Raw genomic sequence first — 144,179 nt, 5'->3', positions numbered from 1 at the left:
TGTGGTGATACCACGTCTGTTCCAGACATTTGTAGACAGTCTGACATAGGATGCACTGGCCTTGGCGATACGCAGGTCGATTTCACTATCGATTTTTCCATTTCTGGAGAGTGTGCTGCCAAGATATGTGAATTTGTCCACGGCGTTTATATCCTGTCCATTTATAGTAATGCTTGGATCCGATTAGGCTTTCCCAGGAGCAGGTAGATATAAGACTTCAGTCTTGTTCGTATTGATGGTAAGGCCAAAGTCTGAGCATGCTCTTGAGAAGTCACTGACGATGCTTTGCAGATCGTTTTCAGAGCAGGCATTTAGGGCACAGTCGTCAGCAAATAGCAGGTCTCTGATTACTGCTGCATTTGTTTTAGCTTTTGCTTTAAGCTGCCTCGGGTTGAATAGGCCACTATCAAATCTGTATAATATATTTATCCCGTTGTTTTCTCTATTTGTGAATGCATCTGTCAGCATAGCGGAGAACATGATACTGAACAGTGTAGGTGCTAGGACACAGCCTTGTTTTACCCCGTTTGATACTTCGAAGGGCTCTGATGGTTCTCCACTTTCTTGGACACGAGCCTTCATGCCATCATGAAATAGTCTCACCATGGTTATGAATTTTTGTGGACAGCCATACTTTGACATGATCTTCCAGAGTCCTTCTCTGCTAACAGTGTCGAATGCCTTTGTTAAGTCGACATATATTGAGAACAGGTCAGCATTTTGTTCTTGACATTTTTCCTGGAGCTGCCTTGCTGCAAAGATCATGTCAATGGTTCCACGCTCTTTTCTGAAGCCGCACTGGCTTTCTGGTAGTAGACCATATTCTATGTGTTGCATGAGCCGATTTAGTAGGATGCGTGCAAGGATTTTCCCAGCAATAGAGAGAAGAGATATTCCTCTGTGGTTGTCGCAGATCTGGCGGTTTCCTTTTCGCTTGTATAATGAACAATTTCGGCATCTTTAAAGTCTTGTGGTATTGACTCTTTTTCCCACATAATTAAGAAGAGCTTATGAAGTCTTTCAATCAGGGCTAATCCACCTTTTTTGTAGACCTCTGCGGGAATGGAGTCAGCTCCTGGGGCTTTTCCGCTTGCGAGCTGTTGAATGGCAAGTTCGGTTTCCTTTAGCGTAGGGGGGTCATCCATTTTTTCATTTATTGGTACTTGCTGTAGCCTGTCTATGACCGCTTCATTTATGATGGAAGGTGTATTGAGAATCTTTTCGAAGTGCTCTGCCCAGCGTTTTAGGATTTCGTCCTTATCTGTCAATAGGATTGTCCCATCAGCATTTAATAGAGGGGATGAGCCTGACTTTGTGGGTCCATAGATTTCGTTTATGGCATGGTAGAAGTTCTTCATATCGTGCTTGTCAGCAAATTCCTGTATTGTTTCCACTTTCTTGCTAAGCCAGGTATCTTGCATTTGGCGTAGCTGTTTTTGCACATTTTTGCGGATGTTAGTGAATGCATCTTTAGTGGACTGGGAGTTTGGGTTGTTCAGACACAATTTGTGGAGCCTGTGCTTTTCGTCTAATAGTTTTCTGATCTCAGTACTGTTTTCATCAAACCAGTCCTGATGCTTTCTCTCCATAGGACCGAGTATGTTTAATGCTGTGCTATAGATAGCTTCTTTGAAGCATTCCCAGCTTTTATCTACATTTGATTCAGTTAGAACGTTGGACTTGAGGCAGTTCTCTATTGCATCTGCAAGCGACTTTTCAGTTGTGTCATCTGCTAAGCTGGCCGTGTTTAGCCTTTTTAGGGGTTTTGATTTTTGCGGATGTCTCTTTGGTTGGATACGAATGTTTAGTTTTGTGATGATGAGGCGGTGGTAAGAGGAACTATCCTCGTCTTTTCTTTGAATTTCGACCGCTTGAGTAGGGTTCCCGCCAACTGCGGTAGGCTGGCGGGTAGTTTTGAGCAGGCAATTTTTGGGGGCACCTTTTCTAGCCCTATCCTCATGCTATGGAGATGAGCAGTGCACTCCTAAATAGGGCTGCTCAGCCACTCAGGGGGCTGCCGGACTCCACTGCTGTTCTGTGTCAGTGGTGAACGACCATATGGCCTGAGCCGCCTGTGTGCAGTGTTGCAGCTACGGCTTCCAGTGTGCCCACACTTACCGCTTCACTGCTTGCCTGTCGCCACAGGACTTTGGTTTGGTTGTGTTGGGGGGGGGGGGATGACAAGTGACTTGCGCTGGAATTAGGATTAAAGTGAGGAGGATTCGCGCAACACGTCGACCACACTCTCTCGCCCTAAAGCCCGTCCTTTTCCGGAAGCAAGATTTGGTCAAGACGTCCGGGGACAAGTTTGGGTGCGGTGGATGACCAGAGACTTTCTGTGTGTCTTGTCCTGCTCTTAGTACTTCACAGCACTGTGCTGGTACTTGCCATTCTGTCCGATTAGTCTAGTTTTGTGACGTTACGCACAGGCCGCCAAGTCCAGACTTCACATGCTAGGTTTGACAGAACCTCAGTGTACTGAGTGCCATGGACACGTCAGATACCCTCTACCTGGTTTAGCCGGCCAGTCAAAGCCGTTTCCGGGGTGTGGCCGCTGCGCATGCTACAGCTTCTGGGAGCCACAGGTGAGAGTTGGGTACCGAGTGGGGACCAAGAGTGAGCCAAGCTACCCTAAAAAAGAGGGTACGACTGCCTGTCCACTAGAGGTGCTACCCCTCCTAGATACCCCATACAACATAGATAAAAACAATTTACCAAAATGCGAATATCTCAATACTTCTGAAAAACCAAGTTGGAGAAAGTTTTAGGACATCCATTGGAGTGCGGCAAATACATTCTATCTCAAGAGCTTTGAAACATATTTCTGGAGCATATCAGGGTGGAAGCTCTAGATAGATTTACTCCGAGCTTGACCATAAACGTTAAATTACAGGTTTGCAGATGCTATAGACATAGACCATAACGGAAAAAATGCAGACAAGATCTTACTGCAAAACTGGAACGTGCAATCAATGCTGAAAAACAGTAAAGTAGGTCTACTAGTTTGTGGTGGGGGTAATGTAATACCAGATGTTGCATACAGTTGAATGGCCTAACATTAGAAGAAGTTGACTGATTTAAATACCTAATGTCAAACATAGCGAGAGACGGAGTATCAATAAAAGAGATAAAAACCCGTCATGAACACACTGTTGAAAATCTGAAAGAGTAAAAACAGTTTCAAAGTAAAATCAAAACTGTATTCTTCCTAATTGGTCTCTGTAGACCTACTCCTATATGGTTGTGAAAATTGGAAACTGAACGCTGAGTCTTAAACAAGAATCCAAGCCATTATTACAGAAAATTGCTGGGTATCAAATACCAGGAAAAGAAGATAAACGAGTTTGTACTTTTACAAGTAAACACTCTTGCTGGCAACTAGCGGCAAAAAGTAGGAACTCCTTAATATTGTGAAGAGACGAAAACTGATCTGGTTCGTTCATAATGTAATACACGACTTACGTGAAAGAATGGACCGGCATCTCTCTCGATGTTAAACACAGCTGCTAACCGGAAACATTTTTAAAAAATACTTTACAGAGGAGACAACTTCCCCTTTATAGGCCTACATTTTACAGAGCGATTATTTTGCTCTTAATAACTAAGAATGTTAGTTGTTGTTGTTTTAAAGAAATATCTTAACTTGTTTTAAGACAAAGCCTACGTGCGCTATCCCATGCATCATCATATTGGCCGATGCTGCTTCCTTCTTTCTTAGACTTAATTTGAGCGACTTTTTTTTATACTTTTTTTTGTTGGTAAGTCTTTCGGTGCTCGCACTTTCCCTGCGAGGCGGCCCCGTCAGCACAGTTCTTGTTAAATGCCTGGGTGCAGGCAAGAATCACGTTGACATGCTCAGATCTGTGCTCATCGTTGTCACAACAAATGTCAGGCTTCTTGTCATGAGGGCCAATATTGCAAGGCTCGCTATCGCAGCCATAGACAGCGCTACCATCAACAGCGTCTCCGTTGAGTAACGGATTGTTAATACCTCTTGACATGGTAGCCATCTGTTCCTCTGTCTTGTTCAATATGGCAACAAACGTTTCATCAGAGTTGTTTAGCCAGGTACTGATGCCTATCTGTTTAACTATGGTACAGACCTGCTCGTTGACCTCTTCCGGCTTCGTACCCAGCTGTACCAGGAACGAGTCCATCCGTTCATTCACGGCGTTCATGAGCTCTCTGATATCTGGTTGTAGTTCGAACAGATACGAGTTGGGGTCTTCATCTTCGTCCAGCAAGTCTTGTCGAAGGCGTTCTCTTAGGGTTTCCTTGTTTCTTTCAAAGCATTTCAGTCCACGACACCGAAGCTCTTGTTTCAATTCTTTTAGATCAAGTTCAGCAAGCAGTTTCACAGAAGCCATGAGAGATCCCACTTCTGACACCAGTGTTACGATCTTCTCAATCAAGCCTTCTGCAAACACTACTTAACAACAACACAACAGCACATCTAACTCAACTTGACAACAAGAGCTTCTAGTAACAAATTGGCGGTTTAATGACAACTACATCAACAGCCAATTCAACACAATTGGCTACATCAATTCCAAATGCTTTAACACAATAGAACTGCCTAACTTAACAAGTCTCTCTAGCTCGTACAGCTACATTTTCGAAGGTACCACACAGTCCTTATGTCTGCTGTCCTGGACTCAACTGTCCTTATAAATACACTGTGTCTCTCGACCGTGAAGGCTCTTGAGCACATGACCACAACACAGGTCATACTTGCAGTGAACTAGCCGTACTGCCCCTTGTCTATCGACAGCTGTTGACCTGTGTGATTGGCCTTAGTCGTGTGTATCAGTAGGCCGCACACACATTAACCCTTTCGGTCCGCCACTGGAGTTACTACACTATAAATAACAACAAACTCTTCTTTGGGGTGCTTCACCAGCATGTCTACCTGAGCTTAAGTTGACTAGTTATAGATCTAGATACAGTCATATAGACTCTGACCTAAGATCTTTTTAGAAAGGATTATGGAAGATGATGTGAAAGTCTATGATATAAAGAAACTGTGATAAATGTCTGCAGATTGCTGACAATCAAACTGGTTTGCAGGCAGGACAAAGAGCTAGCAAGCTGCTAACTTCGTAATTGGCAGAGATAATACTTGAATACATCGAAATAATCTTGCATAAAAATCAAAGCCCCACCAAAAAATTTGCAACAATGCATTGGGCTACACTACCAACAACCAAATCTGAGAAAAGAAAGCAATTTTTTTTCCCCCATAACTTGCAGCACTTTTTAAAATGAAGGCTCCAGACCTAATTTGTTTTCTAGAATAATCCTGACAAAAACAACTCCTATAGAGCTCAGACAACATAGAATGACAAAAGTATATTCCTTAACTCAGAGATCAGAATGGTCTTCACAATGTCTTCGACTATTTTACATTAGAATGTTATGCATCATCTGTAGTCATAAAAAAACAATTACTTGTGACAAGACTAAAAAGTCAACTGGGCGGACCTCATACGAATCTTCTTTACATTGACAAATAACACAAACTAAACTGGTGCAACAATATCACAATAAGCACAGAGCCCATGAATAACAATCCGCAAGAAAAGAGAGGCAGAAGCAAAAAGAAGATATCAGGGAATTGGCAGGACTACACAGGATGAAATGTTAAGTTTACCAGAAAACAGAAGTAGGACTAGTGAGCAGTTCACTTGTGTTGCCTTAACAGACTGGATAAGTGAAGGCAAAGAGCTTATTGCTAAGCAAACTAGCATATGCTCAGAGTTTTCCGGTTCAAATTCTGCAATAGTGGTTTGAATTGAAATTGTGGGAAAATGCTTTTTGGCATACAAGCACCAATAAAAAGGTTTTTTTTTCCCCCATTTAATATTCAAGATAAACTTTTTCAAAACTCAGGAGCTGAAAAAGAAAATCTCTGTAACATTTTACAAAGCACTTGGTTTCATGTGCTAATATTATATACCTGTATACATCTCCTAGCATGCGTTAACACAAATTATTGGTCTATTCCATTAAACTTAAAAAATAATATATAATAATATTTCTTTAGCATAAATGTTTTTTTTATTGATCAATGTAGCTGGAAATGTAGTAATTTGATAAGTTAAATTTTTTTTCAACATTAACATTTAAAACTGTCAACAAAAATATTTCAAAGCAGACAATCTTATCTAGTAACAAACATATTGTAAGAAAAGACAAAAAAAAATCTGTTCATACATATAAACCAGTGTTCTTTAAAAACATCACAGCAGGTATCAAGATTCAAAGCATTTCTTGTAGAATAATAATAAAAATTTTGATTCATAATAGAATGGAATATTTTTAAATTTCTCAATTCTGGCCTTGACCTTAAGAAACAAACTATTTCACCCACATTAAGTATATCTGTGGTACAAAGGATTACCCTTGAAGGCTTTAACTATTGTAGAGTTTTCTTCCATAAAATAGTTAATTCTAACAATTATTTTTAGAACCACAAATTTTAAAAGTTAATTTAAAGCAGAAGTAATGAAATACATTTAAAATACTTCTAATACTTTGAAATGATTCTCAATACAGGCAGGTTCTGACTCAAAGTGCTCTTTTTCTCGAACTTTAGCTTTTAGAGCCATTAATTTTTTGTAAAATTTAGATTCTTGCTGTCCAATCCATTTCCTCATAGGATCTCTAACTTGATATGGTGAAACATGAATGAAAATGTCACAGCCTAGCAAAGCCAGTTGTTTTAATGCACTGTCATCCGTCACCCACGTGTGACTGTTGGCTCCCCCACTATGCCCACCATCTAGCCAGTAAAATGCTGTTACCTTTTCAAGAAAGCTTTTTATAACTGGATCATGATCAGACAAGTGCAGTTCATATACTATTTGATTTAGGACTGTGCACCCTTTGCTAAATCCCAGGAGACGTATAGAAACATTTAAATTTGCAATATCTGATCCTTCATCATCTTCTGAATACACAACTTTGACTGCTGAATTGTAAAGACAATTCAAGTGCCTGATGGCTCCACTGTTATCTGAGTGGGTGGGATTGCCAAAGTCATTGGCTTCAAAAAAATGTGAATAAACAGCAAATGTTAACAAGTGCATTCTTGTTGGCTTGACAACAAAAACAAGTGAAGATGGAAATTTGTGATGTATCAGTTTTGCTGTGGATTCTGTGTTCCAATGAATATAGCGTTTATTGTCACGATGTCGTTCCATATTTTCAGGATAATCCTGAAAAAGATTATTCAATTACATTGAAATAAAAAATAACTGTATGGAAAACAAATTTTGTAATATTATTATTGAAGTTTATTAATTTTTAAAAATTAGTTATGTGCATAAACACGTATAGATGCAAGTTATATTAATTGTTTAAAATATTGAAATGCTTTTATAGAAATATTAACAGTTAATACAGCAGATACATGTATTAAAAAAAAAACAACACCTGTACATCTCCACCAAAAAATATAATGTGCTCCTTACAATTCTGCTTCTGCCCACAAACATAAATATCATTAGTTTTGTCTGCATCTCCTGCTATTTGATGCAACCTTTGCTGATAGAAGTCTTCACTAGCTGAGCAGGTTGTGTCCATACTTAACAGTTTGCAGCCAAAAATGCTATTCCTATGGAGAAATAAATAATAATTTTTTTTTATGTTTACAAAAAAAACAACAGAATCAATTTTTTTAACAGTAAAATTATAGAAAGTTTAACTGAATGGCATACAGAGAAAATAGAAAGCTCTTTTGAATCTTTGATTGCTTGGTGTGGTATTTCTGAAAAAAAATATTAAAATTTAACAAATTAAAATACTAAAACATTGTCAGAAATCAATCATGATATTTTCATTTTATGTATATTATATTGCAAATAAATGTACAAATTGCTGCAACTGTACATAAACTTACAAGTTTAAATATTCCAAGTATAGGGGCCAATAATGGATAGAAAGAGAAACATCTACTATGACCATTCATAACAGAGAAGATATCTATGCTATTGCTTTATTTCTCATCAAAATGAAGCTAGTAGTGAATTGATCTTTAAAATATAGACATTTTAAAAATATATTTAAAAATAGTCATTAAAAGAAAGAGTTTATATATATATAATAATTTAATTTATAAAGTGCTGTTAACAAACAAAATGTAGACTCAAGGCACTGTGCTAACATTATAAACATAAACATGAGAGCTAAAATGACAACTAATCTAAAATAGTTTTAAACAGATTTATATAAGACATAGGTCTTAATATTATAAAGTTCTTCATGAATGTAGTGTAGCATGTTGTCTGTCTGAGATCAATGCCGATGGGGAGTGAGTTCCAAACATTTCATCTGTAGGTGCATTTCTTTAAATTATACATTGTATACACTGATGACAAAGTCTAGTTGATTCTTGCTTTCACAGGAAGCAAATGGAGTGTACATGGAGAGTATAGATCTAGTTGCAGAATCTTGTCTTGTTTTTTTTGGGACTATAATTATTTATATTTCTGTGTATAATCGAACAATGAATGTTTTCAATGGCTGCAATTACCCAAATAATGAGATACCTATAGATCTTGACCTCTTACTATATAGTGTATTATAAATTATACTGTATATTTTTATAATATAATAAAGTAAGGTCAAGATCTATAGGATTCTGATTATTTGGGTAATTGCAGCCATTAAAAACATTATCAACAGATAATGAAGCATCTCTGTTTAAAATTGTAATCAATTATCTCTTAAGGTTTAAAAGTTAGAGTCTTCTAAATGTGAAAAAGTACTTCTTGTCGATCGTTTCTTTTTTTACAAGTAACCTCACTTTAAAAACGAATAAGAACATTATGTCACAGTCTACCACTTGTTTGAAATTAAAATAAATATCAGGACATAATCATGTATTTCTGGTGAAAATTACATGCAAATAACTCAAATAGTAAATAAGTTACAGCATTTGTAATGTGAAATTTTCCTTTTTCGGTCACAATTTAAAAAAAATAATATAGATAGATATCTAAGATAGGCAAAATTTTCGCCACTAAAATTGCTATAAAACTTCTGTTCTAATCAACTTAGAAACATAAATGAGGTATCAATAAACTCGGTTCCATAAGCTCTAACTAACTATATTGACTATATTAGTTTCATTACAATATATTGAGTCTGAAATTTTTATCAAAGTACTAGAGAGAGAGAGAAACAGAGAGTCAATATAATATCTTTTTTAGAATATTATGAATTTGAATATAGATATAGATCTATAGACCTATATCATTAATAATAAAAAAATATTATATCTATATTTTATAGATTATATATATAGATCTATCTAGATCTAGATCTAGAGTATAGTTTTTAAGTTTATATTTATAGACACACTGACTGTTCGCCACCGTTCACACAGTATCCTCTAGTCTCTAGACTCCAAATATACTTAATATAGATCTAGTTCGAGTATATCTAGATCAAGATCATTGAAGAAGATCTTTAAAAATTGAATGACTGTCTCATTATAGCACGTAAAAATGCGAATGTAAAGTTAAATTAATACAAAATGTTTACTTCCGGAACATTTATTTATTTTCTGACTATTCTTTCAACAAGCAGTCATTTGTCACTCACACGATCTAGACTACTAGATTAGATCTAGATAATCTAGATAGATCTTCATGCTCTAGTGTCTAGATCTATATAATCTAATCTAGGTAATATTTAAGAATCAAGATATATAATATAATTGGCCCATACCATTTTAGTGGCAATAGATCTAGTAATAAAATAATATTAATCATTTATTCATTACACTAATTACAGTTGAGTTGAGTTTGAGTTACACTGTTACAGTATTTACAGTGAATTGAGTAAACACTGAATCACTGTGAATGTGTGAACAGTCCAGTTATTCAGTTACTCATTGAGTTAATTAGTAGTACGCATTTAATTTTAAATAGAGTAACTTACATCTATCAAACAAGTTAAGCTCAGTTGCCGACATTTTTATTTTTTATGTTTGAATTTGTGTATCTCCGTAAGAATTAGACCTGTCACCTAGAAAAAAACTGATTGTATCTAGATCTATCTAAATCTATGAACTCATCCATTTTTCTTAAAAAGTAGACATGTTTTATTCTACTATTACTACTCAACTACTCATAATTAAAATTATATTTGATGTTAAAGTGGGTCAGGTCGATGCTTTCAAAAGCTTAAAGTATCGAACATCATTTTACCGCTACCGTACCTTTAAGAATGATATCTTATCGAACATATTAAGAAACTATCGAACACACGAGACGTATGGTGTTTTAAAAGTGTTATAATCTTAAAATTTTTTATTTATATCATTTTCTTTTTACGCCATGTCAAGACAGACAGATTTTAGTCATTTTCACATTGTCCACATCGAAGTAATCTTATCAGCTCTGTTTAGAAAATGATGATACACTTAAGTGTAGGGTGCTAAGCCAAGTAACGCATTACCAGCATCTGAAAAAAAAAAAACCAACTGGATATATTTTGTTTAATGTTCCTACTGCCATAGCAATAATGTTAATAGCATCAAACTATATGTGTCATAAAATCAAGCTTTTAAAATGGGTACAATTAGTGCATATCGATGTAAATCTATTTACTTTAAACCACAAATACAAATTTTAATACATGAGTAATTTATATATCTGTAGTTTGCATTACATTATTTAAAAAAATAACAATTAAAAAAAATATTATTTAGGGTTATATCCCTTTGATGTTTATTTTTAACATTAAAATGTTGTTCGATATTTTACGAAGCTGAGATTGCTTATAAAAAAAACAACTATCGAACACCCCCTATTTAAACCTCAATTTTCATGTTTGGGTAGCAAGGGACACGTTGAACAAATAGTTGGAAATATTTCTCAGCCTAATTAGAAGAATAATATATAGGTTTTGTTGAGCTGAAGCATCATTGGCATTAAAAAATACCCTTAACCCAAGACTCACTTCACTCTTCCCAATATTACCAATGCACTCTAGTTACTCGAGTGACTCTAGAGTCTAGTACTAGTATTAGTTATTAGTAGTAAGTAATCTAGTAGCAGTAGTAGTAGTAATAGACTTAATATTAATAGTACTAATGCTACTAGTAGTAATAGTAGTAATAGTCAATAGTCTAAATAAAATAAAAGTACTTGTATTATTATAATTATTATTTATTATTATAATATAATTAAGTATTTAATAGATTTTAATAGATATAGTCATTATACTTTTAGAGATCTAAATCTACCTACTTTTTACTAGATTCTAGATCTAGTAATACTAATAGTATAGTAATACTATAATACTACTAGTCTAGACTTACTGGATAATTAGATATCTGGATTCTAGATCTACATGAAGTAAACTGTAAAGAAGTACTTCCTAACTTCTCTACTCTATGTTTCTAATAGTAGAGATAGATCTGGTACTGATTTAAATTTAAGTTATTTCATTCAAGAGTCATGACTAATAAAGTAATTGCCAATACTAATAGTACAAAAAAAGCACTGTATATATGTATTTATGTATATTATTAGTGTGTGTGTGTGTGTGTGCATAATTAATCTTTATTGGAACCAGTGAAATCTGCCCATGTGGAGTGTCACCAGAGAATGCAGACCATGTCCTCCAAAACTGTTCTCTTTACCATGAGGCCCGTACAAGACACTGGCCCCAAAATACCCCAATAGAAAGAAAACTATATATGGAGAGCTCCCTGATTTGGAAACCACTGCGCAGTTCATCTCATGTATTGATCTAGTCATCTGAACGCTCCAACATAAAAATGAGAACAAAGAAGAAAAATCTTTATTACATTCTCACATTTGACTAGAGTAACACCTTTAGTAAAATCACTAAATTTAGAAAGCCTTCAGGACAGAAGACTCAAAAGTAAAGTAGCAATTATACATAAAACACTGAACCATAATCTTCAAATACAAAAACAAAATTTAATAAAATACTCTGAAAGACACAAAGATAAAGGCACATTCCTCGTCCCATATGCTAGGACAAATTTGTACAAATACTCCTTCTTCCCTAGTGCTATTAGAGCATGGAATGGGTTGCCTGAGCTAACCATTGGTTAATATGCATGACTAAATGCATGACGTGTAGGACGTAATCATCTTCTTTTTTGAAGTAACGTCTGTATTATATAAGATAAGATGGTGGTTTTATTGTTTAAAAAATTTCAGAGGGGGTTTTAAAATCAAAATCTTCCTTGGCTATGCTCTTGGAATTTGGGGATTTTCATTTTCATTTTTTTTTTTAAATAAGTGGGGGTATAATTGCAAAACCCCCTGGAAACTTTTAAACTTAACACACCCCCCCTGGCTGCGCTGGGTCAAGTGATGGTTTAATATTAAAATCTCACCTAAAATAAACAAAATCAATGCAAAAAAATCAGTAACAAAATTACCCCCCCCCCCCCCCCCTTGCTGGAGGGTTTGAACCCCAAAAACCACCCCCCTGGCTACGCCCATGAATAGTAGTAATTACTAGACTTAAGTCTTGTAGATCTACCAATAACAATCAACATATTTTAAAATAATTATTTTATTAGGATTGGAAAACAAAAAGAATTTTATAATATAATTAAATATTAGTATTAGATCTAGACTCTTCAACTTTATATTGATACTGATAAATAAATAATAAGTTTTGAGTTTTCAAATTGTAGATATCTATAAAAATGGAGGTGCTGTGGCTGAGTGGGAAAGTGCTTGGCTTCTGAACTGGGGGTTCCCGGGTTGAAAACTGGTGAAGACTTGGATTTTTCTGGATCTTTTCAGGGCACATTTGAGTCAGCCTATTTCTAATGACAGTAATGAAGTCTAATGGGTACCTGACAATGACATTATTGAGTCTTGATCTAACTAGTAACTAGACCTAAATTGTAAATTAGCTAGATTCTATAAATAGTAAGTAGACAAAGTAAGTTTAATTAAAATGTCTGAAATAAATGTGATCTAGATTCTGAATCTAGTCAAACTATTAGATTCTAGATCTCTATTACTGTTCAAATAATTATTAATTCAAAAGAATTTTCAGATATACTAGTAACTAGTCTCTACTAAACTCTACTATATTTCTACTCTGTTAGACAAAATGATTATAATATGATAAAAATTCAAAATACTATACACATACACTAACTAATATACATACAAAGTATTTCTTAAAAAAGAAATTTTAAAATTCCAACCGCATTAAATTTATCCTTGTCCAACAAGTAGATCTATAAATGGAGATATTTCATTGATCCATGTCATGTAGTTATTGGGTATGGGGTATGTTTTTTGTTTTAAATTCCTTCTTAAGAAAATCTTCTCTTCTCAGATATTCTTGCAAATATCTTTATCATGCTATTATACGTTTTGAATACTGTCTGCAATTGTGAGATAATAATCTCATAGAATCTGGTATTAAATTTAAAAAATCATTTGAAGTATAATATACTTATAAATGTTACAATACCTATATAGCAATGATTTGATGGAGTTTTAAAAAAAACAAAAATTAACTATTAGCTACATATTTTAAAAAACTTTAATGTGTTTCTTTAAAACATATTTGTTTTTTCACCTTTTGTTTAGCCAGGCTAAACTTTATATCAACTTAGAAGATGTCATTTCAACCCAATGTGCCACCTTCACTGGTGGCCAAGAAACTAAAAGAAGAAAAGGGGAAAGAAGGAGATGGAGATGAGCCTAGAAAACAGTCCAGAGAAGAATGGAAGAAACAGAGAGAATTGGAAGAAATGAGAAAAGCTGGTACTGCTCCAGCCATGAAAGATGAAGAAGGAAAGTAAGTTTATTTTAAATCATCCTTGAAATTTTTAACTGCTGCTATTGCAAAGAAGAACCACTTCAAATTAATTAGCCATTGTTTTTTCAAACATTATTTTCTTTATTACCCCAGAGACATCAATCCGCATATCCCACAGTACATTATGCAAGCACCATGGTACTTTGGAGCTGAAACAGCAACACTCAGACATCAGCGTCAGCAAGAGGAAAAAATACCCCAATATGCTCCGCTGGGTGTGTCATTTAAAAAGGGTATCAAAGAGGTATGTGCTACAGTAAACGTGGACAGTTTGTCCATACAAAATTGTATAATAGAATTTTTTTTTTAATGAAATGCGTCAAGGGCTAAGTTTTTTTGTTTGTGAATTCTTCTTCAGGGTCCTGTGGCTGTTAAGTTTCGTAAAGGTGCATGTGAAAACTGTGGTGCTATGACTCATAAGAAAAAAGATTGTCTAGAGGTTTGTTAGTTTTTAGAAAAAAACACTTTATAATGGATAGCAACATCTTATGTCATAATAGGATCATTTTTTTTTTTTTAAATCTCTTTATAAGATCATCTTATTTTATCTTTCATTTTCAGTTTAACTTTTTCATTGAATGAAAGAATATCATGTTATAGTATCTGTTACATTTTTAAAAAATTTCTTGAAGAAATGAAGACAAAAAAATTGAGTCCGCTTCCTTGTGAATTTTTCGCCTTTCCATTATGAAGAAAGCCAAAAGCAATATTCATCAATCACCTGGTAAAATTGTTAGATTAAAAAAAAAGCTAAAATGTTCTTTTACACTGGATGAATTGATGTTTGGATCTTTTTATAAAGAAAACATTTAAAATGTTTACATTACAAACAAACAATATAAACTAGTTGTGTGTTGTTGTTTTATCTTTTTAAATTTAAATAATCTTATCTTTAAACCTTAAAAAAAAAAAAAAATTGTTTTAGCGTCCAAGGAAAACTGGTGCAAAGTTTACAGGTGAAAAAATTGCTCCAGATGAATATATTTTGCCAGATTTAAAGCTTGATTATGACGGTAAGCGTGACACTTGGAATGGATTTGATCCTGATGAGCACCAGAGAAAGCTGCAAGAAGAGTATCAAGACATTGAAGAGGTAGGTTCTTCACATGAATAAGTAGTAGAGGAAAATTGGTTCTTTCCAAATTCCGATCAAAGATAAAAGAAAGTAAATGTTCTCTAGACAAATAATCATCCTCACATCCCCATTTTTGTGTTTAATCATGTTTTTCAAATCTATGATTGATGCAAAACTAGTCATGTTTTCCTTGTCTTTTTGTTTTTCCATTACTTATAGGTTTATTAAGAAATATTAATATGTTTGTAAAATAATTTTTTTTTAGGCAAAGAGAACTCTAAAGGAGAAATCATTAGATGAGTCACTTATGACTGGAGGAGATGGAGGAGAGAAAGAGTCAAAGGTATCACTCAGCAGATGTATGAAAGTTGATAGACTGATTGTTTTTTACCATTCAGTTCTTACATTTATATTCAGTGTAATAATATTGTGCTGTCTGTGAAGGAGGGATCTATGTCCTCATGTAGAGAAATGTTTTGTGGATCTATGTCCTCATGTAGACAAATGTTCTGTGAATCTATGTCCTCATGTAGACAAATGTTCTGTGGATCTGTGTCCTCATGTAGAGAAATGTTCTGTGGATCTATGTCCTTATGTAGAAAGATGTTCAATGGATCTATGTCCTCATGTAGAGGAATGTTCTGTGGATCTATGTCCAAATGTAGAGAAATGTTTTGTGGATCTATGTCCTCATGTAGAGGAATGTTCTGTGGATCTATGTCCAAATGTAGAGAAATGTTTTGTGGATCTATGTCCTCATGTAGAGAAATGTTCTGTGGATCTATGTCCTCATGTAGACAAATGTTCTGTGGATCTGTGTCCTCATGTAGACAAATGTTCTGTGGATCTATGTCCTTATGTAGAGAGATGTTCAATGGATCTATGTCCAAATGTAGAGAAATGTTTTGTGGATCTATGTCCTCATGTAGAGGCATGTTCTGTGGATCTATGTCCTCATGTAGAGGAATGTTCTGTGGATCTATGTCATCATGTAGAGAAATGTTCTGTGGATCTATGTCCTCATGTAGAGAAATGTTCTGTGGATCTGTGTCCTCATGTAGAAAAATGTCCTGTGGATCTATGTCCTTATGTAGAGAAATGTTCAATGGATCTATGTCCTCATGTAAAGAAATGTTCTGTGGATCTATGTCCTCATGTAGAGAAATGTTCTGTGGATCTATGTCCTCATGTAGAGAAATGTTTTGTGGATCTATGTCCTCATGTAGACAAATGTTCTGTGGATCTATGTCCTCATGTAGACAAATGTTCTGTGGATCTGTGTCCTCATGTAGACAAATGTTCTGTGGATCTATGTCCTCATGTAGAGAAATGTTCTGTGGATCTATGTCCTCATGTAGAGAAATGTTCTGTGGATCTATGTCCTCATGTAGAGGAATGTTCTGTGGATCTATGTCCAAATGTAGAGAAATGTTCTGTGGATCTATGTCCTCATGTAGAGGCATGTTCTGTGGATCTATGTCCTCATGTAGAGGAATGTTCTGTGGATCTATGTCCTCATGTAGACAAATGTTCTGTGGATCTGTGTCCTCATGTAGAGAAATGTTCTCTGGATCTATGTCCTTATGTTGAGAAATGTTCAATGGATCTATGTCCTCATGTAAAGAAATGTTCTGTGGATCTATGTCTTCATGTAGAGAAATGTTCTGTGGATCTATGTCCTCATGTAGAGGAATGTTCTGTGGATCTATTTCCTCATGTAGACAAATGTTCTGTGGATCTATGTCCTCATGTAGACAAATGTTCTGTGGATCTGTGTCCTCATGTAGAGAAATGTTCTGTGGATCTATGTCCTTATGTAGAGAAATGTTCAATGGATCTATGTCCTCATGTAAAGAAATTTTCTGTGGATCTATGTCTTCACTTAGAGAAATGTTCTGTGGATCTATGTCCTCATGTAGAGAAATGTTTTGTGGATCTATGTCCTCATGTAGACAAATGTTCTGTGGATCTATGTCCTCATGTAGACAAATGTCCTGTGGATCTATGTCCTTATGTAGAGAAATGTTCAATGGATCTATGTCCTCATGTAAAGAAATGTTCTGTGGATCTATGTCCTCATGTAGAGAAATGTTCTGTGGATCTATGTCCTCATGTAGAGAAATGTTTTTATGGATCTATGTCCTCATGTAGACAAATGTTCTGTGGATCTATGTCCTCATGTAGACAAATGTTCTGTGGATCTGTGTCCTCATGTAGACAAATGTTCTGTGGATCTATGTCCTCATGTAGAGAAATGTTCTGTGGATCTATGTCCTCATGTAGAGGCATGTTCTGTGGATCTATGTCCTCATGTAGAGGAATGTTCTGTGGATCTATGTCCTCATGTAGACAAATGTTCTGTGGATCTGTGTCCTCATGTAGAGAAATGTTCTGTGGATCTATGTCCTTATGTTGAGAAATGTTCAATGGATCTATGTCCTCATGTAAAGAAATGTTCTGTGGATCTATGTCTTCATGTAGAGAAATGTTCTGTGGATCTATGTCCTCATGTAGAGGAATGTTCTGTGGATCTATTTCCTCATGTAGACAAATGTTCTGTGGATCTATGTCCTCATGTAGACAAATGTTCTGTGGATCTGTGTCCTCATGTAGAGAAATGTTCTGTGGATCTATGTCCTTATGTAGAGAAATGTTCAATGGATCTATGTCCTCATGTAAAGAAATTTTCTGTGGATCTATGTCTTCATTTAGAGAAATGTTCTGTGGATCTATGTCCTCATGTAGAGAAATGTTTTGTGGATCTATGTCCTCATGTAGACAAATGTTCTGTGGATCTATGTCCTCATGTAGACAAATGTTCTGTGGATCTATGTCCTTATGTAGAGAAATGTTCTGTGGATCTATGTCCTCATGTAGAGGAATGTTCTGTGGATCTATGTCCAAATGTAGAGAAATGTTCTGTGGATCTATGTCCTCATGTAGAGGAATGTTCTGTGGATCTATGTCCAAATGTAGAGAAATGTTCTGTGGATCTATGTCCTCATGTAGAGAAATGTTCTGTGGATCTATGTCCTCATGTAGAGGAATGTTCAATGGATCTATGTCCTCATGTAGACAAATGTTCTGTGGATCTATGTCCTCATGTAGAGAAATGTTCTGTGGATCTATGTCCTCATGTAGAGGAATGTTCTGTGGATCTATGTCCAAATGTAGAGAAATGTTTTGTGGATCTATGTCCTCATGTAGAGGAATGTTCTGTGGATCTATGTCCAAATGTAGAGAAATGTTTTGTGGATCTATGTCTTCATGTAGAGAAATGTTCTGTGGATCTATGTCCTCATGTAGAGAAATGTTCTGTGGATCTATGTCCTCATGTAGAGGAATGTTCTGTGGATCTATGTCCAAATGTAGAGAAATGTTCTGTGGATCTATGTCATCATGTAGAGGAATGTTCTGTGGATCTATGTCCAAATGTAGAGAAATGTTTTGTGGATCTATGTCCTCATGTAGAGAAATGTTCTGTGGATCTATGTCCTCATGTAGAGAAATGTTCTGTGGATCTATGTCCTCATGTAGAGGAAGTCCAAATGTAGAGAAATGTTTTGTGGATCTATGTCCTCATGTAGAGGAATGTTCTGTGGATCTATGTCCAAATGTAGAGAAATTATCTGTGGATCTATGTCCACATGTAAAGAAATGTTCTGTGGATCTATGTCCTCATTTAGAGAAATGTTCTGTGGATCTATGTCCTTATTTAGAGAAATGTTCTGTGGATCTATGTAGTGTATAGTGAGAGAAAAGTTCAGTTCTTCCAACTATAATTGGCAACTGTTATAATGGTGGAATGAATGTTGTTTGTCATTGTGCATTATATTACTTTCAAAATGTGTTGTTAATGGGTTTGATTAATGTGTATTGTTATATTTTTATTCAATGTGCACCCTTGTATGTAATATATTTCCTTTAGTCAGATAATGAAACACATTGTTTTAGTTGAATGCTATAGATTAAGAAGAGGGTTTACAAGTTCAGTTGTTTTTTTTGTTCCAGACAAAAAATTATATTATGATATTTATAAGCCGGCTTTGTTTTTTTTTATCAAAGCATTATATTAGATATGGTTTTAAGATCAAAGGATTATTAATCATCATTTCCTTTTGTTATTACTAATTATGACACTGTGCTCAAGTGATAGAAAAAAATGTAATTATGAAATTTTTGTTAGGGAGGGGAGAGTGATGGTGATGAAAAGTACTATGCTGAAGAGATGGACATGCCTGGTCAGAAATTTGAAACCAAACAGAGAATCACTGTCAGAAATCTGCGTATTCGTGAAGACACTGCTAAAGTAAGTAAAATGTGTAGCGATGGATTAAATGGTTGTTTTTTTTTCTCTTTAACAAAGTAAACCAAAAAGGAATGCCTTTAAATAAGAATACTGTATGCTGTAATTTGCTTTTTGATGGTTTAGTAATTTATCTTGTATATATCAATCATGTCAAAAACAACAATAGCTTTTTAAAATATTTGTTTCTGATTCTAAATTGAAAGGGATTTCTTTGAAAGGTGAACTTTTTCTGTCAGTACATAATATTGATTGATTTTTGTAAGACACCTAAAATCACATATCCTTTGTTTAGTAGGTAAACCTTTATATAAATAGAATGTAATGAAAAGAAAAACAACAAAAAAATGTATGAATAAATAAAGTGATGTGCACTATAAATTTACTTGTTATTTAGTTCAAATTAGTTTTAATAATGTTTATTTAGTTCAAATTAGTTTTAATAATGTTTACATTCAAATGATATTTCTCTTTCTCTCTTGAAGTACTTGTACAATTTAGATCCTAATTCAGCCTACTATGATCCTAAAACACGTTCGATGAGAGAGAATCCATTGAAGAATACAAGTAAAGAAGATATAACAGAGTATGTATTGGATTAACTTTAAAAAATAAAATCAGTGTTTCTGAATTCAGTTTGTATGTATATTTATGGTACTTGGCTGACCTGAGTATGCAACAACATTTTTAATTATAACAAACTTTATCAGTGTTTATTTTGGATCAAAGAAGAAAGAAATTACAATTATGTTTTTGTGTTATGTAGAATAAATATGTTTGAGAAATGCTAATCTAAAAAATAGATTGACAATAATTAATTGTTGGCCTTCATTTAAACATATTATTTTTATTTCCTTTGTATTCTGATAGTAGATTGTTGTAAGTTATATTTCCTTTTTTTTTCTTTGTCCTCTAACTAATTTAGACTAAAGTTTGGTGGTGACAATTTTGTAAGAAGTTCAGGTGATGCACAGGAAATGGCTAAAAGACAATGTAAGTCATAATTTATTTAAGTTGAAAATTGCAAAATACTTGCAGGTTTTTGTGTTTTTTTTTTAAATTTATTTTATTGTTTATTGAGTTATTTCTGCATGTTAAATGATAAAAAAAAAAATTCACTAGTAGTTTGATCATGAAATTTGGTTAGACAGATGAAGTAATGTTTGTGATCTTATACACATTTGTAACATTAGATACTTTTAACTGGCAATTATTTTTTAGTGTTTGAGAGACAATTTGAATCTGAAAATATAACTGTAATCAAATGCCGTTTCAGTGTTTGCCTGGGAGGCCTTTGAACGTGGCAATGACATCCATTTGCAAGCTGATCCCACTAAACTGGAACTTATGCATAAAGAGTTTGAGAAGAGAAAAGATGAGTTCAAGAAGACGGCCAAAGATTCCATATTAGATCAATATGGTGGACAAGAACATCTCGAGTCTCTTCCTAAACAATTACTTTTGGCTCAAACAGTAAGTCCTGAGGCCGAGCACTTATTTCTGCTAGTTTTTTTTTTATTTACCTCTGTCACAAATTTCTTTTTTTTTTTAAACACTTTACTTGTCTCTGGTGTTTCCTATGAATACAAGAATGAGTATATGACAGCAATACTATGTCATCATAGCATTTACAGTGATTAAACACACAAGTACCCTAAAGATTTGATCACACCAAATACTCAAAAAAAAATGGAACGCTCTATCTCTTTGGCACAGACTGCAAAAAGCTGGCTAGAAGAAGAATTATGAGTAGTCCACAATTTTTCTTTTAAAAATTTTATGTACAAACTCTTCTAATTGAATCATTATTGCCCTTGGCCAAGTTTCTTTTTCTACAATAACATTATGCCCCTAATTGTGAATACTTGTTTTAGATTAAATGTCTTATTTTCCTCACATTGCTTATTTGTTGAAAACTTAAACTGATTTATATTTAATTTGATTTTTTTAGGAGGATTACATTGAGTATTCTAGAACAGGGTCTGTCATTAAAGGTCAGGAAAAAGCTGCAGTTAAGTCAAGATATGAAGAAGATGTTTACAACAATAATCATAAAGTAAGTTATGATTAGTCTTACTGTTTAATCAAATAGCTGACAGTTATAACTTTATTTTATTGCCCATATAATGTAAATGGTCAGCATCATATCTAGTAAACTAGTAATTTAATTTTTTTTTTTATTTTCAAAGAAAAAAACAATAATTATCTATTAGGGGGAAACACATTTCATAAAGTGATTATCTGATATCAGTTTGTGTTACCATGACACTGGTTGTGTTTACTAAATTGTAGAGCAGCTAGCTGTTTTGTTAGACCTTAAGTTCTAGCTTTTTCACTGAATTATTAACTAAGGCTTTAAATACACTCCTAAATATTCTGGCTGTGTTGGCTAATATAAAGGAAATGCGAAAGCTTCTAGATCTATAATCTTTTAAAATCCATTCTAATCAAAAACAAGTGAAAACTATTATTTCCTTTAATACCTTCGGGGTAATAAGGGTAATTTTTTTTTTTAATATTCAGTAAAAATGTTAATGCTATTATCCTTATGCTTCAATTTCAGTCTGTTTGGGGGTCTTTCTGGAGAGAAGGCAGATGGGGCTATGCATGCTGTCACTCGTACATAAAAGAGTCTTATTGTACGGGTGAAGCTGGTAAAAAAGCAGAGGAGGTAAATACATTTTATATTTTACTTTAACTCTTTGACATCTTTTGTTGTCAGCTCTGTATTGATTCATTTGAACTTTTTATTTGTTTGCTACAATGTCAATTAAATTCAGAAACTTTTTTCTTCCCCAGGAGTGCAGTTTACTTGTACCTAGTCAGCACCAAGCTACTTTTCAGGAAACAAAAGAAGCAACACAGGTACATGCGCATTGTAGTCAGCAATGCCATATATACTTTTTTAAAAATATTATAGCAAATGTAACGAGACAGCTGGAGGTCACTCTCAAAGGCCGCAGGATACACATTTGAGACCAAAAGAAAATCTGCTGCTGACGCAGATGTCGAAAAGAAAATTGACAGTTGTTTAGCTGGATGTGGCAAAATATGTAGGTCACAGCTGGGGCTGCGTAGGCACAGTAAATACTGCAATCCTTTAGAAGATCTACGATTTACTGATTTCATAATGACAGTGAAAATGTTCTTAAAACTTTTTTTTTTTTCCTTATGAAATTTGAATAACAATGTTTTATAAGTCGGTAAAATATATATGTTTGAACATATTCATTCATTTTGTTTCCAAATCAAATAAAACGTTTTATTATAGTAGAAGAATTCCATATTCTTGCTAGAATTGAACATTGTAAGGAATAAAATTTCATTAAAATGAGTGTCATGAACTACCAGCTGTTTACAATTTTGTTTTCTTGTGGTCCTAAATTGGTTGCAGCTAATTTTAAATGACTATGAAGGTAGACAGTGAATAAAATGTCTAAAAGCTATAGTAGCTCAGCAAACAAAAAAGTAAATAATGTAATTGTTTGATTTCAATGTAGGTCAAGAACAATGCAAAGAAGAAAAACAAGAAAAAGAAACAGAAGAAGAAGAAAATGACTAAGAAGAAGAATGATGACAGTTCATCAACAGAATCATCATCGTCATCATCATCATCCTCTGAGTCTGATTCCTCTGACTCATCATCAGAAGAGGATGAAGAAAGTCAGAAAAAACGACTTCTAAAAGAGGTTAGCTTCTCATAACCGATGGTTTATTTTTTGTGCTTACAGTATTTGTGTTAACATCATTTTTTTTGTTTTTATTGGGAAGATTGGAAATAAATACGTTCTGTACCTATGATAGAGGTTTCCAGTTTAACCAGTCCTCCATTGATTTGTTGTGTATGTCATCGTACTAAATGTTTATCTTTCCCTTTCATACAAAACTGGTTTGTTTGACTTATTATTCCTATAGCAACAGTAAATGATTTTACATTAATCCCCCAAAAACACTTTATAATTTTAAAATGAAAACTTCTGCTATTTATTTACATCATGAATAAAAAAAAGTGCAGTGATAAATACATTAGCATCAAATCAAGGTGGGGACTTAGTGATAAAATGTTTGGGTTCTGTACAAAGGGGTCTTGTGTTTGAATCCTGGTGAATACTGGGATTTTGAATTTCAGGAAATTTAGGACGTCCCTGAGTCTGCCCAACTCTAATGGGTACCTGACATTAGTTGGGGAAAGTAAAGGCATATGGTTGTTGTGCTGACTACATGACACCCTGGTTAACCCTTGGTGATAGAAATGGATAATCTTTACATCATCTGCCCCATAGTTCTGACCTGGGTACTTTTACTTTTAAGCCAAGTTTTATTGCAGCACTCCTTTTTTTCTTCACTTCCCATTCCATTGAAAAAGTAAATTATCATGAAACCTAATTTAAAATATTATAGTTTTTAACCTAACTTGAGTAAAGCCCAACTCATAGTGTGAGACTGAAAATTCCTTATAAAATAACATGAGGTTTTTTAACAATGGAACTTATTTCCCCAGGCTCTGAAAGCACAAAAGGAGCATGATAAAAAGATGACTCAGCTGCTTCAAATTGATGAAAGAAAACGTTCCTACAACAGTATTTGTGATATCAAAGCTCCAACAGATGAAGAGATGGAGGCTTTCCGTCTAAAGATGAGACGTGTGGATGATCCCATGGCTAACTTTCTAACTGACTGATCTAGACCTTCCATGGGCTGAATTTGATTGATTAAAATAGTAATGTGACTTACTTTCTAGCTGACTGATTGAGATCCATAAAACTGAAGAAGACTGATAAAACTTTTACAAAATATCATTAATACAGTTTAAATATCTAGATTTCAAACAAGTATTTGAGTCTCTTTGTTTTAGATCAGAGGAAATAGTGTGTTGAAGAGTAAATTCTAAAAAGTTTACAGTACAAACAGATTCTTAGACAAGATTCTATTTATAGTTACCTTATATATGACATTCTCATATGTTCATTATGTTACAAAATGTGTACATTGATTGTAAATAGAATTTTAAATAAACTGAATTTTCATTTGATAAAAAATCAATTTTTACCTTATTTTCAAGGTAGTATTATATAAAATGTTAATATAGTTAAACATATAAAAGTTCTGTTGTGACACTTTAGTTTTATTACTATGATGTAAGATTGTGTTTTTATTATATATTTAAAAAAATAGACTTCAACTGCAAGTGTATAAAGGGGACATGGATTGGTTTTGTTCACTTTGTTAACATCTTGTGGTTTAGTTGCACCTTTCCCTTTGCTGTTTAGGATTCAAACATTATTAGAAGCATCTTCAATGAAAGGCATTATAATACTAAGATAATTATTTTCAAAGAAAGTCACAAGTAAATCTATTTAGTTTTTTGTTTTACTAGGACATAATTTTAAATTCTTTTTAGCATGGGCTATTTGATGATGTTAATGGAATGATGCAGAAGTTGGTAAATAGAGAGTTTTAGGTTCTTTATTAAACTGTCACAATAAAAATATTCTTAAAATAGATTATTGAAATGAAAACATTGCATGGATTGTAGTCTTGACCTTTGTTCTGGGGTAAAAAATTGGGTAATAAATAGCAGTAAAAAAAATATAGCTTTACTGACTATGTTCCATGGATCATCATGCTATACGCAAGTGTTTCTTTATCTCTGCTTCTATTTTATAGCCATTTCTCCAATTATTTTTTTATTTACCTTGAGAAACTGCCAAAGGGATCTAGAAATTATTTTATAATTAAACCCCCATTTAGAGCATAGTCTTTATTCATTGCCTCAGCTCAGAGATGGCCCAGGGGCATTAGACTGTTTAGAAACTACATCAGAGAAAGCTAAGAAGAGATTAAGAATGTTTTGAAAGGGGAATGAATGACATATATACTTTTTGGCCAAAGGGAGATCAATATACCAACTAAATCTTCAGAACGTTTTTTAAAATGACAAAGAAACGGAGGAGAAAAGATGACAAAAGGGGGGGGGGGAACTAGTAATACAGTTCTTATAAACTACCGCAATAGAGTGTATTCCTTGTCTCTGATCTGAGGGGGAGGGAACTAGTAATACAGTTCTTATAAACTACTGCAATAGAGTGTATTCCTTGTCTCTGATCTGAGGGGGAGGGAACTAGTAATACAGTTCTTATAAACTACCGCAATAGAGTGTATTCCTTGTCTCTGATCAGAGGGGAAGGGAACTAGTAATACAGTTCTTATAAACTACTGCAATAGAGTGTATTCCTTGTCTCTGATCTGAGGGGGAGGGAACTAGTAATACAGTTCTTATAAACTACCGCAATAGAGTGTATTCCTTGTCTCTGATCAGAGGGGGAGGGAACTAGTAATACAGTTCTTATAAACTACCGCAATAGAGTGTATTCCTTGTCTCTGATCTGAGGGGGAGGGAACTAGTAATACAGTTCTTATAAACTACTGCAATAGAGTGTATTCCTTGTCTCTGATCTGAGGGGGAGGGAACTAGTAATACATTTCTTATAAACTACCGCAATAGAGTGTATTCCTTGTCTCTGATCAGAGGGGGAGGGAACTAGTAATACAGTTCTTATAAACTACTGCAATAGAGTGTATTCCTTGTCTCTGATCAGAGGGGGAGGGAACTAGTAATACAGTTCTTATAAACTACCGCAATAGAGTGTATTCCTTGTCTCTGATCTGAGGGGGAGGGAACTAGTAATACGGTTCTTATAAACTACCGCAATAGAGTGTATTCCTTGTCTCTGATCAGAGGGGGAGGGAACTAGATAATATAGTTCTTGTAAACTACTGCAATAGAGTGTATTCCTTGTCTCTGATCAGAGGGGGAGGGAACTAGTAATACAGTTCTTATAAACTACCGCAATAGAGTGTATTCCTTGTCTCTGATCAGTGGGGGGGGGGAGGGAACTAGTAATACAGTTCTTGTAATCTACCGCAATAGAGTGTATTCCTTGTCTCTGATCAGAGGGGGAGGGAACTAGTAATACGGTTCTTATAAACTACCGCAATAGAGTGTATTCCTTGTCTCTGATCAGAGGGGGAGGGAACTAGATAATATAGTTCTTGTAAACTACTGCAATAGAGTGTATTCCTTGTCTCTGATCAGAGGGGGAGGGAACTAGTAATACAGTTCTTATAAACTACCGCAATAGAGTGTATTCCTTGTCTCTGATCAGTGGGGGGGGGGGGAGGGAACTAGTAATACAGTTCTTGTAATCTACCGCAATAGAGTGTATTCCTTGTCTCTGATCAGAGGGGGAGGGAACTAGTAATACAGTTCTTATAAACTACCGCAATAGAGTGTATTCCTTGTCTCTGATAAGAGGGAGCCAACGTGTGCCTTGATAAAAGGAAATATACAATATAAATATCACAGACAAACTGGAAATAGATTATTCTAAACATTAACGTCAGTGGCGTAGCTAGCCATGGACGAGTGGTGAGGGGCATCAAAATAAGAATAAATGTTCTCAATAAAATCAACGCATTGTACATACATAAACAAAGACAAACTACTGAATTTGAAATGTTTACTAGAAATTAATTGAATTAATTAATCTCCTATGCTCTTTGTAAATTAAACTTAAGCTGTTAACCAGGTTGAATCAAATTTAGTAGATTTGTTTACATCTATGAAGGCAACGCACTTTTACACGCTCACGCACATTTTGTTACTCCATTGTTCATTACTCTGGTTTAATCTAGATCTAGAGTTTATAAATAAATGCCTTAGACTCTAAAAAAGCAGAATCTGGCACTTAATGGGCATCGCGAACAAGTGGAAGAAACTGGATCAATTTTTCCAAATGTTGAGGTTATGTTGTCGTGGATAATGACGGGGTACAATTCTGTAGTCTTTCATTGACATCATCTTAATTCATTATCTGCTCGAACCATACTCTCAGTTTGGCTGGATTTCGAGCTAAAGCTGAAATCTATTCAGTAACATTTTTCGTTACACTGGACAGTTAACACACCTTTTTATCGACTTCAGCACACACCGCTAGGACGTCCTCCACAAAATAACTGAAACTAGCCTTGAGCGCTTGGTTAAAACGAGCTGGCGCGCCAGAGGAGAAATCGTTAAGATAGTTATGGATTCATTTTCAAAAATTATAGAAACTTTAGAGACATTGACTAGAGTAGATGAAAGTTCTTCTACTAGATCTGAAGCAGGTGGATTGTTAGTTGCTATGAAGTGTTATAAGTTTAGAATGGGATTAGTTTTATCGGGGATTTCCTTTGAGCGACGCGACTTTAAATAGCACTTTATTTGGACGGAAGTAGTCTGGGATTGAAACGACAGTTGAAGACTCCTATCTTAAGCAAGACGTGAAGTTTCTTACTAACTGTTGACACCTGGAATGTGCCCTTTCTTTATGTATTAAACAACTAGTTAAGATGAACAATCTTTTATCAAGTTATTTCTAGATTCATTATATGTTGTGCGTGTGATCGAACCGCAAGGCCAGGCCAAATGGACACGAAAATACGCGAGTACTGTTTATCTTCTAAAAATACGCATTTCCCTCTCTGAAGCAAAACAACAACAAAACAAGGTTACAAAGACAGTTTGTGTGGAAACACAGACTCAAAATCGGCCCCCGAAGTGGTCCACCCAGGCAGGTAAAAAGGCCGGTATCAATATTTTCAGAAAGAATATCATAATTAAATTCTATCAAAGACAAATGACAGAGAAGAATGGAGAAAGAAGGTTGGCAGATCTCGTGTGGTGCCACAACGGTCCAGCAAACCAAATTATAGGTGAAAGTGAATGTGAAATTAAATGCGAATCTGGCCTAACTGATGTCTTATAATGAATATCTAATTGATCTAATTGTTTTGTAAAAGGTCAATCTCTTAATCCTCAAAAAAAAAAAAAAAAAAAAACTTTTTCGTTTAAAAAAAAAAATTCCTTTAGTTAGGTGTCCTTTCGCTGCGATGGAATACTGCAGTTCACGAGATAATATGAAAACCTACTTATTAATTGTTGTTTTAAATTATGTCCAACTTATATGCATACTTCTTAAAACTTACATAACGTAGCAATACAAATGTAAAATAAAAATTACTAAAAAAATTATAATAATTTGCATACATATGTTGAAAATATAACAGTTGTATGTATTACTAGAGAGCCTTGCGTATTTGCTAGGCCCACTATTTATAGTGAATAGTTGTAAAAGTGGTGTATTTTTATGAAAAAAACTGCTGCATAAGTGATTTTAAAAATTAGATTTTTCGCTTTTAGAAAAGAAAAAAGTAGCCGTTGCATCAGAACTTTGAATGGACTAAAATATTATGATGCCAGATTTTCACTATCTTTTCTAGTTTACGAGATCTAAACGAGACGGACAGACATTTCACACAAAACTAATAGCGTCTTTTCCCCTTTCGGGGGCCGCTAAAAAAATTAATATATATATATATATATATATATATATATATATATATATATATATATATATATATATATATATATATATATATATATCAGTTCTTCAATGCTTGGGAATGGACTATTCTTATTAAATCTATAACGAGATAGTATCCCTTTTTTGTTTTTTGCGCGCGCGCTGACGCGCGAAGCTTAAAAATGTTTCCTAGATCTTACTGACGTAAATAAAGCAGAGTTCCTCTGAGTCTGAATAAATTCGTACATAATAAGTCTTCAAACAGATTTTGATTCAATTGATTCATTAGTTTTAATTCATCTAAACTGGATGATCTGGATCTAGAACTAGAAATATTTTACGATGTCAAGCACCTATAATAATAACACCTATAATAATAACTTGTGACAAATATTCCCATTGTTTTGAATGAATTTTCTCTTGCCGCTATTATGTTCATTATGTATCATTTATTTAGACCTGTTTGGCATGTTTACCTGTGCCAAGATGAATCAAATTTGCATACATTTTCATGATCTTGGGGAGGGGCCCACTTCGTATTAAGGCATCACGTAGTCTGGCCGTGATGAACTGGCTATCGATCTCACTACATCTTGTCTTGGCCCACTGTAATGTTCCCTTGTAGCCCCAAGGCTTGTGTGATAGGTCTTGGAAGAGTCTGCTGCAATCTCTTTCCTAAGTCAGCTGTTGCCAAGTTTTCTCCTAGCCAATAGAAGTATAATGACGTCATGTATTTGAAGAGCTCAGGGTGTGCTTTTATCCTTGGAAATGGACCAAAATATTTCTTTGTGCATAATGTTATCTCCATACAAAACGAATGCTACTACCCCACAATGACCCACATGGCATTTTCGCGATAAGCTTTGCTGTGCATTGTTTATAGTTGCATGAATCAAAACATCTTTGTTGTGTTGTCCACATGGCATCTTTGGTGGAGTAGCTCTAGACGTTTTCATATTTCACTCATCTTCTTCAAAGAGAATGTCCCAACTAAAACATTAACATTAGGCTTGTAAGTCCGAGGATTAAGGTAGAGCGTAATAGATAACGTGGCTACTCAGATTCGACTGTTAATCTAGGCCTTCATATTATAGGTTATTGCATTTGAGTGTGACTACATCATATTGACACACAATTGATGCAGGCAAAGCCGTCTTCTGTCTAGATCTCTATAAGTCTATTACAGCAAAGGGAGTGACAAAGTTTTGTAGCATCAATCAAATAACGCTAGGGTCTGTCATGGAAACATCCTCTGTCGTTGGGACACAATCTACTGTGCCAGTTTGGTCCGAAGATTAAACGCTATGAATATAGAGTAGTGGCAGTAGATTTGAGGAAACACGTCCAGTTTTTTGTTGTTGCTCAAACAGAAGTATCTTTAAAACATGTCGTCTGCCAAATTGTACCCTCCTTTCCGATGATCTGTTCACGTTTGATTCAGTCAACTTGGATCACAATTTCTACCATATTAAAGATGCGTCAGTGGGAGACTTTTATATGCACTAAAGGCAGGCGGCGATTTCATGAAATAAATTAATAACATAAAGTTGCGAAACTATCAAGCATGCTATGACATCTCGGGGGTAAATGTAGGTTGCAGCTCAGAGGATTGATAACAAATCAATGAAATAAAGATGGGTCGGTGGGGTAGTGTGTAAACAGTATGTATGTAGTTTATAGACAGAAGTGTCAATGTCCGGAGTGTCTCCTGTCAATGAAGTTCAATGCTGCAATAATGGTTTGGGGAGGGGGGCGCTCGTGACGACAGAGAAAAGCCATGAATACAAGCTGAGAGGAAGAGGGAAAAAGAGAAGTGGATAATTTGTCATGAGAGAGAACTCCTGTTTTCTTTCTGTCTCAAGCGGCCTCCTGACCACTAGACAGTGGATCGATACGACTCCTTAATCCCCGTAGGAGTTCAGCTGATCAAACTGTACACCAAAATCTCTCTCTGTGTTACTTTTTATTTTATTATTATTTTTTTTTTTGGTAATGTCTGCGACCATGAAGAAAGTCGAATGCATATCTTTGGCAAGCTATTAAAAATGAAAATAAAAGGCTGTCATTTGATGACGTGTTGAAGATGTGGTAGGACATTGTTTTGTTCTTGCAAGGAAACTATTACGCTAACGACCAACACACTATGTCCAATAGCTAACTATTGATATGTTGTTATACTTTGACCAAGACACGAGGAGACAACAAAAGAGAAAATAATCTTTGCAGACGAGACATTAAAGGAGAAGACGAAACAAAAAGGCGGGGGGGGGGGGACAGAAATAAACAATGCTGATGGGTAGTAAAGCCAAACATATTGATAGAGGCCTACATTGTTTTAGTCATAACAAAGCAAGAACCAATTTAAAAAAAAACAACCAATTACCCTTTTAATTACTGGTAATCAATTATTTTGTTTGATACCAAAAAGGAAAATTAATATTCTCCAGTATTAAGAGATGTGACTAAATATGTGGGTTTTGTCCCCTTAGATAATTATACCTTATTTCTCACACACCATTCTCGGATCAAGCTGAAACTTGACACAATTATTTGGTGTACCTAACAAGACATGAATCAATTTAAAATGAACCCATTCGAGAATTATGGTCACAGTAACGGGCGTTGTTGATGACAAGTGAAGTGCATGACTTGCGGGTTCGAATCTCTGTAAAGACTGGGATTTTGAATCACAAGCTCATCGGCCACCGAGTTCCGCCCAATGAGCAATAAATACCGAAGACATGATCTTCTTTGGTTTGTCTAAAGTAATTAAATGTAAAACAATCATTTTTAACTTGAAAACAAATTATTATCGATAATGATACTGACCTTTTATGTAATGACTTTTGAACCTTTAAAATGAATATCCTGGCTTCTACTAGATTGTACCAATGCCTAGTCGTACAATGTTACATTTTGCGGTTGTAAATCAAATAAAAAAAAACACCTTTTGTATAGCTCAATTTTCATGCTTGTGGACAAATGTGTGTGTGTGTGTGTGGGGGGGTATCTGGGAGAACGTTTTTGTGCTGCCTTTACAAAAGCAATTTAAAAAAAAAACTGAACAGGATTCGAACTCGCGCACCCTTGAGTATTCAAACGTTTCTGAAGTTCAAAAGTGATTTATTTTTATGAAAAAAAAAATGGTTTGCTTATTTAATTTTAAAAATTGCTTAGGGAAAAACAAAACATAGCCATAGCGCCAGAACTTTGCAAATTCTAAAAATATCATCAACATGCTTTCTGATTTTCAATATCTTTTCTAGTTGCGATATAAACGGGAAGTACGGACAGACAGGCCACACAAACACAACTAATAGCGGCTCTTCCCCTTTCGAAGCCGCTTAAAAATAAAGCTATTAAAATAGCATTCCAGCATTTCAATTGAGTCAATTTGCGGAGCCTGCGTTGAACTGCTCGGGACTTGAGTACTTTTAAATATAACAAGGGAGTTAACTCTAATTCAGTGTTTCTCATATTATTTGCAGTGGCGCCTGCATAAACCAAAAATATACGTTCCCTATAACCAACCATGGAGAAATGCTGTAACTAAGCTTTACATGGATGGCTGCCTGGTCGTGCGGTTTGTGCGCTGGACTGTCGTCCAGATTTATCGATGTCCCAGGGTTCAAACCCTGCCCGCTCCCATCCCCCGTCGTCCTGCGGGAGGTTTGGACTAGGAAGTAATTATCTTCAACTCTGAAGGAACATCCGAAACATGTATAACAAAACAAACAGTTTTTCTGTATCTCTGAACTTCAGAAATGCATTCTCGTTGCGTCTACACTGTACTATTTCTCTTAGTAAGAAGAGCCCGGGCCAAATAAAGGAGAATTAAGCTAGATGTTCTAGCTTTAGAGACAGACAAATCAACAATTTCGTTTCTCTAAAGTCTAGTCTTTCAGTTTGCAAAATTTCTAGGCAACAATATTAGCATCATGTGTTTACTTTGATACTGTATTCATTGGTTTGATATTGCATTGATATTGATAGGCCTAGCTCCATTTTGTGGTTTTTGAAAGCTTTTTATCTTATTTATTGATTCTCTATTCCTTTCATCTTTTCTTTTTTTTTTTGTCTATCTGCCATTCTATGAATCAATACACCCAGTTAAATGACTTGTAGGCAGTAGCGGCGCTAGGGGGTGCGAAGGTTGTGAACCGCACTGGCTGACACTCATTAGAGCAGCGGTTCTCAACCTTTTAACCTCGGCGACCCCTTTTTACAATCCCCACTCTGCGGGCGACCCCCATCCACACAGCAATAGAAGAATAGACAAAAACAATCCATATTTTCGATGGTCTTAGGCGACCCCTGGCAAATCGTCAATCGACCCCTAAAGGGGTCGCGACCCACAGGTTGAGAACCCCTGCATTAGAGGGTGATACCAAAGTAGACAAAAAATAGTTTTTAGAATTAGACATGAGCTGAATACCAGAGGAAGCTTTTTGTAAGTTTAATAAATAAGCATTTGTTGTGAAAGTTTTTTTTATTTAGAGGGCTGGGGGGCGAGCATTCGCTGAACGTACCGAGTACTACTAAGGATAGTGACGCCTCTGCTTGTAAATCGATTGGCTATTTACACGTTGTACATATAATGAAGAATGTAATAATATAATAATGAAAAGTTTGAGCGAACATTGAGATTAGGGTAGCATTTATCAAACGAGGGCGGGGGCAGACAATTTGATAGAGGGCGGGGGATTAAAAGCGCCAAATTTATTTTTCATGGAAAAAAAAAACCTATTCAATTATTATCAATCTGTGTCTCAATATTAATCAATTAAAATGACGTTTTTGACAATGACGTTATTACCAATATTGAAAAATGTATAAAGTTTAAATAAAAGACGTCATTTCTAATAAGGGCCTTTAAAAATAAATACCGTTAGAGCGAGGCGATGTATGCAACAATATCAACGCAAAACTTTTAGAAGGATGCATCTCAAAACGCTAACGTGATTCCTTTCGTCTTTCTTGTGTCAGAATGGTTGAAATTTTCCCGACTATTGTACAACGTTATTTGGACTTTTGTGCAATTAAAAATAAAAAGTTCCCCGGTAAGACGTCTTACTTAACACGAAGATGATCTTACGATGCTAATGTCCAGACGTTAGTGCGTTATATGTACCTCGAATGTCCCTCACATAAATGTATTTGCCATTGCTGCCTCCTTCTTTATAAGACGTTATTTGACCTGCGACTTTGGAGGAATAGTGAGCTCTGATTGCTAGAAAACACTTAAGTATCAACCTTTTTTTTGTCTTGCACTCTTCTTAATACGAGAAAAAGGTGTTGTAGTCGCCTGAGCACACATTTCTGAGACTAAGAACGCAGGGAGACGCTTGGCACCGGGTCAACTCCCCGAATCCCGCTTGGGGACCTTAAAGCTCTCTGCTAGGTCACTTTGCTAGACGGACTACCTTTAATTCTCTTTGTAAATTTGGATTCCAAACATATATATTCACACATTCTAAATTAAAACCGAAAAATTATGTTATGATGATATGGTTTAAGTTTCATTTCTTGTTCATTTAATTCTTAAAAACCCTCCTTGACCCCACTGTGGGAGCCTCCAGCACTCCTCCAGCACTCCTCCAGGTCCCAAACTGGCTGAAGGGAGCGAATGAAATTATTTTACTTTGAAGGACTGTCTCTCGGCCACATGTAGAAGTGTGAGAAACACTGGTTATGGGAAGACAGCTTGAAAAACAAATGAGTCAATCTGTTTTGAAATTTTTGAGTTATTGACTAAAGTAATGGCATGTATCTTGCCTAACATTTGACGCACAAAATAGTTATGTGTATGTGTGTAAGACTGTCAACGTAATAACTATTCATTAGAAGGTGTAAGTTGTGAGAGAATGTGGTCAGTCACGAAATACTTCGACTTCCTTTCCTCTGATTAATTCAGGTCACGCTGTAGACTCTGTGGTCCTTATCTCAAGGGCTGATTCAGTTATTAGGTCATAAATCTTTTCCTATTTCCTAAAGTGGTTAGCTAAAAAGTTTGATTTTTTAGGTGATTAGTTTGAGTGAACAGGCTGGAAATTGTGACCGAAAGACAAAAAAAAAAAAAAACAAGGCTTACAAAGAACTAATTTTACTGATTGATATAGTAAATGGAATGATTTCTAGGTTTTATAGCGTTCTATTTTGTTTACTGATAAAATCTTTGATAAAATAAAGATTTGGCATCGTGCATGTAACAGAGAACCTGGAGGGTATTCCAAAACATATACTTCCTCTAAAAAGTATAATTTCAGAAAAAGTGCAATCATTAAGAAGTTTAGTAACTACTGCATTCATGAGTTTAATCCCCTTACAACTTTACTACACAGACGGATATGCCGTTTGTTAAGGGCCATAGAATTCTCAAAGTTTTTGCATTGTGTTATTGAAGTTTCCGCTTGCTCGCTTCACTTCTCGCTTGTGGCATGGTATTAGACTCAAACATTTAGCCATTATAAAATGTACACTGTAATTTACTATCGCCCCCTACCCCCGAAAGGGGAAAAGACGCTATTAGTTTTGTGTGGCCTGTCTGTCCGTCTGTCCCGTTTAGATCTCAGAAACTTGAAGAGAAAATGAAATTCGGACATCATGATATTTTAGCTCATTCAAAGTTCTGATGCAACGGCTATTTTTTTTTTTCCGAAAGTGAACCATCTAATTTTTAAAATTATATATGCAAGCAGATTTTTCAAAAAAATTACACCACTTTTCAATGAAAAACTTCAGGGGAGGTAACTTTTTTTAAAAAAGGTCATGGACTTCTTCATTTATAACTTAAGCTTCATTCATAGATTCGCGCATTGGTTAAAAAAAATTGCATCTAAAGTCACAATGGTAAAAGTGTCAATGGATCATTATAAAATATATTTTCCATTTATCAACTAACTCATTGAATAGAATACTGATTCAAATGTTGTTTTTAAAAAAGAATTTTGATACGAATTTCGTTTTAGTTACCGGGTATCTTTAAAAAATAACGAAAAACTTTTATAGCGCGCAGTTTTGACTTATTTTGAAGTAACGTATGTATTATATAAGATAAGATAAGATAATCGGATACGAACAGCATGGTACACCATTACCCGGTAACAGAAGGCCTACTATTCATGATTATAACATTGGCCTAGGGTCCTAGGTCTAGTAATTTTTAGATTAAACGTGTAAATTAATACGAGTCCTGTGACCTAGTCCAGGGGTCGGCAACCTTCAGAGTTGGAAGAGCCAAAAAATATAATTTACAAAATTTCAACGTTTTTAAAGAGCCATAAGATTTTTTTTTCTTCCAAACAATAAATAGTAGGCCTACTTTCATTTTGAAAGTCTTTTACTAAATAGTGGAATGAATCTATTTATTCATAAGAATAACTATCAATGTAAATAGTGTTTTACAAAACAAATTAGATAATATATGTATGTATGTATTTTATATATATATATATATATATATATATATATATATATATATATATATATATATATATATATATATATATATATATATATTAAAATAATAGTTATGAAGATATGATTTTCCAATAAAATAGATGGTCTTGCGTTATAAATGAGTCTCATTCAAAGTGTCAAGAAAGAAATGTTTCCTTTTGGTTAAAAGTGTATGTGATCACCTCCATTATAATTATTCTCCTCTTTTTTTTTACTATTACTAATGAATAGTTTCAAAAATGTTGTACTTTTATGGAAACAACAACAACAACAACAAAGAAACGATTTCACTTTCAAAAAAGAAAAAAGTAGCCGTTGTACTAGAACTTTCAAAAATCTAACAAATCGTGATACCCGGTATCGAATTGTCAGTATCTTTACTGTTTTTTTTTTGCGATCTAAAAGAAACAGATCGACAGACCACACAGCCTTATAACGGCTATTACCCTTTCAGAGCCGCTAATAGAACCCTACAGTAGATTGTGTTGTCAAATCTGATAGCAAACAATATTACAATATTATTTCCTTCACACTCTTTTTTTAGATTAAAAAAAAATCTTTAAGTCACGAGACAAACATCATTACCGCGTGAAATTAATTTCTTTACACTTAGAAAGGGATTGAGATTTTAGAATAGCCTTAGGCGGCCAGCATACACATTGTGAAGCACACACACACACACATACTCAGAAAGACATTTTTAATACTTCTTTTCTCTCTATCCATTATTAGTTCTTATACAGTTTCATACCTTTATGGACTCAAAATAAATCCATGTTTAGATAAAGTTTCATAACATAGCTTGATAGAGCACAAAATACCACATTTGTTATCAGTAGATCGTTCTTATGTATCCCCCCCCCCCTTTTTTTTTTCTTGGTTATAAGGTCTAAAACTTTGTTCAGTATCCTTTTTTTAATTCGTATTATTTCTTTAAAATTTAATGAAGAAACTATTAGACCTAATAGAAAAAAAAATACTTAGAGTTTGGGGCAGGGGTCTAACACACCGCTTATTTAAAACTGTATCCCAGGTGGGTGCAAGCGTGTCTAGGGGTACATACATATATTAAACATAAATGAATAACAGCACCAGGGACCAAGTTTTTAAGAGAGAAAGTAGTGAATTAAAATGCTACGAAAATAAGGGCATGCGCCGACCGAGGCTCGAACCTGTGACTCTGGATTCGACACCACCGCCTAGAGATAACGCACCAAGCGAAATTAACCTCCAGACCATCGGAATGTCCAAAAAAACATTGTTCTGATCCAGAGTCATTTCGCCCGTATGCAAATTACCACCCCAGTGGTCAAAGGTCACAAGCCCCAGCATTATTGCTCGTACCCACTGAAGCTTCTATATGTAATGTGTTTATGTTGTCCATTTGTTTCAGCGCCTAGCTTCAACTCTGTGTCTAGGGGTAGGACTACTTGAACACTTCTATAAATGTTAATCCAATGAATGAAAGACTTGTAATGACTAAATAGAAACTCGTTGTATTTATGTGTCGGGCCCTAAAATGTTTGTTTTACTTGTTTCTGACATTTTTGTTTTATTTGTTTCTGACGTTTTTGTTTTACTTGCTTCTGACGTTTTTGTTTTACTTGTTTCTGACGTTTTTGTTTTACTTGTTTCTGACGTTTTTGTTTTACTTGTTTCTGACGTTTTAGTTTTACTTGTTTCTGACGTTTTTGTTTTACTTGTTTCTGACATTTTTGTTTTACTTGTTTCTGACATTTTTGTTTTACTTATTTCTGACATTTTAGTTTTACTTGTTTCTGACGTTTTTGTTTTACTTGTTTCTGACATTTTTGTTTTACTTGTTTCTGACATTTTTGTTTTACTTGTTTCTGACGTTTTAGTTTTACTTGTTTCTGACGTTTTTGTTTTACTTGTTTCTGACGTTTTAGTTTTACTTGTTTCTGACATTTTAGTTTTACTTATTTCTGACGTTTTAGTTTTACTTGTTTCTGACGTTTTTGTTTTACTTGTTTCTGACATTTTTGTTTTACTTGTTTCTGACATTTTTGTTTTACTTGTTTCTGACGTTTTAGTTTTACTTGTTTCTGACATTTTAGTTTTACTTGTTTCTGACATTTTAGTTTTACTTGTTTCTGACATTTTTGTTTTACTTGTTTCTGACGTTTTAGTTTTACTTGCTTCTGACGTTTTAGTTTTACTTGTTTCTGACGTTTTAGTTTTACTTGTTTCTGACGTTTTTGTTTTACTTGTTTCTGACGTTTTAGTTTTACTTGTTTCTGACGTTTTTGTTTTACTTGTTTCTGACGTTTTTGTTTTACTTGTTTCTGACATTTTTGTTTTACTTGTTTCTGACGTTTTTGTTTTATTTGTTTCTGACGTTTTTGTTTTACTTGTTTCTGACGTTTTTGTTTTACTTGTTTCTGACGTTTTTGTTTTACTTGTTTCTGACATTTTTGTTTTACTTGTTTCTGACGTTTTTGTTTTATTTGTTTCTGACGTTTTTGTTTTACTTGTTTCTGACGTTTTTGTTTTACTTGTTTCTGACGTTTTAGTTTTACTTGTTTCTGACATTTTTGTTTTACTTGTTTCTGACATTTTTGTTTTACTTGTTTCTGACGTTTTTGTTTTACTTGTTTCTGACGTTTTTGTTTTACTTGTTTCTGACATTCCTTCCTAATCTAGTTCATAGTCCAAATCCCCCGCCGTCCAGACGACCGTTAGACAGCCCAGCTTGCATACCGCACGACCAGGCAGCCATCGTTACTTACAAATATGTATACAAAGTACCGTTAGGGCTGAAAAATTAACTCCCTCCATAAGAAAACAAACAACATATATATTAAAAATACTTTCTAACAAGATTACAAAAACAGTTTGTGTGGAAACACAAACTCAAAATCGGCCCCCGAAGTGGTCCACCCAGGCAAGAAAAAAGGCAGGTTTCAATATTTTCAGAAGAATATCGGCATTAAATTCTATCAGAAGTGGTCCACCCAGGCAGGTAAAAGGGCAGGTTTCAATATTTTCAGAAAGAATATCATTATGAAATTCTATCAAAGGCAAATGACAGAGAAGAATGGAGAAAGAAGGTTGACAGATCCTGTGTGGTGCCCCAAAGGTCCAGCAGACCAAGGGATAGGTGAAAGTGAATGTGAAGTTAGATGTGAACCTGGCCTAACTGATGTCTTATCTAATTGATCTAATTGGTTTGTAAAGGGTCAATCTCTTATTTATAGCCTCAAGAAAACAAGATTACAAAAACAGTCTGTATATAAAACAAATTTAATTAATTACGACTAATTTATAAAATAATTGGTCTTTTTTTTATTTATTCATGTGTTGTTGGTTACAATAAATAATTGTGCAAAGTTTCTAATTGATCCTAGAATGGGAAGTCGGAGAAATAACGTGTTCAAAATTTGTACCAGACAGAGTGAGTTGATATAAGTTTTGTAAAAAAAGAGGCGGGTCTATTTCATACTATCGTCGATGGAATAAAATCTGTAAAACTCTGTAAATCAGGAAGATATACACAAAGTCGGTACCCATGTTAAAAAAAAATAAAAGACCAATCCATTCAAACCCCAGTCCATATATCAGCTCTAGAAAGATGAAGTCATTGAGTCACCAATCAAGAGATTAATGAAACGTATGAGGAAGAAAACAATCTATATTGAACAGATTAATAAATAGAATTAATTAGAGATTATGATAAACAGATGCATGTTCAGACATTTTTTAAGAGATAGATCGAGACACAGATGGCCACCAATAGCCAGAAATCCTTCACAGGGGCGTATACAAAAGGCTGGAGAGATGTGGAAGCCAAGAGGCTGCTTTTAATATAATTATAAGCTATTAGTAAAGAGCCTCACCTCACCCTTACATCTTTAAGTTTAAGGTATGCGATTTCGTCAGTCAACTTTCTTGATAGGGCCAGATTACTAGCCTATAATTTAGGCCTTTTACAATTTCCATCAAATCATTCATTGACCGAAACACAATCAAAACAACAATCAAATATACAATCAAAACAACAACGCTGTTTTTTTTTTTCCTTTCTCTCTTCTTGTAAACAAAAAAAATGTTATTGCTCCATTATAGATCTACTTGTACCTCTCGTTATCACACGGCTTCGAATCAATCAGCGAGGCTTACATTTGTTTTATACCGATCTAGCTCAGTAATGAATATTCCTTGTCCATGAGAGGATCTGGTTGGAGCCGCCTCTGAGTTTGTGTTATCACACAAACTCTCTTTGTAATTTGTTTTTTAATTAACCAATCCGCAAATTCATTAATGAAGCCACAGTTATTAAAAGTAAAAGCAAACTCGGGTGGACCATGGCCGAATGTGAAATAAACAGAAGAGACGATAGGTGGATGATATCAAGGCATTGACATGTCCTTTCTTCGCAAACTCGCCAAGACTCGTATTCCTATAAAGTACCGCCACAAACAGTGAGAGAGCGTATGGAGCCCGTTGAGGAACGTCGTTAATGATGTTACGATTTATTGGAGCATTTCTTTTATCTTCCACACGAGCAGTGCTTGTTCCCTAGAATTTTCCACGGTGTGTCACGATGAGACCTTCAATGTACCATCGTGGTGCCCAGCTTTTGGGATCACGTTTTAGCCCCAAGCACCTGAGGATTTATGCTCTCCGAAAAAAAAGGTGTGATGCATTTGCATCTGCTTGGAACCAGCAAACAGAAAGATTGTTTTATCGGATCTAGTACTTGGCCAAGACTGCCCAAGGGGCCTAGAGTCTCAAAGACTGCCATAGGGGGGCCTTAGAGTCTCAAGAGACACGAAATCTACTCTGACAACAATCACTAACTTGTACGTATATGCTAAATAATATTTATAATGAACGCATTCTTGATTACTTAATAAAATTTTAAATTTTAAAATGATTTTTCATTCCAAAAGCAATGCGGTATTTATTGATCTTAGGAAGTCCATTGTTGAAATGAGCGTTAATAATTGACTGGTTAATATCCCAATACCTGCATACTTCGTTAAAGGTTGAAAATGTTTGTATTGCTGTGGTAACAGCTGAGACACTCGCACGTAGAACTGTCAAGACTGAGATTGCGTACAACGACATTTATTCCTTTTGATTAGATCAGCTGTTCCCAAACTGTGTTCCGCGGAACCTTATTGTTCCACGAGGCCTGAATAGGTGTTCCACCAACTACTGGAATAATTAACTAGTAGGTCAACACGTGAATTAATCTTTCTAAAAAAAATAAGCAGTGTTCCGTTAAATACTCAGAATGTGCGAAGTGTTCCGTTAAGAAAAAAGTTTGGAAAACACTGGATTAGGTATTTACCATTTGGTCGAGTCATTATTACATTAGGGAACAAACAAAATATAAAAAAATCCTTTTTTAAAAAGCAAAGGTTATCTTTGAAGAACTCCGCCTTTACAACAATATATCTCTTTAATGTAGATGTTTTTTCCCTCATTCAATATCAAACAAAATCATTACCCATCAATAATTGATTGAATAATTGGTTATTTTTTAAAAATGGATTCATGTTTGTCCGAGAATGGGTGTGGGAGAAATAACGTAGACACTTATCTAATTGGAGAAAACCTTACATATTTAACGATATATGTCAATACTAAAGATTAATTTATTTGTTGGTATTAAACATAGTAATTCATTACCAGTACCGTAATAAATTGACTAATTGGTTAAATTTTTGTATGGATTCATGTATAGTCTACGCCAATGAATATTTGTGCATAGTTTCAACCTGATCAGAGAATGGGTGCCGCGAAATAACGTCTATAGACAGAGAGAGAGTGAACAAGCAAAAGAAAAAAAAGATAACTAAAAAAAAAGGGCTTATCTAAGGGAAAGAACCGCTAATTACTGCAATTAATCTGAAAATGGCAATGTTTGGCTCTGTTTCTGCGATATAAAACAAAAATAAACTAATTAGTACTAATTGATTAACTAATTGGCTATTTTTTTAGGTTTGATTCGTGTATCGCCATCGACTATGAATGATTTTGAGGAATTTGATCCGAGAATGGAAAATGAAAGAAAAAACGTGTCAAAACGTAATAAAGGGATTAAATCCATATATACATCCACTTCTCTCATTAAGTAGCAGTTATTCCCCTTATTTCGATATCAAACACAATAATTAATCACCAATAATTAATTAACCAATTAATTATTTTTTATTGATTCGTGTTTTGTATGGCACAAAGAATAATTGTGCAAAGTTTCAACTTGATCCGTGAATGGGAAACGGGAGACAAAATATTGAAAACTTTTTACCAGACAGACAGACAGATAAACAGACAAACGGACAGACGAATTGAGTTAATATAAGCTTTGTAAAAATAAGATATACTTTAGGCATGAATCGGATATATAATGGTTCAGTCGTAAGGCATGAATTATACATTAGAGGTACAGATGAATTTGATATAGGCTATATTTTTCAAGGCGGATCATATATTCTGTTATGTATTTTTCATCATATGGTAATGTTCCTGATACTTGAAAAACATAATTAAACTAATTCCCGCCTTCAAATTCTGAGATCATGAGCTCGGCAATTGAACCTGTACCATAATATAATGACAATACATATATATATATATATATATATATATATATATATATATAAGGCGCGAGAAGCTAATTTCACCAGATTACACAAATAGAGTTAATGCATAATGCGGTTTCTATTTATTGCGCATAGGATTGACGTTTTCCATATTGAATGATACCTCAAAATGACCATTTTTGTCTATATATTTCCGTATATTTTAAGGACTATTTCGTATATTTTGCAATTTCAGGAGAATTCCAGGAGCTCCTGGTAAATCGACAGGAGGGCGCGGGAAATCTGTTATAAGTTTGTTTAATTTCATAATTTATACACCCAGAATTAGCGACTACTATATATATATAATTCTCTTCATGGCTCAAGAGTTTGGACAAGAAGTAAAGGAAAGATCACACTTTTATTTCTGCAAGTCGGACTAGAGCTACCCTACGAAAATAAAAGAGGGGGGGGGCGGAGAACAAGTAGTATTCACCCGTCACAAAATAGCAGGGCCGGACTTAACCATTGTGACCAAAAAGTCATGGAAAGATCACTCTTTTTATTTCTACCCCAACGTATTTTTAGCGGCGAAAAAAAGAGGGGGGGGGGATGAAAACAAGTAATCTACTCTGTATTCACCCTGTTACTAAAAAAAAACACAACGGCCGGACTCAACCGTTGTGGGGGGTCCTATGCGAAACGGATTTCTCGGGGCAATGTTTGGGTAGGGATACGGATAATAAGTGAAATTTAAGAGTTTGTATTAGACAATAAATTCGTATTTGCATTTTATTCATTCTTTACTACGTACATAACTACTTTACGAGCCTTGCGTGTAGCAAAGTCATACAGTATATCATAAAATTTTTATTTCCTACATAGATCCCGCTCATTAGCTAGAATTACCAAATGTTTAAATCTATCTACGAGAATTGTTGACCTCAAGTAATTCTTCATTAGTTTGAGGCGCGAGAAGCTTCTTTCACCAGATTACACAATTACGGATAATGCATAATGCCGTTTTTATTTATCGATCGTAGGATTGGCGTTTTCCATATTGAATGTCTATATGCAAAGTACCCATTTCAGACCTTGTGGTCTATAGGGCATATGATGTAAAGGTCATCTGATTCTGAGGCCTACTGTTAACGAGGGTGTGATGTGGCCAGCACAACGACCAAACTGCCTTTACTTTTCCCTAACTAATGTCAGGTACCAATTAGAGCTGGGTGGACCGAAGATCTAGAAATTAAAAATCCCAGTCTTCAACAGGATTCGAACCCCTACCCCGGTTCGGAAGTCAAGTGCTTTACCGCTCAACCACCGCGTCTCTTTTTTTGTCTATACATTTCATGAGATTTGTATGAGTTTTCAAAAGATTTTTACTAATTTCCGGAGATTTCCATGACTTTTTCGAATATTATTGTATTATGCAATTTCAGATTTCCAGGAGCTCCTGGTAAATCAGGTGGCCGCGGGAAATCTGTTATCTATATATGTAATTCTCTTCATGGCTCAAGAGTTTGAACACCAAGAAATGGAAAGATCACTCTTTTATTTCTGCAAGTCGGACGAACTAGAGTTATCCCACGTAATTTTAGAGGCGAAAAAAAAAGAGGGGGGGGGGAACAAATAGTATTCCCCCGTCACTAAATAGCAGGGCAGGACTTAACCAAGAAGTCATTTAAAGAGAACAAGTAATCTACTTTGTATTCACCCGTCACTAAATAGCAGGGCCGAACATAACCATTGTGGGCCCAATGCGAAACGAATTTCGCGGGGCCCAGTTTGGATAGGGATACGGATAATAAATGAATATTAAGAGTTTGTAATAGAAAATATATTCGTCTTTGCATTTTATTTATTCTTTACAACGCACAGAATTACTAAACGAGCCTTGCGTATAGCGAAGTCATACAGCATATCATAAGAATTCTGTTTCCTACATAGACCACGCTCAATAGCAAGAATTACCAAATGTTTAAATCTATCTACGAGAATTGTTGCCCTGAAGTAATGCTTCATTAGTTTGAGGCGCGAGAAGCTTCTTTCACTAGATTCCACAATTATGGGTATTGCATAATGCCGTTTTTTTTTAATCGCGCGTAGGATTAGCGTTTTCCATATTTAATGATACCCCAAAATGACAATTTTTGTCTATATATTTCAGGAGATTTGTATGAGTTTTCTAAAGATTTAAATAATTTCCGGATATTTCCAGGACTTTTTCATATATTTTGCAATTTCAGTAGATTTCCAGGAATTAAGTTGGTTACATTTTATAATTTATACACCTAGAATTAGCGCGGGTTCTATGAAAGTGCGGGGCTCACTGCGGTCGCAAAGAATGCAATGGCCTATGGCCGGCCCTGCAAAATAGCGGCGTACGCTACGTCGCTGGTCGACTAGTTTAAGAAATTTAATCAAAACTCTTAATCTACATTTGTCCATATTTCGTTTTTTTTTAAATTAATCTTTGGCCTGAGTATGTATGTGTGTGTGTATGTGTGTGTGTATGTGTGTGTGAACATCGTGTGTAATGTGCTGTCTTTAAAGGTAAATCTGAAACGCACACATACACAAACACAGACTTTGGTTTAATTAACAATGCGGATCACGAGTGTACCGGACCAGGTTATCATTGAGATTGGAGATTAATCTGACATATGATGTAATGTCCTGCACTCATTGTGAACACAATACTGTGTAGCTCGCTCTCCTGAATGGATAACATTAAGTAGATCTTAGGAACGCACACTTCTAGTAAGTGATTGTTTTGACACATTGATCTAGTGTTGTTGTTTTTAATCCTGTATTACTTCCTCTGTTAGACAGCTTTCTTTTAATTTGATGGTGTTTTACATCCCTCTCAATACTGCGGCATTTCATTTTAAATTCATATTAAATTATTGCATTTAAAAAAGGTATTTGCCTGTTATGTGGTATTCGTAATTGGTTTTGTGCTGTCTGTCTGTCGACATTTTGTCTGTCTGTCGAGTTTATCACATATTCATTATATACATTGTGAAAATTAAAACGTAGAATATTAAGTTCTGTACCATAAACATTTTGTGGTACAATTTTAAGTCTGTGTGTATTTTGACCAAGTTTATATCAAGTCCCTTCGTCGTCTGCCCCACTTGCCATTCTTGGGTGGAGTTAAAACTTGCACAACACTTAAATCAATAAAGTAGTTAATCAAGTATACTTAATTATATTTATTTTATATATAAAATGTACTAAGTTAAGGGGATGTAAGCTTCGTTTAGAGAATTAGACGTTTAATAACAATTTTAAACAAACTATAACTCTATTTTTATTAGCACTTGAATAGCTCAGTAGCAAACACGTCGACCTTACATTATGGAGGCTTGAGTTCGATTTCAGATTCGAGCAACTTTTTTTTTTTTAAATCGCTTTTGAAAAGGGAGCACCGAAACCTTCTCCCATTTATAACACTTAAACCCCCCCCCCCCCGCCCCAACTGGTCCACAAAAGGAATTGCACAATAGCGCACTGATCATGCTATTAGCATGAAAGTTGCGCTAAACAAAAACAATTAATAAAATATTTCCACTAGCGCAAATTTATTATTGTTAGTCTAGATTATTAAGATTAATTACATGATTGATTCAAAATAATTGATGCAGTTTTCCCCACGATAAATTTATATAATCGATTTAAAAAAAATATTTTGTATATTTTACTTGTCTTATAATTGCAGACGGCGTACGATTCCTCCAATTTTTTTTTAGAAGCTCACTTTTAAAACATTTATATTCACACCAAAATATTAACAAACATTAAACAAGGTTACAAAGACAGTTTGTGTGGAAACACAAGCTCGCAATCGGCCCCGAAGTGGTCTACCACGGCAGGCTTCAAAATTTTTTTTCAGAAAGAACATTATAATGAAATTATATCAAACACAAATGAGAGATAAGAATGGAGAAAGAAGGTTGACAGATCCTGCGTAGTGGCCCAACGGTCCAGCAGATCAATGATAGGTGAAAGTGAATGTAAAGTTAGATGTGAACCCGGCATTACTGATGTTTGATAATTGATCTAATTGTTTTCAAAAGGCTCAATCTCTTATTCGAATCCTTAATAAAATAATATAATTTGTTATACATATTTAAAAAAAGGATAACAAAATGTGTAAAGTGTAATGCAGTCTTGTGAATACCAACAGAAACATAGTCGCCACCGCCACGTCTATATAGATATACTTTAGTCTAGTATGGTCTAGATAAGATCAACTAGAGATCTAGATCTTGCGTACAAAAGAGTTAAAGTAAACTTCACTTCGCGGATTTTCACATATCGCGTATCTGTGAAGTATTTCCCACGAAAAATCAGGGAAGACGATAATAGTTATCACCAGACTCCAACAGGTAAACATCTAAGTAGAATTGAACATTCAATGCTATATTATAAATATATGCAATGTAGCCCCCGGGCCTATATAAGCAATATTCTTTTAGGTTTGACACACATTACCACCTCTAGGGACCTAGATATAGATCTATAGATTTATATCATGTTAAAAATTTTAAAAGCCAATAACATTGATTTTACTAGATCGATTGCCATTATTTAAGGAGTAATGATGACCCGAACTTTGCGTACAGTTACACACACGCGCGCGCACGAGCCAGAGTAGTCAGCGCGAGGCAGCAGATGACAGACCTCTCCCTTTTCTCTAGCTTCAGTTGTGTTCAACATATCTGCGTCGCGCGACAGCCTATGTAAAATAATAAGTAGATTTTTCTAAGCAAGCGTTAATAATTTGTCGCCGATTTGATTTATCTTTTAAGCATAGCCTACGTATAACATTACTATACAGAGTAGGAACTTAATTTATTTTCTGTGTTCCGGTGTACATTTTACTTTGTCTGCTGTTTATTTTTTTTTAATTTATTGTTTTGATTTGTTTCACAGTGATGTCAGTGGGAGCCGTGTGACACCGGATTCTTACTGGCTGGAACTTACTGCAACAGTGCAACCTGCAGCAGACGGAACTGTCCGCTTTGAACCACTCTACGGTCTGAGTCTACGGGCACAACACTTTTTTTTTTGGCTTGGATTATTTTTAAATCACAGCAATAGCATTTCTAAATGGTAATCCCATCTTTTTAGACTAGCACGTTCCCCTCACGCCCCGCCCACTTTGTAGCAGTCGTATAACCTCCTTTCTCACCCCCCTTTTCCTTTCCTGCTCAGTGCACATAGCTAGAAAGTGCTATTTGTTTGTATACACAGAACGAATATGGAAGTTGCTAGACCTAACCAGGGTAAATGTACACAGCCAACAGATCTATTACGTAAATGAGTGTCATGATGTGGTGGCTTTGATAGACGGACGTGGAAGAATCTTTGCCACTGACAGGAACTGGACAGAATCATTTTATTTTGGTATCGATTATTTCGTCTCTGACCGCTATGCTCCCAAGGCGACCTTTTAGGCTCGGGGTGGCACTCCTGTGGGCAGGAGCGATGGTCATTGGCCTGAGAGGGGCAGGTTACATAGGGACATTACTGGACATTCCATCGGTTGTTCAGAGAACAGGTGTGGATTCGGAGCAACCCCAGCACATAGTGGACTCATTTCCATTAGCTGGACATGGATACGGCACTGAGCATTTTAGTAAGTAGTTTCTACTATCCAATTATCTAGTAAGCATGGAGATCTAGTCTATATGTATATGTTTTATGTACATCATAATTCCATATATATATATATATATATATATAACTTATTATTTTCTTTTATAGTTTTTTAGGAAAAGAAAATTACGAACAAAATACATGACGAAGAAGTTATATTTAGAAAGATGTAGGCCGAATTACATATTATTATTGTCCACTGTGTACTAGATGTAGGCCTACATCTATTGTTTGGCGTGTCTTGATACAACCTTCTGGTTGTAACAAAATATTACAAGATACAAATAAAAAGATTATAACAAATATATTTAAGGAATATACAAGAAGAAGATCGTGAAATTGAAAAAGAAATAAAGTATAGAATTCCCTTTCGCTCCATTTGAGGCAGAAGATAGAATTATAAACAAATATTAGATAAAAGATAAAACTGTTTAATCTACATATATACATTTTTAATGAGGACAAAAAAAAAGGTACAACTATATATAAACCTTTTTTTAAATTAAAGAATATACATGTAGATCTAATCTCTAATGACCTAGGACTGCGAGTCAGTGTTGATCCACGAGTGGTTGTGTTATTAAAAGTTGAATGGCTTTTGAAATAAGTAGGTCAGTAGTGTGTGTAAGACACGTCTCCAGTTTATAACCTCGACTCCGTCTCGGTGAATACTTTTTTGTGTGTTCACCGTGTATGGAAATACAGAGACATTGTGTCCAAATACTCGTACTTTTATTTCAATGTGTAATAGGAGGGATGGGGAGAAAGAGAGGAGAGAATGTTGTTTAATGGCAACACGACAAGCCATTGTTCAGGTTTAACTATGTCATATTGTCACGTGTGCAGCAAGCCGAAGAGACGAAGCGAAATGAAGTCACTTCTTGTTGGACATGAACAGTTTGATACGAGAATGTGAATGTTGAAGAATAACACGCAGGAGGCTCAGTATCACAATAGATATGAGTAAGCAGTTCATTAACTTGTGGTCACGAATATCTAATTAGCAAATCGCTCTCTTGGATGCGTCGCATGCAGTTTTTGCAGATACATTTGAAACAAATGTACAATTAAAAAACAACTTTGTTTACCAAGCCCAATGCCAATTTATACTTTGACTTTATCATTACTAAAGGTCCACTATTTAAGACGACATTTTTTAATGTAATAGTGGTACCGGGACGAGGGAGACGTTCATTGTATAGTTCAATGGTTGAAGTAACAAAAAAAAAACGACTTGTCCATGCTGTTGATACATTTACAAACTGGATTTCAAGCCTCTTTCGAAGCCAACAATTTAAATTCACACCAGAGTCTGCCTTTAGACGGTCGGGGGGGGGGGGGGGCGATCAGGGGTGACCGCCCAGGTACTTCAGGGAGCGCGATATGGAGTCATCAACAGCCCATCATGTAAATATGCGGGTCTAATGAGATCGTACGCTATAGATTAAAATGTTTATAAAGCAGTGGTTCTCACCACACTTTCGTATGGCTCTGAGACCTGGGTGCTCTACCGAAGGCATTTAAGGCTCCTCAAAGTCCTCCATTAAAGGTATTTTCGCTCTAGAATGGGACAAGACTACATTAGAAATAGCTATGTTCTACTAGAAGCCTGTGTGGACAAGTAAAGAATACTACATAAGCAATCATTAACACTCGACAGCTCGCTGGGTCAGACACTTATCTCGCATGGGAGACGACCGCATGCCAAAGGTGATCTTCTTTGGTGAGCTTAAAGATGACCTCTGAAAAAGACAGTTGGGAGAGCTTTCATAAAGGCTGCTGGACATACATTTAAGGCCCAAATGAAAGCCCTAATTAAAGACAGGCGCAGAAGAAGGAAAGAAAACTTAATAGGCTGCCGGCGGACTACGGCTTTGTCTGCTCGAGATGCGGAAAAATATACAGGTCGCAACTGGGTTTGCGTAGTCATGTGAAACACCGGAATCGAATACATTGCTATTGTTATTATTATTATTACAGATTAAAACACAGTGTCGTAGATTTAATGACAAACAGTTCTCCTTAACAAGGACGTGATACTCCATTATATGTGGAAGCCTCTACGGCGTCTCTTGCAATTGCCATGAAAGCTCTTAGCATGATATATCGGGTTAGCGTTAGGCCCCGCATATGACACTCGCTCTGGGCCCCGCATATGACACTCGCTCTGGGCCCCGCATATGACACTCGCTCTGGGCCCTGCATATGACACTCGCTCTGGGCCCCGCATATGACACTCGCTCTGGACCCCGCATACGACACTCTCTCTGGGCCCCGCATATGACACTCGCTCTGGGCCCCGCATATGACACTCGCTCTGGGCCCCGCATATGACACTCGCTCTGGGCCCTGCATATGACACTCGCTCTGGGCCCCGCATATGACACTCGCTCTGGACCCCGCATACGACACTCTCTCTGGGCCCCGCATATGACACTCGCTCTGGACCCCGCATACGACACTCTCTCTGGGCCCCGCATACGACACTCTCTCTGGGCCCCGCATATGACACTCGCTCTGGACCCCGCATACGACACTCTCTCTGGGCCCCGCATACGACACTCTCTCTGGACCCCGCATACGACACTCTCTCTGGGCCTCGCATACGACACTCTCTCTGGGCCCCGCATATTAATCCGGTGATGGTGTATACGTTGGGGAGGGGGCATCTTCCAGGACACAGAACGTCAGGACACACAGAACGTCAGGACACACAGAACGTCAGGTCACACAGAACGTCAGGACACACAGAACGTCAGGACACACAGAACGTCAGGACACACAGAACGTAAGTCACACAGAACGTCAGGACACACAGAACGTCAGGACACACAGAATGTCAGTTCGAGTTAGTCGCCCCCCCCTTTTTTTTACCATATTGTATTTATACCTACATTGTCTGCCAGCAGCATGCGTGACTTGTTTTACAAATCTGCATGCTAGTCTGCACATGTAAGAATTTACTCACATTCACGTGACCAGCTGTGAAACGAGTTTGTTTTATTTTGCAAGATTTTGGGTCGCATGTACTCTAGAGGTGGAGATGGTAAGGGGGAAACGGGGAGGGGGGGGGTAGACAAATGTAATTTCCCGAGTTCATGCATTTTTTTTTTACGAAGCTTATATCCACTCACTATGTCTGTCTCTCTGTCTGGCCAAAAGTTTGTACACGTTATTTTTCCGACACCCAATCTCGGATCTAGCTAAAATTTTGTACAATTATTTTTTGTAGGCCTACATGACAACACAAGAATCAATAAAAAAAAAAACAACAATTAATTAATTAACTATTGGTTAAAATTATTTTTTTTTTGGTATCTCGTACAAGGAAAAAAATTGTACTTGACTGAAATTGTGATATAAGCTGAATTAGTTCTCTTTAAATTCAAAGCAGGACGTTTTGGCGCAACCGTTTTAGCGCTAATGTCGATTTGGCGCTAATGTAGTTTTACTTTTAATATATTATTTCTTGAAAACGAATGAAAAATATATTTATTTTGTATGAGTGTTTGTGTTAAGACGTATTTTTTATGTACAGACCAAGAGATAGTTTTGTCCGTTAGTTTTGGTATTTAAGTTTGTTCTTTAATTAGTACCAGGTGGCCGAACCTCGCTCGGTTAAATAATTTCTTAAGGAAGGTTATATGCCCGAAGTCATTTTGGGAATATTTTTGTACTTACGAAAATGAACGCTCAGATAAAGACTACAAATCTGAAGAGTTGCTTTGGTGTTCTGTTAGTTCTAATTGTAACAGTATATGGCGATTACATATAAAGTCTCTTAAGTCCTCCTACAGTCTAGACAAAACCACAGCTCACGTCGTGTAGTTTTTAGATTGCATCTTTTGCGTCAAACTATTTGTACTAGTATTGGCTTGGAAGAAAGTCTTTGCAGTGTAACTTCTCAAATGGTTACGTTCAGACATTTAATAATGCAATTAGTATATTCATTATGGTTTTAGTACGAAACATCAAGAGAACAGAAATGAAACTGATGTCCATTCTTTTTTCACTACGTCTTTTGGAAAGAACTCGAAGAACTCCATTGCGCTTAGCAGAACTCAAATAGAACTCAAGGGGAGTGGGAAGCATGTCATTACCATTCAGGAAGCTGACTTATTATATACAAAATAAGCAAAACCTTTATAAAAAAGAAAACAAAACAAAACATAAACAATTCACTGGATGGTGCTTGAATTCTTACTATACACACAACATTATACTAGAGTGAAATAAACATTGTTATAAAAGCTACGCGGTTATTAAATCATCGTCAAATTATATCTCGCGCAAAAACGTCCTCAGTGCCAAAACGTCTCGCGCCAAAACGTCACGTACCGCTTTAAATTATATTTGAAACAAACAATACATAACTATACAATCTACTATAGTTATTAGCAACTCACTTGCAGAGTGGTTAGTATGTCGGCTTCAGCCATGAGTTCAAATTCAGGTCGTCACACCTTTTTTTTGTCTAAATGCTTTTAAAAACAAATAACGGTAAAATTCACCCAGATATCCCTTCTTCCACCATCTGAAATTGTCTAGTAGTGTTGTGCGTCGCACTTGGAACACCATCTGAAATTGTCTAGTAGTGTTGTGCGTCGCACTTGGAACACCATCTGAAATTGTTTAGTAGTGTTGTGCGTCGCACTTGGAACACCATCTGAAATTGTCTAGTAGTGTTGTGCGTCGCACTTGAAACACCATCTGAAATTGTCTAGTAGTGTTGTGCGTCGCACTTGGAACACCATCTGAAATTGTCTAGTAGTGTTGTGCGTCGCACTTGGAACACTAAGGCCACCAAAAGCGAACAAAAGCTCCCTTTCATCAGCCTGAATGGGACAGCTAGTTCCTTCTTCACGCCACACTATCCGACCGGGGGGGGGGTGAGACTCGGGGTTAAACTTAGAGTTTGTTTTGCGTTCACTTCCAATGGACATGGACACTCCGAACTCGCGGACTAAAGATGCGGCCGAAGGCCGCACCACTGGGACCCCCGTCGTATTCGTATACTGTACCAGGCTAACCGTGCGGGACAAGCCATTTATGTAACGGCCCCCTTGGGGGACGGCACATGGACGTTGACAGATCGCTGCGGGAGCTATTTTACATCCCTGCACAGTGCAATGGAGATGCTCTCGCACCCCCTTAGGCACTCCCGCGGGAGCCTTGTTTCGTTACCCTTTGGCCTAGTCGTCCCCTCTCACGACCGTTTCCACCCGGGCGCCACTATGAGGCAGGGCAGCAAGCCCCCCTCACACACCCCTAATTTTCCCAACTGGTACCAGATAAGTGATATGATCATAGCGTATTGAGAAAGCTATAAGCATTACATAGCACTAAAAAAAAAACAACAATAGGGTTTGTTGGACTAGTCCGTTTCGTTTCTTTGATTAAAAAATATTGGGCCGGAAGTCGTTTTTTTCCTTATATATCTTTGTATTTTTCAGTTCTCTTTTTAAATTAAACTGACATTATTATGCTATAATTTTAAGTGTACCTGATAGAGAAAAAAATTCTGCACAAAAATACGGGTAGTTGGGATATAACCCGATAGAGGCTATAAAAAGAAAAGACCTGAAACTAGCGCGTGAAACTACACATTTACAGTACTTTATTTCATGAGTATTTTACTGTGGTTTTTTTTTAGGACTAGCTTATTTCATGTACCCGGCATTTTCCGATACACAATTTCATTCACAAGATAATTGTTGAAAAAAATTGTAGTGATTTTAAACTTTAAATGATTACTTAAAAAGGTGTTACTCTAATCAATTTTGAATATTCTTTTGTTATGAATGTCACTGTTTATTTTGTGTCTGTTCTAGTTTCTTAAATTTTTCTTGAGTAAAGGGGTCGTTTTTCTCCTAATGGGTATACCTGATTTCTCCAAGCAGCCTTTGTAAAATATTGGTCCTAAATAATGCTATGTTTATAAACGAAAAATCGCATAGCTGCATTATGATGAATGTACGTGTTAGTTCAATATATTTTATATTACTAGGTAACTATAAATAACCGCATAAATAGACGTAAGTTTAATTTTTTTTTTGTTAGATAAAGTCATATGTCAAATTTTTGTTTATATCCTAATTCTAAAAAGGAATAATAATAGAATTATACAGTAAAAATAATCACTAAGTTTTTCTATTAATAGTTTTGAAAGTCTAACTGAGTTTGTGTTTTTGCAGATGTACACAAGCTACACTATGAGTCAGTCCATCTCTTCCAATTGTTTAGAAATGAGTGTAAAAATGTAGGCTTCGATATTTTTAGCCTGAATTTAAGAAGTTACAAACTTCAAACAACTAATACATTGACTCTTCCATAAAACTTTGTACCTATAAAATAAATGTATCCAATGCTCGAAATCCTGCTTGTATACTTAGGCCCTATTTAAATCGATCCGGTATCAATGTATTAAGTAGCAATAACCCCGCAAAAAAATAAATAAATGAAAGAAGATTGAGATATACATATATTTTTGTGACGGTACGCACCGGTACGGGGTACCGGCACCTTTTTTCAATGTCGGGAAAAATGATTACTTTTCTTGTAATTCAACGTTAATTGTTAATTCATTATTAGTTGAAAGTTAGGCAATCTATCACTGAGTACCGGAGCCTCTTTTTTTATTTTTACAAAAAAAAAGCACTTTATATACTTTCAGCCGACATGCCGTATTATTAAAAACACCTCTATGTGAACTTCTCAATCATCTAGAGTCTTAGACAGTCATTATTTTAGACTACATTAAAGTCTAGACCTAGATTTAGTAGGTCTATTATTATAAAAAAATAATAATCAGTCATTATAGACATCATTCGCAATTTTATTATTAGGTCTAGGCATTGAAAAGTAAATCTATTAATAAACTATAATAGATCTAAGTCTAAGTACTAACTTATTAAATAAGTCATTATAAGTAGGCCTAGAAGTATTATAATGAATATTGTATAGATCTAGATTGACTAGATTATAGATAGATCTATAGATAGATCTCTAGTTTAGTAGATTAAGTATAGAGTATAGTAAACGTATTACAGTATTATTAGATCTATGTCTTATGTCTATATCTAATAATCTAATAATTAAAAAACTTTAGTCTTTATTAATATCTAGACTTTTTTCTAATAAAAACTGACTATAGGCATAGCATAGGCTAGACTCGGCAATCTAGTCTCAAGATAGAATCTATACTATTACTAGATCTATTCGATTTTTATATATAGATCTAGACTAGAATAGAATTAGAATATTATTAGATTATAGATCTAAATATACTAATGGAGAGATGATATGAGGTGTTAGCTAATAGCGTTGCACAAGAAACAAACCTGGGTTTTTCTAAACTCTAATACTTGGTATGTAATAGTAAAACAGCACCTACCTAAATAAATCGTAACTAGCAATCAAAAACCTATATTTATTGTAGTATATATAGGTCTGTGGTTGTATTTTATATAGCCTTCGTAACTTCTTCTATAGAGAAATGACTTTTGTAATTTCTTTTACTGAAAATTGGGCTATTCGCGTCTGACACATATATAATTTTTATGTTCAGCAACAAACCCTATTGGTAAAAATATTTCTAATCGCACAGATTTATTGTTGTCTAGAGCTATTACAGATTTAATTACATAACATCCAAACTAATTGTTACAATTACACTTCGTAAAAGCTTTTTTGTTTTTTAAGTATTTTTAAGTTTTTCTTGTTAAAGAACTAGATTTAAGTATTTCGTTCCTTTGAAATTCTCGCTTTTATAAGGCTATACAATGTAACTAGTGAGTTAATGTTAACACTAACTCGAAGGCTGTCCCAGCGGGCTAGTTACGTTACATATTCACAAATTTGATCTCCAATATGCTTTTTTTTATCACCAAAAGACTGAAGGATAACAAATTATGACATTGTCCAACTTTTTATAATGATAATAATAATAATAAAGAATAATTTAATTTACTTCACAAACTAATTGCAGGCTTCAAACGTTGTGAAAACATGGCAGACAAAAAACATAGAATAACACGAACTGTCTTTCAAATCTTGTTTTTAAAAAAGGCTCATAGTGTTAGGACACGATTAGGATTTTGGCGCGAAAAGTTGTTTCATCGAAATGGTACAGTTCTGACTTAGTGACAATGACGTGTGACTATTAAAAACAAGACTAGCATTTGAGATGGAACGAAAGTTAAGCACAGAATACTTTTTGGCGGCTTTAGAGATAGTCGGAATTTATGAACGTAGAGATTGAGCTTAACGACATTCGATGGTTCCCTTCATTACGTATTGAACTCATTTGACATCCTTCAACAGAGTCGACCTTTCTAGTGTTGGCCTTTCGCCTTAAGTGTTCCATCCGTCTGGACTTTTCTGCACAAGACAGCGCTGAGGTGCCTAACAAAAAAATCATCGGACTTTCCTTAGAATGACCATACTAAGTCTCTGCAGCCCCCCCCCCCCTCCCTTTTCCGTTCAAACGAAAGGGACCAGCGCGTGCTTTTTTTTATGCTTTCCTGGTAAAGGTGCATACAAATGTAGTCTAATAAATGTAAATGAGCCTGTTACAAGGAAAACATATTAAGACCTTAGTACTATCAATAGAAACGGAAATGGAGGCATATACATGTATAAGCTAAGACCGTATGTCAATGTCTATCTTTTGTATCGGTGTGCTGTGTTGTTTACGCCCCAGTGTGTGTACGCCTGCCATATTATAGTTAGTTGACTGGCGCTAAGAACAAACAATTTCGCAGAGTTGATATTTATGATCAGACTGTCTCAACTGCAGCCTCGAAACAATTCGTCTCGCGAGTATACTCCCGAATCGATACCTTAAAGTCATGCGATACAGGACTGCCGTCAATGCTAACGGTACCCCCCATTTCGCACGGCGTAGTGGTCTAATCGATACCAGGGAATTTTTTTTTTACACAACACACATTAACAGGCCACCGTTTGCTGGACACTCGTGGCGCTTAATCTCCTGTTGTGCTGGTAGAGCTTATTGTCTATCTTCTCCCCCCCCCCTTTTTTTTTTCTTTCTTTTTTTTTTTTAATTGCACTATCGTTTTCAAAGCTGAACATTTCTAGATCTATGTGTAGTTCAATAGGAATGTATGGACTTGTTAGTTTAAAGCGACATCTTACTAAAGTAGAAATGTAACCTGATATTTTTCATCTCGAGAAACGATATATCCCCTAGCAACATCTCGTTGCTAGAGAGGCCAATTCTTACATCTCTTGACATGAGAGACCAATCCATGCAACATCTCGTTGCCAGAGAGGCCAATTCTTACATCTCTTGACCTGAGAGACCAATCCATGCAACATCTCGTTGCTAGAGAGGCCAATGCTTACATCTCTTGACCTCAGAGACCAATCCATGCAACATCTTATTGCCAGAGAGGCCAATTCTTACATCTCTTGACCTCAGAGACCAATCCATGCAATATCTCGTTGCCAGAGAGGCCAATTCTTACATCTCTTGACCTCAGAGACCAATCCATGCAACATCTCGTTGCTAGAGATGCCAATCCTTGCAACATGTCATGGCTAGTGAGGCCAATCCTTGAAATATCTCATGACCAGAGAGACCAATCCTTGCAACATCTCGTGGCTAGTGAGACCAATCCTTGCAATATCCCATGACCAGAGAGGCCAATCCTTACAACATCTCGAGACTAGAGAGGCCAATCCTTTAGACATATGCACAATCAGAAATGGACAATTTTAAACTCACAAGAGGCTGCAAGGGTATCAGACGTTCTGCAAAAGCAGAAAAAAAATATACCTAATGAGCGAGGCACTGATGAAATCGTTTTGGTATCATTGGATTGCCTTGGGCAACACGATTGCGCAGAAAATGTCACAAGTGATCCACCGGACAACGGCATTAGACCGTTCACAGAAGAATCATCTGCCGATTTCTTTAAGCTTGCAATAAACGAATTGAAAGAGACTAAATTTATTTGGAGGAATGCAGCGATGCACACTAACCTTCCAACTACTAAAGCGTTGGCCTAAAATGAAGCAGGATGTTTTAGCGCAGCCGTTTTGGTGCGGGGCGTTTTAGTGGCATTATCTATGCTCTTTTAAAAGAAGGATACATATCTTTGTTTTGTGCGTGTGTTTGTGTTCACACGTATTTTCTTTTTATATGTATAGATTAACTCTTTCTCTCCATAATTATTTACCACATTCTGGTGGAATCAACGCTGGTATCGTCAGTTAGGAGAGAAAGAGTTAATAGTTGTTTTTTTCCATTAGATTTGGGAATACTGTTTGTTGTGTAACTATTGTTATATCTCTAATATTATAATGTGTAGGGGTTTTAATAGTGGTCAAAAACAAAATGAAACCATGATAGAAAAAAATCGATGCAAATATTAGTGTACACGAAAATGATTTATTTAATTTAAACCCGAGGAGTAGAGATCATTTTCATTGTCTTTCATTTTAGGCGGCCCCTGTATGGGGAAAATACGCTATTAGTTTTGTGTAGAAAGATATTGAAATTCCAATTATATATATATGAGGTGTGAGTTTGTCTATCTGGGAAGCACCATATCAACAAACGCCAACCTAGATGATGAGGTTGACTTCCGTATTGCTCGTGGTAGTGCTGCTTTTGGCAGACTTCAAGAACAAGTGTGGCAACGGATAGTACTCAGCATATCCACTAAACTGAAAGTCTACAGTGCTGAAGTCCTCCCGTCAGTCCTATATGCATCAGAGTCCTGGACCCTATATTCCCGCCACACCAAAAAGCTAAACTCCCTCCATCTACACTGTCTAAGGAGTATCCATAAGGTGCGTTGGTCCGACCACATACCAGACACAGAAATCTTAAAGCTGTCCAACATGTAGAGTATCAATGCGACAGTAAAAAGGTCCCAACTTCGATGGGCGGGACATGTAGTCCGCATGCCAGGTAGTAAATGCTTCCATTCATGTGCCACAGGTTAGGATTCATATGATTGTGCACTGCATTTAGTGTGTGCTGAGTCACAAGTTAGGATTGATATGTTGTGCACTGCATTTAGTGTGTGCTGAGTTTGGTGATATTGGTTTTATTTCGAATACTTCAAGCATTTTGATTCGTAATCATCTGTTCCTTATCGTAGAAGGAATGTCATAAAAGAATAACATCATACTAGCGACATACCATTGTGTTTTATCTACGTTAAGAGAGATAATGTGCATCTTCGTTACATAGTAGCAATGTGTTCAAGATAAGGCGTCCAACATTACACCCATTATAGTCCAAGGTTAATATATATATTAGAATTTTTTTTTAAAGCAACGTTTCTCAACCTTCGGCGGGAAAAAAACGATAACAAAAAACATGTTGAGACATTTCTCTTGACAGCTAGGGGGTCTGGGGGAGCGCTGGAAGTCCTCCCAGTGGGGTCCGGGGCGAAGCCCCGACGCCAAAAGCGTTTTCTTGCATTCTTCACTGCAGAAACGCATTCTCCTGACATCTACATCGAAAAAATTTTTTTTTTTTTAAAAAAAGCTCATTTGTAAGTGATACATTTTGTTCAATAAGCATGTTTGTAACTTTGTTTTCTTACAGAACTATAATTCAAAGCTTTAAACAAAACTATTTCGGAAGTGGGAGGAGAAATTAAGTGGACAAATTAGGTTCTACTCTAAATTTTTTTCAAGCATAGGCCTATATTGTGAGTTAAAATCCCAAATTTTTTTATACAATAGAAAAATATCAGTATGAGTAAAGGTTTAAAAAAAAGGTGACTAGGAAAATACTATTTGGGTTCCGAACTCATCTCAATTGTTACTCTTGCAATGAAAATTTTCGAATGAATTCTAAATTTTCCAAAACGAAGTCTTTCTTAAAATAACTTAGATAAATTCGTGTGCAATTACACAAACTCTGTCGCCATATTTGACTATTCTGTTTTAAAAGTCATGTTCTCGTATGGATAGGGGAGAGGGCGGTAGAGTGAAATCGTTAATCATCCCTCCTTTTTTTATAATGTCTGCTAATGATTGCATTTGGCATTAAAGATAGCATATATAAATCATATTAGTGACAACTTTGTTTAAATTTTAAAATTTCTTAACTAAAATACAAAAAAAAAGTATTGGTTTGTCCGATGGGCGGAAGGCGATGGGCGGAAGGCTATTGCATGTATCTCCCCTCCCACCTGGTACAACCCTTTTTCATTTTATATTTACTAATGATAAAACTTGAGATCAGATTGTGTATGCAACAAAATATACAAAGGGGTTATACTATCAAAATGTATCTTATATTATATAGATATTCAACTAATTTTGTTCACAAACTATGATTTCTCCATAAAAATAGGACCGCCCCCTACTCAGAGGGCTAGAGTAAGGAGGGCAGTAGAAGCAATTGCTCCCCCCCCCCCTTCACCAGAAGTGTGGCGATATAATATAAAAATTATATAGTAATTCAACTAATTTTGTTCAGAAACTATGATTTCTAAATAAAAGTAGTACCCCCCCCCACTAAAAGGGTTTAGGTGGGAATGGTAGTAGATGTATTCGCCCCCCCCCCCCAATCGGCTAACAGGGGAACGACATAATATAAAGATTGGTTAAAATATCAATAACTAGTTTTAATTATATAGATATTTAATTGATTCTGTTAACAAGTGATTTCTACAAATAAATTGGACGGCCCCCCTCCACTAGAAAGTTTATGGTGGGGGGGGGGCGGGATTGATGCCATCGCCACCTCCCTAACCCACCAAATCGGCCAACATACTAGAAGGGGGGGTGAAATAATCTAAAACAGATTGAAATATAAATAATTAGTATATAATATTAACATAACTAATAAATTCGTGTACAAATTGTGGGATTTCTTTACTAAAATTAGTCCGCCCCCCCCCCCCCCCCCCGGATCCGCCAGTACCAAGATTAGGCTCTTCAACACAATCATTAAGCCAATACTACTTTATGAAGCAGAAAACTGGAGAACCATCGGCTGATGTGTGTGTGTGTGTGTGTGTGTGTGTTTTGTAACCGCCTATGGGGAGGGGGACTGAAGTCCACTATTTATTCTACTTTAGCTTTGTATTGAAAAAACAGCACCGAAAAGTAAGGGAAGCAACTACTTTAATCGAAAATAAAAAGTTGTAACTGTTAGTGAGGGTTTCATTTCAGTTTTTAGCTTCATATTTAATATTCTAAACTTGACTAACTAGAACCAGTAACCACTAGACGGTCTGTCAACCGACCAAGTACTCACAAAACGATCAGTTGCTCTATCTCTTGTATCGGTAACATTAGCATGACATTTCCATAACGTGTATGTTGCATTGTTTCTCTCTTCCTTTTCACTTGTCCACCTGGGTGCCGATAGAAAAACAAATAAGTTGGACTTCAAAGTAACAGTAACATCTCATCAAACATTACTAACAGACTTTCAAAGTAACAGTAACATCTCATCAAACATAACTAACAGACTTTCAAAGTAACAGTAACATCTCATCAAACATTACTAACAGACTTTCAAAGTAACAGTAACATCTCATCAAACATTACTAACAGACTTTCAAAGTAACAGTAACATCTCATCAAACATTACTAACAGACTTTCAAAGTAACAGTAACATCTCATCAAACATTACTAACAGACTTTCAAAGTAACAGTAACATCTCATCAAACATTACTAACAGACTTTCAAAGTAACAGTAACATCTCATCAAACATTACTAACAGACTTTCAAAGTAACAGTAACATCTCATCAAACATTACTAACAGACTTTCAAAGTAACAGTAACATCTCATCAAACATTACTAACAGACTTTCAAAGTAACAGTAACATCTCATCAAACATTACTAACAGACTTTCAAAGTAACAGTAACATCTCATCAAACATTACTAACAGACTTTCAAAGTAACAGTAACATCTCATCAAACATTACTAACAGACTTTCAAAGTAACAGTAACATCTCATCAAACATTACTAACAGACTTTCAAAGTAACAGTAACATCTCATCAAACATTACTAACAGACTTTCAAAGTAACAGTAACATCTCATCAAACATTACTAACAGACTTTCAAACTAACAGTAACATCTCATCAAACATTACTAACAGACTTTCAAAGTAACAGTAACATCTCATCAAACATTACTAACAGACTTTCAAAGTAACAGTAACATCTCATCAAACATTACTAACAGACTTTCAAAGTAACAGTAACATCTCATCAAACATTACTAACAGACTTTCAAAGTAACAGTAACATCTCATCAAACATAACTAACAGACTTTCAAAGTAACAGTAACATCTCATCAAACATTACTAACATACTTTCAAAGTAACAGTAACATCTCATCAAACATTACTAACAGACTTTCAAAGTAACAGTAACATCTCATCAAACATTACTAACAGACTTTCAAAGTAACAGTAACATCTCATCAAACATTACTAACAGACTTTCAAAGTAACAGTAACATCTCATCAAACATTACTAACAGACTTTCAAAGTAACAGTAACATCTCATCAAACATTACTAACAGACTTTCAAAGTAACAGTAACATCTCATCAAACATTACTAACAGACTTTCAAAGTAACAGTAACATCTCATCAAACATTACTAACAGACTTTCAAAGTAACAGTAACATCTCATCAAACATTACTAACAGACTTTCAAAGTAACAGTAACATCTCATCAAACATTACTAACAGACTTTCAAAGTAACAGTAACATCTCATCAAACATTACTAACAGACTTTCAAAGTAACAGTAACATCTCATCAAACATTACTAACAGACTTTCAAAGTAACAGTAACATCTCATCAAACATTACTAACAGACTTTCAAAGTAACAGTAACATCTCATCAAACATTACTAACAGACTTTCAAAGTAACAGTAACATCTCATCAAACATTACTAACAGACTTTCAAAGAAAAAAGCTTTGTGAAAAATAAAGGATATTGCAGTTGGCACTTGAAACTTTATACACGGGAAAACTTGATTAAAGGATGATAGACCTGAGAGTTTATATAGGGGAATGATAGACCTGAGAGTTTATATAGGGGAATGATAGACCTGAGAGTTTATATAGGGGAATGATAGACCTGAGAGTTTATATAGGGGAATGATAGACCTGAGAGTTTATATAGGGGAATGATAAACCTGAGTGTTTATATAGGGGAATGATAAACCTGAGAGTTTATATAGGGGAATGATAAACCTGAGAGTTTATATAGGGGAATGAGAAACCTGAGTGTTTATATAGGGGAATGAGAAACCTGAGTGTTTATATAGGGGAATGAGAAACCTGAGTGTTTATATAGGGGAATGATAAACCTGAGAGTTTATATAGGGGAATGAGAAACCTGAGTGTTTATATAGGGGAATGATAAACCTGAGAGTTTATATAGGGGAATGAGAAACCTGAGTGTTTATATAGGGGAATGAGAAACCTGAGAGTTTATATAGGGGAATGAGAAACCTGAGTGTTTATATAGGGGAATGAGAAACCTGAGTGTTTATATAGGGGAATGAGAAACCTGAGTGTTTATATAGGGGAATGAGAAACCTGAGTGTTTATATAGGGGAATGATAAACCTGAGAGTTTATATAGGGGAATGAGAAACCTGAGTGTTTATATAGGGGAATGATAAACCTGAGAGTTTATATAGGGGAATGAGAAACCTGAGTGTTTATATAGGGGAATGATAAACCTGAGAGTTTATATAGGGGAATGAGAAACCTGAGTGTTTATATAGGGGAATGATAAACCTGAGAGTTTATATAGGGGAATGATAAACCTGAGTGTTTATATAGGGGAATGATAAACCTGAGAGTTTATATAGGGGAATGATAAACCTGAGAGTTTATATAGGGGAATGAGAAACCTGAGTGTTTATATAGGGGAATGAGAAACCTGAGTGTTTATATAGGGGAATGAGAAACCTGAGTGTTTATATAGGGGAATGATAAACCTGAGAGTTTATATAGGGGAATGAGAAACCTGAGTGTTTATATAGGGGAATGATAAACCTGAGAGTTTATATAGGGGAATGAGAAACCTGAGTGTTTATATAGGGGAATGAGAAACCTGAGAGTTTATATAGGGGAATGAGAAACCTGAGTGTTTATATAGGGGAATGAGAAACCTGAGTGTTTATATAGGGGAATGAGAAACCTGAGTGTTTATATAGGGGAATGAGAAACCTGAGTGTTTATATAGGGGAATGATAAACCTGAGAGTTTATATAGGGGAATGAGAAACCTGAGTGTTTATATAGGGGAATGATAAACCTGAGAGTTTATATAGGGGAATGAGAAACCTGAGTGTTTATATAGGGGAATGATAAACCTGAGAGTTTATATAGGGGAATGAGAAACCTGAGTGTTTATATAGGGGAATGAGAAACCTGAGAGTTTATATAGGGGAATGAGAAACCTGAGTGTTTATATAGGGGAATGAGAAACCTGAGTGTTTATATAGGGGAATGAGAAACCTGAGTGTTTATATAGGGGAATGAGAAACCTGAGTGTTTATATAGGGGAATGATAAACCTGAGAGTTTATATAGGGGAATGATAAACCTGAGTGTTTATATAGGGGAATGATAAACCTGAGAGTTTATATAGGGGAATGATAAACCTGAGTGTTTATATAGGGGAATGATAAACCTGAGAGTTTATATAGGGGAATGAGAAACCTGAGTGTTAATATAGGGGAATGAGAAACCTGAGTGTTTATATAGGGGAATGAGAAACCTGAGAGTTTATATAGGGGAATGATAAACCTGAGAGTTTATATAGGGGAATGAGAAACCTGAGAGTTTATATAGGGGAATGATAAACCTGAGTGTTTATATAGGGGAATGATAAACCTGAGAGTTTATATAGGGGAATGATAAACCTGAGAGTTTATATAGGGGAATGAGAAACCTGAGAGTTTATATAGGGGAATGATAAACCTGAGTGTTTATATAGAGGAATGATAAACCTGAGAGTTTATATAGGGGAATGAGAAACCTGAGAGTTTATATAGGGGAATGAGAAACCTGAGAGTTTATATAGGGGAATGAGAAACCTGAGTGTTTATATAGGGGAATGATAAACCTGAGTGTTTATATAGGGGAATGATAAACCTGAGAGTTTATATAGGGGAATGATAAACCTGAGAGTTTATATAGGGGAATGAGAAACCTGAGAGTTTATATAGGGGAATGAGAAACCTGAGAGTTTATATAGGGGAATGAGAAACCTGAGAGTTTATATAGGGGAATGAGAAACCTGAGAGTTTATATAGGGGAATGAGAAACCTGAGAGTTTATATAGGGGAATGATAAACCTGAGTGTTTATATAGGGGAATGATAAACCTGAGAGTTTATATAGGGGAATGAGAAACCTGAGAGTTTATATAGGGGAATGATAAACCTGAGTGTTTATATAGGGGAATGAGAAACCTGAGAGTTTATATAGGGGAATGATAAACCTGAGTGTTTATATAGGGGAATGAGAAACCTGAGAGTTTATATAGGGGAATGAGAAACCTGAGAGTTTATATAGGGGAATGAGAAACCTGAGAGTTTATATAGGGGAATGATAAACCTGAGTGTTTATATAGGGGAATGATAAACCTGAGAGTTTATATAGGGGAATGAGAAACCTGAGAGTTTATATAGGGGAATGATAAACCTGAGAGTTTATATAGGGGAATGATAAACCTGAGTGTTTATATAGGGGAATGATAAACCTGAGTGTTTATATAGGGGAATGATAAACCTGAGAGTTTATATAGGGGAATGATAAACCTGAGAGTTTATATAGGGGAATGAGAAACCTGAGAGTTTATATAGGGGAATGATAAACCTGAGTGTTTATATAGGGGAATGATAAACCTGAGAGTTTATATAGGGGAATGAGAAACCTGAGTGTTTATATAGGGGAATGATAAACCTGAGAGTTTATATAGGGGAATGAGAAACCTGAGAGTTTATATAGGGGAATGATAAACCTGAGAGTTTATATAGGGGAATGAGAAACCTGAGAGTTTATATAGGGGAATGAGAAACCTGAGAGTTTATATAGGGGAATGATAAACCTGAGTGTTTATATAGGGGAATGATAAACCTGAGAGTTTATATAGGGGAATGATAAACCTGAGAGTTTTTAAAGGGGAATGAGAAACCTGAGAGTTTATATAGGGGAATGAGAAACCTGAGAGTTTATATAGGGGAATGATCAACCTGAGAGTTTATATAGGGGAATGATAGACCTGAGTGTTTATATAGGGGAATGATAAACCTGAGAGTTTATATAGGGGAATGAGAAACCTGAGAGTTTATATAGGGGAATGATAAACCTGAGTGTTTATATAGGGGAATGATAAACCTGAGAGTTTATATAGGGGAATGATAAACCTGAGAGTTTATATAGGGGAATGATAAACCTGAGAGTTTATATAGGGGAATGAGAAACCTGAGAGTTTATATAGGGGAATGATAAACCTGAGAGTTTATATAGGGGAATGAGAAACCTGAGAGTTTATATAGGGGAATGAGAAACCTGAGAGTTTATATAGGGGAATGAGAAACCTGAGAGTTTATAAAGGGGAATGATAAACCTGAGAGTTTATATAGGGGAATGATAAACCTGAGAGTTTATATAGGGGAATGAGAAACCTGAGAGTTTATATAGGGGAATGATAAACCTGAGAGTTTATATAGGGGAATGAGAAACCTGAGAGTTTATATAGGGGAATGAGAAACCTGAGAGTTTATATAGGGGAATGAGAAACCTGAGAGTTTATAAAGGGGAATGATAAACCTGAGAGTTTATATAGGGGAATGATAAACCTGAGAGTTTATATAGGGGAATGATAAACCTGAGGGTTTATAGAGGGGAATGATAAACCTGAGAGTTTATATAGGGGAATGAGAAACCTGAGAGTTTATATAGGGGAATGAGAAACCTGAGAGTTTATATAGGGGAATGAGAAACCTGAGAGTTTATATAGGGGAATGATAAACCTGAGAGTTTATATAGGGGAATGATAAACCTGAGTGTTTATATAGGGGAATGATAAACCTGAGAGTTTATATAGGGGAATGATAAACCTGAGAGTTTATATAGGGCAATGATAAACCTGAGAGTTTATATAGGGGAATGATAAACCTGAGAGTTTATATAGGGGAATGATAAACCTGAGTGTTTATCTATGGGGAATGATAAACTAGGCGATTATTTATACGGGAAATAACCCGCTTTAAGTTTGAAAAAAAATTACCACTGGACTTTTGAGAAATGTAAAGCTGTTCTTTCGTATGTTAAAATTGTAAAACTGTCATTACTTATGCCAAAACTGTAAATCTATATCTCTAATGAGTTATACAAATATTTTACATTGCAAATTTTAATATTACCCAAATTTTCATTCTTGAATCAATGAATTTTTAAACGTATAGAATGGAAGTAGTTTCATTTAAGCAGACATTCCAAAGTACATATACTAAAGCCACTCAAACAGTTGGTTAAGGCTTGATAACCAACATCTGCTACAGTCTGCCGTGATGGAAAACTGATATCTTTATTGACATTTTTACAATGCATTTTTCAATGCAGCCTCTTTTATGTTATTTTCGTCTCTTCTGTGAGAGTTTAAGAGATGGTCAATACTTCACACATATACGTATAGAAGGCTATATATGTATATATATATTTTTTAAAAAGGAGGGAGGGAGGCTGTTAGTAAAACATATGCTGTCCTCTCACACCCCCTCAATCCACTGCTCTTGTTGCAAACCAAAATGATGTGGTGCGTGTGTTTTTGAATCGCTAAATTGCTAATTCTGTAGGGAATTTTTGTTTCTTTTTACACATGATGTCAAGCTTTGTTTAGCGCCCCCTGTCGTCAGATTTGTACGATTGAAAAGTGCATCGAAGCGCAGGACGTGGCGGAAACATAATCTTTGAGACTTTATGAGTAATATGGGGGGTCAGGTGACCGTGTTCAATGACCTGAAATGGGTCAATTATTTCAGACCCTGTCAACTTGAGATGTCTTGAGATATCCAATTACTACCTCTGTAGGCTCGTACAAAGTGAAACATTTATATTTAGAGACCCTTCAGGATATAAAGTAGCAACTATACTTAAAACACTGAACATAATCTTCAAATATAAAATTTACCCTTAATAAGATACTCGGAAAGTCACAAAGATAAAGGCACATTCCTCGTTACATATACTAGGACTAATTTGTACAAATACTCCTTCATCACTAGTGCTATTAAAGCATGGAATGGGTTGCCTTTTTTTTTTAACGTCTGTACTTTATAAGATTAGTTATTTCCCTTTGCAGCTCGATGTTGTTGATTTGTTCTCACTAAGATTATTATTTTTGATTTAATCTCTTGCCTAAAAAGAGCATAACTTGCAACAGCCAGGCTCGGCCAGGCTGTTGAATACATTTAAGGTATACGCTTCAGACAGCCGTCAGCATGAATCGAAATTTGCCCTATTATTCTTTATGATATTGTTTCCTCAGCCTACGTATGTAAAAATTTTGCATCATTACAATACCTCTATTCAACTCGTACATTCGTGGAAACTAAAACCTAAAACTGGATGAACACGGATCTCAAAAACTGCTTTAACGATTTTCCTAGAAATTCGCTGTATATCGTTGGGAAAAGAATTACTAGCTCGTAAAACTCTAGTTTGACCGTTATATTCTTTCTAATTATAAAAAGAAATAAATTTAAATTTGGCTAGACAACGAAGATTAATGTATTTTAAAATGACTTATTTGAGTATTTCCGCAAGTTGGCCCTATTCATTGAATTGGTTAATAAATTAATGTTCAGGAATATTTTGCGTACTGTCTTCAAAGTCAAGTTCGAAAGGCCTTTCATTAGAATACCGGTATTAGGCCTATACTTTCTAGTAGACTTATAGGCCTACAAAAGCTTAACCAAGGGAATGGGGCGGGGTTTAAAAAATGTTCCTTTTTTTAAATAACTTTTATTAGTTATTAGTTCCCCCTTTCAGACCTTGCGATCTATAGGGCAGATGATGTAAATGTCATCTGTTTCTGTGGCCCACGGTATCGAGGGTGTCACGTGGCCAGCATAACGACCAAACGCCTTTACTTTTCCACAACTAATTAGAGCTGGGTGGACTCAGAGGCGAACTCAATATCCCGAATATCCCGATATTAAAAGTCCCAGTCTTCACCAGGGTTTGAACCCGCAACCCCTGTTCGGAAGTTAAGCGCATTATCACTCACGCGCCTCTTCATTAGTAATAAATAGCAAAATAATCTCTCTTGTTTAGAAGTCATAGCATATGATATTGTCGACAATGATAATTATTTGAATAATTATTTGAATGTGTCCTCTACTTTTTTTTTTCTCATTTCGTTATCAAAGAGGTTTTCACTGTGTAGCGTTTCAATCCATATTCACCCAGGTCTTCCTCTCTGCCTGTATTTATAGTTCTTGCTATTATCTCTAGGATTACATTAAAATATATCAAACAAGTTAATGTTACACCTTAAACAGTCTCTTACAGCCTTGTAACGAATGTCATTTAATGAGGAGGGCACATTTTTATGTCATAACATTTCCATTTTTGTGTGCGTTTGTTTATATTGATTATAAGGAGTTTTTTTTTTATATAGGTCTGTTGTCTTTCAGGATGTGTGCTAGAATTCTTTCCTTTTAGGTAGTTATTTCCAACCTCTGCCTCGGGTTATATCGGCCCGTGAGTCGTTGATCTCCGGCAACTCGAAATTTCTATCCACTATGTAACAAATTGGATTATGAAAAAAAAAACGTGAAGAAAATGTAAAGGATCGGCCTGTTGATAAGATTGGCCTGTTGATAAGATCGGCCTGTTAATAAGATCGGCCTGTTAATAAGATCCGCCGGTTAATAAGATCGGCCCGTTGATCAGATCAGCCTGTTAATAAGATCGGCCCGTTGATCAGATCAGCCGGTTTATAAGATTGGCCTGTTGATAAGATCAGCCGGTTAATAAGATCGGCCTGTTGATAGGATCAGCCGGTTAATAAGATCGGCCTGTTGATAAAATCAGCCGGTTAATAAGATCGGCCTGTTGATAAGATCAGCCGGTTAATAAGATCGGCCCGTTGATCAGATCAGCCGGTTAATAAGATCGGCCCGTTGATCAGATCGGTCCGTGATGCTAGAAATTCGTATGGCCTCCTTGACGAAAACGTTTTTGAGCAAGCATTGTGGGATTGACCTATATGCGGAGTTGGTTTCAGAGTCAGGTTTTATAATTACTTATAAATTGAGTAGTTAAGTATAGGAACTATAGTTAGGTCCATGTTAAGTTGGTATTTTGTGAGTGAGATGACAATGTAAAGAACATAGCAGTTAATTTCTTGAAGATTATGTCGCACTTTTGATTTCCTTTTCTCTTTTTTTAAGTCCACATTCTCCGAGTGTGTCTTTATGTCTAGGTTCAACACTCATTTGTTTGCTGTGTATGTCTAGGTTAAACACTCATTTGTTTGCTGTGTATGTCTAGGTTCAACACTCATTTGTTTGCTGTGTATGTCTAGGTTCAACACTCATTTGTTTGCTGTGTATGTCTAGGTTCAACACTCATTTGTTTGCTGTGTATGTCTAGGTTTAACACTCATTTGTTTGCTGTGTATGTCTAGGTTCAACACTCATTTGTTTGCTGTGTATGTCTTGGTTCAACACTCATTTGTTTGCTGTGTATGTCTAGGTTCAACACTCATTTGTTTGCTGTATATGTCTTGGTTCAACACTCATTTGTTTGCTGTGTATGTCTAGGTTCAACATTCATTTGTTTGCTGTGTATGTCTAGGTTCAACACTCATTTGTTTGCTGTGTATGTCTAGGTTCAACACTCATTTGTTTGCTGTGTATGTCTAGGTTCAACACTCATTTGTTTGCTGTATATGTCTTGGTTCAACACTCATTTGTTTGCTGTGTATGTCTAGGTTTAACACTCATTTGTTTGCTGTGTATGTCTTGGTTCAACATTCATTTGTTTGCTTTGTATGTCTAGGTTCAACACTCATTTGTTTGCTTTGTATGTCTTGGTTCAACACTCATTTGTTTGCTTTGTATGTCTTGGTTCAACATTCATTTGTTTGCTGTGTATGTCTAGGTTTAACACTCATTTGTTTGCTGTGTATGTCTAGGTTCAACACTCATTTGTTTGCTTTGTATGTCTTGGTTCAACACTCATTTGTTTGCTGTGTATGTCTTGGTTCAACATTCATTTGTTTGCTGTGTATGTCTTGGTTCAACATTCATTTGTTTGCTGTGTATGTCTTGGCTCAACATTGGTTTGTTGTCTGTTGTGTCTCTGCCATGGCTTGACCCTCATTTCTGTGTTGTGTCTCTGCCATGGCTTGACCCTCATTTCTGTGTTGTGTCTCTGCCATGGCTTGACCCTCATTTCTGTGTTGTGTCTCTTGTTTAGGTTCCTCCAGACACTTACTGTCACTACAGAACTGTACACCTAGAGCCGTGGAGCAGTTCCCCAGAGACTATTTCAGCCAAAGTCAACGATCTAAAGGAGCCATCGTTCTGCACATCATCCTGGTGGCTTACATGTTCCTGGCCCTTGCCATCGTCTGCGACAGCTACTTCGTACCAGCTCTGGAAGTTCTCTGTGAACGTAAGTCCATCAGTGCCACCATTCGTTCACGAATTTTTTTTCAGCCTAGTTTTTTAACTACGAAGGTGTTGTTAGCTTTCTGAGCCCATAAGAAAATAATATCATTTTAAAGCATTTATAAGTTCTTAAACTGTAAGACGTTTAATGCAAAACGTATCGATAGAGAATTTTTTTTGGTCATAAAATTTAGTAGGGATGGATGCCTGGCTCAAAGAGCAAAGGGTTAAATCCTTCTTTCCCATGAGACTGAATCCTTACTTCAATGTTGATACTTATTTGAATTAAATATTCATATCAAAATTTTAATACTTTTAATTATAATAAACTGAATTAAAATTCCTTTCTCTTGGATTATGACCAGCCCCTACTTTCACCTTTTTCATTATATGGATAAACAAATTACACTGGAAGATAAAAAACAACACCTCCTATTCTAAGGTTTCCATCTGTTGCTTATATAGAAACAAGAGAGCGCATGAAACTTGTATTGAAGATGCGGGATCCAGAAATACGGAGCCTCTCTTATTGCTCTCTAGCTGCTTAGTTCCCTGGCCCCTATGACACACTGCTGATTGAATTGAAGGGATCATCTTGATTCACATACACATCTAAATGAATCTAGTGTTTTTGAAAGTCTTGAACAATTTAAACGCAATCCTTCAATACTACAATGTAAATGAGTTATAAAATAGGCAGAATCTTGAGACTTAGTGGCGTAAAACACTTTATTACCTAACTGAAGGGGCATGAGTTTAAAACTCATGGAGTTGGACTTCAGCTGAGCTGTGTTTGATAAAAAATACATCCACCTTTAAAATAATACTCTACCACCTCGTTATTAACTTGTACTGTATCTATATTTTGTGAGGTCATTGCGTGCGTATTAGACTTAGAAATCCTCAATGACACACAGTTAACGAGTTGAATAAAGAAAACACAGCGAAAACAAATCATTATCTTAAATTTAACATAAACAAGTAAAAAAAAAAGCTACTTTTTTTTAAAGACAATTCCTCCCTAATGAAATTGACATTTTTGTAAGGGCGATTATTTTGCTCTTAATAACTAATGAATGATGAACAAAAAAAGGAACATTTTGTCACCACCTCAAATCCCCCCCCCCCCTCCAAAAAAAAAAATCCTGTTTAAGCGATTGTATAAATCTACTCAGAGAATATAAAGTTCTAATGATAGACCTATATGTCCAGACTTAGAAGACTATGCGCAACATGGACGTCTATTCATTTATTTCACTCATGGGTCATTAATCTTGTGGGAATACCCGCTGACGTATATGTCTCCAACATAAAGAATGTCTTAAATTCCAGACTTAATTCAAATTTAAAAATGATTATATTTGGGAAAAAAAACATATAGGTCAAACCTGTGTTTTCACTGTTTGGCCAATTAGCTAGTAATTCTTTTCCCAAAGATTTACATAAAGTGTCAAATTTCTAGGAAAATCCTTTGAGCCGTTTTCAAGATCTGTGTCCACCCACCCACACAGGTTTATTGTTTTTTGCTTCTTGTTGTTTTTTGAACCGATGAAAAATTTGCAAGCTGAAAAGATGATTCGTAAAAAAAAAGTCCAAGAGAAACATATACTAAAATAAATTAAAAACCCATTTTCACCTAAGATAGAGCAAACAATTCAACCTAATCTGTAACAGGTTGTGAGTCTATGTCCAGGAACATCAATACATTTACGCATTCTAAACATGAAAGTGACATATACATAGGTCTGTGTAGGGCATTAACTCTATACAGTTGTAATTCATAGGCGCTATTAGTAATTTATGTTTTTTGTAATCTAATCTCTTCAAATGAGCTAGATCAAGAAGTCAATGACTTATATGTCTACATTACTAACTGAACACTAGCATACGGTCTGACATCTTATTTCTCTCCAAGTTAGCTTAAAAATAATTTCCGATAGAACTCATCAATGATTAACTTTAGCTTGGAAACAGTTTTTGATAAAACATATCAGGGATTAAATTTAGATTATAAACAGTTTCAGATAGATTCGATATGCGGGCCATTTTAATTTCCAACACTCTTGTCTCGGGCCATATCAACGAAAGATACAAAACAATAGAATGAATAGTAAACAACTTCTATTAGCAACCCGTGGATCTAGTTATATCTAGTACATGCACTATGGAATGTTATCACTTAGTTATTAGTGTATCCGAAAACAACTTTTGAATATCATACTGCATAGATGAGACAAACTCGGAGCACTGAATCTAGATGTTTGTCTGTGAAGCGATTTCGTAACATTATTTTCAGCCCCTTTTGGCATGCTAAATTCGTTTACTATTATTCTGCTTTTGTCAACTCACACATACGAAATTCTGTTGTTTTTTTTCCTGAGATTGTATTGAGTTCATTTAGATGTGATGTGTTGTCGTTTAAAAATGCCAAATCCCACAACATGAGGAATTGTTAAGTTGAGGCACTTGCTTTGACTTCTCCAGTCATAACAATTGAAATGTTATAGTTTTAGTATCTTCCCTCTGCTGAACTAGCGGAGGCCATTGTGTTATAGTTTTAGTATCTTCCCTCTGCTGAACTAGCGGAGGCCATTGTGTTATAGTTTTAGTATCTTCCCTCTGCTGAACTAGCGGAGGCCATTGTGTTGTAGTTTTAGTATCTCCCCTCTGCTGAACTAGCGGAGGCCATTGTGTTATAGTTTTAGTATCTTCCCTCTGCTGAACTAGCGGAGGCCATTGTGTTATAGTTTTAGTATCTTCCCTCTGCTGAACTAGCGGAGGCCATTGTGTAACAGAACGTGTACACATTCTGGTTCTATTCTAACAAAAAATCTTTGAAAGTTTTGTTTTCACTCTTGTAATTTAATAAAATGTACAGTGCTGAACCCCTGACCACGTGGTCCTAATTCAACACCTTGCCACGGAGGTTCCGTTAGAATTGGCATCTTTTCTGATAACTCTTTCTGCCAGCCCTCTGTGACATCCAGCCCTACTTCTGGTGACTTCATTATTCCCTCCCACTAATTTCTCACAATTCTGGAGGTGGTTGAAACTTCCTGGAACACGTCTTCGTCAGTGGTGCCCCCTCCCCCTCATCATAGCTGCGAACTCTTCTGTGATTGTAACATTTGTACCGCGAATAAGTCCCAAGAGATGAGTATCACTTATGTCAGATAGAAAACATTTGTACCGCGAATAAGTCCCAAGAGATGAGCGGTATCACATATTTCAGATAGAAAACATTTGTACCGCGAATAAGTCCCAAGAGATGAGTATCACTTATGTCAGATAGAAAACATTTGTACCGCGAATAAGTCCCAAGAGATGAGCGGTATCACATATGTCAGATAGAAAACATTTGGAGCTCTGCTTCTTTCTCTCTTAGTTTTAAATGGAGATTGTTACCCATATATTTCTTCGCCATAAAATTATCCTGCGTGAAAGGCTGACGACTTCTACCGAGATCAGTCGTTATGTAAGGACACAACACTGACCTGCACGTCGAAGCCCGCAGGCATAGTAGACCAATAGCTCGTTACGCTGAGGTGGTCAATTGTACTCAAACTGAATTTCCATTTGATTGGATCAATAACAATTATTTTATCTTATGTTATCTTAAAAATAAACATGTTCTACAAAAATACAGATCAATCCATTTTTCTTCGAAGCTCGGTTTACTTTTTATTTTCTTCCGATCTCCCGTTTCATTAACGCAAACATGTTAAACTTGCATTGATACCAAAAAGAAGATCCAGAATGATGCAGAAATGATGCCCAGTGTTGCACACACTAGATTTTATGGACACGGCTATCTCAAGACAGAAGGGGAACTTCAAATAATTAAAAATAACTGCAGATTCGGATAAAAATTAAAACAATTTTCTTTCCCTTCTCACACAATATATATATATATATTTATATATATATATATATATATATATATATATATATATATATATATATATATATATATATATATATATATTATAGAATAGCATAGACTGAAATTCATGGCGGAATGGAAGTAAGAGTGGTTTTCTAAAACATTTTGATCCGATGTTTCCTCTGGCCAGATAACAATTCGTCCGGCCCGCGGGTCTTTTTACGGGCATCACTGAGAAAGTACATGTCAGTTATTAGAAATAGTTTTAGTTAGACCATATCAGTGATTAACTTGAGCTTAGAAACTGTTCGAGATAAAATACATCCATGATTAAACATTGATTTCTTTCTACAGAGTTTGTTAATGTGCGTGTAGAATCATGTTTAGTGGCAGGTGTACCTTGCAATTATCTCTGTTTAGAATACTTTAAATACACTCTTTTTGGCTTCTTTGGGTATATAGTAGAGATTTTATTTCTCATATCCACGGTATACGAAAGTATCATGTGTCTAGTACAACCGTTATTCATTAGAAACACATGTAGTGATCAAGGTTATTTCATTTTGTGTAAAATATTGATCAGGCTAGGATTAGACCCAGTAATAATTAGCAACCACTACATTCCAAAGTCTTCAAGCACCAAATCCCATGAAATCACTTTAACATCCAACATTGTCAACCAAAAGTACCCACACTCTGCCACACGACCTTGATATCCACCGCGCTAGTTGTCATCCACAGCCATTAATTCACACCTAATCTTCAACAACATTTCACGTCATTGTCCAGACAAGCCCACGTCATCACCCACTCTGTCTGATATCGACGATCAAAGAACTTAGCAGTAGTATCTCCATCCATTTAAGGCGATTAAAAATTTGCCATTAGCCTGTCTGTCTTATATACTTTTGCTCACGTTATTTCTCCCACTCACATTCTCAAGTTGGAACTTTACACAATTATTTGATGTACACAATAAAATATGAATCAATAAAAAAAACCAACAACAACCAATTAGTTAATTAAGTATTGGTAATGGATTAATTTGCTTGGTATAAAAAAATGGAGATAAAAGCTACGTATTGAGATATTTGACTGTATAGTGGACTGTGGAGCTATTCCCACTTTTACATTTTGTACAAGTTTTTTCCCCCACTTCCCTTTCTCGGATCAAATTAAAATTTTGCATAAATATTCATAGTCGACAACAATACACGAATCAATTAACAAAAATAACCCATTTGCTTATTGGTGGTAATTAATTGATTTTGATTTATATTGAAAAAAAAAGCTTATGCCTGATTTTGCTTCTCTTAGATAAGCTTTTTTTTTTTTTGAAAAAAAAAAAGATTTTTTAAAAAGTATTTTGCTTGTTTCTCTCTTGTTGAATTCTAGAATATTAAGTTAAAATGATGTGCCTGAATGGCTATGTTTGTGCCAATTTGTCCTTTAGAATTTCCTTTGTGTGCCAGATTTCTTTAAATTAGTAGGTGAAGTTTTGCATCCTTTTACATTGAATTCCTTGCATGAGTTACTGTTTGAGCGAAGTCTTAGATGCATCACTTATTTAGTTAGCAGAAGTGTCAAATCGTTTCACTGACGCATTTAAAGTTGCGGTTCGATCTGGAACTGTCGTCTCGACGCCAAAACTTTTTACTATCCATCGATTGTTTGAAGCAACGGTTGGTGTCATTAACTTTCTCCGTTTCAGCCACTGCATGAAGCTCATCTCTTCATACATGATTAGTTTCTCTTATAAGTTTCATACGTTCCCTTAAAGTTTAGACACGAACTTATCTGTGCTAATACGAGTGGGCAGTGAGACTATGGCCATGACACGTGTGTTAATACGAATGGACAGTGAGACTATGGCCATGACACGTGTGTTAATACGAGTGGGCAGTGAGACTATGGCCATGACATGTGTGCTAATACGAGTGGATAATAAAGCTTTAGAAATGACACGTGTGTAAATACCAGTGGACAGTGAGACTATGGCTATGACATGTGTGTTAACACGAGTGAAGAGTGAGAATATGGACAAGACACGTGTGTTAATACAAGTGGACAGTGAGACTATGGCCAAGACACATGTGTTAATACGAGTGGACAGTGAAACTATAGAAGTGACATGTGTGTAAATACCAGTGGACAGTAGGACAATGGCTATGACATGTGTTTTAACACGAGTTGACAGTGAGACTATGGTCAAGACACGTGTGTTAATACGAGTTGACAGTGAGACTATGACCAGTAATCTCTTTCATCGGCATACGTCTGTCTGGCTTAGGAAACGTAAAATCACGTGAAGTGAAACACATTGATTCAATCGATTGTCTAAACATTGTCCACGGACACTCTTCTTTCTCAGTCTCTCTTTCCCCGTCCATTCTATTCACACTCTCACACATGTATTAACTCCACTCCTAGGTGTACATGTCAGTTATTAGTGTTAGGAAACATCGAAGTCAATACATGTCATGAAGTAATATAATCACGCACGCAATTCTTAAGATGACTCTAATTAACATTTTTAATGAGCAATATAATTATATTAATTGTTGATCTGGCCACTGGTCGTCAACATTTGTCGGCCTCCACAAAGAAATCGTTCGATGGAACCAATCCTCTACTGCTTCATTTTGCACTGTGGGCGAGGTTTTGTGGGGCCGAATGTGGCCCGCTGGCCGTAGTTTGAGCACCACTGTTCTATGCATATAAAAAATCAGTACTTAAGTACTTGACCGCTCATTTTCGGTTAATTGGACAGTATCCTATTAGGCCTACTTTTAAACGAGCAATTTTTGTATGTATGTATATTACGCAGCTCAACTAGCTCTAGGTCTAGATCCAACATCAGCTTGAAAAGGACTATTTCCAAATGTAAGGCTTTATTGATTCAAGAGTTTAATAAATCATAAATAAAGTAATGTTCAGGAAAATATTGCGCATCGTCTTCTAAGTCTAGATCTAAATGCTAATCATTGGAATATCATAAAGTGTCATAAATGTATACAGTGGCTTGAACCAGGATTCTTTCTCGGCGTTGATGGGGCAGGTTCAGAAAAATGTTCCATTGGATTTTTTATCAAACATTCATTAATTTTTAAGAGAAAAACAATCGCTCAATAAGTTGCCTAAAGAAGTTATTGCCTTTATTTAAAAAAAAAAGTATTTTGAATGTTTTCACTGTTTCTCTTTTTTTTCCATTGATAAAAGATGAACGTTTTGCTTATCTTATCTTATATGATACAGACGTTACTTCAAAAAAAAAAAAAAAAAAAAAATGATTACGTCCTACGCGTCATTCTGCAAAGTCACTGGTTTTCCTGGCTAGCCCAGGCAACCCATTCCATGCTTACTATAATATTTGATCATAAAAATAGTGATTTTTTTTTAAATAATGAAAAATAAATGTCGCATTAATAAATTTTTCTCGAGACATAAAGTCTTAATGTGTATCAAGCATGCATTTTTGAGTTGCTAACACTGGCTGGCATTGATTTTGAGTTGCTAACACTAGCTGGCATTGATTTTGACTTGCTAACACTGGCTGGCATTGATTTTGAGTTGCTAACACTGGCTGGCATTGATTTTGAGTTGCTAACACTGGCTGGCATTGATTTTGACTTGCTAACACTGGCTGGCATTGATTTTGACTTGCTAACACTGGCTGGCATTGATTTTGACTTGCTAACACTAGCTGGCATTGATTTAGACTTGCTAACAATGGCTGGCATTGATTTGACTTGTTAAAACTGGCTGGAATTGATTTTGACTTGTTAAAACTAGCTGGTATTGATTTTGACTTGTTAAAACTGGCTGGCATTGATTTTCAGGAAAGAAACCTTTTCTGTTCAGCTGTCTTAAGAACGAAACTTTTGACAGGCTCTGTGTGTGTGTTTGCATGCTTGTGCTGTCCCCAATAATGTTTGCAAGATCCTGACTTGTTATAATCTAATTTTCTTTACATTTTAAAGTACCTTGATGTGTAGAAGTTCAATAGCGTATAACAAAAAAAAAATCTTTCCTCCATTTTTTTACTTTTTCTTTTTAAACTTGGTTTCACGTCTTTGTTGTTTTTTTTCTTGAAAGATTTTCATTTTTTTTAATCAATACAGATTGACGTGTAAATGTTACAATAAAAGTATGTGAAATTTATATTCAGTTTTTTCTCTTTAAAGTTCTCTATCTAGTAGTCAGTGACGAATCGAAGGATCCGGACCCACAGACCTGTTGGCGACCCCCCCCCCCCAACAGTTTATGAAATCCCAATTTGCATTAGAACATTTCCTCGTGAGTAAAACAAAACTTCCATATAAAGTTAACGGTGTTAGCTAGATGCTCAAGTGTATAGAAGGATCCTAGGTAGCACATACAAAGATCACAATCGAAGAGATTAGAAACAAGATCACAACGCCAATTTAGACCCACGATGACCTGCAAACCGCTGTTCAAAACAAACGCAAACCGCTGTAAAACAAAAAGAAACGCAAACTTAAAATTGTATGGCCTTTTTATAAGGTCCTTAGGTCTCGCAAAGACCTTCTTGCAGGGAACAGTACCAGGAAAAGAAGAAAAGGCAGACAGAGAAAGCAATGGGGAGACAACATCAAAGATTGGATGGGGGGCCTGCCATTGAAAGAGATTCTCTTCAGGGCAAAAGACAGAGGAGTGTGGAAAGAAAGTCGACAGATCACGTGTGGTGCCCCAACGGTTCATTAATGATAGGTGAAGGTGAAGATAAAGTTAACGAATGAACCACCTGTAGTGACAGTCGCATTTTCTTACACAAGTACTTTGCGTGATGTTGTACTCGCAAAGTTGTCAGTGACATCATCAAAGGGAAACATTTCGACCAGCTTCTTCTTTACGCTTAACAAATATGTTCTAAGCTCCTGTTCCGTTGGAACTCTTAAATGGGTTAAAGTGAGTTTAAGGGTTAATCTGATTACTCATGTTGGCTTCTTTGACAAAGGGTAAAATGTGATATTTTATTTGTATTGTTTTAACGCCCCCACGCTCCGTGCCTAGGACGGATACCCCCTCCCCGCCTACCCCCTTGGTATGCCTCTGCTAGTAGTACAAACCACCCAGCATCTTCCAAAGTATAAAGTGCTTTTTCCTCAAATAATAGATCTTATAATAATGGATCGTCTCCAAATTTTACAAAGCTTATATCAACTCACTCTGTCTGTCTGGTAAAAAGTTTCTACACGTTATTTCTCCCATACCCAATCTTGGATTAAGCTGAAATTTCGAACAATTATTTCTTTTACCAGACAACACAAGAATCAATTAAAAAAATTAACCAATTAGTTAATTAACTATTGGTAATTATTATTGTGTTTGGTATCTCGAACAAGGGAAAGAAATTGTACTTGAACTGAAGTGGTGGTATAAGCTGAATTAGTCTCCTTTAAAGGTCACCGCTCTAAATTGAAACAAACAATATATCTCTAGTCTTTCTCCCTTTTTTTTCCGAAATAGCGCTCAACAAAACAACTGGTCTAGATCTATTACAAATTTAATGACATGACTGATTCAAACTAACTGCTACAATAACACTTTGTGTGACCCTTTTTAACAGTATTGTTTTGTTTTCCTTTTTTTTAGCTTGAGGTCTATTAGTTTACTTGTTAACCAAATTACACATTTAAAATAAAATTCAATATGGCCTGTCCTTGACCGTGACCTCTATATTGTAGAAATTGGTATGACTCGAGTCAAATATAGTCAGCATAGATGAATAACACTCAGAATTCATCAGAATAGAATAGAAAACGTGTAATTGGTGACATTACTAGCTTACTAGGGGATTACCAGCTTATTAGGGGATTACGTAAACCTGTATAAAGACAAGAATGTTTACAAGACTTGATTTAATTAGGGTTTTTGTTTTCTTCCTGTTGTACTGCCAACAAAGTAAATAACAATCAAAATATACAAATAAGAAGGGGAAGAACTAACGTGGTACACAATTGTTACCAAACGGACAGAAAGAGTGAGTTGATATAAAGTTTGTAACAATGAAGTACATTAGAGTACAGGGATTTCAAAAGGCAAGGGGGGAAATGAAGAAGAAAGTACAATGAAACTACAAATGTGTTTTTCCTCTTGCCAAATCTAGTTTGAAGCTAAAGTGCTCGTATTATAGAATGAATTTCTCTTCTAAACCTATTGAAATCTCGTATATACACAACGAGTTCTCTTCTAAACGAATTAAGTGTCTTTGTTATTGAATTAATGCCCGTACCAATGAAATGAATCTCGCATACACCGCGAGTAACTTGTCCCATTCTTTTTTTCCTACAATGTTGTGTATTTGCTTGGTGTAACATAGTTACATAGTCACTTTGGATGGATCCTATTCAACGAGAGAACAACCAAACCATACAGCTTGTACCAGATTCAAACCAAGCATTGGGTGGCTGCGCGATGGACTGTCGTTCGGTTGTCTTGATTGTCCCACGTTCATACCCTCCTCGCTTCCATCCCCCGTCGTCCTGCGGTAGGAAGTAGATTATTTTCAACTCTGAAAGAACATCCGAAAACATGTCAAACAAAACAATTTACATTGTAAACAAAATAAAAACTATTTGAAACCTCATAGAACTAAGAACATAAGTTACATCTCTTTAAAGCTAAGTCTTTCTTCACTATTGCTAATTCTGCCTTGCTGGGAGGATAACTTGCAGAAAAGTAACCAGACACTTACAATGAATTTCTTTCGCTTGGAAGTAAAGACAAGCCGGAATTTTTTTTTCTTTTAAAAAGTATTTTGTTTTTTATTTTAATTTTTTGTTTGTTATGCTAATCAAGTATCTTGTGTAATTATTTTTTTTATTAATCGTCTCAGTATCTTGACAATTTTAATAAAAATACAGTAAGGTAATAAGTATTTAGTTCAACGTTGGCTATATATAAAAGGGCAATTAAAAATACATCAAATATTGCTCAGAAAGTGTAACATTTATTAGTGCTGTATCCACCTACAGTGACCTACATACTATCTTTAAGTATGATGAAAGCTGACTTGACTATTAGCTAATCAACCTCAAGACTCTTCGGCAATTTTTTAAACTTGAAGGTCCTGTCTTTGATCTTTACGGACGTCTAGTAGCTAATTTTAGTAGGTCTGGAAAAATGGTCATAATTATTCGTTAATGAGTCTCACATTTTGATCATCTTTCCCTTGAAATGCTTGCGTTTCCCAGAGCAGAATGATAATTAAATCAAGATCAAGTTGAAACTTCGCCAATTATACATTGACATAGACAAAACATGAATCAATATAAAAAAAAGTAACCAATTAGACAATTGACTTACTTGACTTAATCCTGTGTACTCCCAGGGGAGCATAGGGTCGCAACCACACCTCTCCACCGCACTCGGTTTTGAGCAGCTTTCTTCATTTGCACCCATGTCATTCCAGTGCCCTCAGCTTCACTGATGACTGACCTCTTTCAGGTTTGCTTAGACAATTAATTACTTGTAACTCTTTTTTTGTTGTTTATAAGCAATAAGGGAAACCAATACTTCGGTATTCACAGATATGGCTAAATTTGTTGGGTTTAGTACCCTTTAATAATTGTTAACTCTATTTCTCCCTTACGCGTTCTCCGATCAAGTTGATACTTGAAACGATTATTTATTGTACCAAACAAAACATCAATCAATAAACACAAATACTCAATTAGTCAATGAATTATTGGTAATTAAATAATTTGTTTGATATCAAATAAGGGAAATAACTTGTACATCATTTGTAGGTATAGTTTTAAGGAAGAGTTCTTCCCTTTAGATAAGCTTTGTTTTTTTTAATGATATATATATATATATATGCTATCTAAAAAGCACAAATTGACAGCATTAAACTAATAGAGACTTTCCCCGTTATAAAGGTAAAAAATGTAGGTAGAAATAAATTTAAAATAATCCAAAATAAAGATGTTGCTGAATTTAATTAGTATTATTATAGTATTTTTGATAGCCAGCAAATATTTCAAAAGTTTTATTTTGTATGAATTCTTTCCCCTTTTATGAGCACCTCCTTTATTGTCACTTTTTTAAAATTGTATCAATTGAAATAGCTCAATTGTTTTGAAAAGTGTGAAGATTAAACGCCACATTTAAACAGTTTAAATGATCCAAACTTAACAAACTTGTTACCCAGACACCAAGAGTTGGTGGTCACAGTCTGAAGCAACTTAATTCTGACATTTCTCTATTTTTGTCTTTTGTAGTTTTACACCTCCAGACTGATGTTGCTGGCGCTACCTTCATGGCTGCTGGAAGTTCCGCCCCTGAACTTGCCACCGCATTGATTGGAGTATTTATAGCTAAGGTAAGGGACCTCCATCGAAATGGAATACTTTGTTAGATTTAAATCTCTCACACGTTATAGAACATGTTTAGGTATTGGTTTACACCTCATAAAACCATGATGGATATAAATATGGAATGCAAGTAATTGTTAGGTCCAGTATTACACGCAGATCTAGTAGTTGTATCTAGAGTGGCATTAGGCTGCTAAACTGGTTATGCAGTTTTTTCGAATCTTGGGGCAGACATAGTTGAGCTTAAAAGAAACGTCTGCAATTTTCTAAGATAAGGTGCTAGTATTTGCTACTACTGGATTAGCTAAATACATAGATGATAAGGTGCTAGTGTTTGCTACTACTGGATTAGCTTAATACATAGATGATAATGTGCTAGTATTTGCTACTACTGGATTAGCTTAATACATAGATGATAAGGTGCTAGTATTTGCTACTACTGAATTAGCTTAATACATAGATGATAAGGTGCTAATATTTGCTACTACTGGATTAGCTTAATACATAGATGATAAGGTGCTAGTATTTGCTACTACTGGATTAGCTTAATACATAGATGATAAGGTGCTAGTATTTGCTACTACTGGATTAGCTTAATACATAGATGATAAGGTGCTAGTGTTTGCTACTACTGGATTAGCTTAATACATAGATGATAATGTGCTAGTATTTGCTACTACTTGATTAGCTTAATACATAGATGATAAGGTGCTAGTATTTGCTACTACTGAATTAGCTTAATACATAGATGATAAGGTGCTAGTATTTGCTACTACTGAATTAGCTTAATACATAGATGATAAGGTGCTAGTATTTGCTACTACTGAATTAGCTTAATACATAGATGATAAGGTGCTAGTATTTGCTACTACTGGATTAGCTTAATACATAGATGATAAGGTGCTAGTATTTGCTACTACTGGATTAGCTTAATACATAGATGATAAGGTGCTAGTATTTGCTACTACTGGATTAGCTTAATACATAGATGATAAGGTGCTAGTATTTGCTACTACTGGATTAGCTTAATACATAGATGATAAGGTGCTAGTGTTTGCTACTACTGGATTAGCTTAATACATAGATGATTATGTGGTAGTGTTTCTGTACCACTGGATTAGGTTAATACATAGATGTGATAAGGTGCTAGTATTTGCTACTACTGGATTAGGTTGATAAGCTCAAAAGTAGCGTAAATGTCATGTTTATTAAAGCCTTGGCTCGTTTTGTCCGGGTCCCTAACATTCTTTGAACAGATTAGTAAAAAAAATAGCAAGAGCGAACAGATGAATGATCCTTAAACATCAACATTAAATAATTGGTCATCGCGGTAATACCATGCACTTATTTAATGACTATTTACATATGATGAATGATGAGGAACATTCAAATTATAGTTCAGCAACATGTAAAAATATAGTAAACATCTTCAAGCATGTATCAGTAACATAGGCTAATACAGTCTAACAGCTCAAACTACAATCGCACCTCTTCATGACCAACATGGCCCCACCGCATCGGACAGTTTCCCAATGTAACTCAGCTACGGCGAACAAGCAACTGCGGTTCAAGCCTCAACTAAGTTCCAGCTCTAGCCCCAACACAAGTTCCCTGTAGACAAGTAAAAGACAACGCCTATGCAACACTACTCTATAAAACTATGGGATCGAAACCATTGCTAAGCTTGTAGTTATGGTTTACATAATCACCAATGGCGTAGCTAGGTTGGGGGAAGAGGGTTTCAAATTGAAAATCCCCCCAAATGAGTGTCAAAATTTTTTTACAGTAAATATTAAGCCAATGCCATGTTATCTTTCTATTCATGTTGTTATGTAACTTAGTGACCATGTTGCATGTATTCCGCACATTAGACTTATATATTTATCTAGTACATTATCTCATGTCATGATGTCAAATGTCAAAATGCAGGGGGCCACTTAAGCCCCTCCCCCCGCGCCCCAAAATCCCTTGCTACGCCACTGATAGTAAACTTAAACAGGGTTGAACCAACAACACCACAAGAAAGCTTTAGACAGAACAAAACATCAATCATAGTGAGAAAGAGGCTCAACATTAGACATATATTAATACATGTCTATGGGCTCAATCATATAGCTCAGTGATGCCCAAAATACGGCCCGCGGGCCACATCCGGCCCGCGAAGTGGTTTCATCCGGCCCACCAAAACGTCGGCACAAAGTGTAGAGAACTCCCCTCTGCCTCAACAAAAAAAAAAAAAAGCTTGAAAAATGTGTCTATACCCTCACTATTTCTCTGATCGATTGGTACCAGGAAAAGGTGAACGGATTTTTACTTTTTTTTGTGAGACATGATCATAAGCCAATATGTTTGTTTTATAAAGAAAGTGTAACTGTTTAAAAACAGCAACATATAAACGGCATTATGAAACAAATATGGCGGCATTCTTGATTTGATCTACGAATAAAAGATTGTAAAGCTACGGATACTAGATCAAATAGTTTCAGGTTTAATTTTATTTCTTTTTTTTTTATAAACTTTTTCGTTGATGTGGCCCGCGACACGAGTGTTGGAAATTGAAATGGCCCGCAGGTCGACTAAGGCTGGGCGTCACTGATATAGCTCCATGGCTCAACAAAACAAGACGCAAATACAGCAACGAATTTGCGTTCTGATTCAGCACACAATAAGAATTCGTACAAGAAAAAATTTAAATAGGCACCACTGACAGTCTGCAATTCTTATGATAACTTGCTAGTATTTGCACAGCATTGGACTAGATTAATAGAAAGATTACCTTAAAAAATGTCTGGAATTTTTAAAGTTAAGTTGCCAGTATTGATTAATGCCACCTCACCCCCCCTCCATCTGATTACACAATCTGCTGAATTGTGCGTAACGTCTCCAGGAACTTAAAGAGTTAACCCTTCAACGTTCAACATGTTACATGCCAGTTTCACCTCTCCGGAATTGCACTAGTTACTTGGCAACAGCCTCTCTTGAGCCAGTGAATGGTCTCTGATGTCATCCACACACTGTCAACCTAGTTGGCTTAGACACGCAATGGTGATCTTATCAAGTATTTAACAGCGTTGAAGTATTCCCTTTGAATTCGTAAGCTAAAAGTTTTTGTTTTGGCGGCTGCCATTAGGGGAAAAGCTGCTACTAGTTGTTGTTGTTGTTTTTCTGTCTGTCCGTTCGTCCGTCCGACCATGTTTGTCTGTAACGTTCAGATTTCAAAAACTAAAAGCACTACTGAAAACACAATTCATCATATCCTGTACCGTGCACTAAATAAGTGCAAGGGCTACTTTTTTTTTTAAGGCAAACTTTTTTTTTTAAATTAAATTGACAAATCTGTTTTTATACAAATAGGCCTACACCATTTTCAAAACAAGACTTTAAAAAGAATGTACTAGCTAATAATAATAATAATCAGAGGACACTAAACTACCAGTACAGGAACGGATTGGATGGATGATTCAGGGAGAGGTAGAGATTTTTGTGCGAAAAACCAAATGTATGTAATTATCATCGGTTCTGTAAGGTTGTTGTTGTCGAAGTGAAATTGGCCAAAGCACTCCACTATCTTTAAAATACTTAAATAAATAAATTATAGCATTTATATAGCGCTACTTTCATGCTTAAAGCATGCTTAGAGCGCTATGGTCCAATCTAATTTGTGGACCGGGGGGGGGGATATCTGGGAGGAGGTCTTCCGTGCTGCATTAAGGCGCTCAGTGTTGAACCTCAAGCCCTCTTCATAGGTAGTCAAGCCAATCCAAGTTCAAGTGTCCTTAGCCTCTTGACTACGCTTCCAATGATTTAGGTAGGACAATTTAATGCTAAAACAATCTCTTATTTGCCGTCTGGCACAAAATGCCAGGCAGGTATCAATATTTTCAAAATCATTCCTGACTCTCTAAACTGCTGAACGTGACAAGGTAGCAAGCTGTCGTACATATCTGGATGAACGTGACAAGGTAGCAAGCTGTCGTACATATCTGGATGAATGTGACAAGGTAGCAAGCTGTCGTACATATCTGGATGAATGTGACAAGGTAGCAAGCTGTCGTACATATCTGGATGAATGTGACAAGGTAGCAAGCTGTCGTACATATCTGGATGAATGTGACAAGGTAGCAAGCTGTCGTACTTATCTGGATGAATGTGACAAAGTAGCAAGCTGTCGTACATACCTGGATGAATGTGACAAAGTAGCAAGCTGTCGTACATATCTGGATGAACGTGACAAGGTAGCAAGCTGTCGTACATATCTGGATGAACGTGACAAGGTAGCAAGCTGTCGTACATATCTGGATGAACGTGACAAGGTAGCAAGCTGTCGTACATATCTGGATGAACGTGACAAGGTAGCAAGCTGTCGTACATATCTGGATGAACGTGACAAGGTAGCAAGCTGTCGTACATATCTGGATGAATGTGACAAGGTAGCAAGCTGTCGTACATATCTGGATGAACGTGACAAGGTAGCAAGCTGTCGTACATATCTGGATGAACGTGACAAGGTAGCAAGCTGTCGTACATATCTGGATGAACGTGACAAGGTAGCAAGCTGTCGTACATATCTGGATGAACGTGACAAGGTAGCAAGCTGTCGTACATATCTGGATGAATGTGACAAGGTAGCTGTCGTGAATTTGCTTATTTAGATTGTCACCCCTTAGTGTTTGTTACACTTGTTAACCTGTGTACTGACCGTATTTCGTAGTCCGTGTTGTGAACTCTACTATGTGTGTAGTTGTTTGTCATTCAGTGAAATAAAGCTTTGAATGTAACATGGTATTGTTATTATTAAGTACAACAATTTATTTCACTGAATCTGTCTAAACATGGATAGACTACTTCGGCCTGAAAGGTTCGATGTGGAACCTACCGCACCTCAAGCACAAGAAAAGTGGCTGCACTGGTACGAAACATTTAAAAACTTTCTGTCTGTAGTTACTATAGAAAATGTAGATAACAAGAAACTACTAATTAACTACATTTCGCCATCGGTGTACCAGATGATTAGTGACAAAGAAACATATGAGGAAGCGATCCAGTCACTAAACAACATCTATGTGCAACCCAATAACGAGGTCTTCGCAAGGCACAAGTTAGCCACGTGCAAACAAAAACAGGGTCAAAGCGTTGACGTCTTTCTTCAAAAACTCCGCAGTCTATCCAAGGATTGCAACTTCAAAGCCGTGACAGCTGAGCAACATCGTGACGAGTCCATACGCGATGCATTCATCAAAGGGATTGCCTACAACAGCATTAGAAAACGTCTCCTTGAGAAAACAGATTTAAAGTTAAAGGATGCATTTGAGGAAGCCAGAGTACTTGAACACGCTTATCAACATTCGTTGTTGTACGAGTCACAGTCAGAAACCACTAGTGGGGCTACTACAAATGCTGTAAGAGAACATCCTGCTGATCCTGTCGCTCCCCAGTTGCCTGATCTACGAGCCTCGATTAATTCGACTCAAACAAGACAAGAGGTAAGCTCTATATCTATCAAGTGTTACTTCTGTGGCAGAGGAAGACATCCTCGTAATGAGTGCCCCGCACGTGAAGCCACATGTAATCAGTGTGGCAAGAAGGGACATTTTCAGAGATCTTGCAAATCAAGAAAATCTACAGCATTTGCCCTCGCTACGTTGCACTCTTTAGGACTAGGCAAATCAACCTCCTTGATTCTTCTCAATGGGGTGCCACTTAAAGCCTTGATAGACACTGGAAGCTGTGAGAGTTACGTGTCAGCTCGAGTTGCCAGGAGTCACAAATGGCCGATAAAAACCTCTGTGGACAGAATATTTATGGCTTCTACTCACCTGTCTCGAGTTACTGAAGGCCATATCTTTGCTACCATTCAACTCAAAGATGAAAAATATGAAAATATTAAACTGTCACTCTTAGATGGATTGTGTGCAGATGTTATTCTAGGTTTGGATTTCATAAGCCTACACGAGAATCTACAGATTCCCTTTAGTGGGAAGAGACCACCTCTGTGCGTAAGTACCCTTAGACCAGCCAAAGTAGAGGCGCCTAGTCTTTTTGGTAACTTATCTCCAAACTGCACCCCAGTGGCAACTAAGTCACGCAGACACTCACTACTGGACTCTAAGTTTATTAATGCTGAGATTCAGAGACTACTCAAAGAAGAAGTAATAGAACCCTCAAAGTCCCCCTGGCGGGCACAGGTTCTAATAACATCCAATGAGAGGCACAAAAGACGTATGGTTATTGACTATAGCCAGACGATCAACAGATTTACGCTGCTAGACGCCTATCCCATGCCAAGAATGGATGAATTAGCGGAGAAGATATCACAGTTTTCTGTCTTCAGCACTCTGGACCTCAAAAATGCTTATCATCAGATCCCGATTAAAGAAGAAGAAAGGCCATATACAGCTTTCGAGGCTGGGGGTAGACTTTACCAGTTTCGAAGAATTCCATTTGGAGTTACAAATGGAGTGGCTTGTTTCCAGCGAACCATAGATAAAATAATCGAAGATGAGCAACTAGAAAATACATTCGCTTATGTGGACAATGTGACCATCTGTGGACATGATAATGAATCTCATGATAGAAACCTGCAGAGATTCTTCAAAGTAGCTCAGAAGTATGGCATTACCTTCAACGAAGCTAAAAGTGAGATAGGAACACATAGCGTCAGACTGCTGGGATACGAAATATCTAAAGGTCAGCTCAAGCCTGACCCTGAAAGATTCACAGCCTTGCGGGAATTAAATGCTCCGTCGAACCTGCGAGAACAGAAACGAATAGTGGGCCTGCTGGCTTATTATTCTCTATGGATTCCTAACTTCTCACAAAAAATCAGCCTCTTAGCTAGAAATAAACGATTTCCTGTCCCTGAGGAAGTCAAACAAGCATTCCAGAACCTAAAGGACGAGCTCGAGGAATCCGCCGTGTACACCATTGATTACACTCGCCCGCTAACAGTGGAGACAGATGCGTCTGATATAGCTATAGCAGCTACACTTAATCAAGATGGCCGGCCTGTGGCTTTCTTTTCCCGGACACTATCGCAAAGCGAAAGAAGGCACTCATCAGTGGAAAAAGAAGCGTATGCAATAGTAGAATCTTTGAGAAAGTGGAAACACTTTCTTATTGGAAGACCCTTTACCCTTGTCACAGACCAGCGATCCGTGTCCTTTATGTATTGTAGACAAAATAAAGGCAAGATCAAGAATGAGAAGATCCAAAGGTGGAGGTTAGAGCTATCCTGCTTTCACTACGACGTCGTTTACAGACCAGGTACACAGAACACTGCTGCTGACACTTTCAGCAGAAATCGCTACTTATCCGCAATGTCACGTAACGACCTAAAATTACTCCACAATAGTTTGTGTCACCCTGGTGTAACAAGAATGCTACATTTTGTGAGATCAAAAAATCTACCTTTTTCCACCGATGACGTCAGAACAGTGATCGACATGTGCCAGTCATGTGCTGAACTTAAACCTCGATTCTTCAGGCCGCCAGTAGGACAATTAATCAAAGCCACTCAGCCATTCGAAAGAATAAGCATGGACTTTAAGGGACCTCTCCCTTCCAACTCACGCAATAAATATCTGCTTACCATGATCGACGAATTCTCTAGGTTTCCTTTTGCCTTTGCATGCCCAGATATGTCATCTGCTACTGTTATTAAATGCCTAAATGAGTTGTTCGCCTTATTCGGGCTACCTTCCTATGTCCATACCGACAGAGGTACTTCCTTTATGTCTGCTGAAGTACAGAAGTACCTTAACGAAAGAGGAGTTGCTACGAGCAGGACCACGGCTTACAATCCTAGAGGAAATGGTCAAATAGAGAAACTGAACAGTACCCTTTGGAAAGCTATAACCTTAGCTTTACACTCCCAGGACTTGAGTACGTCTCAGTGGGAACTAGTATTGCAAGACGCGTTGCACTCAATTCGGTCACTTCTGTGTACGGCGACGAATAAAACTCCACATGAGAGACTCTTTGGATACTATCGCAGAAGTACTTCTGGAACATCCCTACCAACGTGGTTAACATCTCCTGGCCCCGTGTTGTTAAAAAGAAATAATAGATCCTCTAAGTATGACCCTTTAACAGAGGAGGTAGAGCTGGTGAACAGCAACCCTCAATACGCTCTTATCAAAACATCTACGGGCCGAGAAGAAACAGTTTCTTTAAGATTGTTGGCGCCCAAAGAAAAAGACTGTTTCACAGAGAATGTGAGACCCCCTGTGCTGAGAGACGGTTCCCCCAGGAATGCGACACCCTCACTTCAAAGCGAAACAGAAAGCAACACAGAGAACTCTTCTCTGAACCCTCCTGTTAACCGAACAACCAAACCACCCCTATCGGGGGAAGTGGACCCGGTTGAAGCCCCTACCATCGAGTCACCAAGTAATGTTGTTAGTACTGATACTGATTGTACTAATACTGCCGATCCAAACTGCCGATACAACCTAAGAGAACGAAAATCAAGACCCAACTACAGGGTTTAACAGACTGATGTGTTCGATAAACAGTTGCTGTATAATAGACTAATGTGTTTGATAAACAGTTTGCTATTAACCTGTATTGCAGATGTGTTTAGATGCTTATGTTTATTAATCATTGTATTTGCTTTGACTACTTAATGTTGTGTTATATGTATAAAATTTAAACGTGGGGTGAATGTCGTGAATTTGCTTATTTAGATTGTCACCCCTTAGTGTTTGTTACACTTGTTAACCTGTGTACTGACCGTATTTCGTAGTCCGTGTTGTGAACTCTACTATGTGTGTAGTTGTTTGTCATTCAGTGAAATAAAGCTTTGAATGTAACATGGTATTGTTATTATTAAGTACAACAGTAGCAAGCTGTCGTACATATCTGGATGAATGTGACAAGGTAGCAAGCTGTCGTACATATGTGGATGAACGTGACAAGGTAGCAAGCTGTCGTACATATCTGGATGAATGTGACAAGGTAGCAAGCTGTCGTACATATGTGGATGAACGTGACAAGGTAGCAAGCTGTCGTACATATCTGGATGAATGTGACAAGGTAGCAAGCTGTCGTACATATCTGGATGAACGTGACAAGGTAGCAAGCTGTCGTACATATGTGGATGAACGTGACAAGGTAGCAAGCTGTCGTACATATCTGGATGAATGTGACAAGGTAGCAAGCTGTCGTACATATGTGGATGAACGTGACAAGGTAGCAAGCTGTCGTACATATCTGGATGAATGTGACAAGGTAGCAAGCTGTCGTACATATCTGGATGAACGTGACAAGGTAGCAAGCTGTCGTACATATCTGGATGAACGTGACAAGGTAGCAAGCTGTCGTACATATCTGGATGAATGTGACAAGGTAGCAAGCTGTCGTACATATCTGGATGAACGTGACAAAGTAGCAAGCTGTCGTACATATCTGGATGAATGTGACAAGGTAGCAAGCTGTCGTACATATCTGGATGAACGTGACAAGGTAGCAAGCTGTCGTACATATCTGGATGAACGTGACAAGGTAGCAAGCTGTCGTACATATCTGGATGAATGTGACAAGGTAGCAAGCTGTCGTACATATCTGGATGAATGTGACAAGGTAGCAAGCTGTCGTACATATCTGGATGAATGTGACAAGGTAGCAAGCTGTCGTACATATCTGGATGAACGTGACAAGGTAGCAAGCTGTCGTACATATCTGGATGAATGTGACAAGGTAGCAAGCTGTCGTACATATCTGGATGAATGTGACAAGGTAGCAAGCTGTCGTACATATCTGGATGAATGTGACAAAGTAGCAAGCTGTCGTACATACCTGGATGAATGTGACAAAGTAGCAAGCTGTCGTACATATCTGGATGAACGTGACAAGGTAGCAAGCTGTCGTACATACCTGAATGAATGTGACAAGGTAGCAAGCTGTCGTACATACCTGGATGAATGTGACAAAGTAGCAAGCTGTCGTACATATCTGGATGAATGTGACAAGGTAGCAAGCTGTCGTACATATCTGGATGAATGTGACAAGGTAGCAAGCTGTCGTACATATCTGGATGAATGTGACAAGGTAGCAAGCTGTCGTACATATCTGGATGAACGTGACAAGGTAGCAAGCTGTCGTACATATCTGGATGAATGTGACAAGGTAGCAAGCTGTCGTACATATCTGGATGAATGTGACAAGGTAGCAAGCTGTCGTACATATCTGGATGAATGTGACAAAGTAGCAAGCTGTCGTACATACCTGGATGAATGTGACAAAGTAGCAAGCTGTCGTACATATCTGGATGAACGTGACAAGGTAGCAAGCTGTCGTACATACCTGAATGAATGTGACAAGGTAGCAAGCTGTCGTACATATCTGGATGAACGTGACAAGGTAGCAAGCTGTCGTACATACCTGAATGAATGTGACAAGGTAGCAAGCTGTCGTACATATCTGGATGAATGTGACAAGGTAGCAAGCTGTCGTACATACCTGAATGAATGTGACAAGGTAGCAAGCTGTCGTACATATGTGGATGAACGTGACAAGGTAGCAAGCTGTCGTACATATCTGGATGAATGTGACAAGGTAGCAAGCTGTCGTACATATCTGGATGAACGTGACAAGGTAGCAAGCTGTCGTACATATCTGGATGAATGTGACAAGGTAGCAAGCTGTCGTACATATCTGGATGAACGTGACAAGGTAGCAAGCTGTCGTACATATCTGGATGAACGTGACAAGGTAGCAAGCTGTCGTACATATCTGGATGAACGTGACAAGGTAGCAAGCTGTCGTACATACCTGGATGAATGTGACAAGGTAGCAAGCTGTCGTACATATCTGGATGAACGTGACAAGGTAGCAAGCTGTCGTACATATCTGGATGAACGTGACAAGGTAGCAAGCTGTCGTACATATCTGGATGAACGTGACAAGGTAGCAAGCTGTCGTACATATCTGGATGAACGTGACAAGGTAGCAAGCTGTCGTACATATCTGGATGAACGTGACAAGGTAGCAAGCTGTCGTACATATCTGGATGAACGTGACAAGGTAGCAAGCTGTCGTACATATCTGGATGAATGTGACAAGGTAGCAAGCTGTCGTACATATCTGGATGAATGTGACAAGGTAGCAAGCTGTCGTACATATCTGGATGAACGTGACAAAGTAGCAAGCTGTCGTACATATCTGGATGAATGTGACAAGGTACCAAGCTGTCGTACATATCTGGATGAACGTGACAAGGTAGCAAGCTGTCGTACATACCTGGATGAATGTGACAAGGTAGCAAGCTGTCGTACGTATCTGGATGAATGTGACAAGGTAGCAAGCTGTCGTACATATCTGGATGAACGTGACAAGGTAGCAAGCTGTCGTACATACCTGGATGAATGTGACAAGGTAGCAAGCTGTAGTACATATCTGGATGAATGTGACAAGGTAGCAAGCTGTCGTACATATCTGGATGAATGTGACAAGGTAGCAAGCTGTCGTACATACCTGGATGAATGTGACAAAGTAGCAAGCTGTCGTACATATCTGGATGAATGTGACAAAGTAGCAAGCTGTCGTACATATCTGGATGAATGTGACAAGGTAGCAAGCTGTCGTACATATCTGGATGAATGTGACAAGGTAGCAAGCTGTCGTACATATCTGGATGAATGTGACAAGGTAGCAAGCTGTCGTACGTATCTGGATGAATGTGACAAGGTAGCAAGCTGTCGTACATATCTGGATGAATGTGACAAGGTAGCAAGCTGTCGTACATATCTGGATGAATGTGACAAAGTAGCAAGCTGTCGTACATATCTGGATGAATGTGACAAGGTAGCAAGCTGTCGTACATATCTGGATGAATGTGACAAGGTAGCAAGCTGTCGTACATACCTGGATGAATGTGACAAAGTAGCAAGCTGTCGTACATATCTGGATGAATGTGACAAGGTAGCAAGCTGTCGTACGTATCTGGATGAATGTGACAAGGTAGCAAGCTGTCGTACATATCTGGATGAACGTGACAAGGTAGCAAGCTGTCGTACATATCTGGATGAATGTGACAGGGTAGCAAGCTGTCGTACATATCTGGATGAATGTGACAAGGTAGCAAGCTGTCGTACATATCTGGATGAATGTGACAAGGTAGCAAGCTGTCGTACATATCTGGATGAACGTGACAAGGTAGCAAGCTGTCGTATGTTTCTGGATGAATGTGACAAAGTAGCAAGCTGTCGTACATATCTGGATGAACGTGACAAGGTAGCAAGCTGTCGTACATATCTGGATGAATGTGACAAAGTAGCAAGCTGTCGTACATATCTGGATGAATGTGACAAGGTAGCAAGCTGTCGTACGTATCTGGATGAATGTGACAAGGTAGCAAGCTGTCGTACATATCTGGATGAACGTGACAAGGTAGCAAGCTGTCGTACATATCTGGATGAATGTGACAAGGTAGCAAGCTGTCGTACATATCTGGATGAATGTGACAAGGTAGCAAGCTGTCGTACATATCTGGATGAACGTGACAAGGTAGCAAGCTGTCGTACGTTTCTGGATGAACGTGACAAGGTAGCAAGCTGCCGTTCGTATCTGGATGAATGTGACAAGGTAGCAAGCTGTCGTACGTATCTGGATGAATGTGATGGACAATGGTGCTACATTATCGTGTGAAGCCCCAACACGTTTATAACTGCATCGTCCCTGCTCGCAGTTCATACCGAGCATGAGCTTCTAGCTAGCACAGTATCAACTTTTTGCGTGTAGTATGTGTGTGTGTTTGTGTGTGCTTTTTTGTTTCATTTATCATACTAATACCAGGCCTGCATAACGGAATTCAGTTAATCAAATTGTTCTAATACTCGATACAATTAAGCAGGTAAAAAAATAAGTTATATTCAAAACAATTAAAATACCCTGTAAATTGATATTTCGTGCCCCTTCTCTTTTCTCAAAAGAGAGATTGAACGAAATGTTAAGCATACATTTTCTTAAAACCTATAATTACCGTCTTTCGTAGACATACCATTCCTTGTATGCTGATATGGAGATCTGGTTTAATTTCCTTTAAAGGATGAAAACAAATCTTTCATTTTCTTTTCTTTTTTTTTTATTTCCTCTAAGAAACGGTTGTTGTTGGGTTTGTGTGTGTGTGTGTGTGTCACTACAATTATTAGTATTACAACTAACATTTCTAATTAAAACCTTCCCCCCCCCCCAAAAAAAAAAAAAGTTTTTTTTTGTGGTTAGTCGATCTAGGAAATCAATTAGTCTGATTTCAATAATTTATTGATAAAAAATAAGCGCATTAATCATTAACAAAACAATAATAGCTTAGTAACAAGTAATTTCCCAAAGACAGCGTAGACAGAACTAAAGGCATTTTCTCGAACTAAAGACATTTTCTTGAACTAAAGACATTTTCTCTAGGCGAGACAAAAGAAGGAGCTTAGACAAAGATTTTTTTTTCATGGACTGAAGCTGTCTGAAATTGTGTTGTTTTATTCACTTCACGTCTTGGAGTAAAAGGGGGGGGGGTGCGTTAAGGCTCTTTACAGCTAAGGAGATATCGATTATGTTTGGTTGGCCAGAAATGACAACAGGGTGAGATCGAATAAGTAATAATTTTTTATTTTTTTTTAAAGAACAGTCTGACTACTCAGCAGGTATGTTGAATTGCTAAATCAGCTAAGGGTCACATTATTATATTGACTTGTGGACTGCAGACGCAATTTTCTTTTTAATTACCGGCTTCCGAAAGTGTAGAAGCCGCTATTAGTTTTGTGTGGGCTGACTGTCCGTTTGTTCGTTCGTATGTCACGTTTAGATCTCAAAATCTAGAAAAGATATTTAGAATTCCACTTTATGATTTTTCAAATCTAGCTTGCAAAGTTATGTTGCTTCTGTTACTTTCCATTTTCTGAAAGCGAACCGAGTTGTTTTTAAAATTAAATATGTAAGCAGTTTTTTCATAAAAATAGACTTTATTTGAAATTATTTACTATTACAGTAAGAGAGGGAGGTGATCATTTTGCATTTTTTATAACAATTTACATTTCTTACCTAACTAAGGAACCACAGTGGCTGCCTACGAGTTTGTTTAAAAACACAAACTCATTTTGTTATCTTGTTTTTTTTTACCAATAATGTCGACTTGAAAGCATACGAATGAGATGCGTGGAGATATGGGATGTGGTGACACTATACTTTTGCTATCTCAGCAACCCCATCCATTACAGCAGTGTTTCCCAAACTTTTTGTTTAACTTAACGGAACACTTCGAACATTCTGAGTATTTAGCAGACCACTTTGCTTATGTTTTTAAAGAGATAGTGGTGGCCTGCTAGTTCATTATTCCAGTAGTTTGTGGAACACCTATTCATGCCTCGCGGAACACTAGGGCTCCGAGGAACACAGTTTGGGAAACACTGCCTTACAGATCTATTCCTCTGACTCCGCCATCGTTCAGCAGCGTAAATTTTACACTTTTTTTTTCCAGTTACTTCCGGTACTTTTAGTCTAAATGTGGATGACAGGGCGGCCATGCGATACTGTTTTTTAAAAAAATCAACATAGTTTCCCGACGGTCAACAATTGTGACTAAGTCGTATGACAACCAACTCGATACTATTGATTTCATGTAACCCACATGACTAATATTACATAGCTCTACTTTTTTTTTCAAAGCCACGGCAAGCCTAAGCTTTTTACACATCTCTTTGTTTACTCGTCTTTTATAAACTAGATAGGCCATATATGCGACCCGTGGGCCTACGGCGACTCTTTGTGTGCACTTTTACGGCCCGCCGAGAGAATATTGTATTTGATCACACCACACACAAAAAATAGTTTCTCACTGAAGGTTATTACAGTAAAGTTTAACTCCATGATTTTTTCATTTGTTTCTACATGACATGCGCAGTGTATCAATAGTTCCGTTTTCTCTCCACCGGATACACCAAAACGCTTGCTATTAATGCATTGGCCTCCATTTTATGAACATCTTCACTTGCCATTGGCTCATTTAAATGTGCGTCTTTCACAGACATTTTCTATCAATGCAAAAGTGTTCTCTGGAGAGAAATAAACAGTTATCAGCATTACAACAACAAAACCTAATAGTAGCAGTGGCGTTGCTAGAAGAGTGTATGCTAGAATGTGTAAGGATTAGGGAACACAACATGACGTCAGAGGCGACACAAATAACAGGATTCACAAACTCAATCTGGTTTATCAAAACATAGTTTTAGAAAGTGCAATAGTGAAGTACCCTCACTTTAATATATTTTCTTTTTAGCGGCCCGTGAAAGAAGCTGTTTGTAGTTACATCTTACGCACATTTATAGCATACACACTTTCAAAGATATTTTAAATATAAAAGTATTTGATATTGGTATATAGCCTACTACCAAAAGTGTTTGATATTGGTATATAGCCTACTACCAAAAGTGTTCTTCATATGTCCATCTCTTTGTAACAAAAAATCCTGCTATGTTCAAGCTGCTAGTGTACAGACTGGCGACAAGCAGGACCTTGTGGATTGGATGTGTAATAGTTGTTTTTGTTGTTGTTTTTTTTGTGTGTGTGTTTATAATTTGCACCTGAACGGAAGAAGAAAGAGTTGCGGTTATTGGTAGTTTGTAGTTATTAATTCATAGTTTCCGACTTCCAGACGTCCATGTTTCCTATGGTAGCCCCAGTGTCCCAGATGTTTTTTCTTATATTGACAATTGCTATCTTAACAGGTCATTATTGAGACATACATCAACCAAAAGGCTCTGTTGGAATCTAATGCTCCCCTTATGTCGTCCGTGTTCCAGGATATAAAAAGCTTTGGACCTACTCTACATTTGACGTCTGGAGAGAGACGATCTCTTCCCTTTGCAACTTTTGGTGGGACTAAAGAGGCCAATCCTTGATACACAGCTGCGGTCACCAGTGCCGGGTCAAGCCTGGGCGGTAACTTTGCGAGTGCTGGGCTGCCCAAACGACAACACTCGCCTCTCTTCCATACTGACCGGGTCCAAAGAGATGGAAAGCCATCGCAATTTGGGGTCAGGTGGCTGCAGAGTTTGCCTACGGGGCTCCAAAACCGGATTTAGATTTTTCTGTTAGGGTTTACTCCCTTAGCCGTTGACCTTATATGGACACACTTAAGGAGTGCGGCTATTAACCTATAGCTAGGGGTTTGGTTTTTGGGCAGCAGGGCATGTTCACAGCCTCAGTTTCCATCTGTCACCACGACTAGGTACTGCATAGGACCTGCTGTGGAGAGGCATAAGAGGCTTGCTCCTCTTTCACAGATGCTATCCAGCGGTGGCAACAAGTTAAGCTACTACACTAGACTCTTAACACAGCCTTTGGACCTACATTACTTACAAAACATGGGGCCCTTAGGGGGTGCCTACAAGTTTGTGTGTTCTTGACTTGGGATCTTTTTGGTTCGCTGTTTTAACAGCATGCACAATGTAAAGCCATAAACGTTATAGCTTCTGCAAAACATTCCAATGACATGTTCGGGCTTATGCTGTTCACTTCACTGTCCAAATGTTGGCACTGCTTTGTTGCTAAACCACATTTAATTGTTAGACCTAGAGGATATTGTTAAGGTCTGCTGGAAACAATAATGATGACCTGTTGGAAACTCCAGTGAAACTATTTTGCGACAAAATCTGTTGCGGGATTGTGATGTCAAGTACGTTTTGTCACACGTGGTACACAGTGGTCGCTACTGGGTTGGAACTGGTTTCTTTTTTCTAGCTATATATGCTATTTGTGTCTCTAAATCATATTAAAACATGAATAGATAGTAGCGAAGAATGCTATCTCTCTGTATCAAAATGAAATATTTCGTACATTCTTAAATATACAAGTTATTCGATTCTTTGTTGTGGTTTAGATAGAAGAGAAACTAATAAGTTTCAATTAGGAAGAGGATGATAGTTGGTGAGCTGACACCGTGTGTTGGCTGTCCTAGTTCACAATAACCTTGATCACGCTGATCACGCTGCTGTATTGTGATTAAGGTGATAGGGACAACCAGTGGCGGACTGGCTGTATGGGCATTTGGGCAAATCTCCGGTGGGCCGATACCTAAATGGGCCGGAAGGCCACCGAAAAGGCTGCATAGATGCCACTATGTATTAAATTGTCAAAGGTTTTATAATAATCTCTTATAAAAGCGACATCGCGTTTAAAAGAAATCTCTCTACAGTGTAATGCTAATTTGATCTAACACATTTTCCGAAATAATGTAATAGCCTACATCCATAGACAGTGTTACTAGAAGGCTTCATCCTTTTAAGGCCTACACACTTAGCGATTAAAAAGCAACATACGGCCTATATTTCTGATACAAATATAGAGCTTATTTTATGAATGTGTACAGTTATCGATACTTAAACTCAACATACCGATTTTGAGGACATGCATGCCTATAATTGGATGCCCATCATATTATATGCAATTTATGGGCCTGATTGAATAGAAATGCCCGGGCCGATTTTGACACCCAGTCCGCCCCTGGGGACAACATTATTGTATGTTATATTATCCCTTTTCGACCTTCCCCCAAAGGTTAGCCTACTTTTCATAAAGATTTTACGAAACGAAGCTTTCACCATATGACATGTATTAACGTTGAGTATTGTGGGGCATGTAGAACACACTAGTCATTCACTGCACCATATACCAGCTCCAGTTGTCTGCACCTTGTTCTGCCACTGGATGTAACAGGCAAGGGACGATAGGGTGAGGCTGATGCATGGCAAATAGCTTTTACTTGGTAAAATTTTCAGCTCGCAAGCCATATTCTCATCTTCCATGTTTGAGGACAACTATGCAATTAGACCCATACTTCCATGTCTTAGGTGTGCGAAAATAGGACTCCATAACCATTTATACAATGTTAAAGTCAGAACTTCGTAAAACCTGGAAGCAAGAATCTAGAACCTGCATTGTCGTGATCTAAAAAAAAAAAAAAAAAGCTCTAGCGATTTTCATAAAAATTTAACAATTGAATTAAATATTTAATATATATTATTAACATTGCACTAAATAAAAAAGCAATTAGAATAGTTCTGTAATCTATCACATCATTTAGATATAGAAAACCTGCTTGGGGAAGCAAAACATCTGTTACGCGATTATCGGTTAATTTGATGGAATGGTTTGTAAAAGCGAGAGGTGGCATTTTGTATTGGACTTGGGTCGAAAGATAAAGATCTACATCGCAGCGTACCATATGTAAAACATGATAGCTACATGGAATTAGTTAGACTGTATCGCAGCGTATGTAAAACATGCTAGCTACATGAACTTAGTTAGACTGTATCGCAGCGTATGTAAAACATGCTACCTACATTGACTTAGTTAGACTGTATCACAGCGTATGTAAAACATGCTGGCTACATGGACTTAGTTAGACTGTATCGCAGCGTATGTAAAACATGCTGGCTACATGGACTTAGTTAGACTGTATCGCAGCGTATGTAAAACATGCTGGCTACATGGACTTAGTTAGACTGTATCGCAGCGTATGTAAAACATGCTGGCTACATGGACTTAGTTAGACTGTATCGCAGCGTATGTAAAACATGCTAGCTACAGGACTTAGTTAGACTGTATCGCAGCGTATGTAAAACATGCTGGCTACATGGACTTAGTTAGACTGTATCGCAGCGTATGTAAAACATGCTAGCTACATGGACTTAGTTAGACTGTATCGCAGCGTATGTAAAACATGCTGGCTACATGGACTTAGTTAGACTTTATCGTACCGTATGTAAAACATGCTAGCTACATGGACTTAGTTAGACTGTATCGTACCGTATGTAAAACATGCTAGCTACATGGACTTAGTTAGACTGTATCGCAGCGTATGTAAAACATGCTGGCTACATGGACTTAGTTAGACTGTATCGCAGCGTATGTAAAACATGCTAGCTACATGGACTTAGTTAGACTGTATCGTACCGTATGTAAAACATGCTAGCTACATGGACTTAGTTAGACTGTATCGCAGCGTATGTAAAACATGCTAGTTACATGGACTTAGTTAGACTGTATCGCAGCGTATGTAAAACATGCTGGCTACATGGACTTAGTTAGACTATATCGCAGCGTATGTAAAACATGCTAGCTACATGGACTTAGTTAGACTGTATCGCAGCGTATGTAAAACATGCTAGCTACATGGACTTAGTTAGACTGTATCGCAGCGTATGTAAAACATGCTAGCTACATGGACTTAGACTGTATCGCAGCGTATGTAAAACATGCTAGCTACATGGACTTAGTTAGACTGTATCGCAGCGTATGTAAAACATGCTGGCTACATGGACTTAGTTAGACTGTATCGCAGCGTATGTAAAACATGCTAGCTACATGGACTTAGTTAGACTGAATCGCAGCGTATGTAAAACATGCTAGCTACATGGACTTAGTTAGACTGTATCGCAGCGTATGTAAAACATGCTAGCTACATGGACTTAGTTAGACTGTATCGCAGCGTATGTAAAACATGCTAGCTACATGGACTTAGTTAGACTGTATCGCAGCGTATGTAAAACATGCTAGCTACATGGACTTAGTTAGACTGTATCGCAGCGTATGTAAAACATGCTAGCTACATGGACTTAGTTAGACTGTATCGCAGCGTATGTAAAACATGCTAGCTACATGGACTTAGTTAGACTGTATCGCAGCGTATGTAAAACATGCTAGCTACATGGACTTAATTAGACTGTATCGCAGCGTATGTAAAACATGCTAGCTACATGGACTTAGTTAGACTGTATAGCAGCGTATGTAAAACATGCTGGCTACATGGACTTAGTTAGACTGTATCGCAGCGTATGTAAAACATGCTGGCTACATGGACTTAGTTAGACTGTATCGCAGCGTATGTAAAACATGCTAGCTACATGGACTTAGTTAGACTGTATCGCAGCGTATGTAAAACATGCTAGCTACATGGACTTAGTTAGACTGTATCGCAGCGTATGTAAAACATGCTGGCTACATGGACTTAGTTAGACTGTATCGCAGCGTATGTAAAACATGCTAGCTACATGGACTTAGTTAGACTGTATCGTACCGTATGTAAAACATGCTAGCTACATGGACTTAGTTAGACTGTATCGCAGCGTATGTAAAACATGCTAGTTACATGGACTTAGTTAGACTGTATCGCAGCGTATGTAAAACATGCTGGCTACATGGACTTAGTTAGACTGTATCGCAGCGTATGTAAAACATGCTAGCTACATGGACTTAGTTAGACTGTATCGCAGCGTATGTAAAACATGCTGGCTACATGGACTTAGTTAGACTGTATCGCAGCGTATGTAAAACATGCTGGCTACATGGACTTAGTTAGACTGTATCGCAGCGTATGTAAAACATGCTGGCTACATGGACTTAGTTAGACTGTATCGCAGCGTATGTAAAACATGCTGGCTACATGGACTTAGTTAGACTGTATCGCAGCGTATGTAAAACATGCTGGCTACATGGACTTAGTTAGACTGTATCGCAGCGTATGTAAAACATGCTAGCTACATGGACTTAGTTAGACTGTATCGCAGCGTATGTAAAACATGCTGGCTACATGGACTTAGTTAGACTGTATCGCAGCGTATGTAAAACATGCTAGCTACATGGACTTAGTTAGACTGTATCGCAGCGTATGTAAAACATGCTGGCTACATGGACTTAGTTAGACTTTATCGTACCGTATGTAAAACATGCTAGCTACATGGACTTAGTTAGACTGTATCGTACCGTATGTAAAACATGCTAGCTACATGGACTTAGTTAGACTGTATCGCAGCGTACCATATGTAAAACATGCTGGCTACATGGACTTAGTTAGACTGTATCGCAGCGTATGTAAAACATGCTAGCTACATGGACTTAGTTAGACTGTATCGCAGCGTATGTAAAACATGCTAGCTACATGGACTTAGTTAGACTGTATCGTACCGTATGTAAAACATGCTAGCTACATGGACTTAGTTAGACTGTATCGCAGCGTATGTAAAACATGCTAGCTACCTGGACTTAGTTAGACTGTATCGCAGCGTATGTAAAACATGCTAGCTACATGGACTTAGTTAGACTGTATCGCAGCGTATGTAAAACATGTTGGCTACATGGACTTAGTTAGACTGTATCGCAGCGTATGTAAAACATGCTGGCTACATGGACTTAGTTAGACTGTATCGCAGCGTATGTAAAACATGCTAGCTACATGGACTTAGTTAGACTGTATCGCAGCGTATGTAAAACATGCTGGCTACATGGACTTAGTTAGACTGTATCGCAGCGTATGTAAAACATGCTAGCTACATGGACTTAGTTAGACTGAATCGCAGCGTATGTAAAACATGCTAGCTACATGGACTTAGTTAGACTGTATCGCAGCGTATGTAAAACATGCTAGCTACATGGACTTAGTTAGACTGTATCGCAGCGTATGTAAAACATGCTGGCTACATGGACTTAGTTAGACTGTATCGCAGCGTATGTAAAACATGCTAGTTACATGGACTTAGTTAGACTGTATCGCAGCGTATGTAAAACATGCTGGCTACATGGACTTAGTTAGACTGTATCGCAGCGTATGTAAAACATGCTAGCTACATGGACTTAGTTAGACTGTATCGTACCGTATGTAAAACATGCTAGCTACATGGACTTAGTTAGACTGTATCGCAGCGTATGTAAAACATGCTAGTTACATGGACTTAGTTAGACTGTATCGCAGCGTATGTAAAACATGCTGGCTACATGGACTTAGTTAGACTGTATCGCAGCGTATGTAAAACATGCTAGCTACATGGACTTAGTTAGACTGTATCGCAGCGTATGTAAAACATGCTAGCTACATGGACTTAGTTAGACTGTATCGCAGCGTATGTAAAACATGCTAGCTACATGGACTTAGACTGTATCGCAGCGTATGTAAAACATGCTAGCTACATGGACTTAGTTAGACTGTATCGCAGCGTATGTAAAACATGCTGGCTACATGGACTTAGTTAGACTGTATCGCAGCGTATGTAAAACATGCTAGCTACATGGACTTAGTTAGACTGAATCGCAGCGTATGTAAAACATGTTAGCTACATGGGCTTAGTTAGACTGTATCGCAGCGTATGTAAAACATGCTAGCTACATGGACTTAGTTAGACTGTATCGCAGCGTATGTAAAACATGCTAGCTACATGGACTTAGTTAGACTGTATCGCAGCGTATGTAAAACATGCTAGCTACATGGACTTAGTTAGACTGTATAGCAGCGTATGTAAAACATGCTGGCTACATGGACTTAGTTAGACTGTATCGCAGCGTATGTAAAACATGCTAGCTACATGGACTTAGTTAGACTGTATCGCAGCGTACCATATGTAAAACATGCTGGCTACATGGACTTAGTTAGACTGTATAGCAGCGTATGTAAAACATGCTGGCTACATGGACTTAGTTAGACTGTATCGCAGCGTATGTAAAACATGCTGGCTACATGGACTTAGTTAGACTGTATCGCAGCGTATGTAAAACATGCTAGCTACATGGACTTAGTTAGACTGTATCGCAGCGTATGTAAAACATGCTAGCTACATGGACTTAGTTAGACTGTATCGCAGCGTATGTAAAACATGCTAGCTACATGGACTTAGTTAGACTGTATCGCAGCGTATGTAAAACATGCTGGCTACATGGACTTAGTTAGACTGTATCGCAGCGTATGTAAAACATGCTGGCTACATGGACTTAGTTAGACTGTATCGCAGCGTATGTAAAACATGCTAGCTACATGGACTTAGTTAGACTGTATCGTACCGTATGTAAAACATGCTAGCTACATGGACTTAGTTAGACTGTATCGCAGCGTACCATATGTAAAACATGCTGGCTACATGGACTTAGTTAGACTGTATAGCAGCGTATGTAAAACATGCTGGCTACATGGACTTAGTTAGACTGAATCGCAGCGTATGTAAAACATGCTAGCTACATGGACTTAGTTAGACTGTATCGCAGCGTATGTAAAACATGCTGGCTACATGGACTTAGTTAGACTGTATCGCAGCGTATGTAAAACATGCTAGCTACATGGACTTAGTTAGACTGTATCGCAGCGTATGTAAAACATGCTGGCTACATGGACTTAGTTAGACTGTATCGCAGCGTATGTAAAACATGCTAGCTACATGGACTTAGTTAGACTGTATCGCAGCGTATGTAAAACATGCTAGCTACATGGACTTAGTTAGACTGTATCGCAGCGTATGTAAAACATGCTAGCTACATGGACTTAGACTGTATCGCAGCGTATGTAAAACATGCTAGCTACATGGACTTAGTTAGACTGTATCGCAGCGTATGTAAAACATGCTGGCTACATGGACTTAGTTAGACTGTATCGCAGCGTATGTAAAACATGCTAGCTACATGGACTTAGTTAGACTGAATCGCAGCGTATGTAAAACATGTTAGCTACATGGGCTTAGTTAGACTGTATCGCAGCGTATGTAAAACATGCTAGCTACATGGACTTAGTTAGACTGTATCGCAGCGTATGTAAAACATGCTAGCTACATGGACTTAGTTAGACTGTATCGCAGCGTATGTAAAACATGCTAGCTACATGGACTTAGTTAGACTGTATAGCAGCGTATGTAAAACATGCTGGCTACATGGACTTAGTTAGACTGTATCGCAGCGTATGTAAAACATGCTAGCTACATGGACTTAGTTAGACTGTATCGCAGCGTACCATATGTAAAACATGCTGGCTACATGGACTTAGTTAGACTGTATAGCAGCGTATGTAAAACATGCTGGCTACATGGACTTAGTTAGACTGTATCGCAGCGTATGTAAAACATGCTGGCTACATGGACTTAGTTAGACTGTATCGCAGCGTATGTAAAACATGCTAGCTACATGGACTTAGTTAGACTGTATCGCAGCGTATGTAAAACATGCTAGCTACATGGACTTAGTTAGACTGTATCGCAGCGTATGTAAAACATGCTAGCTACATGGACTTAGACTGTATCGCAGCGTATGTAAAACATGCTGGCTACATGGACTTAGTTAGACTGTATCGCAGCGTATGTAAAACATGCTGGCTACATGGACTTAGTTAGACTGTATCGCAGCGTATGTAAAACATGCTAGCTACATGGACTTAGTTAGACTGTATCGTACCGTATGTAAAACATGCTAGCTACATGGACTTAGTTAGACTGTATCGCAGCGTACCATATGTAAAACATGCTGGCTACATGGACTTAGTTAGACTGTATAGCAGCGTATGTAAAACATGCTGGCTACATGGACTTAGTTAGACTGAATCGCAGCGTATGTAAAACATGCTAGCTACATGGACTTAGTTAGACTGTATCGCAGCGTATGTAAAACATGCTAGCTACATGGACTTAGTTAGACTGTATCGCAGCGTATGTAAAACATGCTAGCTACATGGACTTAGTTAGACTGTATCGCAGCGTATGTAAAACATGCTGGCTACATGGACTTAGTTAGACTGTATCGCAGCGTATGTAAAACATGCTAGCTACATGGACTTAGTTAGACTGTATCGCAGCGTATGTAAAACATGCTAGCTACATGGACTTAGTTAGACTGTATCGCAGCGTATGTAAAACATGCTGGCTACATGGACTTAGACTGTGTCGCAGCGTATGTAAAACATGCTAGCTACATGGACTTAGTTAGACTGTATCGCAGCGTATGTAAAACATGCTGGCTACATGGACTTAGTTAGATTGTATCGCAGCGTATGTAAAACATGCTAGCTACATGGACTTAGTTAGACTGTATCGCAGCGTATGTAAAACATGCTGGCTACATGGACTTAGTTAGACTGAATCGCAGCGTATGTAAAACATGCTAGCTACATGTTTTCAATTATTTAAGCTGACAAAACCTGACATATTCAACCATATCTGTCAATACTGATATTTGTGTATTGTGTACGGCAACGAATAGTTGTGCAAAGCTTGAAGTTGATCCAAGATTGGGTGTGGGAGAAAGTATATGTTTAAACTTTTGACCAGACAGAGAGAGTAAGTTCATATAAGCTTTGTAAATAGACAGGATTGAACTTAATGTACTTCATTTAAATTGCGATTTTCTAGTTTGGTGTCGGCCCCTATCGTGTGGTCATCCCCAGGATGGCTACCTGATCGTGTGGTTTGCGCTCTGGATTGTTGCTTCGATGTCCCTAGTTTTCCCGTTCTGCGGGAGATCTATCTATCTATCTGCTGACTGATCTTTGCTTGTCTTCTTACTAATCTATCTGTCATTCTAGTTTCGTGTTTTTAGTCTACATTGAATTTTTCTTCAAAAGTCTAATGTTTCTATAATAAAACAATATTTGAGAAGTGATTGTAGTCTCATTACTTAGTAACTTACTGAACTGTATTATTTCAAAACGTCGCTAGACCGATCAATATAAAATTATGTTTTAGCTTTTCAGTTGGAAATAATCGACCGGCCCCTTAACGTTATCATGACGTTATGTTGTTCTAAATAATCATCAAATGATACGAAGAACTAATAAAAAATCAATCAGCTTTTAGGTTCGCGCTCAGCGGTTCTAAAGTTATCTTTCATAATGGACGCGCGGTGATGTAGCCCTATATTTGGGTTATATGAGGTGTAATGGCCTAAATAGACACCGTGCAAACAGCTGGACGGCCCTTCAAATCCCTTGATGTGTGAGAATGAGTTCTCGCGCCAACGCAAGCCGGATAGGAAGAACCGCAAACAAACCAGGATGCAAGGCACTATCGAATGACAACGGGTCGGCTAAGAAGATTTGAGTCAGCTCAAAATGGACGTACAGACCACTGGAGGCTGTCTGGTTGACATAGTGTATGTAGTCATATTAGTTTGGCACAGACTCATAGGCAAGACATTAGAGCCAGAGAAATATGGCCCTCGGGCTCCACGTGACCTGTTTGGTTTCCATAAAGAGGCATAAAAAAAAATAATAAAAAAAACAGAAGCAATGGGCATTGTATAATTAGTTCAGGGGGGGGGGGGGGAGCAGGGGAGTGGAAACATTGCAGAGTGTGTCAGTTTGAGATCTTGTGAGATTTTTCTTCTTTATCTTTTTTTAGTTTCCAGACATTTTCCTTTCCGTATCTAATTACTGATTAATGATAATACATTACTTGTGTCTTATGAAAGTGTAATTATTTTGATTCATTTTGTTGTTAAATCCCAGCCTTCTATTCTTGTTTTTTTTTTGTCTTTTGTTTTTTTTTTTGTCATGTAAAAATGGCTGGGTTTTTTTTCCCTTACGAATTTCGGTTAAATTTTCTGAAGAAAAAAAATGTGACTTGCGTAGCATAAATTGTAACTTTGCTACTAACCATTTTTATGTGTTTATTCCCTTATCAATCAAAATGAGTAGTTTCCGCCCCCTATTTGTGTGTGTGTGGCTACAACCCACTTGTTGAGGAAACTAGATCAGCTTGACTAGTGTGCTCAAGATAAATACATAAATAGTGCCAATTATGTGGGGCAGCTAATTTCATACAGTTACGACACGACAGCTCTGTTATGAAGACCAAGATGTAAATATAGAAGTCAATTAATGATGACTTTTTTTTTTCTCTTTCTCTCGCTCCAGGATGACGTTGGGTTGAGTACAGTGGTTGGCTCAGCTATTTATAACGTAATGTTTGTCATCAGTGTGTGTGGTTTTGCTGCAGGCGTGGTGAGTAGATGCACACAGGAAACACCAAGCACGACTATTAAAATGCTTGGACACTATACAGGCCCATATATCTCTCTTTCTCTCTCTCTCTAGATTCTCTCACAGCGTTGGATTTATCGACATCTACTAGATCTACTACTAATATCTAAACTTAGTCTACTAAAAGCGACGAACGTCTGAGCTTTAAAAAAATGTTACCTTTAATTGAAGTCTGACATTAAAAAAGGCTTCAAGACATGAGAGCTTGTTTTTCTTTAAAGACCTTCTAGTGAATTTAAATGTATCGATTATCTGAGATGCCCTTTAAAGGAGGGCATGAATTTCGAGTTGGTAAAACAGCACACACATATTCTCTATTTATTGTTTTATTATTATTATTATTATTTGGCTGGGGGGTTGAACCATGTTGTGTTGTTAATGTTTTTAAACCAAACTTTTCAACTTTCGTCAATCATTCTTCCCACTCAGTAACATGTCAGGTCTATATTCTGTGTATGTAAAAAACATAAAATGGCAGCTGCTGCCATGACATTAATCTAGACATTCACTTAGTTTATCTGTCCCTCCCCTCACACTAGTCTTTTTGTTTTAATTAAGCTTTGCTGCGGGTTACAGTTTCGGTTGGCTGAGCAATCAAGAACACTGCAATACTTAGAGAGAGTCTATTAGCCACGTTTCACACACTCTTCAAATACTAAATTAGCTCAAAATATTAACATCAGTTTTTTTAGGTTTTGTTTTTACTACTGGGAACGTGGTGGGGGAGTGGTAGAGCTTGGCTTTCAAACCGATGGGTTTCGAGTGTGAATCTCGGTGAAAACTCGTATTTTTAGGGCCTGAGTCCAGCCAACTCTGATGGGTACATGACATACGTTGAGGAAATACAGGCGGTTGTCCGTTGTGCTGGCCACGTGACACCCTTGTTAAACGTCGGCCATTGAAACAGATAGATCGCAAGGTCTGAAAGAGGCACATGAGCTACCTTAACTGAAGTATCTGCCTTTAGTTTTTCCTAATGGGAGGTAACAAAGGTGGCCACTTTACACCTCCAAAGATGATAGATCTTTAAAGGTGAACTCTACCTTGCTTGCCGATAGAACTTACGGTGACGAAGGAATACTTGACTATACAAATAAACTCTTAACTAAAAGCTTAGGACTTAGGAAATGCAATTGCAAAACCTACATTCATTCAATTTATTGAAATGAAAAATCACATTTTAACAAATGAGGATGGTCCTTACTATCTCTTTGACGTGCCTGCGTAGCAAAACTAAATCATCAAATGTAGCTATTCGATCAAGCTCCATGACATAAATGTAAAGTATTGATTGACTGGCTGCCACTCGGATACAAATGGAAACTGGGGAGGGGGGGGGGACCAAAAATGAAATTATCAGTGAAAAAAAAAAAAGAAAGAAAAAAAAAGTGTGTTGACTTGAGTGGGTCATGGTGACACAGCACGGATTGATTTCAATAAGGGAAAGTAATGCTGGGAGTTGTAGGAAACAGTAAATAGAAGGGCTTCTTCTTTTACAACATAATGTGAGTTGGATTCTGAAGGGTTCGTGAGAACAAAAAATGAGGCTATACTTTGGTTTCAAAGGTATCGCTGCAGTCGTCCATCTGGCCATTTTAATCAAGAGTTTCATTTCATCAATATATATATATGACTCTTCGTACCTCCTCTGAGCACAGTTCTCTTCCCGTAGTTTATAGTTTGCTAAATTATGTTTTAAATTTTACATTAAAACACTAAAAAAAAAAGATCTATACTTAACACGGCTAAACATAACTTAAAAAAAAAAAAGATTTTAACAATCTTAAAAATATGTTGATTTATTACTCACGCGTAAATTTTTTTTTAACTTTGTTTGAAAAAGAGTGATTCTATCGATCGAATTACAAATTTAAAGAAAGATTTCTCGTTGTATTAAATCTGAAGCAATTCTTCAATGGGCTATTGCTTAAATTAACTTTGTCAACATGAATAAGTTCCTTTTGCTTATGCCAATGTTGCTATTTCTACAATTGTCTAACTCTTTACTTTAAAGGTTGTTCAGCTGAACTGGTGGCCATTGGTCAGAGACAGTCTAGCATACCTGATTAGTATAGCTGCTTTGATTTTAGTTATTGCTGATGAAGTTGTCACCTGGTAAGCAAAGAATTGAAATAATAGATATATAGGCTACAGATCTATAGCTAAATGTCACTTAGAGATTTCTAAATTCAATTTTTTTTAGGATTAAAAAATTGCAAATAAATATTTCTAAATGTAAGATAATAAAACACTCAAAATATAAAAGCATTTCACATATTATGACAAAGAAATTGATCTAAAAACATCTTCTGATCAAGGGAGCATGGGTGTATAGGTTGCATGATGGGCAAAACTTATGTAAATAAATGGATAGGCCTACAAGATAAACAGAACAGAACTAATTTGAAAATTGTATCATATATATAACAAAATATAGTTTTTTAAAGTTGTTTTTTTTCTTTGCTGGCAGGTACGAGTCCGTATTGTTTTTAGTTCTCTACATCTTGTACATAGTGTTTATGTTTTTTAATCAACGTCTTGAGAAGTACATTGTACCCAAAATAACCTGCTGCCCCAAGGAGGCCTGCTCTGTTCCTGATCAAGTTGTCATTCGATATGAGAAGATGGATGATGGTGAGCCCTGTACACCAGATGGTATGTACAGCCATTCTTAGGATCACTAAATAGAAGACACATTGTATACATTTTGATCACCCTGAAACTCTTTATTATTAGATCTAGACTCTACATGGGGGTGTTTTGGTGATTCTGTATCTATATTTCAGGCTTATCTACACATGGCATGGGGGAACTGACCAGGTTAGAGGTCAAGCTGCATATGGGTAGAGCCATGATCAAAATATGGGTAGACTTTTTTTTTTAATCAAGCCAAAACTACAGAAAGTCCTTCAATAAGTCACCAAAAAATTGATTTTTCTAATAAAGGGTGAAGAATGACATTCATCTTGAAATGTTTGTCATTGAGATTATAAAAGGAAAACAAGGAATGGTAGTTAGTCTTTTGATCGTAATTTTATTCATTGTTTACTGTGCCCTTTTTTAACTGTAATGTTTTACTAGTCTAGTAATTCTACTAGGTACCCTTATATGATTTGTACAAGTGATTTGTTCTAATAGGATTTCATTAATCTTTAGAATGTTTGTTTCATTGGATTGAGCTTAAAGATATTTAACTTCAGTGTACTATTCCAGAGGCACTTCCAAACCTGCAAGTGTTACATTCCTTTGAAAGTCAAAAAGTGTGAACAATACAACTGCAAAAATTAACTTAATTGTAACACTATATGACAACTTGCATGATTTGATTAAAAAACAACAATTCTGAATGCAAACTTTAGGCTATACTTTCACAGAAAACATATGTCTCTGGATGTATTTTTCTTGTTTACAGAAACAACAAGAGTTATCATGGGAAAAGATGGTAGCAATGCCTCTTTAGATTCCAACAGCTCTGCTGATGACGTTGCCACAGGTTGGAAATTACAAATATTTTTTTTAAAGAAACTGTTTAACCCTAAGTAAACCACTTAGAAAAATAGCCTTAGCAAGTTAGCATTAAACTTAAATTTGGAAATAAAATAGCCTTAGCTATATAGTTAGAATTACATTCGAATACAGTATGATATTAAAGTTATGTTTTTGGTATTCAGGTTTACATTTTCTAATTAGGGTCTATTATATTTAAGTTCTTTTTTTTTTTACTTTGACTGTAAAGAACTAAACACTTCTTTATGATGAATTTTATCTAAACATTAAGAAATAGTGGAGGCAGGGTGGCTGAGTGGTAAAGTGCTTGACTTCCAAACTAGGGCTCCTGGGTTCCAATCCTGGTGGAGACGGGGAGTTTTACTTTTAGGATCTTCAGGGCGCCTATGAGTCCACCCAGCACTAATGGGTACCTGACATTAGTTGGAGAAAAGTAAAGGCGGTTGGTTGTTGTGCTGGCCACATGACACTTATGTTAACTGTGGGCCACAGAAACATGTGACCTTTACTGTAAATATATACACCTTTACATCATCTGCTCCATAGATCATTAGGCCTGAAAGGGGAACTTACTTTATTAAGAAGTAGTAGTCAATTAAGATAAGGCTTGATTAAATAGAATTTTAAGCCACCTAACAAATCTTTTGTACATAATATAAGGCCTTTTAGTTGAATGTCTTGATTGGAAATCTTTTAAACTCAAAATAAGCACATTAATAAATTAGTACAGATCTATGAGCACTAAAACATTTGACAACCTAGCTTATGTTTGCTAGTATTAAACTTTATAGTTTTTTTAACATAGTAAGTTTATATTTAGAAATACATAAGTCTATATTAAAATTACAATGAATTACATAAATGTAAGATCTAACTTTAGTTACAATGGACTATTAAATATTTTAAATATATAAGTTGACTTTTAACTGTCAATTAGATATAAAAAAAATTGTAAAAGTAAATAGAGCAAACAATGCATATTATGGGTGGCTGCCTGGTCGTACAGTATGCACACTGGACTGTTGTTTGGACTTAGCTCATACTTGTCTGCTGCCATCCCCCCATCTCTTGTGAAGGTTTGGACTAGGAAGTAAAATATCTTCAACTTTTAGATTCTAAAATTTACATTTAAAAAAAAAATGATTTTATTAATTGGGAATGAAAGGAACAAAAAAGAATTACAGAAAAGGACTTGCTGTAAATAACCATGCTGTTCTTTATATTTTAGAGATCCACAAAACAGTACCTGAAGAAACAATCTGGCATGTGCCAGCTGGACGTTGGTCCTGTTTGCTGTGGGCTGTGTCCTTGCCCTTGTCAATTTTAATGTATTTTACTGTGCCAGACTGTAGAAGAGAAAGATTGAGGAAATGGTTTCTTGTCACATTTATAATGTCCTTAGTGTGGCTGTCTGTATTCTCCTTCCTAATGGTGTGGATGATTACAATAATAGGTAAGTAACGATCTGACAATCATTTAATGACAATCACTAAAACATTGGTTTGGGAAGTATGACTTGAGTGCCAGTCCAAGAGGGGATTTAACAGTGTATCCCTTTTGTAGTGCTCTCAGCTGTTTCTGCCTAGGCTCTTAAAGTTGATGTCTTGCATCTCGTTACATTTCTACCAAACATTTAAGTTAATAGTATTGCATCCCCAGTTTCTGGGAACTAAAATCTAACTCCAAATTTTTTTTTATTAATTTTTGATATGGAAATAATCATTTTAATGTGCAATAGTTTGAAACAAAATAATGTTAATGAATTACTTAAATAAATATATTTAAATTTAATTTTTTTAGCATGAGATTACTTTATCGTGCTTTCAAGTGGGTAGCCCTTGCATTCAGTTACTAAAGTGTGAAGCCTGATAGAGTCAGTTCTCTGCCTGTCTTATTTAGCTTTGACTCTCTTTATCCATAACCTTTCTCTTAGAACCATATAATTAAATACCTTTTGGTATTCTAGGATGTTAGAGCTTGTAAGGAGGTTGACCTTCATTAGAAGAGCTCAAATCTATGATTTTCTCTTATGCCAAAGTGTGAGCTTAGCATTCTTCTTCATTTCTTACTTTTGTAGGCAAACAATGACAAATTGGGCTTTGTTGATTATATTATGCATGGCATTAGTGTAATAGATCTATAGACATTGTGCATACTAACATCAGTGCCACATTTTCTTCTGGTTCATTTCAGGTTTCACTTTCAATATACCTGATAGTGTGATGAGTTTAACTTTTGTAGCTTTTGGTGTGAGTTTACCAGATGTAGTGGCCAGTGTGCTAGTGATGAAAGATGGTAAGAAACTTAAAAAATATGTAACTATCTCTTTAGTGGGAAGCATGGTTGAGAGGCTAAGTTTGCTTGAACTTGGCTTGGCTTGGCTACTTATGATGGGGGCTAGAGGTTCGACACCCGACTTGGGCAGAATTGTGTTTACTGAGCTGCCTAAGGCAGCATGGAAAACCTTCTCCCAGATACATCCCCCCCCCCACTTACTGGTCCACAAATGGGATTGGACCATAGCGCTCTGAAGCATGAAAGTAGTTATATACAAAAGCTATACATTTTTGTTTAGAATGAACTTAGAAATAGTGTATTTCATATAAAGGTGTGTCATCATTTTTTCCTGTTAAAATGTTAAGCATTACCAGTTGAAAACAATGTATTTAGACAGTCAATTAAGCAATTAGCTTTTTTTTTCTACTGTAGGATGTCTTCATGTCTTCCTTCAAAATGCAGAATCAAGTAAACATTTCATGGCCTAGATAAATATTTGCATACATTAGATTAAAGTTTATGTAAGATAGTTCTAAATAAGATTTAAATCTAAGATATTTCTTCACAAAGTACTGACATTTTCTTGAAGAAATTTTTTATTTATTCTTATCATTCATACAAAGAGGATTTATTTTTTACTCAACATTGTTAGAAGACATCAAAGGAAATGTTCTGTCTTGTTCCTGAAGTATTAGTTGCCATCTCAATAGTGGTCATCTCAACAGTGGTCATCTCATTAGTGGTCATCTCAATAGTGATCTCAATATTGGTCATCTCAATAGTGGTCATCTCTAAATCATACAACAAATTTTGTAATGATGTGGAAGAGACCTAATGTTTGAAAATAGCAACTTTTGTTTCTTTTCAGGACTTGGTGACATGGCAGTTTCCAATGCTGTGGGTAGCAATGTCTTTGATATCCTTGTTTGCTTGGGTATTCCTTGGTTTATTCAGACAAGCATGTTGCATCCAGGAAGCACAGTTCAAGTTTACAGTGAAGGTATCTATGTCTACTTTTGAAGTCTGTGATTAAAGCAATTTAATTTTTTGTTCAAATTTATGCCATATTATTTGCAAAAAGTTTTAAAACAACAGAAAATGTGTATCTGCAGTTTAGTAAGAATGATAGTTTTTTATATAATTCTAATCTGCACATCAGGGCATGCGCTAAAGTGAGAATCTATAACCTTCAATGAACATTTTCTTTGCAACTTATAAACATAAAAAAGTATAAACAAAATATCTTCAAACACTGTATAAAGAATTACACTAAAAAATGCTTTCATGTGTTGATTTATCTTTAATATTGCTGTTATAATACTTTTTCATCAGGTCTGGTGTATGCATCCATCACCCTGCTGTCAACTGTGGCACTTTTGGTTATCATAATCCACCTAAACAAATGGACACTTGATAGACGTGTCAGCATCATCTTCATGGTCATATACATAGGCTACACATTGCTAGCGGCTCTCTACGAGCTTAATATCTTTGGATATTTTCATCCTTCCGAATGTGAAAGTGATTACTAAGTCGTGCACAAAAGTCATGATAAAAAGATCTCAGTCATTAATTTCAGTCATATTTCAAATTATATTTTTTTTAAAGTTTGTATTTATCTGATAAATACTCTTTGTTTGAATTCTCTCCCCTGTTATTTATTTTATGTTATGTATATAATAAACAGGTAGTCATGCTGAAATGAGGGACAAGGGTCAGAAAAACAATGTATTGATTGCTTACAAATATAAGATTTTATAATCCTGATATGTGCTCATTCATCATCCATTTATTTAAAGTTATATTTTGACCAAAAATCTTGTATTGTTTTTTTTTTCTTGTTAATACTTATGTTTTTAAAGAACTCTATGTATTTGTTTTGACATTCAATGAGTGGCCATAATATAAAAAAAAAGATTCTTTAAAAGTATTTATTCTAAACCTCTCAAAAAAAAAAAAAGACAGGTAAAATATTGTTTATGCACTGTCAGTTCAGTACCCTTTCTACTTTCTTTATTGGTTTCTATCTTGTTCTGTATACGTCTTTCTTCCATTACAACAAAGAAAGTTATTTTATCCATGTATTGTTGTATATAAACATAGTTCACTATTTTAATTTCTGACTTTATTCTCTGTATATGCCACAACTTGCTCTTCTTTGTATATGTAACGTAAGTAGTATTTGACTTGTGCATCTATAGTTAGTCAGTCTTTAAGACACATGTATATACTTTTTTTTGGTTTGTTTTGATGATTAAGTTATTACAACATTTGTATTTTTTTTTGTTCTACTCATTGTTATAACTGCAAGCATGTTGTCAGACAAATTTAAAGAAGAGATGAAGATGGAAATTAGTGATGGAAAAGAAAATAACTTCTGTATTTCATTTTGTTTATGATTTTAATTGGTCAACATTGTTGTTATTTAATTTAAATTGTTAGTGCTGATCATTCAATAGCTATTATTTTAGTCCCATCATGTCAAGTTGTATCAAGTATTTTTCTTAACATGTATATTTATTTTATATTATGTAATAGCAGAATTTCGATTTATCTGTGATCGTCATTGATTCAACCTGCTAATCACAGATAATAGTTACATACTTTAATGTTTGTTGATTTTATAGTTATCACTTAGGAAAAAGAAAATGTAATCCCATCTTTGTGATTCTTCATTAATGCATTCACATTCCTACCATACAAAGAAATAATTTGTGATAGTCATATACACAAATTAATTATATCATATAATAGACCAGTGACAGATCTTTATGGAAACAGTTTGTCACCCAATGTGCCGAACAGCATGTGATGATTGAACTAATAGATCTTAGTCTATATATGTTCTAAAAAATGTGAAAATAATACATCACTAAAGAGTTCTCTATAGATGGGTATAGTTACATATTACAATTATGTTGATTATTAACACTACTGTTTTAATAATTAGCGTGAGATTTTGATCATGTTGTAATTAACATATACAAGTAACTTACTGCCTATTTAGCTATAGGCCTTCTGGTAAGCTCAAGTTTATGTTACAATGAAGCAGAAAATGTACAAACTCTTTCCTATCATACTAACATTTTGTTTTGGTCATTAAATATTTCATATTTTAACTTATTAAACAATGTGGTGATTAAAATATCTAAATAATATTATGTCATACAATTTTATTTTATATCTAATCACTTTTTTGTTGTCATACAGAGATATTCTTAAACAAAAATTAGAAACTGTCATAATTTTTAGAGGCTTAAAATTACTTGAAAAAAAAAAATTATTCTGTTTTTGTGCTCCTTATGTTCTGTGGGAAACTTATTTGATTGTGGCCTTTTCCAAAAATAGTTGAAATAGTATCCAACATTTCAATATGAAGTCAGTAGTATCTTACGAATGGAATGCTGTCTAAAATCATGCCCAACTATTTTGTGAACAAGGCTACTGGTTGTTTTTATTCATCAACTATTAATTGGAATTCATTTGCTTTATTAGTTTGCTATATAATTATAATGAGTAAACTAAATGTTGTTTTTGACCATAAGACTAAGACTATTTTTGTTCTTCCATGTCCATGCTATGAATCTGAAGGAATGCTCTAGTTTCTCCCAGTCCATGTCATGCGCTGTGTATTAAAACATTTTTTTGACATTTCCAACTGAATATTTTAAGAATTTGTACACTTTGACAATTTCTCTTTTTTGAAGCATAAAAAATAGAATTATACTCAAATAAAAATTTCTTTTTGAGTTTCATTTAATGGAGTTTTTCTTGACAAAACAAAATTTTATATTTTATGATTATTTGTAAATAAGAGTGGTATTTTTTTGTGTGGAAAAATATAAGTAATAATAACAAAGGAATGAATAAAAAAAAACAACAAGAAACAAGTGACATTGTTAAGACAAAAGCAAGAACTGTTATTTGATCAACTCTGTTATAAAGCATCAACATATGACTAATTAAACAAGTTAATAATCTTTATTAAAAATAGCTCAATTAGATTTCCAAACTGGCATGAAATGAATTTTTGAATAGAGGTCACAATTTTTGTTCAAAAAAGCACCCTTGACATATGATAGGAAACTAGTTGTTACCGCAATAAACTACCACAACTAGAATGGTAGTATTTTATCTAATTGTTTATATTTAACTTTATCCACGTTGTTTTTTATTTGTTAATACCTTTTCTGTTAACATCTTTACAAAACAAAATATCTTATACACAGGTACCATCATATGTTACTATTAGCCTATATAAATTTGTTTCTATTTATGGTTGTGCATTTTAAATCTACGTACATTTTTACCCTTGAGTTTTGATGAAGATTGTTATATATTTACACACAAGAAAAAAAATATATAAATTTTACCAATGTTCTGTTAGAAGTAATGTGGTTTTATAACATGTGTTCTTTGTTGTCTTGTAAATATCATATAGCTATGTAATAATGTGTCATATTTAGAATGGGTAGAATACATGTGAATAAAACATGTATTTTCTTTATTACTACAAAGATATTTACATTTGAGTCCATTTTTTGTTTGTTTCATTTTTTATGCATAACTTTTAATATATGTCTGTGTATCCATGGTTAATACAAATGAACATTAACCTTGTTTTAAAAACTCAAGAGACTTTGTTAATTTTATGTTGAAAATTCTGATAAGAAATTATTAATTATGTTGTTCTGCTTAAAAGTAAAGTTTTGGGGATTTAAAAAAATTTTTTTTTTGCTTTGCTGGCATCGCATGAGTGTAATAATGACATAGTGTGCACACACACACATGACATAAGTACATGGGTGTTGAGATTTGATTTTTTTTTTGTAGTCTATTTTAATTTTTCATTAAATTATAAACATTTTTGTTTGTGTCTGACTAACCACTCATTTGGTGAATAAAGTTTTTGAGCATTTTAAAATTCCTGAGATGCATTTTTGTTTCAGCTTTGGTAATTTTTGTCAGTCATAATTGTATTTTAAAGTAGAGTCATTAATATAGGATAGTACATTGTGACAAAGATGTTTATAATTACAGTAAGTTATCATTTTCGAGTCAAGCTATTTACCCAAATCTGTTGGACAGTGTTACTAACTATCTCTTTTAAACAATCGAATTTAGAAGTACTGACGTACTTTATTTTCCCATTCATCTATCGAAGCCGACATCTAAGTCTAGACTCTAGACAGTCTAGATCTAATTCAAAGAGGAAGGATCTACTTTATACTTTAACACATTAACATACAAAATAAAGTCCATTCATTTCATATTTTTTCAAATTAACCCTCAAATTTTGTGTTTCTAAAGCATTTATCTTACATTCGTTCTCTATAGATTCCATGTTGACATGCATTTTAATAGTTCCATTCATGTGTCGTGCACACCGCTATGTAAACACGCTATTATATGTTTGGACAGGCTAAATGAGGCTCTATATGGGGGATATTAAATATACTAACATACAATAATTAATAAGCTTCTTGAGCCATTGAATTCACACTCTTATAATATTAGGTCTACATCTATTATAATAGGATCTAGATCTAAATATTTTAGACCTACAAGCAAATGTTTTTATTAAAAAAATGGATTTAGGTCGATTAGCTATTTTGATAGTTCCATTCATACTATTTTTTTTTAATTCACGCATTCGCTTTCTTATAGCATTATTATTTCGTTTAATTGTTTCCAAAACACTCTCTATATTGACAGTGATACGCAAATTAAGATCCGCGGGTAATATATGTCTAGTAAGTAATATAATTCACCTTGTGAATGCAGGCCTCTAGATGGAAGTGTTTTTTCATTAATATGCAACCGTTAACGGATATCGTCATATATTAGTTGCCATTTGTTTGAACCGTCAAATCATGTGATGAATTTTTTTTTTTAAATATGGCATATAGTTTTGCTATTGCACTATAACTTCAATTCTTGTCTTTAAACACTAAAAGCTTCGATTTTAAAAAAAATCTGGTTTAAGTTCGTTGAACCATCAAGGAGATCACTCCGTCTATTCTAGATATTTTAATAAGTGTAGACAGATACTTAACTAAGCACATATTTTACAAAGCTGTCTGTCTCTCTGGTAAAATATTTGTGCACATTATTTCTCCCACACCCATGCATTCTCGGATCAATTTGAAAATTTGCTCAATTATTCATCAGCATAGACAAGAATAAATTTTAAAAAAATTAACCAATTGGTCAATTAATTATTTTGTTTGATACTAACAAGGGAAATTGATCCTTCAGTATACACAGATATGGCTAAATATGTAGGTTTTATCTCCCTAACTAAAAATGATATATTGACACCCATTTTAGGATCAAGTTGAAACTTTAAACAATTATTAATTGTACCTAACAAAACATGAATCAATTTAAAAAATAAAGTCAATTAATTATCGGCTATTAGTTTGTTTGTTTGATATCAAATAAGGGAAATGATTTCTACATTATTGAGAGATGTAGTTGTAATTTCAGAGCTCTTTCCCTTAGATAGGCTTTGTTTCTTTAAAAAAAATATATTTAAATTTTGCTTGTTTCAATTTATAAATATATACTAGTGTCTATACAGGTTCATGGCTGGCCCAAAAGTAAGTTTAGTAATTAAAATACTTTCTGTATGGCTGAAGTTACTTGCTTAGTAATACCAAAATAAAACATTCCTAACTAAGTTATATATATATATATATATATATATATATATATATATATATTGTTACGAATCTCACTATCCAGGCTCTCTGCAAACTGCACCTTACACCACCAACTTAAAGAACTTGACAACTCAGGGCTCCAAAGTAACGTAACACTTTAATAGTTGAATAAATAATAGTCAATACTGTACAATTGGCAACACGTACACTGTACAAATATCTCTCCGATAACACCGTTCCGCCGTATCAACTCTTGCACTGGCCTCTCCGTCTCGTTCCGGGCTTGCACTGGGTTCAACAGTTCAGGACTGACTTCACACACTAGGCTCGTTGTGTCGGACTCGATCGCAGACCAAGATCAAGACGCCAGTCGTCTCAACTGTACTTGACAGTACTCCGCACTGAACCGTCGTAATGCTCCGTACAGAACCACACCGCTGAACTGTGCTGTAGTCGACCGGACTGTAGTGAACCGGGCTCTGAACCCCTGCCGTGAACCTCCTTTCTGAACCGTCTTGACTGCGTCACCTTCGCTCTTATATAGGGTCCCTACTGGCCTTCTCGAACCGGACAGAACGCCGCTCGACGTTTCTAGGTGGTCAGATGACTACAACTCTCGTGACGCTCCTGAGCTCTGTTCACGACGGCGATCCTTCCCGAATTGTCCTGTTGACACTCGACTCGGCTGACCGTCTTAGCTCGTCACGGTTGACCGCTCGTCTAGCGCTGGCCTGGGGCGATTTGAGTCGGCTGACTACACACACACCACTACCCCTCTCTGTGCCACCACCAAGTTTATAACAATATATATATACAGCTTTTTCCTTGCTGATTGTAATTTATTTTATTACGCAGTGCTTACGATTTACTTAATGATATTTTGTTTTAGTTCTAGTGTCGAATTTTGAAATACTTTACGTGATAACTGTCAACCTACTTTTGGTCCGCCCTGTATATTTGATTTCTTAAATGAGAGGGATGATTTTAAAAATGCACTTATTCATTATTGTAATAGAATAAAATAAGCATCTGAAGTTGTTGTTTTGTATGTAAACATGATAGCAAATGCATAATTTACATAAAACAAGGTAGGGCCTACCAAAAAAAAAAGCTTATATAGTTTAACCATAGACATAAATAAATATAGACTGGCCGAAGGAAGTAACTTCATGTAACTTGAAAACATGTATATCTATTGTATTCGGATTTCCGAATTATGAAAAATTGAATGATCTTCATTCTTAGAGATTAAACAAAACACAAGTGAAAATATTGTAATACTTATATAGGTTATGGCTGAAATAGATATGAATACTTAACTTTTTTACTGCTCATAAATGCTGTATAATAAAGTACACAAGATTGCAAGTCACAAATTTTCGTTTCATAAAACTCTTTACTCGGCCAGTCTATATTTATTTATGTCTATGAGTTTAACACATTGCACCAAACACATAATTGTATTTAAAATGTGGCACCAAATGCATAATTTATCTAGTTTGGCACCAACTAGTGGTGTCACTAGGGAGGGGGTGCGGGCGGACACCGTTGACACCCACCAGAAGGTGACACCCTAATTGAAAAAAAATTGCACTTTTGCAAAGGCAGACAACGTTAAAAAAGATAATTGTAAGAGCAAAAGAAAAGTGTGCCAGTTGTTTCTTCTTCTTCTTCATCGTTCTCATTGTTATGTTGGAGTGTTCATATGACTAGACCAATACATGAGATGAACTGCGCAGTGGTTTCCAAATCAGGGAGCTCTCCATATAGTTTTCTTTCTATTGGGGTGATTTGGGGCCAATGTCTTATACGGGCCTCTTGGTAGAGAGAGCAGTTTTGGAGGACGTGGTCGGCATTTTCTGGTGATACTCCACATGGGCAGATTTCACTGGTTCCAATTTTGAGCTTCCGGAACATGTGTTGTCGCATTCTGTTGTGTCCGGTCCTGAGTCGAAAGATTAGACGTTGGTCTTGTCGGGATAGCTTATAGTAAGCATCATCTTTCTTGTGATTTGGATGGGAGCTCGTCCATTTCTCATTTATTTTATCTACAATTAATTTCTTCATTTCTTCTGGATAGAGTGCAGAGTTTACTTGTGAGTTTGTTCTCCCACTCTTGGCGAGTGTGTCAGCCTTCTCATTTCCTGCTAGTTGTATGTGAGCTGGTATCCATTGAATAACAGTTTTTTTGCTGTTGTGGTTGAGCTTTGTGAGTGCTGTTCTGAGGTTTTTAATATAAGGGGAATCAGAGTTTTGCAGGCTTTGGAGGGTTGTTTTTGCGTCTGTTAGAAAGACAATCTGTGAGGGGAACTTGGATGATTTGCTAGCATGGTAGCAGCTAGTGCTAGTGCTTCCCTTTCTGCTCTGTGACTGTCAGAGAGCTCTCCAGTTGCAAAGGATTTTTCTGCCAGTTGTTGAAATGATGGTTCTATACCAGGGGTGGGCAACCTTTTTCTACCGAGGGCCGCATTAAAAAAAATTGGGGACTGGGGGCCGCATATATATATATATTGCACTACAATTGAGGAATTACAAAAAGAGTTAGCAATTTCTTGAACTAATTTTACGGACGATTTTTTATTATTTAGTAATAAATTGTTTTGATCACGAAATTTCACCACTAATGTAAAGTAGTACTTAATATAAAGTATATAACAGTTTACTCTCTTGCATAATTTTACGGAATCTTGGAACTAGGAACTTGGAACACTATCAGCAACGATCTGTTCTAACACGTGATACTTTTTAAATAAAAAAAAAATTTTTTCACAGATGAATGTTGTTCCAAATAATGTGAAAGTTTAGCAGCAAAGTTTTTATTAAAATCCCGCGAAAGAACTGGCTGGAACTTCTTTTTCAGATCATAATTTGCTTGGAGGTATTTCTTCTGGAGCTGAATCAGCTTCTGCGCTAGATGGTAAGCTGAGGGTATTGAAAACTGGTTCCAAGTTCTTGACGTCTCAAAATTTGCTTTCAAATTCCACAATCAAGGAATCCAAATATATTATGTACTTTTCAACCATTTCACTAGAGATAGTTTCACCTTTCACCAATGAAAACGAGAAAACTTGATTTCACTTGCTGGGCTCAAGAAATGGAATAGCTTTGTTTGAAAAGATTTAAGATGCACATACATTTCATGTACAAAGTTGTTGAGATGCTTCCGATGGTAAACATGAAGTCTGTCTTCAACTGTTCATTAGAAATATTAGTAACAAAGTCACAGTCAATGTCCTTCAAGAAACCTAAAAATTTCTTCATTGAGATTCCATATTATTCTAATGCTAGGCCAGCGGTTACTACTGTGTTACCGAACATCATAATGTTTTGTTTCCAATTCTTCATTTACTTTTCGGAATAGCCATTCAGGGCCGGCCTTAGACAAATGGAGGCCCTAGGCAAAGTGAATTTGGTGGCACTAAGTAAAAATAGAAAAATAAAAATTAACTGCGAAAAAACTAAAAGTATGCAATTTATTAAAAACCTAGTGTACTTCAACAATAACAGTGAGGATTAGTTTCGCTATTTCTTCTCTAAATTCGATATGACAATAACTCTTGTGCGATGCCGGCAGCTGCTTAGTTTGCCTATAAAACTGTTACCTACTGTATGTCACACCTTTTAACATGCTATTCAATGCAGCTTTGTGTAAACTTTCCCGTTATTAGTTTATGTTTGGGAAATTGTTCTTTATGTTATTAAAAAGCCTGTTTTTCTCAGTCTAAGCACGGGCTCATCAGTTGTTACCCTTGGCATCTTGTACAAGCCAACCCAACTCTTTAAACCATTCTTAATAACATTGAATAAATACTGGCCTGATCTTGTGTCTTGGACTGAATTTTTCGAATTATTACCATTTAAAATAATCTTCGTTTACTTTAAACTTTTTAGAATCACGTTAGAGACAATGTTTCTTTAGCTTCTTAATTATAAGTGGTAAGAATCAAAATTTTTAATAAATTAAAGACATTTACAATTATTTATTTTTAATATATTTGCATTTTTATATTTGTGTGATGTGTGTGCACACCTGATTTCTTTAGGTGTCCGAGGGCCGCATAAAACACTTTGGCGGGCCGCATGTGGTCCGCGGGCCGTAATTTGCCCACCCCTTCATCCTTTACTCACTAAATAAGAAGGACTTGTTTGTGCTGTCTTGATAAATGTTGGGAATGAAGTCTAAATTTTAAAATTAATGAAAAGTCCAAAGAAAATGTAACAGACTTTAAAAAAGAAATACTTTGGCAGCCGGACTTTTTCTTTTATAAAAAAATGGAGAAAAAGTTTGCACAGAATGCTTAACATCACAGTGTTTGGAGAAAAGCAGAATTGGGCAGTTCAAGGTCACATTTAAAATGAGACTTCGTTGAACAAGATTTCCTTTAGACTTTATATAATTTACTGAATATAACCCAGAACTGAAAGAGCAACATATAATGTTAAAAAACAGCGATGCAAACTATGTAAATGAAATTTGCTTATTTATTTCTGATGAATTTGGCTGATTACCTGTATCCAAACGGAGAAATTTAGAAAGAAAAAAAAGTTTTAAGGAAATGAATACAAATTATTCAATTCCACCTCACATGGCTATGTATCGTATTTTAGGGTACAGTCTCGACCTATTGCGAGAAAGACAAAATGCAATCATATACATATATTACATAATCAATGGCGTAGCTAGGAATTTGTCATCATTTGGGGACTCTGGGGGGGGGGGGGAAAAGCTTGACCTCTTTTGGAGCCCCTGCATTTTGCATAATATTTAATGTTAAAAAACACTCATTTAGGGCCCCCCTCAAGTGGAGGCCCCGGGGGGGGGAGGTTCAAATTCTCCCACTCCCTCCCTCCACCCTAGCTACGCCTCTGTACATAATCAACGTGTTCCCAAATAGTAGTCTCGCTCATGAGGCCGATTTTTTCTTTGTGATTTGACTTCTATTCAGGATTAGCAGAAAGGGCCGGAATGACGATTCGTGATTGTCTCCCTTGAGAGTGGCTTGAGTTGTCTTTTCTTACTTTCTAATTGTTTCCTCTCCTCGTGACTCCGCAATAGTTTTCCCGCGTTGCCAGGCTTGAGTTTTCTGGCAACACTGTATTCTGCCCTTAGAAAGCCCAACTCAGTTAGATAAGATGAGCTTTAATATACACGCACACTCCTTTATGCTAGCGTTACCAATGAAATCATGTGGCACTGTCTGACTTGAGTGAGCATACTTCAAATCTGAATACCCGTACAGCACAATAAACAACAAGAAAACGAACAAAGAATACTTTAAAAAGCAACAACAACAAGTGTAATTGTATCAATTAGTTTGGATCTGTCATGTCATTAAATTTGAAACAGGTGTCGAACAACAATAATACATCTGTGCGATTTGAAATATTTTTACCAATTATTTTTGTTTAGCACTATTTCATGCTTTTAGCTAATACTACATACTAACCACTCTGCTAGTCAGGTGATTATGATAATAAAAGATTTATAGTTATGTATTTTTTACTTTAAAGCGGCGACCTATAAAGGGGACTAATTCAGCTAATATCACCACTTCAGTCAAGTACAATTTCTTTCCCTCGTTCGAGATACCAAAAAAAAAATTAATTGTGTAAAATTTCAGCTTGATCAGAGATTGGGTGTGTGGAGAAATAACACTTTTTACCAGACAGGCAGAGTGAGTTTATATAAGTTTTGTAAAAAGATAAACACCTCTACGCTCTACCCAAAACACCCTTCTTGTAATATAGGCTAGGCTAATATGGTCATGAATTTCCTGACGGTAATCATATTTCCAGAGGACTTCCGGGAACAAATGATGCTGTTTGCTCTTTTTGTTTTGACACAGTCCGAGTGTGTTTTCTTTATAATACACGAGCCTTATCGATTTTCATGGAACAGCAAAATAGATCAATTAATGCTTGAGTGCATTTGGTAACAAAAACAAAAAGGTGGGGGATCTCAATAAATAAATAAAATCTGGTGAAATTTGTTTGATAAATATGATACATGCATTTTGATTGATTGTAAACCTGAATTCAACCTAACATTCTGATTTTCTTCTTAGATTACTGTTTATCAATTACTTACAAAACGACTAGATGTGTTATCATTTATATGATCAACTTTGGGTGCAAGGTTTTAGTAGAAAATAAGTCGAAACTATGTTGTTTTGTTTTTTTATGTATTCGACGCTCAGTACTTTGCCATCTCATTTTTTATGGTCAGTCAGTGAGATACAATTATGTGGGTACCAATCATCAAGGCCGATCTAAGGAAATTGGAGGACGAAGGCGGCTGCCTAGTTTGCCTTTGTCTAAGGCCGTCCCTGCAAGCAGTGTTTCAAGCAGACTCCTTGTGATAAGCAAACTTTCTGTGCATATTGGGAGACATCTGTTCAGTTTGATTTTTGAAGTTATTTTGTCAGCTTTAGTCTAGAGTTGCAAGCTTAGTGACAGAATCGTCCACGGACTCTATTATCTCGTCAACCACTGCGACGTCCATCTTGAATTCCTCTGTGTCGACACTAGGAATGTCAAACTCCCATTCTTTCAGACTATGCAGCCAGTTGAATACTTTTAAATTCCGATGTGCCCTATCAAGAGCGTGTCCACTGTTCCATCTATTCATGTCCTGCACTCGAATCTCGTGGTAACGCGGCATTCCCATGCGAACGGCCATGTCGTGGACAATGACTTTGCTTAGGTGGGGAGATATTCGCATGACATGGGGAAACTTGGCAGTACGGCTGTAGTCATCCGCAACTAGATGCGGATAGTCCTCTAGTGGACGAAGAAAAGGTCGAAACGAAAATCCCTCGCCGTATCCGGTCACTTTCCTTAGAGCAGATGTCGTTGCCCTAAGCTCATTCTTGACTTTGACAGTTAATTCATGTTTTTCATCCAGATCCAAATTTCGAGAGTCTTCGTGCCAAACGGATTCGTTATGACGTTCTGTGTTAGTGTCTGCAGCCTCTGATTGTGTGTGCGAGTGTGGTTGTTTCTGAAGATTTATAATTGTTTTTAAACTGTGCGAAAGTGTTACCATTGTGCAGTCCAGCCTACCAGATGCTGAGTGGTGTCGTGATTTAATTGTACGTGAACATTTCGTCAGACGAGTCTCGCTTGGGCATCTTTTGAGACAGACACTTCTTTTCATCCCAGCACCTACGACTAAATGCTTCTCTTCCTCAGATAAACATTTGAATATTTCTGTCTCACTATCAACGTGCGCGTGCATGGCGTTATTCTGAAACATTTTGTTCCATATTCCTCCGCGTTTGCTGGCCAACCGTACCCAAATACTTTCCATGCCTTGATCCGCTGACTTCTTTGGTTTTCGCCTTCCGCGTCTGCGAAGCTTAGGGCTCGGAGGTGTTCGCTTTCCGTAGCTGGAACAGCTTAAGAGGGACAGATTTGTAATGATGGAGTCCAGACTGTCTACGCGTTTAAGCCTGCCGTAGCTGCCCAGCCTGGCACTAAATACCGGCTGTCGGACAATGTTGATGTGAGGGAGAAATGATCTTACAACATAATCTGGCCTCCAAGTGTTCAAAGCATCAGCTAAACGAAAAGGATGCATCGATGTGTCCATTTTCAAGGAAATCGTGCAGAATTGTTTATCAACAATGTTAACTTTTAGTCCTAGCGAAAATTACTCTTGAAAAAAAAAATACGGTTAAATCTGCACAATTCAATCTGAAAAATAAAGAAAGGTTTGTAAGAATTAAGGTTTATATATTTGACATTTATACATAAAATATTTTTACTGTTAGATGCGACTCTAGTATAAACATGTCTTTTTAACAATGTATAATTTGATTTAATAAGACCTTCGCTATTTTGATGGAGAAATGTATCTAGCAGTTCAGTTGTCCATAAAAATCATATATATGCCTATATATAGTCTATGATACAAAATCTAACAGAACAGTCACATATGTCTGTGTAACAGAATTTGTTTAATTTATTTTCTAAGTAAGTAAAAGTAACTTTTAAACCTTTTTTACACTCTTATAATATAAATGCTTTTGTATTTTTAGCAAGCTTATATTAAGCCCCTCCGTCTGTCCGTCTGGTCTAAATCTTTTATACTTAATTCTTCCACTTCTCATTCTCGGATCAAGTTGAAACTTTACACAATTATTTATTGTCGATGACAGCAGTGGCGTAGCTAGGGTGAGGGGAGGAGGGGGGAGAATTTGAAAATCCCCCCGAGCCTCCACTTGAAGGGGGCCCCCAAATGAGTGTTTTTTACATTACAAATTAAATATTACGCAAAATGCAGGGGCCCCCAAAGAGGTCAAGCCCCCGGCCCCCCCTAGCTACACCCCTGATGACAACACATGAATCAATTAAAAAAAACAAATTAATTTATTGGTTAGTCGTAAAAATTGGTTATGGAAAATGTACTAAATCGGCGGCGGATGACCCGTGACAATAATCACTGTAATTTAGAGAATACGGTCGTTTGTTTAAAACTAATAATAGACTAATAAAACATTGTATTTCCATAAGTATTTGAATAGCTCAGTGGCAAAACACGCCAGCCTTTCTTCGTGGAAGATCAGGTTCGAATTCAGAATCGAGCAAATTTTTTATTTTTAATTTTTTTTTTAAAAGGCAGCACGGAAACCTTCTCCCAGACATCTTCCCCCCTCCCTCCGCCCAGTGGTCCACAAAAACAATTAGACCATAGCGTGATAAGCATGCTACCAGAATGAAAGTTGTAGTAAACACATTCCATTCAAATAAAGGTGAACGAAAATTACCAAGAAGATGACCCAAAAAAAATTCACTGACTTGACAAATTCTAATACTGCACTCGGATCGCACTCAAAATGGTAAGGTCCAGTGGCGTCACTAGGGGGAGTACGAGGGGTGCGGTTCGCACCGGGTGACACCATTTTTCGGGTGATACCCAAGTTTGAAAAATTTGCAAAAGCAGACACATCGGAAAAGATAATTATATTAAAATCTCTAGATATATGCCCAAATATGCCTATACACGTCTTGATGGTAGTTTAAGTGTAAATGACACAACGTTATACCATTTCTGTCTCAAGGTATAACAAGGGAAACCTGTTCAGGCGATGTTAAGTCTGTTTCTTATTTTAATTAAATATCATTCTAAAATTTGCAATAACAATTGAATAAATAGATTTAACGCTAATTTTACATTTGAGTAACAATCAATAAAATTGGGCAATCAGTTCACTGGTTCAACAAAAAGAACTAATTAACAATAGTGTTTAGTTCACTGTATTGGTTCAACAAAAAGAACTAATTAACAATAGTGTTTAGTTCACTGTATTGGTTCAACAAAAAGAACTAATTAACAATAGTGTTTAGTTCACTGTATTGGTTCAACAAAAAGAACTAATTAACAATAGTGTTTAGTTCACTGTATTGGTTCAACAAAAAGAACTAATTAACAATAGTGTTTAGTTCACTGTATTGGTTCAACAAAAAGAACTAATTAACAATAGTGTTTAGTTCACTGTATTGGTTCAACAAAAAGAACTAATTAACAATAGTGTTTAGTTCACTGTATTGGTTCAACAAAAAGAACTAATTAACAATAGTGTTTATTGGAACATATTTGAAGAAAGTTGATGGGGAAGGGTGACACCCTGAGCTAACCGCACCAGGTGACACCGACAAGAGTGACACAACTGTGAAAGTCATTCCTTTTTGGAAAACAAACCTATATGCTATTACATGCAAATTTTGATTCATTAAAAAAGTAATTGCAAGTTTGATTCACTCAATATAAGCCAGGTATTTTTTTTTAAAGTATTTAGCTTGTTAAATAGACTACAAACCTGAACATAAATAATTCTCATTTAAATTTTAACTTAAAATCGACTTACTTTGTATACTTCGAATTATCAACATCTAAGTCTTCGTTAGTCTCCTTCAATCGTAGAACGACTATGGCTCATCTCGTCTATCTAGCTTATAGAGGCGATGAAATATCATGCATAGTCGGGGAGGGGGGAGGCTTCTGTAATCGTTCAACCTATCCGTTATTTCATTTATTCCACTTTAATTCCAATTTTTCTTTTATTGGTAACATATGCAACGCTCCTTTTTCAGACTGTTAATATCCACACTCGTCACCTTTGCCCAGACATCTGTCCTATCTAGTTTGTTACAGAGACCTACGTACTACTACGTAGTGTCTCTACTTCTGAGTTCTACCGCTTCAATAGTCTAGGTCTGCACGTTGAATACACCAATGAAGTCAAACTTGAATTGTAACTCCATTCACCCAATAACGTTACAGTCTATTAGAGACATCCACACACTTCATGGCTTTTGTTCTGCTGTGTTGATCGATCGAGCAGACGACATAAGCTCGGGTAACAAAATCCTTTTCGCGGACTTTTTTTTTTCTGACGTTGTAGAATATTTAGTTGACGTTGAAATAAAGTGGGGGGGAAAAAGGCACACACACAAATATCGTCTGGCTTGCCAACTACTGATATAAATAAAATTATTGTAACGAAAACATTTTTTTTTTGGCTTCAATATAGTGCTATTAAGTCTATTTAATTGTAAGTCTATAGCTATAGGACTAAAAAAATGTTTGTATAAATATAAAATTTAAAAAGGTTACATTCTTTAAATGGGCGTTTCCTCGCTGCTTTATTATTAGAGAAATATATAAACCTTGATACGAATAGACCTTTCATCCAAGACCATCATTCTATCTCTCTCTCTCTTTTTCTATCTATCTCTGAGTGTGTGTGTGTGTGAGAGAGTGAGTGAGTGAGTGAGTGTGTGTATGTGTGAACGTGTGTGTGAGAGAGAGAGTGTGTGTATGAGAGTGTGAGTGTGTGTGTGAGAGAGAGAGAGATAGAGAAACAAAGAGAGTGAAGGTTTTTTAAATAAAATAAATCAGGATATTTTCACAAAGCTTATATCAACTCTCTCTGTCTGTCTGTCTGTCTGTCGGGTAAAAATGTTGTGCACGTTATTTCTCCAGCTTCTTATACGGCTCAAGTGGAAACTGCACAATTGTGGATGCCAACAAATGACTCAACCATGTTTAATCAATAAGTCGTAATTAATTGTTTTATATACAAATGAATTAAGCTAAGGTGATAAGCATTGAGTAAAGAATTAGATCGCTTAAAAGTTTAAAGTAACAATAACTAAAAATAAAAAACCTTCTATTTTTATAAGTACTTGAATATAACAGGTTCGAATTCAGAATCGAGCAAATTTTTTATTTTTAAATTTCTTTTTAAAAGGCAGCACGGAAACCTTCTCCCAGACATCTTCCCCCCTCCCTCCGCCCAGTGGTCCACAAAAACAATTAGACCATAGCGTGATAAGCATGCTACCAGAATGAAAGTTGTAGTAAACACATTCCATTCAAATAAAGGTGAACGAAAATTACCAAGAAGATGACCCAAAAAAAATTCACTGACTTGACAAATTCTAATATACTGCACTCGGATCGCACTCAAAATGGTAAGGTCCAGTGGCGTCACTAGGGGGAGTACGAGGGGTGCGGTTCGCACCGGGTGACACCATTTTTCGGGTGATACCCAAGTTTGAAAAATTTGCAAAAGCAGACACATCGGAAAAGATAATTATATTAAAATCTCTAGATATATGCCCAAATATGCCTATACACGTCTAGATGGTAGCATTGAGTAAAGAATTAGATCGCTTAAAAGTTTAAAGTAACAATAACTAAAAATAAAAAACCTTCTATTTTTATAAGTACTTGAATATAACAATGGCCAATGAATAACGCGTCGGCCTTACATCGTTGAAGCCTAATTTACTAACTATCAAATTATCTACGATACGCTTTTGGAGAACCATAAATAGTCCTCCCGTCTACTGCTAAATAGTCCTCCCATCTACTGCGATGATAATAATAATGATGGTGGATTCCAATGTCGCACAAAGTTAATGAGAGCTATGAAAGCGATGGTGAAATTCGTTTCTTAAATAGATACCTAGCCCTAAAGGTTTTAAATAAAAAAAAAAAAAAGACATGGGAAGGGAAAGGGGGTGCATGCATTGTCAGGCCATCATGGATGCCAACTGAGAATAATAGTTTTATATGCTAGAGTTTTTTAAATACAGATTATTATTTTTAATCATACTACCTACTTTATAGAATGTGACAATTCATTTCAGAAATAAAATAGTCAACATTTAGACTTTAAACCATTGAGAGGGGTATATGGTGGTTGGAGCCATGTCCATGATAATATTTAGCTCCCATATGTTTTTAAAAAGTTAACAACAAAACAAAACAAAACACGCATAATATAAAAAAGTTTATCTAAAGGGGAAGAACTTCGTCCTTAAAACTATATCTACACATAATGTACACGTTATTTCCCTTATATGATATCAAACAAAATAATTAATTACAAGTAATTAATCGACTAATTGAGTATTTTTGTTCATTGATTTATGTTTTGTTATCTACAATAAATAATTGTTTAAAGTATCAACTTGATCGGAGAATGCGTGAGGAAGAAATAGCGTTAACAATCATTTAAGGGGACTAAACCCAACAAATTTAGCCATATCTGTGATTACTGAAGGATTAGTCTCCCGTGTTGCTATTAAACAAAATATTGAATTACCATTAATTAAGTTTCTAATTAGTTATTTTTTTTAAATTGATTCTTGTCTTGTCTGTGCCAGTGAATAATTGTGCAAAGTTTCAGCTTGAGACGAGAATGGGTTTGGGAGAAATAACATGTACACACTCTTTACCAGACAGACAGACAGAGTGAGTTGATAAAAGTATAAGCTGGTCAAACGTGGTATGCATGATGCGCACATAGTGCCAAAGAAAATGGACGTTTGTACTGGGGGAGGGGGTTGGGTGTTACGGTGTACGTGTGTGTGATGATTTAGAAAGGAAGCATTCATTTTAGGTCTTGGAGAATGATAATATTACGACAGGGTCTGTCATAATTTATGTTAAGAGCCGCAGACGATCTAGAGAAATAAAAGAGTAAAGACGTGTTTTTGTTGTGAGTTAGAATTTGTTTAAATATCAGTTTATTTAATTACTATTAGATCTTTTTCTCATTTCAAGTTAAATCTGTGAATGTTGTAATTACAGTTACCGGTATAAGAAGATTTTGTTCACAAGAAAAGTTTGTTCAAGTTATTTAAAGTTTATTGATTAAAAATAGAATACGGCTACATCGACTCAGTTGTCCTAACTGTTCGAAGCTACAATCCAACGACCGATCAACAGCACTGGTTTCAACAACACACACAAAAAAAAAAAAAGCTGGATTAAAATGCTGCCTGAAACTGTGTGTGCTTAATGTTCAAGACTTTAAAACTTCTAGCTGATGTGACAATACAAGATGAGCTAGCCAATGTTTGTCAATCTAGTGGTACTAGTGAATACAGGACTCATCGTACACAAAATCAGTACGTTTAACACATTTTGTGCCATGATGTTCCTACCGTGCTATGCAAAGTAAATTTGTGAAATTTTAAATATGCTTAAGGAAAAAAAACAAGATCAGAGTTAAGATTCGGTTGAATAATTAAAAAAAAAACAACAACATCATATAGCAACGACAATATATTCAAACTAAAATAATATCTTAAACTTACCTTTAGTTATCAGCTTTATAAAACAACTCTTCAATACAAACGTCAAACAAAATTCATATTTTAGCTACTCTACTGTATTAATCTTCCGCTCAAAACTAAAGCGCCTGTGTAAAGCGCTCTTACCTGCTATGGTTCGCACTGCCTTTGTATTATTTTAAGTAGTCATTAGTTTGGGATTACCGGCAAATCAATTGACTAGAATTTGATTTCGATCGATAGGGGTAATAAACACGCAAACCTGACCTGATTTTTGAAGATCATATTTCTTCCACTGCCAACGTAACACTGTCATTTGTGTTATTCGACGAATCTAATGATTATTATTCATAGAAATTGTGTGAGTGTATATTTGTTAATATCCTTTAGCTTGTAGCGCATCCTTTCACATAAACATTATGTATCCTATCACTTCATATGTAAGCTTGTGAATTGAGATCTTTCCCTTTTCAGTATAAGCTTAAGCATTGTTGTTGTTTTTTTAATTTAATTTTAATATTATTTTATTCATAAAAATAAATCATTTTACATCTTCATTTAAATATTGAGAGTGAGAGAGAGATAGAGAGAAAAAACAACAACCCTTCTCTCTATCAATGTGTGTATAAGCCTGTATATATAATAAATCTGCCATTTTTCAATGGCTTTTGGCCCATGCGACTTTTAGGCACTTGTTGATTAGGATCTACATTTAGACGGGATAGTATTGTTTTAAAACAATGACGTGACTTGGATACAGCTGTGACAAGAAAGCAAACATTAAAAGCTATACATAAGGGACGTACATAGAAATAAGTCAGTTGGTCGCCTTAGTACGTAGACCTATCGTAGAACATTTTAGTTGACTGCTAAGCTACATCTAGGACAAAACGAGATCGGTGGTTCCCAGTTAATGTACATATGCAATAGGCAAGGCTTTTATCAAGTAGGCCTAGATTCTATCCTGTTGTGAAGTAGCCAGTACCTGAACTCGCTTTTAAACTTGGCATAGCAGCTATACAAACACCTAATAGAAACCGGTGGCCATATTGTAGTAGATAACTAGACCTATAATTATTTTCTTAATCCTATAAGCATTTATAAGATTGTCAAAGGGACAATACTCAACGTTTTATTCTTTCCTTAATTGTAATATTTTATTTACCCTAATATTTTGTATCTGATACACTGGCGGATCCAGATTTTTGGAGTGGGGGGGGGCGATTTTTTTTCCAAACCCTAACCTTAACGCCCAGTAAACCCTAACCCATAAACGTGCGCACAGCATATATATATATATATATATATATATATATATATTCGATATATGAGAATAAAATAAGACTGTTTCTCAATCTTCGGCGAAAAAAAAAACAAGAAAAAAAAACAGTCATGTTGAGGCCTTTCTCTTGCACGCTTGGGGGGTCTGGGAAAGCGCTGTAAGTTTCCTCAGTGGGGTTCGACACCCAAAAGCGCTTTCTTGCATTTTTCACTGCAGAAACGCTTTCTCCTGACATCTACAGCTTTTGCATTTTTCCCTGCAGAAACGCATTCTCCTGACATCTACAGGTCATTATTTATCAGTGGGGTTCGGGGCGAAGCCCCGACGCAAAAAGCGTTTTCTTCCATTTTTCACGGCAGAAACGCATTCTCCTGAAATCTACAGCTTATTACTTATTAGTGGGGTTCGGGGCGAAGCCCCGACGCCAAAACCGTTTTCTTGCATTTTTCACGGCTGAAACGCATTTTCCTGACATCTACAGCTCATTACATTATTAGTGGGGTTCGGGGCGATGCCCCAACGCCAAAAGCGTTTTCTTAAATTTTTCACGACTGAAACGCATTCTCCTGACATCTACAGCTCATTATTTATTTGTGGGGTTCGGGGCGAAGCCCCGACTCCAAAAGCGTTTTCTTGCATTCTTCACTGCAGAAACGCATTCTCCTGACATCTACATCTTATTATTCATCAGTGATGTTCGGGGCGAAGCCTCAACGCTAAAAGCGTTTTTTGGCATTCTTCACTGCAGTAACGCATTCTCCTGACCTACAGCTCATTATTCATTCTATTATAAAGGGCCTTTTGAATAATGTGGAAAAATATTCTAATATGAATTTATAGTCCCTTAATACATTGCAAATACAATCGATTTGTTCTTTGAAAAGATAAGATACTCAACATATTTAGATTAAGGCTTTGAGGATCGCCGCCGAAAAAAAAATTCGATTAATAATATTCAATAAAATGTAAGCATAAATTGTGAGTTATAGTCCTAAATTTATTTAACTAGAAAAATATGAGATAGAGTAAATGTTGGAAAAAATCGACTAGGAAAAGATTATCTGGCTTTTGAACTCATCTCAACCGTGACTGTTATATTGAAAAATTTCGTTTGAATTATAACTTTTCCAAAGCAAAGTCTTTCTTAAAATAGTTATGATAAATTCATGTGAAATTACACAAACTCTGTCTGGAAAGGGGAAGGGCGGTAAAATGAAAACGATTAATCCTCCCTCCTTTTTATAATTTCTGCTAATGATTGCATTTTGCATTAAAGAATAGGGATTGGGCGACTCGATATAAGAATTTACTTTATAGCATATATAAATTATATCAGTGACAGATTTTTTTTTATTTTGTAATTTCTTACTATAATACAAAAAGAAAAATTATTGGTTTGTCCGATGGGGGGGGGGGGGGGAAGGTGATTGCATGTATCGCACTTCCACCTGTTTATATTGTATAGATATTCGACTAATTTTGTTCACATACTATGATTTCTCCATAAAAGTAGGACCGCCCCCCCCCCACCCAAAGGGTTTAGATGGGAAGGGCAGTAGAGATATTCGCTCCCCCCCTTCCAATCGGCCAAAGATGAACGACATAATATAAAGACCTGTTAAAATACCAATAAAAAGTTTTAATCATATAGATATTTAATTGATTCTGTTAGCAAGCTGTGATTTCTACAAATATATAGGACCGCCCCCCCCCCACTCGAAAGTTTATAATGGGGGGGGGGAGGATTGATGACATCGCCCCCTCCCAACCCTACCAAATCGGCCAAAATACTAGAAGTGGGGGGGGGGGGAGGTCGGCCGAGTGGGGGGAGGGGCGATCGCCAGTGATCTGATATAACATCCATATGTTCTTATTATACATAATCGACAATAATAAATATTAAATAACTTTAAATCAACACTAAAATATAGTTAGTCCTAATATTACATTGATCATGGGCGTAGCCGGGATTTGTTTCGGGGGGGGGGTGTCTTCAGAGCAATATCCTGCTACTATTTAAAAATTGTTGGTCAAATATCAAAATCGTCTGCTATTCATTTTATTAATGGAGCCCTGTGACTGGTTGTAAAGACCCATTCTAGCTAAATGGGTATTACCATAATCAGAGGGAAGAGCAAGGTGTTCAAGATAAAGGCAACCAACAATACACCCAATACAGCCCAAGGTGAGGCGTTGGAAGAGGTGGAAAGCTTCACCTATCTCGGCAGTATCTTAGACCACCATGGAGGAACAGATGCAGATGTCCGAACCTGCACTGGTAAAGCTCGAGCAGGCTTCCATCAGCTGAAGAACACCTGGGGGATCTAGGGAAATAAGCAGCACCACCAAGATTAGGCTCTTTAACACCATTGTTAAGCCGATACTACTTTATGGAGCAGAGACCTGGAGAACCACCATCACTACCATGATAAAAATCCAGGTATTCATCCATTCCTGCCTGAGGAAGATTCTTATGATCCGCTGGCCAGATACGATCTCGAATGAAGAACTGTGGCAAAGAACAAAACAACAGCCCATTGAAGTAGATAGTAGTATAGTAGTATAAGAAATCAATGTGTGAAATGTTTTATTTCGGTTAGGATTGAACCTCTGATGACCGTAGTAAGGTTTTATGTCTGTGGATTGAATTCTCGCAACTGGCCGAAAAAAAATATATTCATCATCTTTACTTTGCGGAACATAGGGCCTCTCCACGGTCTCTTGCTACGCTCAAATGGTTACTTAGTTTCGCTTAAAACCCGGTGAAGGTTGAGCCTCACTGTAAAAGACGTACTATTTTCGTTCCATACCTTCATGCTGATAATTAACTCTCGAAATCTTCTTTCTTGATCTCTTGGACCAGCCTCTCTCTTGATATCCTACACAGAACAGCTGCTGACCAGGAAAGTGGAGACATTTGGTTACTACAAAGACAAGGGATAGATGAGAGATATTCCAAATGTCAAGCTTGTTTGTAGCTGATGAAAGCCTCGTTGCCCAAACGTCATGGGTTTTCAATTGTGTCAAGCAAGTAGAGAGTCTATCAATGTGTTCTTCCGTAATATCCTGAATGTCAAACTAGAGTGCAAGTATTAAGTCGCAGTAGGCCAACCTTAGATAATTGGAAGCCCTAGGAGAAGTGAATTTGGTGACAAGAATTTCAAAAAATAAAAAGAAACAGTGAAACAATAAAATTTTGCAATTCATCAAAATCCTGCCCGTCTATATCTAAATCGACAAATAACCGAAATTCATATATCGCAATTTCCGTACTAGTAAACAAGCTAAACATAGAATCATAGTGCTCTTCTATGTTAAAGATCAGATCCAAGTTTCGTAATTTTTAGCCCTGTGTGAGGCCCCCACCAATTGAAATCGGCTGCCTAGTCTGCCTATGCCTAAGGCCAGCCCTGCAAAGTAGCTTCACTTACATCAGCGGCTCTCAACATTTTTTAGTTCCGCGACCCCTTTTTACAATTGCTCAATATGGGCACACACACCCTCCCCCATTAGTAAAATTATATTTCTGCTAATGTTTATAAAATCTGAATCATAATGTAAATATATGATATGAATTACCAAACCTGTATGTTTAATCACGAAACACTAAATATTTCTGCTTACACCTAAATTATAAATAAATGAAGTTTTAACTTTATTATCTGCATAAGTCTGCATTTATTTTACCATATTCCGCTTGTATACTTACGTGTCAATTTGAAAACATTATTGAGCATGGAAAACAGCATCAAGTCTACTTCTGTATTGAACAAGTTGGACAATCCTGATTTGCAAAGATATATTTTTTTTTGGAAAATGATCTTATTTAAGATGACAAAGATGCCAACCAAGGGGTATTTACTGTAGTTGACTTTCGACTTTACAAAATGCTTCCAACTAAGGTTTTGTTTTCTAATTAAAAACTATTTTAATTCATCGCGAATAATAAAAGAAAACGTTTTAGAACTTTGCCTCTCGACATCAATCTCACTTCAGTCTGAAATAAGTTGGTGCATCAAACTCATTAGGCCAACAACACTTACACTCAACTCTTTTAAAACAAATTCACAAAATTGAAAGCACTAACACCATTCTTGTATTACCAGTTATTCTTACGCCAGTTACTTTGTCGATGAGTTTTGATGACTTTTAGTGACTCATTCTGTACCAAAAGTTGAAATCCAGACAAACATCCAAGCATACTTGGATCAGCATCTTTGCAGACACTTCAAATACTTTGGCAAGAGATTTTTTTAATTTTTCAGAAATGAACATATTTCGTCAAACACATCACATGTTATAGTAGTCATTTCAAAAAACTAGCAAAAGAGAAAGTCGTCTTTGAAATTGAAATCCTCACATAATCCAGTAATTGTGATCCATTTGCATCATCTTTAGGTTCTTCATGCTGTATGATAACTATTTTAAGTGGAGCCACACATGCTGTATGATAACTATTTTAAGTGGAGCCACACCCTTCACAAGCATGCATACAATATCCCAAGACAAGCTTTCAGTTGGAACCCCCAAGGAATACATGACATCGCGATTTGGAAGCAGATGCCCAAGATGTTTGCACAATTGGGGAGATTACCCATAACCAAGACGCCTGGAGGAAGCTGGTTGGTGATCTATGTCCCAGACGGGACCACAGGCAGAGATGAGATGGTGATTACTAGATATGTCAGCTATTCTGTAAAGTGTCATTAGAGACTGACACGGAGATACGAACTAAATTTAGTAGATCTAACAGACTCGGCTCCAATCATTACTTGGCCGCTGGCAACAGTAAGTCATCAGTAAGGATGTGAGGTTTCATAGATCTAGCAATTCTGAGGAACACCAAATAAAAAGCTTCAATGACTGCTATGTTTTGTTTATTGTATTTGCCAACAGTAAAGTCTGGCTTTCTTGACCCAGTTAGTTTACATTTCAAATACTGCAAGTCGTTGTCAACAATGTCGGATGTTTGATATCAAAATAACATTTCAGATTGTTTGGATTCATTTATTCTAATAATAGAGCGTCGTTACAAATGACAACATTTCGGTTTGTCAAATACTAAACTATTGTTTTATCTAGCATGGACTGTACAATGATGGCGTATTTCTAATCATAAACAAATCAGATCTTCAGACTGCACCATAGAAATAATAAATCTAATTTTGTAATGTCGTAAAGTTGCGTTTAGTCACACCGTTTGATAAAGTCATTTTAATTGTTACAAATACTTACAAATACTGATGCTGTGACAATTAAACGTTTGGAGTGATTCTGCTCAGTTAATTGCAACAGCTAATTTCAAATGACAATTATAGAAAAAAAAAAAAGTAGCTTCCCATGAAAAATTTTGTGCAATGTCAAGTTTGTTTTTTAGACAAAAAATCTATTTTTTCCGATGGTCTTAGGCGACCCCTGGAAACTTGTCATTCGTGTGCTGCTCTATACACGTTACAATTCGGGTTCATATGAATCAGTATTGAATGTTTTACAAGTCATTCGTGTGCTGCTCTATACACGTTACTATTCGGTTCCATATGAATCAGCATTGAATGTTTTACAAAACTAAAACTAATGAATTAAAGACGTCCCTTCAAAAGGGGAGATAATTACATCTGATGTGTATATCTAGTCTTACGTGTTCATTAGAGACCTAAATGAACTCTGACAAGACATTGGTTTTCCGGGCTGATTCAGGCAACCCATTCCATGTTCTAATGGCACTAGGGAAGAAGATGCACTTGGATCTTGGAATAAAACATCAGAGATTCGAAGAAAATTACATCACCACGTTTGTGAAATGAAACGGGAAGCTATCAAGTAACGGCTTTAATTACGGATGCAGGCGACAGGATCAAAACGTCTTGGATTGGACACACTATTCTTTGG

The 144,179-nt window shown here is 36.3% G+C and overlaps 4 protein-coding genes across 16 annotated transcripts; 2 read left to right on the top strand and 2 right to left on the bottom strand.

Annotated features, from left to right (window-relative positions):
- Positions 1-4,791: 4,791 nt before the first annotated feature.
- LOC106055778 (mitochondrial protein C2orf69 homolog) lies at positions 4,792-31,627 on the bottom strand. 10 transcript variants are annotated; one of them, XM_056003958.1, is made up of 5 exons: positions 31,451-31,627; positions 7,901-8,033; positions 7,719-7,768; positions 7,435-7,615; positions 4,792-7,217 (listed from the first exon to the last, which is right to left on the bottom strand). In XM_056003958.1, exons 2-5 carry the CDS (start codon positions 7,967-7,969, stop codon positions 6,516-6,518), a joined length of 1,002 nt encoding a protein of 333 aa, XP_055859933.1. In that variant the 5' UTR covers positions 7,970-8,033; positions 31,451-31,627; the 3' UTR covers positions 4,792-6,515. The 10 variants fall into 10 exon arrangements, with proteins under 10 accessions (XP_055859933.1, XP_055859929.1, XP_055859954.1 ...); XM_056003954.1 differs by lacking the exon at positions 31,451-31,627 and adding an exon at positions 9,368-9,501; XM_056003979.1 differs by lacking the exon at positions 7,719-7,768 and having other exon boundaries at positions 31,451-31,626.
- On the top strand, positions 9,543-24,049 carry LOC106075046 (pre-mRNA-splicing factor SLU7-like). Of its 2 annotated transcripts, none has more exons than XM_056003914.1 (15): positions 9,543-9,689; positions 13,605-13,815; positions 13,930-14,080; positions 14,195-14,275; positions 14,762-14,929; positions 15,177-15,254; positions 19,098-19,220; positions 19,703-19,803; positions 20,143-20,210; positions 20,494-20,690; positions 21,169-21,273; positions 21,781-21,888; positions 22,017-22,082; positions 22,718-22,906; positions 23,719-24,049. In XM_056003914.1, exons 2-15 carry the CDS (start codon positions 13,634-13,636, stop codon positions 23,896-23,898), a joined length of 1,797 nt encoding a protein of 598 aa, XP_055859889.1. In that variant the 5' UTR covers positions 9,543-9,689; positions 13,605-13,633; the 3' UTR covers positions 23,899-24,049. The 2 variants fall into 2 exon arrangements, with proteins under 2 accessions (XP_055859889.1, XP_055859895.1); XM_056003920.1 differs by having other exon boundaries at positions 9,556-9,689; positions 13,609-13,815.
- Positions 31,628-45,262: 13,635 nt separating the features above from the next.
- On the top strand, positions 45,263-121,681 carry LOC106063539 (probable sodium/potassium/calcium exchanger CG1090). Of its 3 annotated transcripts, none has more exons than XM_056003933.1 (12): positions 45,263-45,399; positions 47,578-48,283; positions 71,784-71,981; positions 84,107-84,207; positions 110,844-110,930; positions 112,984-113,084; positions 113,440-113,624; positions 114,382-114,462; positions 115,705-115,929; positions 116,670-116,771; positions 117,622-117,753; positions 118,086-121,681. In XM_056003933.1, the coding sequence occupies exons 2-12, from the start codon at positions 48,079-48,081 to the stop codon at positions 118,283-118,285; spliced, it is 1,617 nt and encodes a 538-aa protein (XP_055859908.1). In that variant the 5' UTR covers positions 45,263-45,399; positions 47,578-48,078; the 3' UTR covers positions 118,286-121,681. The 3 variants fall into 3 exon arrangements, with proteins under 3 accessions (XP_055859908.1, XP_055859911.1, XP_055859903.1); XM_056003936.1 differs by lacking the exon at positions 45,263-45,399 and adding an exon at positions 47,251-47,384; XM_056003928.1 differs by lacking the exon at positions 45,263-45,399 and adding an exon at positions 47,332-47,483.
- A 6,454-nt stretch (positions 121,682-128,135) lies between these two features.
- On the bottom strand, positions 128,136-131,125 carry LOC106063540 (uncharacterized). The gene has a single exon (XM_013221934.2). The coding sequence runs from the start codon at positions 131,007-131,009 to the stop codon at positions 129,846-129,848; it is 1,164 nt and encodes a 387-aa protein (XP_013077388.2). The 5' UTR covers positions 131,010-131,125; the 3' UTR covers positions 128,136-129,845.
- Positions 131,126-144,179: the final 13,054 nt, after the last annotated feature.

The sequence above is a fragment of the Biomphalaria glabrata genome, chromosome 1, assembly GCF_947242115.1.
Source record: "Biomphalaria glabrata chromosome 1, xgBioGlab47.1, whole genome shotgun sequence".
Taxonomy (NCBI): Eukaryota; Metazoa; Mollusca; class Gastropoda; family Planorbidae; genus Biomphalaria; species Biomphalaria glabrata.
Note: the sequence above shows the minus strand (reverse complement) of the source record. Positions and strands in the feature narration are given on the sequence as shown.

Bases quoted from the DNA above. Each gene is read 5' to 3' on its own strand.
- LOC106055778 (XM_056003958.1), bottom strand. From the start codon at position 7,969: ATGAATGGTCATAGTAGATGTTTCTCTTTCTATCCATTATTGGCCCCT. The intron at 7,769-7,900 runs GTAAGTTTATGT...ATTTTTTTTCAG, and splicing joins TACTTGGAATATTTAAACTT to AAATACCACACCAAGCAATC. The intron at 7,218-7,434 runs GTGTTGTTTTTT...AATCTTTTTCAG, and splicing joins TTTTTGGTGGAGATGTACAG to GATTATCCTGAAAATATGGA.
- LOC106075046 (XM_056003914.1), top strand. From the start codon at position 13,634: ATGTCATTTCAACCCAATGTGCCACCTTCACTGGTGGCCAAGAAACTA. The intron at 13,816-13,929 runs GTAAGTTTATTT...TTATTACCCCAG, and splicing joins ATGAAAGATGAAGAAGGAAA to AGACATCAATCCGCATATCC. The intron at 14,081-14,194 runs GTATGTGCTACA...ATTCTTCTTCAG, and splicing joins TTAAAAAGGGTATCAAAGAG to GGTCCTGTGGCTGTTAAGTT.
- LOC106063539 (XM_056003933.1), top strand. From the start codon at position 48,079: ATGCTCCCAAGGCGACCTTTTAGGCTCGGGGTGGCACTCCTGTGGGCA. The intron at 48,284-71,783 runs GTAAGTAGTTTC...TCTCTTGTTTAG, and splicing joins ATACGGCACTGAGCATTTTA to GTTCCTCCAGACACTTACTG. The intron at 84,208-110,843 runs GTAAGGGACCTC...CTCTCGCTCCAG, and splicing joins TTGGAGTATTTATAGCTAAG to GATGACGTTGGGTTGAGTAC.
- LOC106063540 (XM_013221934.2), bottom strand. From the start codon at position 131,009: ATGGACACATCGATGCATCCTTTTCGTTTAGCTGATGCTTTGAACACT.